The sequence below is a fragment of the Zonotrichia leucophrys genome, chromosome 4 (assembly GCF_028769735.1).
Source record: "Zonotrichia leucophrys gambelii isolate GWCS_2022_RI chromosome 4, RI_Zleu_2.0, whole genome shotgun sequence".
NCBI classification, from domain to species: Eukaryota; Metazoa; Chordata; class Aves; order Passeriformes; family Passerellidae; genus Zonotrichia; species Zonotrichia leucophrys.
This window is the reverse complement of record NC_088173.1, coordinates 13,324,506-13,444,972: the sequence shown is the minus strand read 5'-3', so window position 1 is coordinate 13,444,972 and position 120,467 is coordinate 13,324,506. Positions and strand designations below refer to the sequence as shown.

The 120,467-nt window shown below is 39.4% G+C and overlaps 4 protein-coding genes across 4 annotated transcripts; 2 read left to right on the top strand and 2 right to left on the bottom strand.

Moving 5' to 3' along the window:
* Positions 1 to 3,981: 3,981 nt before the first annotated feature.
* SNX25 (sorting nexin 25) lies at positions 3,982 to 84,868 on the top strand. The gene is made up of 19 exons (XM_064710531.1): positions 3,982 to 4,699; positions 16,110 to 16,194; positions 23,976 to 24,192; positions 36,485 to 36,657; positions 37,504 to 37,690; positions 43,384 to 43,454; positions 53,705 to 53,895; positions 60,924 to 61,055; positions 62,900 to 63,175; positions 67,322 to 67,480; positions 69,354 to 69,485; positions 74,230 to 74,370; positions 74,928 to 75,041; positions 75,578 to 75,742; positions 78,839 to 78,956; positions 80,171 to 80,237; positions 81,391 to 81,572; positions 83,150 to 83,250; positions 84,032 to 84,868. The coding sequence occupies exons 1-19, from the start codon at positions 4,253 to 4,255 to the stop codon at positions 84,104 to 84,106; spliced, it is 3,033 nt and encodes a 1,010-aa protein (XP_064566601.1). The 5' UTR covers positions 3,982 to 4,252; the 3' UTR covers positions 84,107 to 84,868.
* Positions 84,869 to 86,007: 1,139 nt separating this feature from the next.
* On the bottom strand, positions 86,008 to 96,753 carry LRP2BP (LRP2 binding protein). Its single transcript, XM_064710532.1, has 8 exons — positions 96,458 to 96,753; positions 96,048 to 96,163; positions 93,977 to 94,090; positions 92,294 to 92,436; positions 92,111 to 92,216; positions 91,416 to 91,639; positions 87,986 to 88,151; positions 86,008 to 86,238 (listed from the first exon to the last, which is right to left on the bottom strand). Exons 1-8 carry the CDS (start codon positions 96,702 to 96,704, stop codon positions 86,173 to 86,175), a joined length of 1,182 nt encoding a protein of 393 aa, XP_064566602.1. The 5' UTR covers positions 96,705 to 96,753; the 3' UTR covers positions 86,008 to 86,172.
* Positions 96,754 to 99,426: 2,673 nt separating this feature from the next.
* On the top strand, positions 99,427 to 102,052 carry ANKRD37 (ankyrin repeat domain 37). The gene is made up of 5 exons (XM_064710530.1): positions 99,427 to 99,574; positions 99,897 to 100,049; positions 100,743 to 100,834; positions 101,311 to 101,540; positions 101,810 to 102,052. The coding sequence occupies exons 1-5, from the start codon at positions 99,548 to 99,550 to the stop codon at positions 101,821 to 101,823; spliced, it is 516 nt and encodes a 171-aa protein (XP_064566600.1). The 5' UTR covers positions 99,427 to 99,547; the 3' UTR covers positions 101,824 to 102,052.
* UFSP2 (UFM1 specific peptidase 2) lies at positions 101,263 to 117,434 on the bottom strand. Its single transcript, XM_064710529.1, has 12 exons — positions 117,315 to 117,434; positions 115,121 to 115,199; positions 113,164 to 113,344; positions 113,015 to 113,081; positions 112,535 to 112,692; positions 111,541 to 111,733; positions 109,943 to 110,089; positions 109,148 to 109,312; positions 107,482 to 107,606; positions 105,823 to 105,899; positions 104,017 to 104,141; positions 101,263 to 102,662 (listed from the first exon to the last, which is right to left on the bottom strand). Exons 2-12 carry the CDS (start codon positions 115,182 to 115,184, stop codon positions 102,576 to 102,578), a joined length of 1,389 nt encoding a protein of 462 aa, XP_064566599.1. The 5' UTR covers positions 115,185 to 115,199; positions 117,315 to 117,434; the 3' UTR covers positions 101,263 to 102,575.
* Positions 117,435 to 120,467: the final 3,033 nt, after the last annotated feature.

Genomic DNA, 120,467 nt, shown 5'->3' with positions numbered 1-120,467 from the left:
GCAGCACCACAGTAGTTACAAAAAAGCATGTAATTAATTCAAAATTGTAAGTATGCTAAAATATAAACTACATAAGCACTATACAGACCTCTTTTTTTTGCCTATAATGTAACTTTTTTATTTGTTCTAATTGAGAAGTCATAACTTGTTTTAGTCCTTTTATAGCAATGGGAGAGCTAGAAAGGCTGACAAAACAGAAATAAAATGTGAAAAAGCCTACAGGAAAAGTATTCCTTTTAATCTTGCCTAAATGTCTGAAAGTGCAAATTCATTGAGGTTTGCAGTACTGTGAAGGTGGAAGTTGTCACTAAAGGCAGCTGCAAAACTGTTCAAATCAGTGAGGTTTTTTCTAGGGTAAAAAAGATAAATTACAAAGATAAATGATACTTCTAGCTTAAAGGAAAATAGTGAAGATGCTGAATCCTCGCCCAAATCAGACATCATTTGTCTTTTAAAATAAGTAATTGTCTTATCTCTCTAAGAAAGATATTTGCAGTAATGCTTGGATAAGAAGAATTTGAGGAATTCGAATCTCTTTTCTCATAAACTAGTTCTATGACTGAGTAAACAGTTACAGAAGGAGCCTATAGTAATCCCCAGTTCACAAAATTGACCTCATTGAAGTCCTTTTGTACAGAAAAGTAATTTTTAAAGTACAAAAGGGGAAGTTCAAATAACACTGAGGAAAACTTGAAAATTGCTATTAACTTCAGTAGAGCTAGGATATCATCTAAAATATTAGGAATTGTACCTTAGGTTGAAAAGTCATAGAAACTTACTAAGAGCTAAAAGAAAAAGAATCAAATCTTCTTCTAGCTCTATGGATACACACTTGAGTTGATTTAGACATATCTAATTCAGGATATGATGTGTAAATCCTAGCTAAAATAGGTGGGATTACTCATTCAGACAAAAAGTGGCTTTGTGAATAAGCACTGCTGGACTAAATTGTTATTGCAGGTAGGTTTGTTTTTTTAATCTTCCTCTCCACTTCTGAGAATTAATACTGTAAGAAAATACTCTCTGTTTACACAGGACTATCAACACTGCATGCTTTGCTTCAGGTTAATTTAAAAATTCAATTGCCTTAAGTAGCTTTGACAGTGGCCCAGGCAGTTTCCTGAATGCATTTGCAGTAGGTCTCTGTCTGGTTTCTTGTGTGGATCTTTATTAAGATCCCAGAGTAGATCTTGAACTCAGTCCAAAGTCCTGGATATTCTTAAATCTTTGATGAGTAAAGTGTGTGCTTGGAGATGGATATTTGTTTTCTATTTTCCACCTGATGAGAATAAAATAACTTTATAAGAAACCTTCTGGCATGTTGGGCCTTATCCAAAAGCTTTCAGACTCTGCAAAAATCTCTGCTGGTTTTAATGGTCTTATGTATTGAAAAAAACCCTGGTCCCAAAGCCCTTCAGTCCATCATCAGGATGTTTTACCACATAGTAATTCACATGGGAAAGGACTGCCATTGCAATAGCATTTTCACTATTATGATTTGATGATTTTTACCTTTAATCACATGAGACATGTTACTTAAATAATCAATTTTGGATACTCTGTGAATTGTCTGAACTAGCATATAAAAGGATTTTGTGCAATTTAATATCCACTAAATAGAACAAACTGTAATAGAATTTTATATTTTATCTTACTAAGAACTAAGTTACAGTAAGGATTTTGGATCAGATTAAGGATCAGTGTCTCCTCTCTCTCCAACAGGGGCCCTAAAATCACTTCATAACCACTTTTTGTGATTTTGAGAGGAAATACAAATGCAAACCTCTAATATGCAAACCTCTAATACACACAGGCAGGTATATATAGACACCAGCCCATCACACACTGTGAGTTAGGTTAGAAACAGCTTAGAAAATATTGTGATGGAGTAAAACATTTGTTGTAACCCAGAATCCTGACTAGCTCCATGCTGTTCTGTGCCCGTTTCCATCACAGTCCTGCACCATGAGCTGACATGCAATTCCCTATTACAAGTGCTGCTCCAGGGCTATAACAGACTTTCTGACACCTGCACTATTCATGCTTAGAGTCCTGCCTTGCTTAGCATTGCAGAAGCTCAGGGGAGTTTGGTGTCTGGTTTTATCAATGGTGCTTTATTGCACCGTAGAAGTTATAAGGAAATGTAAAAACTCACAAGATCAGAGCATTGATTGGCTAGTAGAGTTCATTTGACAGAAATAACTTTTTTAGAGAGCATCAATAAATAAATCACTACTCCAACCTCTGCAACAATAACTGTGTTTAAAAAATAAAATTCAGGGCTTTGTTTTAGTTTTTACACCTCAACTAACAGATCAGTGGCAATCTTATCAGCTGCTTACCAGTATACTTCTATCTCTAAACACTTCTATAGAGTTTACAGCTATCAGTTCTTAAAATAAAGCCCATTAGCAAATGCTTGTAAATCGACTTTGGTATAATGTGGCTTCTGTAAGGAAAGCATTGCCATTTACTCCTACTCTTGAAAAATGTGGAATATGTAAAAATTCTCTTAAGAAAGGATGCTCTTTTATGTTTGATCTTTGTATACTTTCAAGACTAATCAAGAAGAAGGGAGATTTAATCCTTGAAAGAGATAGCAGCTAAAAAGCAAGCTCTAAGTGATGTCCATGTGTTAGAAAAACAAATTACTTGTTGGTGGAATTGCATTATTAATGTTTAGGGCGTGATATGCTTCAGTGATCTCAGACCTAGCAGGAGGTAAACAAAGCTTGGGGAAAATGATGTACCACTGATAGTGGACACAAAGAATGAAGAATTTATGGGACACATGGACATTTGGCAGAACTCCCAAGGTAAGGAAGAAACCAATAAACCCAACTCAGCAATTGTGCTGAAATCAGTTCCAACTTGATAAAAGGTAATTCCTGCAAAGGGAGATCACAACCACCAATTCAAGGACCACTGACCCAAGAAATCCACCAAACTAAAAGAAGGCTGAGCATACAGACTGATTAGCACGGGAAACGAGAATCATTAGCCAATAGAGGACAAAATACTAATTAATAAGAGAACTATGGAGCTTGTAGACAATGAACACTAATTCCTTTGTTTGCTAAGATATATAAATACTAATAAGTTTTGATATTTGGTGTGCTTGATTTGTTGAATACCACTGAGCACTCAGACTTGCACAACTCTGAAATAAGTAGTCTGTGTCTTTCTTGAGTGTGTAATTATTGGCTTGTTGCACACTGGGTAATGAAGCTGATTTTTGCAGACAACCCTCTGAAGATATCAGGGCCTCCCAATTCAACTGAGCTGACAAATTTGGTGGAGCTGTAGCTGTGTCGCACCTATAGCAACATGAACATGTGTCCCAAGCACAGCTGAAATATGGCAAGCCTTGCACCCTCCCAGGAATTTGTTCTCAGATCTAACACAAACAGATATAAAATATACAACAGAGGGAGGGTACTGACTGGAGGGCTGGCATGCTTCTGTTGGGGTGGTGAGGCTGTGTTTCTTTAGCATCACTGTTCAATCAACTTTTTATTTCTGAAGTCCAGTTATTTGTGACTTCCTTTGGCTGATCAGAGGGGAGCAGGCAGAGGGGTGCATAGTGCACACTCCGGATCTCCGAGATGCCGCTCGCCAAGGCTTTTGTCCCAATTTCTGGTTAGGGCCTCGATGATCCGGTCTGATCACGCCGGGTCCCTCTGGGCCTAGCCCCCGTGGCGGGGAGCCGTTCCGTGGCATTCCGCGCAGCCAAGCACCGCACTGCAGCCCGCGGGGATTGCCCTCGCTTCGTCCCAGCGTACCCGCTTCCTGGCCAGCGCCCGGGGACGCCTCCAGCCCCGCCACGGCGGAGCTCCCTGACTCGCAACACGGTACTAGACGTTCCGGCCGGGCCCCGCCGTGGGGCGGTGCGGCAGGCGCACATGTCCCGGGCCCGCCCGCCCGGCAGGCACCGCCCCCGCCTCCGCCCCCTGCCCGGCCGGACACCGAGCGGCGCGGCGGGGCCTCCCCGGCTGCTGCCACGGCGCTCGGCTCCCGCCGCCCAGCGCGGGGCAGCGCTGCCGCCAGAAAGCGGCCCGGCCGCCGCGCACCCTCCTGCCGCTGGGCATGAGCTCCGGCTCCCCCGGCGGCCGCAGCGGTGCCAGTGGCGGCGGCGGGCGGCGAAGGAGGCGGCGGCGGCGGCGGAGGAGAGGGGGGGCCCCGGGAGCGGCGACCTTCGCAGGGGGCTGCCGCGGCGGGAGATGCGCTTGCTCCCAGCGGCGCCAGGAGCAGCATGTTCCCCGGTGCCGACAGCGCTAGCAGCACGGCCGGGCAGCCCGAGGCGGCGGGGGCCGCCGCCCCCGGCCCGCTGGGCTCGCACGGCCCCGGTGGCGAGGCGCGCCGCCGCAGCGCCCCGGCGGCCGCCGCTGTGGTCGGCGGCGGCGAGGAGGAGGCGGCGGAAGACGAGGAGGACGAGGATCCCGGATCATCCCGCTTCGTGCTGGCGGCGGGACTGGGGCTTCTGGCTGTGTCCGTCGTCCACCTGGGGCAGGAGCGGGCCGAGGCGGGGGGCGGCGGGCCGCCGTGCCTGGCGCTGCTGCTGCTCCGCCTCGCCCTCTACGTGGGCTGCGCCGCCGCTGCCGCCGCGCTGGGCACCCTGATCGTCCTGATGTGCCGCGGCCGCCGCCGCCTGCCGCCGCCGGACTTCGCCGCCGTGGCTCCGGTCCGGCCGGTCGCGGGGGTGAGTAGCGGGAGGGGAGCGGAGCGGGCGGTGGCCGCGGCGCGCCCTCCCTGCCCGGCGGCGGGCGGGGACGGCGCGGCCCTCGCTCCGCCGTGGAACGGCGCGCCACCCGGACCCCGTGTCCTGCTGTCCTACCGCGGCCGCAGGAGCCTGCCCGCGCTCTGCCGCCCGGCGGGGCTTTAAATGACCAAAGTTGTGTTGGACGGTAGCAGGCGCAGCGGAAAAATCAACACTTTGCACCCGAGAGACCTCCGGATTGCGGGAATGCTCGCAGGGTGGTTCGCTGTGTTCGCTCCACAGTGGCCGTTGTCTCAAATCCTTTTCTGCTCCTCCCATTGCAATGTCACTGGTAAAAGAGAGACTTGGTCGAGGAGGCAGCTTAGTGTTCCTTTAATGCGTTCTCTGAAGTCGGACAGCTTCAGATAGTGTTATCATAGTGCTATTTTGTACTCAAGCCGTTGCAGAGCTCTATGCAAAAGGGAAACAATTTCATTTTCTGTACATATTCCAAAATGTACTAGCGCACAAGCTCTTCGTAGCTCACAGCTTAGTATTTTTCGGGTTCTTCTGAATGGGACTGATAGCACGAGGCATTTGGAAACTTTCCTCCCATCCACAGCCCTGTTCCCCATCATCCAGTGCTTGGGAGCTGATCCTAGATGAGCCTGCAAAAATACCGCTGAAAATTTAGAATCTGCCCACAGTCCTGCTTTGCAGTGGGTCACAGGGATGTGCTGTTGAATGTTACAGCTGGCAGCTCCAGCCTGGAGCCCTTGGCCCCTCACGGTGACTTGTAGGTGTGTTAGCACTTGAGCTGCCGCAGCAATAAATAGACTGTACTGCGTAAGTGCTATTTCCCTTCAGTAATGTTGGGATACTTGAGAGCGCTCTGAGAAGGAAAAGGGAGGGAATTCGTGTCGCCCGGGTGTGCAGCCCGGCTGTTCTGGTAACCCAGTTTGTTACATTTGGTACACGCACCCTCCTCGGCAGTAAGTAAGTAGCGCTGTCACGTGTGCCTGGGGCTGCAGCCCATGCCTCTGAGCTTGCCGGCAGGGCAAGAACCCAATACAGATCACTGGCTGAAACTGTCGTCTTTCTGTCTTTTCAAGTTGCTGACAACCTGTAGTAATGGTTTATTCCTTCATTCTTTGACCTAGGGAGAGAAGCAGCCTGTGTTTGGGAGCAATGTGCTTTTCCTGTCTGCATTTAATGGAAGCCGGCAGAGTATTGTTGCCGGTAGGGATCGTTTGGCTGGGCTTTGTTGAATTCAGTGAATAATACAACTTGTGAAGGTGCATTCAGGATATGTGTGTGGCTCTGTCTGATACTCATTTTGTCTTATTGGTAGAATTTTTTAAACATCCTCTTTGCTTTGAACACTCAACATCATACTCAGCTTTCTGAAGGAAGGGAGGAACAAATAATGTGTATGAGCCTTAAGGTGGGAAGTAAGAAGGTGTAACACACAAGTGGTAAGCAAAAGGTGGGTACAGCTAGGGATTGTTCAGCTGGATTTTGTCAGAGGAGTGCTAGGTAACAAATGTGTGTTAGGTGCATAAGCACCTTCTAGTAAAGGACTATGTGCTTTTGTTTTTAGCCCTCTAGCTATGTTACACCAAACAGAAAAAATATGTAAGTGGATCAATTGATTATCAAAACAACAATTCCTGTTGCTTTGAGATTTACAAGAATAGATGTTTCTGTGTCAATGCCATAGCTCCAGTGGCATTTATTTACTTCTGTCCTTATCTGAGCATCAGGTGAGTTAGCTTACTTTTACACAGTACCAAACATATCTGTACATAAACTTAGCAATCAAAATCTCCCTGCTGACGCAATGAGGAGCAACATTCAGGTTTGTGAAACAGCCAATTTAATTGGGGAAGCCAAAATTTGAAGGACAAAAAAAATATATTAATTTCTTTGTCTCCTCCTTTGTGAAAAATGTAAGCCTACTGAAAAACATAAGCCTACAGAACAGCAGTGGAAGTAGAACTGTCCAGAGACAAATAGCCACCTCTGCAACTGTACCATCTGCACTTTCTTTTTGTGATGTGTTACTGTGCATTTCTCTTGAAGATGTTTTGTTCATCTGTTGGATTTGTATGTATTAATGGTGCACACCTGCTGTTGTGTTATCTAATTTATAGCGTTTGCATTTATTGTAGCTCTATGGGATGTGTTTGTTGTTTCAGAGGGGAATTGAAATTTGGTATTTAAAATTCACTGGTAAGGCACCAGTACCTGCTAGAACCCTTTTCCTGGCATTATTTTGTTACCCTCTCCTTGACTCCATTCAATTTTTTTTCCTCCCTCTTTGCACTGTTCCCAAAAGTTTACTTACATGAAGGGGATGTTCAAAAAAGGAGTGAGTCTTTTTACCCTTTCTATTTAGAAGATGTAATGCCAGGCATCTTAATTGGGTTTCTCATACCTTCAATTTATAGTTTTATTGATTTCTTTCTAGTACGAAGTGGCTTCAGGACTGAAAAGCTTCTTGAAGAGTTTTTCTGAACATGATTTTGTATACATGTAGCAGACTTTCTAATTGGAGCTTCAGCAAAATGTAGGTGAAGAAAATAAAATTGTCTAGATAGGCAGCCTATAGAAATGTAGGCCATTCACTAAAACTTCCTAATTTAGTCTTTTAATTTTACATCCTTTTGCATTTACACTGCTTTTTTATTTTTCAGTTGTTGCTCTCATGCTTTTCATAGAGCCTTATGATCCTTTTGTCTTTTCTGGGAGCCAGTAGTACTATGACATAAAGCTATAATTTTTTTCAGCCTTGTTTTTTCTTCTCCTCAAGAATAAGGAAGAACTACCTGTTGGTCTAATAATTGAAAAAATGTAAGGTAAAAACCTTATTATGACTGGCATCTCACTCTTCATGTGTTTTATGTACGAAATTTAGACAATTCACTTTTCAGTCTTTGTGAGATTTTTCACATGGGGTTAACAAATGAGGAAACATTAAGTGTTCAGGAATAAATGTTTACTCTGGTTGTAGTCAGACTCAGCTCTTGGAAAGCTAGTGGGAGTACTCTAGACCAACTTCAAAGGGGAGTTGAATGGAGTCCCTCGTGCTGAGCTGAATAAAGGGAGGTTTTGTACATTCTCAACTCAGCAACCACTGAGCATGTGAGAGTTCAGTGCTGTTGATTTTCATGGTTTGTGCAAGTGAGCAATATGAGCGAGGAAGTACAGTGGTGCAGGTTTGGATTTCAGAAGAACAAGGTACATATATTTTTCTTCCATTTTGCCTGAAGTTCCAACTAGAGAAGCAATCTTCTCGAACATAAAGCTGTGCTTTGTCCATTTTTTGTGTAACTCCTTTGGGACTTGAAAGGTCAAGACTTCCTTCTGAAGTCAGGTATCTCAGAAAGAGCACTTGAAATCTGCTGAGAATTGCAAAGCAAGCTGTGTGATTTATATCCCTATGATAAATTGTGCTTTCAATGTATTTTTTTGTAGCTCTGTTCATAAAAACTATCTGGGCAGTCTCCTGGCTTCCACATAAAAATATCTCTTGTTGGAAGAGAGGTGCACAGGCAACTCATAATAAAGTTTTACTTAATACTTTAAGTACTTGCAGGTACTGATAATACTGGTAAATAGTTTCTATTGATATTGAAATAATAGGAATTGAATGAGTTCCTTGAATTGTACATTATATTATTGTCAGGTATTTTTCAGCACTTTGCAGGAGCTGTTTTAGGACAAGATGATTCATGGTGGTGGAGAACAGCAAAATGCAAGGCTGCAAAAAGGCATGATGGCCCAATTGTACTTTAGTGAGAATGTCTGTTCTGTCTGTTTTAAAATTCACTTCTCAAGTACCTGTGGACTTGTTCATAGCAAAGATAGCCTTGGGTTAGAACATATGTAATCCTTTAAAATTCAAGTTTGCTTCCAAAACTCCTTTTACCTTGTGTGGTTGTAGAGGGAGATGACTTTGACTCATGTGAAGAGCCATGTTAACCAAGGTAGTGGGAAGGGAAAGGAAAACTTTTCCCACGTTCGTGTGAGTTGTTTCTCTGCCAAAAAAACTGGCAGAGATGGGGTTTTCTTTTCAGCATAATGTTTTGACTCTGATTCAAAGCAAAAGCTCCAAGTAACAGAGAGTTGGGTTATCAACTTCTTTTAAATAATGCAAAAAACAATGATTCGTTTATTAGATTTAAGTACTGCATTTTAAATTCAGATTAAGTGAATGATACTCTGTATAGAGAAGGATCTACCTGGTCTTTCTGCAACACTTACAGAAGGATAGTCAATGTGCTTTTTGTCTCCAGTGAAAAGGGTACATGGATTTTAATGTCCTGTCTTTAGTTTCCTACAATTAACAGTTGTCAATTATTTTTAGTATTTCTTTAAAACTCATCTCCTGACATATTTGGTCACTATTGTTTACTACAGTTTAATAGCTCCCAATTATAAGAGAGTAAACTAACACTCTCCCTTTCTGGCCCTAAAGCCAAATCACATTACATGTGATCATGTTTTATGTTCCTAAAGCCTCCTTCCATCCACGAACGTGTATTTTTGTGAATTTGCCATTAGTGCAGGGGGCGTGGGTAAAGCTTTTTTTCATTGGATCAGGTTGTCTTTGAAGTATCTGGATCCTGGAACGTAGTACTGCTTTTTATCCAATCTGTAGGAGGATGTATAGTGAAATGGAAATGGTCCCAATCTTTCAAGTGTGATGGCAGCTTGACTGAGGTTGAGTATTTGTCATAGTAGCCGAGCTGAGTGCTCTGCCCTTTGTGAAGAGCATAAGGGAAGCAGAGAGAAAGAACACAGGGTTTTATTTTCCTTCTCTGTTGGACTTTTGCCATGAGATGAAGCATGTGAAGGTAAGCTTGGAGGAGCCCCAGCAGCTGTGGAAAGGGGAAGGTTTGCCATCTGTGGGCAAAAATTTCAAGTGGGATGCAAAAGAATTCTTGAGGCAATAAGTAGTTTGGAGGAACTGTGAGGGAGAGGAGAAGCTTCCTAACCCCTTCAAATTTTGATCTGTATGCCTTAGTAAGACTTTAAAAGCATTTATGGTTTTTTCTAAATCTAAAGCTAAGCATCTTCTATGATCTGTCTCATTCTCTGACTGCACAGGGGATATTTAGAGCTCTGATATTGCAGGATTTTTTTAAAAACAACAGCAGTCTCTGGTTGTGGCACTTGTATCACACTTTGGACTGTTTTGGGCTTGCAAACAGATATTCTGATCTAGTGCCAGTCTTTTAATTGATGGTTTGTTTCTGGATTGAAAGGAGAAGATATGTTTAGTGTGTTTTTAACAGAACTCAGAGTCTCATGCATTTATTCTTAGTTCTGTCTTATTTATAGGCAGGTCAATAATGAGCCTTTGTTGATATGGTTGAGTTTACTACTAGGAAAGTCATGAAATCAAAATAATAAAAATATATTTTAGCAATTTCTACCAATTCCATGAATATTTTAAAATGTTAAGGGAACGTTGCATGAATTGCAAGTGTTCTGCTATAGTTCAGCAAGGGCCTGTGGTTTGGACATTTCTGGTACAGTTTATTTTTAGGGATCTGTGGAACATCTGTTATAATTTGGGATTTATAAGCCTTTTCAGAATTGGAACTTTGTTAGGACTGCATATGTTGATGACCTGCAGGTGTAACTTTGGAGTGATAACTTTATTACAGGAGTCTGACCTCAGGAAATGAAATGTTTTTCAGACTCTGATACTCACTCCTTTGTCCCATAACTCTTTAGCAGTGAGCAGACTTAGTTTTCCACACATTTTTCTCCATCATGTATGTTTAGAGATTTCTTTTATTCATCATGTATATTTAGAGATTGCTTGTTTTGTCATGCGGTCCTTTCTGATTCCTTTCATTGGATCCTTTTTTGTCAGCTCTGCATTTTATTGTTCTCGACATTTAATTTTCTCAATTTTGTGTTGGATTGACATCTCATATTTTGCTGTGAATGGGCTGTTTTTACCTTTGTAGGGACTGCTTCTCACATGAACAGTGTTCTATGATTCAAAACATAACTAGGGAGCTAGCTCATTTCTCCTGATAACCAAGCTCTGCTGAGTCAATAAGGATGGATGGTGGGCTCCTAGAGATCTTACTGTCCAAGTCTCTTGCAGGGAGATCCTAAGGGTGGCTATAAAACCTCTGTAATAAGGTCAAGAGTGAAGACATCCTGCATTCAAGGTATGCTTTGACATTGAAAATAGTGTAGGCATGTATCAGAAACATTCTGAAAATCACATAAAGTTCTCTTATATTGGCAAGTCTTGGGTTTCTTGCTCTTTGCAAAGCACAGCAGCAGAAGTTACCTAAGGAAAGAGCCAGTTACATAGAACACTGTATCCTCTCCCAAGCTGTTACTTCAAGTGGCTAAAAAGATAAAGAAATCATGTAGTCATGAGGGGAACAGATTTGTGTTGTGTCTATGGGAGGTTTTTGTGACCAGTCATTCTATACCATTTTTCCCCTATTAAATATGCACAGTGAAACAGAACAAGTTAATGGTAATAAAATGAATGATGATGGGTTTTGTGGTGCTCTTGAAAACAGAACACCCTAGAAAATGTGTGTATGGTAAAAAGTCATGTGCAGGGAGGGTATAGCAATAGGCCTCTCAGGAGTTTCTCTCTGGTTGCTAAGCTGAGACTCTGCATCTCAGGCATGATTTTGTGCTGGCTTTTCTGGCGTGCCAGCAATTTAGTTTTCATGCCATATGGCTCTTTTGGCCTTGAAGTATAGACCATAGGTTCTTGTCATCTCTTTTTACAGAGGAGGAGAGTGTGGAAATGTTCAGTAAATTGGGGCTATGCCTGTACCTTGAGAATTCATTTAAGGCTTTATTTTGATGGCAATATTAAAAATTCCAGCCCAGGATAATGCTCCACTTCTTGCTGAGCAGTGATTTGAATGCTAACTTACCAATTATTTCTTAGCTGTACTGATAGAATGAAAGAAGTACCCGAGAAATGTTTCATTTTCATATTCTTATTCTTATCTGTCTGGTATTCTATGAAATCTCAAGTGAAGAAAGTTCTATCCTAATTACAAAGTTTTTACACTGCTGCAGTTTTACCAGTTTTAAACAGCTAAGATTGAAGATCCCCATATGATAAACAGAGTTTACATATTTCAGGAGCTACTACATTAGTAGAAATAATGAGATATCATAAAATAATTACCAAGATAATGATGCTTAAGATAACAGGATTAACATGCTTTAAGTATGTTGACTTTTAAATTGGTAGTTATGGTATCTGTTAATGCTGACTGTGACAGATACATATGTGCCTTGTAATCTTAAATAGACTATAAGTAAAGATTAAAAAATAACTCTTGTGAACATAAATTTGTTTTTGCATCATTAGTTGAAATAATGTTGGGATAATAACATCTCTATGAAGTAATATGTGGATAAGAACACATCTATCCATATCTGTTAAATATGAATTTATGAAGAGCTCAGTGAAGTATTGTTTGAGGCTGTGACTCTTTGTTATCAAGGTCCAGTCTGATATTAATGTATGTTTTTACAAAGATAAGAGGAAAGGTAATACTGCAACAGTGGGAGGAAAAAGTAACTATGAGTAACTGGTTTGTTTGTGTATGCTGAATTAGATGCAGCCTTTCCCTTTTAGATCCGTGATTGAACTGTCTCATCCACAATGCCCATTTATATTGTGGCATCTGTTGTGATCTCTGCTCTAGTTTTGTTGTAATTGAGATAATGTAATAGGAATAATTGTAAATTTTTCTCTGCTTCTGGCCTTAATTCCATGGCAGAGTAAGGCTGCATGTGGTGTGCCTGTAGCAGGTGCCTGGCTTTTTGCTGCTCTGTTTTAAAAATTGCATTTGATACAAAGTGTTGCAAATGAATTTCTTGATAGTGGAAGGTACTCCTGTGTTCTCTGTGCTTTGCCATTTAATAAGTATTGTTGCTGAAATAATTTCTTAATTCTTTTTCATTTAACATTTATTGTTGTCTTCAGAGCTAATTTAAAATTACTTATATAGTTTAAATGAATAAATGACATTTCCTTAAGTTTTGAATCTGTAGGAGACTGAACCTAGGACAGAATTTCAGGTTCAATGTCAGCCTTTTTTTTCCTTGACCAATTCAGACTGTTGTTTTCTTCATCATAAATAGTTTTCAAAAGTTTCAAACAATGAGTGCTGTTCAGAAGTCTACAGGAAATGCACACATCCTTTTTTTTTGGCCTCTAAGCAAAGTCAAAACTGAAGAAAACTTGAAGTGTTCCAGGAAACAGGCCTCCCTGTTTGTTAGCAACCTCATTCTTAGCATGTACATTTAAAATGTTCTCCACCCCTACCCCTTCAAGTCCTTTTGTTAAGTTTTATTTATGTTTCAGTCTGGTTTCTGTCATTACTTACCAATGAAATCCACAGACAGGAACCCAATTGTCTTGACACCAATTAAAAAAAGATAAATTATTGAGGGCTATGATAGTGCAAGTCAGGACTTAGAGGAACATACCAGGTTTTATTCTGCATTAAGGAGTATCTAAACTAGAGCTTTGACTGTGTTAAATCCATTTACAAATGTTTTTGGCGCAGTCAGGGTTATGCCAATTATTTCATGAAGCCTAGCACCATTTTTCTTCAGATGAATGACATGAAGAAAAATGTGAAAACATTCAAATCTAAGCTTTCTAGCTGAAACTGTTTTCTACATATGCCCTCCATCTGACTTGAGTCAGGGGAAGGAAGAAAGTCTTTCAGCTGTTAGAGCTGAGCTTGGACTGTGAATTTTCTGAAATCCTTTTATTATCACAGATGTTGGTTATCAGCATTACCAGGTTGTTAGTGGTGTTTTTAAGGTGTTTACTGCCATATGTCATCTAACTTGGGAGTGCCTGCTTATTTAATTAATTCATCACTTTTATTGTCACAGAAACAGTACTTTTTGAAAGCAAACCTAAACTAATAAGGCTTAAGTCTTGATCCTGCTAAATGCAAGTTCATAAAAGGGGAAGAAAAAAGGAGTTTGATCAGTTGTTTTAGACAAGGCACCTTTAGATCTGGTATATTATGAATAATGAAATTTAATTAACAGCTCTCTGAAGGGTCATCAAAGATCATGAATAGTTCAGGTTGGAAGGAATATCTGGGGGACATCTAGTTCACTCTCTTGCTCAGAGTGAGGAAGATTGAGAGATGGAGACCCCACAGCCTGTCAGCACTCCTATTCTGATACTTGAGCAGCCTCATGATTAAAATAGTTTTGTCTTGTGATGGAAATTTCCTGTGTTGCAATGTTTCCTAATGTCCCGTGCATCTGCAAGAAGAGTCTGGCTCCCTTTTCTTTGTATCCTGTCATTGAGTAGATGGAGACAGCAGTAAGGTCTCCCTGAAGTTTAGTTCTTAAACCTGAAGTAACCCATCCAGAATCGCAAGTTAATAGTGGAACAAGTTACTTCTTGCAACTATAGATCCCCTCTGAAGATTGCTTTCTTTCTTTTTTTTTTTTTTGTTTTTAACTTGTGTTTAAACTAGTTTTGAAAGGAATTATTTGGTGAGCACTGCATTTGAGCACTTACTGATGCTTTAGGCCATAAAAAATGCTTCCTGCAATGTATGTGGTGCAACTGTAGATGCCTAAGTTAGCTTGAGGTCACTGACCTCCATGCAGGTAGGACTCAGTTCAGCAGAAGGATTAGCCTTGTAGGACACCTAAGCTGGCATGAGTGTTAAGGAAGATGGAGTGTGTTGAGCATGGATCTTGAGTCAGGATTGTTGGCTCATGTTTAGGAGTTCTTCACAGAAAGACCTGAGTGAGTTTGTTTAATTGGGTTTACCCTTCCCCTAAGATACTTGGGGTATTTCACGTCTCTGTGAGTCTTCTCTTTTTAATTTTTTAAAAAATGCAGCTTCCTGCTGCAGATAAAGCAGAAAATAATTATGTGACTGGCATTAACACAGCTTTGAACAGTGTTGAGGAAGTGTGATAACATTAGCAGCCAGAGATGATGTGTTGGAGCCTTACAAATAGTGTTAGGTGACCTTACAAAGAGACAAAATACTTTTCCTTACTGTTTAGCTGGGTATGGCTGAAGCTTTTACCAGTGGTCAGATCAAAAAGGGGCTTGGAAATCTATAGTGGTTCACTAAGTACTCTGTTCTCACACCTCATTAACTATAGTCTTAATAGTGAGGGGGGGCTGCAGATGGAGGCAAATGTGCTGAAGTCCTGCTGCTCCTGCCATTGGTGGTGTTGTGGAGGAGGGAAGCAATCAGCTGGAAGACCACAGTCATGGTCTCAGAATAGCGACTGGAAGGACTCCAGGGAGTGCTGCTGCATTCATCCAAAAGGTGGAACAAACCAGCTATGGGCAGGGGGGCACTCAAGACATGGAAAGTACCTTTCCAAGTCACTTTGCTGTGTGATAGGTGTGAGTGAGCCTGAAAAGCTTTATTTTGCTGTTAAAAGTAGTGCATAGACTCCTTTATCTAGGTTCTATTAGATGAACTTTGTTAGACTCCTTATGCACGCATCTGAAGTAGACAAAAAACATTAAACCAAAATACAGATTATTAGGCTGCAAATTGGCTGAAATAACAGTATATTACCTTTAAGAACATTAAACAGTGTTTTTACTTCATGTTTATGCTGCTTTCCTATTCTCTGTGTGGTGAATGTTGGAGGGATGGGGATGTTTCTGCAGTACTTTCCCCTTAGGAAGGAGAGTGAGCTCCAAGCTGATTGACAGTGGGAGCAGTTTCTATTTCTGTTTTGAATTATACTCCTTTCTATATAAATACATCATGAGTCACTGCTCTTTGTCTATACCCTGAAAAATGTTTCTCCATCCGCCCACCTGTTTGGACGCTGTGGGAGTGAATACTCCAATAAAGACAAATATTTGTGTAGAACAGCAGCTGAAAATGCAGAGGGCCAGAAGTATCTTTGAAGAAAGAAGCCCAAAAAATGTGAACCAAAATTACGTAGGAGATCTAAAGGCTTCTCTTTGGTTTTAAAAGTAGTTTACAAGGATAAATGAAATCCATTGTCACAGCAGGCTGTAAAAATGTTTTATTTGCTGTGAAAATACTGAACAAAAGAGTTCCAGTTGTTTTGTTACATGCATGTCCTATCCTCAGTGCACTGTCTTGCAAATGAATACAGCTCCTTTCTACCCAAAAAACTTCAATTAAGATAATTTTGCAAGTTGAACAATGTGTGAGACATAAGTATTAATATGTGCTTAATGAACAATATATAATAACCTCATAGACAATTGACACTCCTCTGTTTTACCATATGAGGTGACAATATTTGCATAAGGACCAAATGATACATTACTATTGCCTTGAATTCCAGTTTTATTCCTTCTGTAACTTTTAGTTTATTTCTTCCTCTTATGGTGTATGTTCTGTTTTAATTTCAGAGTAATTGGTCTGGAAGCTCTCATGATTCAATCCAATCAAGGAGAGTGGTTATTTCTCACAATATGGATAAAGCGCTGAAAGAAGGTGAGTCTTAGGAGCATTAAAGTCTGAGTGTCTCTTGTCCTTTTAGCAAACCATAACTGCACAATGTTCCAAGACTTTAGAATATGACCCTGGTTTCTTCCATGATATAAAATGTAATGGCAAGGTCTTAGTCTTCTCAAGGAATCCACTGTGGTAGGTAATGTGATGTTGGTTTTGCTATTCAGCTGATATCTTGTCATTGTAGTGGCTGGTTTTTACAGAAATAAATTGAAATACAGTCCTTAATACTTATGCACAAAGCAAAGGGGTAACACTTAAAATATTCTTGACTGGGTTTTCCTGAACTGAGAAATCCTGTAGACTCTTGCCTACAGTCTTCCCATTTACTGCAATTCTTGCCATTAAAACTGATTCTAAAATCAACATTTCTATTTCTGACTGATAGAGTATATCAACCTTTTGTAAATATTTTATATAATTTTGAATACCTTTTCCTTTAAGATTTCTTTGCAGCACTTTTTCCTGTATTTTTCATAAATTGAGAGTATCTTTGAAAATTATCATTGCTTCAAATGGGTTGGTTGTCTTGTGACACCTTGTTATGTTTTTAAAGTTATTTTTATGAATAGCTATTAGCAGGGTATGTAGAAAAATTATAAATTTAGAGCACTACCTACCTATGTCATTGAGATGGATGCATGAGGCCATCCCTACTCAGTAAGGCTGAAAGAAAGTTACTAATACTTAAATGATTCATTTTTCAGAGTTAAGTACCTTATGCTGTGACAGCTCATGCCTTTCTGCTATTTTTTTTTCAGAGCAGCTTTTACCCTCCATTCTCACGCTGAATTTTGGACAGCAAACTTGTCAGATTTTGTTTTATTTCTTCCAGGCCTAAGTGATGAAGCCAACTTCTCTGTTTTGCAGTTTGACAAAGATGAGGCTGTACTTTTTGCTCTACCATACAAAGTGTTTTTGGTTTGAAAGGTGACTGACTGAGTCATCTTCGGTTTGAGATACTGAATGCAATCATTTTGAAATACTGAATGCAATCCCAAAAGCAAGAGTTTATTTTTTATTAGCACAAAATGATCAGTCTATATGAAAATAGACAGGACTTCTTGCTTGTGACAATTCTGAAATTTGTAGTTGTCTTGATGTGAATGGTGGTTTTTTTGTTGGGGTTTTCCGCCCCACAAGTTTGTGGATAAATAAAACTTTACAGATGGTATTTTTTATATTACTAGCAATATTTATGTTTCCAATCTTGCATTGATTAGGATTAAAGTATTTATAAATCCCAGGAATTTTGGACAATGTCATCTGATTTCAGAAATGCTGTTGCTGGGTGTGAAGAGACAGCCCTTGGTTAATTCTGATTTCTTCAGCTCTGTTTCATCATTGTGTAATTAAGTTGGCCTGGGGTTTACTGTTAGTTGCTAACTACCTTGCCCTGCTCCAGAACTGCTGTTGTCTGTTGGTCATGCCATGCTTTTGCTGGTGCTATAGCCAGGCTCTGTGGTCTTTTCTCTCTGAGTTAAATGTGGTTCACCTGAGGGTCTGTGCCACTTTCAGCTTGCTTTACTGTGTTTTTCCTGATGTTCCAACCATCATAGTCTGTTCATGTAGTTGGAAAGATCCTTGGTCATATCCTTGGTTTAATTGAAGGAATCATCCATGTTTCTGTTCCAACTATCTTATTTCAATAACTAGTAGATGTTTAGATAGTTTTCCTGTGATAGTCACTGGCTGATAATAGTTGCCTGTGTCTTATACAGCTTTTTGTGTTGCTGTACTAAAATTGTTGGGAATCATCCTTTTACAGTGTGCCTCACACTAAACACCACCAAGAAGCTCTGTATATGTTGGTTCACAGCTCTGCCCTAAATGCCTTTGTTATTTTCCATTAAGAGCAGAGCAGTGTAACAGGTTGGTGCTTTAGAGTGCTGCTTCATTATGAATAATAGGATACTTGCCTTGGCTGTAGATACAAGGTGGGGGAAAGCTGTGAATTAGCCCTGCCACAGTGTGTTGTGGTTTATGAAATCTAAGTGTTCAAAATTAGAACAAGTGCAAGGCTACAAAGATTTTCATTGTTGAGTATGGCAGAAAGAAAAAGTCTTCAGTTGTCAACCCCAAGTCTCCTTTTCAGCTGGTAGCACTTGAGTAACTAACATTGAGATATGTTTTTTTCAGTACTTCTCATGCTTTCTGTTGAGAGATTGATTTGATTTTTCGTTTACCTTACAAAATGAGAAGATAAGCCACTTGTAAAAGTACCCTTCAGTGCTACCTGCTGCTTGTCTGGATTCCATGCACACAGGGGTGTGGTGAGAGGTCTCCTGAGAGAGGATGTGCCCAGTCCCTCTGGTGCTGCTGTGCACACTGTGTACTGCTGGGGCTGAGGCTGCAGCTGCCAGGAGATTGATCTGCTGGGGGGTAGCTGGCCTCCCAGGAGCTGAATTTCATTTTCTGCTGTTATTGCTCCAAGTCCTGCGGTCTTTTTGTTTTTCACAGTCAGTCTTTGTCTCTACAGTTTTAGCAGTGCCAAGAAGAATTGTCTTCATATCACTTAGCTCCCTCACTGGGTCATTTTTGAGTAAGTAGAAAAGTACAGGCCATAGCTCAAATCCTGGCAGAGCTCTACTGGTGAAATTGTTCTGCTGTGAAAATTAACCTGTTTCTTAGCTCTAAAAATATTTCCTGCTGGAGAGCCATCTCTTCTTTTGGAGTGGGTTGTCTTCCTTCAAGCCTGCCTTGAGGTGACCTTTTTGGAAATATTTTGGGTATTTCATTAGATAATTTCTATGGATTAGATCTTGCCTATCTGTGTTGATCCCTTAGGATGTAACTGTGTTGGGGATGTAAGGTTGTACTTCCTTCAGAGAAAGATTGGGAGAAATGATGTCTCATTTCCCAACTTAATATGTGCATATTGATATTTAGAAAAAGAACTCCTGCTGCTCTCTATTTGAAAAGCTAGTAGATTTTAAAAAATTATTTATTTTAATTTTTTAAGTTTTATTTTTTCAAAAAACAGCTTTCAAAACAATTTCTTTTTTGGCCACAATATCAGCAAACCAATTTGAATTTATGTTCTCTGTGCTGTTGGGATTCAAACATTTGAAGCTAAGAACTCTTGGCAAAAGGTGCGTGTGGAAAATTATTTGGACATAAATTTGTCTGTTTTTATTTTACTACATTTCCTACATTTTTTCTCTATTGTTTATATATTTTTATGATTTTTTTTTCTGCATAAAAAACCAGTAAAGACACAAATGCCAGGAAAATTTTAATAAAAATGGACCAAAGACTGGGGAATTGGGATACTGTCAGGGATTCCTTTTGCACAGGACCAATCCATCCATGCACCGAGATAGCATCTAGCCTACAAAACCTGTCAGTTTCATAGAATTTGAACAGAGAAATAAACCAAGAAATGCTAGTGATTTTCAAAACAAAAACTTCAGAAGAGCACTGAAATCTTTAAACCACTATTGCTAGTTCACAGTCACTGCACAGTCACTGAAATGCTGGCATTTAGACATCATTTTGTCAGCCTTTTACACCATGGTCTAAGTAAAGATTTAGTAGCCATGAGAAACTTCAGTAAAGCTAATAAGCATAAAACCTCATCCTCTTGTATAGCTAAAACTTAATGAAATTTAAAATACAATAAGTGAAAAATGTCCTTCATCTCTTTCAATTTAAATCTTAGTGTCTTGGAAATTATAAACCTGAATATTCAGAGTATTTATTAGTAATTTTATTAGTAATTGTAAACCTGACTTTAATGTAGGGGTTTTAAATTTTCTTTCAGGTTTTTGTTGTCATTCTTCCTTGTTTTTGGGTTTTTCTTTTTTGGTCTGAATTGACTTTTGGCAGGGGCAAAAGGTAGTGGCTGTAAGAAGTAAATAAGCATTTAGCATTTACTTCTCTAGAACAGTACTTTGACAGGTACTTGGCCGTGGTATAGTCTGTCATTTTTTTCTATTAGTTTTTTATTGAAAATATTTTTCTAAAAGTATAGCTTATTATAACCCTATCATGCATGTTAGATCTAGTGTTGTAGTAGCACAGAATTCTGGTGATGATTCTTGGCTTTTTGAAGGTGGTTTCTTCCTGCAGGATCCTAACACAATTCACATTACCGTTGTATTTCTCCTTTATGGGTTGTAATGCTTGTTGCTCTAGAATAACTCAAGGCAGTGTTGTAGCTATACCTTTTTTCATTTGTTCATACAGTCACAGGAGAGTTTTGGATTTAACTATAAATTAATGTAGTGGTTGTGGCTTCTCCAGGGTTTTCAGGAAATGACTTTTACTTGTTGAAACTTGGAAGTCTGTCTGCATTTGCATAGAATATTTATGCTCTGTTTTTTAATACTGCTTTGAGAAAAAGAATAGGCATTTAATCCTTGTTATTCAGATTTTTGTTATTTTTAATAAAGTTGTATAATGAATCTTAGCAATATAAAAACTGTCTAGTGTGAAGCTCTGCTAGTTGCAGATTTGAAACCAGTTTGACCTGGTGGTGCCACTGAACCTCTCAATGCGTGAATGTGGAAAAAGGGATAGCAGTTACTGTAGGACATGTGCAGGAATGAGGGAAGGGTCTAGAGGGGTGTCCTCACTGAACCTCCACACAAGCTTCTGGCTCTCTACTCCCAACAGTGTTCTAGTTTACACTGTTTAAAAAGAGTAGTTGAACAGGCTCAGCTTCAATTTCAATAGGAATGGCATTTAATCACATTGTAATAACTTGGAACTTGGATCTTCTGAACTAATTTAGGAAACCCAGTGGAAATTTCTACAGTTTTGCACCAGACTCATTGTGGTCACTGCATTTGATTTGATCAGAAGAAATCTGTTTTATGATTGTAGTGGATGACTTAGTGGTAGCAAGGTTCTGTCCTGAATATGTTCTGCTTCTTTTTTTATTCCTTCCTTGTCTTCTGACTGTTGTTTTCAATGCTTTAGAGAACATGTAGTATAAAAATAATGAGAATAGATGCATGAGCAGATTTCTTCTCTGAAGGGAGCAAGCTGCTCTCCATAAATTTGTTATACTTGTTTTCTGTATTTCCTTAGAGTGCTGAAAAGGCACCAGCTGCATCAATGGGCATGAAATGAAAGCAGCAGCTGCACCCCAAGGCCAGGATGACACAAGGCAGTGTCTTACCCAGGCTTAAACTGGCTGCTGTCAGTGTCTGTGGCTGGTGTCCTGCTAAAATTGTATTTGTTTAAAAGCTGTCTCACTGCTCACTTGGACATACATGCTGGGCTCTAAAGAACCCTGAATTTTATAGAGAGCAGCACTGCTGTGATGCAGGAAGGGTGACAAGGAAACTACAGGAGTCATGTAAAGCCAGAGAGTTGTAAAGCATGGGTGCAGAAAAATAGGGTTTAAAGCAGTGTAATCATTTTAAGGTATTGAAAGTATGTAACTGGCAGAGTTAAACACAAATGAACTATTTCATAATTGCATGGTTGGTTTTTGATGATGATTCATGTTCTTTTGTCTCTAGCTTGATATTGCCAATAGATTTTGTGGCTCTTTTGTATTGAATATGACAGAATTCATGAGTGGCTAAAAGGAACAAAAAGAATGTATTATGTAGTGTGCTGGAAACAGAGCTCATTTTGGAGTGGAGTTGCTTAAAAAGTAATAAATTATTTTATTAATTTTATTGAATTATAATAATAATATAATATAAATTATATTACACAAATTATAAATATAAATTATATGTTATAGCTTATTTAAAAATTAATATATTAATGATCATTAGGAATAGATTTTCTCTGAAAGACAATATGTCTGTAAGGGATCAGGATGCATGTTCTGCTCTTGTGCTCTTGTTTTTTAGAGCTCTCTTGAATAGAATTCTGTTGGAGCCACCACTCCATACCATGACTTGTCCACTTGGGCGAAAGGTGCTGAAGAAAGAGCTGCTTTGCAGCCTTGCAAAGGATAGAGGGGGTGTCTGTGAGAAAATCTGGATAGTCACTACCTGCCAGTGATGCTGATTAAAAAATACCACAGTGCAGTGTGCTGCAAGCACGCTTGAGAAATTATTGGTCTCTTATGGATTAGATGAAAAGGAAGAATCTGTGCTGTGGTCAGCTTTCCACAGTGTTTCAGACCTTGCAACAGAAGAGAGTAAACTAAGCTATAACAAAAAAGATGGCTGCAGAAGGACATGGGGACAGCTGTGGAAAAATAGGTTCTTAAAGTGTATTTTATTGGAAGACTTGAGATAAGTAATAAAACTTCAGATTTCAAAATGCTATTTCCTCTATTCTGTGGTGTCTTAACAGATTATTCCTCTGCTTGCTTATCAGAAGACCACTATTTTATAACTGTTTTTATCACTCTGTAGTATTTGTGGGTATGAGTTTTCAGTGAAATGTTTCATCTATTTTAGAAAGGAATTTTGGAAGTTCCTATCCTGCTATTTCGCTCTGCATACTTTTTTCTCTCCTGGATTAGGAAAAAAAATCATTAAACCTGTTATATATTTGTTTACAGAACTGTGGAATTTTTTCTGAATTATTAATTAAAAAGTCTTGAAATGACTTAGCAAAAGGCTTAATATTTCAGTATACTCATTGAAGTGATTGAGTTTCTTTATAAACTTGAGGAAGCTAGTTTGTGAAGCATTTGACTAGAAACTTTAATCAGTTTTAGCCATTTCTCTGGAAAAGTTTTCATCAAGGTTATATTGGTTGAGGTTTGCTAGTTTTGCCTGAAAAGGCAGGTGAAAATATTTAAGCTGTTGCCTATTAATATGCTATTAGTTCACTGTTTTCAGTTCCAGGGAGATTTTCATAATTTATATAATTTACCAAACAAACAGCTTCTATCAAAGTGGAAGGTAAGCAATTATGGAGTCTTATGATTACTTTGCACTGTGGGCTTACACTGACAGATGAGATGGGCTTTTGATATGGAAGTTTGAATCCAGATTGTTTAGTAAATAAGTTACTCAAATTACCAGGCACATGACTTTATTCCCTCCTTTTTTATTATCTGGTAGATGCAAATTGACTCTTACAACCCCAGCTTTTCCCCCATCTTGTTGCAACTGCTAAATGGTTCTTGTGTTCTCCCTGAACAGCTCCTGCTCTCTTAGACCTCCAGGGACATTTGCTTGAGTGAAACATCAGTAAAACTGGTGACACACAAATGCCAAAAAGCAAAGTCAGAATGGTAGAAGACAGTGTTGCCATGGGATTTGCAGTTACAGTAATGTTGTTATTGCCTGTCAGTATGGTTTGGAATGCTTCGTCATTTTTAAGTTCATGGGGTCTCACTAATCCACTTGTTCTCTCTTAGCTCTTCTGATCCTATAATGTACTTTCTGTGGTGGTGTTCTGTGTTGTATATATCTTTGGAAATCCAAAAATATTGCCATCTTCCCTTTCTAGCCATAACTTTGGAATGGAGACTGTTCAGTTCCTATGTAAAGAAAGCTGGCTTCAGTCTGCAAGATTTAAACACAGCCTAATTTACACGATATTCATATAACCAAAGGCACTGCTGAGAGACAGGTATTAGTCTGAGGTTTGTGTGTAGCTGGTAACCTGATTGTCTCAGCAAATCCACTTTAAGGCTTTGCTTTGCAAAGTGACCTGCAGTAACCTGTTAGGTGCAGATTGCTGTAACCTTGCCAGCCTGACTTCCTTCAGTAAGAAGTGGATGTGAAGCCTGTTACCCATCCAGTGTTTGAGATGGGTCGAGGGTTACATTTTTCCTATCTTGGTGTGCTTTGTCCTTTTGCAGTTTTTGCAATTTATTGTTTTGTTTCTCCTTTCAGTGTTTGACTACAGCTATAGAGATTACATCCTGTCCTGGTATGGGCATCTGAGCAGAGATGAGGGGCAGCTGTACCAGCTGCTCTCTGAAGACTTTTGGGAGATTGCCAAGCAGCTGCGACAGAGGCTGAGTCACATTGATGTAGTTAAAGTTGTCTGCAACGATGTAGTGAAAGCTTTACTCTCACACTTCTGTGACCTTAAAGGAGCCAATGCCAGGTAAAAACAAATTGCAGTTCTTTGGAATTTTCTGCTTCTCTCTTCACTTACAGATGTACTAAATCAAAGTGATGAAGACTGTGTATAAAACTGATAAAATAGTTCAAGCTTATTACCAGTTTTAGAGATCAAGCAGGCTTCAAGATGTCTGTAAGGAAACACTTGGACACCTTTTTCTAAGAGTTTGGATTCACTACTCTTTTCATTTTAATCCATGAATCCTTTGTTCACAGTAGGAGGTGGGCTGTGTGAGCAGTTCCTGCAAAGTGCTGTGAACATGCAATGGGAAGAAGGGCCACTGTTAGTGCAGTCAACAGACAAGAAGATAGTTATTTGCACCTTTCCCAGAATAGCACCAGGAATAATTCCATTCAGTTTTCCATTTTTTCTAGCCCTGGGAGGCAAAGCCTTGTGATTTCTGTAGGTGGCCTGTCCTGCAGGAACAAGATTTTGCTAGTGGAAAAATTGTTGGCTGTATTTTCTTTCTCTGCTTAAGTTATCTTGCTAATTTCATAAATTTCCTCTTTGGCAAGGATCTCTTTGTCCACTTGAAAAAGCCCTGAATACTGGAGTTCCACCCAAATTGTAATTGCAAATAGGAAATTTTAGCCTATGCAGCTCCCACATCTGAATGCACAATTTGTCTAATTGTGCATGGAACCTGGTTTTGTACCTGCACTTACCTGCATTTTGGTTATCCTAACTGGAATATGCTTTGGCCATTCAGATTTAGACTGTACATTTTATTCTGTGAAGCTGTTTTACAGTTAGATCCATGTATTTTTGATACCCCCTCAGACAAAAAGAACAATTGTGTTCTGTCAGTGATCAATCTATTACCACTGGCACTTCTTTCTCTTCTGTATTAGAAGACACAGTTAATGTATTTGTGGTAGATCCTAGCTAGTTTTTATATAAGCTAATGCATAGAAAAAGAAAAGAGACTAAAGGGTGGTTACATTCAAGAAAACAAGAAATTAAGGTGTATGTACTTTGCAGTAGATCTTGCAGTGGGTTCTAGGTACTACTTTCTTTCAGCTCTGCAATGGGGTAGAAATCTCTTAGATAAAACTCCTAAGTGTGCTCCTTGATTTTTAAGTGTCATGCTTGCACTTGTCCTTGATCAGAATAAAGTGCTTGCTTTTGGGAAGAACTTGATTTAAACAGTTAAAGAATGAGGAAGTTGAATTTTTTTGTTGTTTGCTTTTTGCTTTTTTAAAATCTAAATGTTTTTCTATTTGAAGCTGGGGATCTAGGACCTAGAATTGCAGAATTATTAAGTATTATTAATGCTGATTGTTGGTGAGGCTTCTTATCTGCTGAGTGTTATGACCACTTCATCTGGTTTTTGTTGGATTGTTATTTCCACTATGTAGAACTAAAATAAATTCTTTTGGTTATTTTCTGGTTAACTTTTCACTTGGAAGTAGTAAATGCACTTTAACTCTGGAACTCTGGATAAAACTGCATTAGTATGTGAATGAAAAAAAAAGTCCTATCAAGATTTAGTGTAATAGCAGGTTAGAAAAAAGCCAAACAAACCAACCCAACAGCTCTAACTGAACAATTTATAGAGGCTGGAACTGGAATTAGTGACTGTTTTTTGCAGACTGCAAGGCTGTGAATTCACAAGGAGAAAAGGTCTGGTTTTAATGTGCTTGACAGATCAGCAACATGATGCTGCATGATGCAAGTTATAAAGCACTAGAATTTCCTCCTGCTGCTCATCCAAACTTGTTCAGAAAGTCCAAGGAGCTGTATGGATATTGCACAGGGCTCACCATTTCTTAGCAGATGGAGAGACAGCTTAAATGCTATGTACAGGCCAGGTCAGCAGAAAGATGGAATTTGTGCTGCTGAGTGATGTGAGCATGCATATAATAAATCTGAAAGCACAGCAAATATTCAGATAGTGTTTTCTATTTGAGAATTTGTACTTTTAACAGGAATTTGAGTTTTGTACAAATTGCCAACTGCTACAGAGTTTACTGTGCTAGAACCTGCTGACATTTTAAGCTATAGACTGAGAACTAAAAAGTATGCTACTTCAAGCTCGGAAGCCTTTAATTATTTCCTGTATTGTCCTGATTTTCAACTGGGATAGAGTTGATTTTTGTCCTAGTAGCTGATCTGGTGCTGTATTATGGATTTAGGTAGAGAATAATGATGATAACCCTGGTGTTCTAGTTGTTCCTAAGCAGTGTTATGCTATGTCAAGGACTTTAGCTTCTCATACTGCCCTGCCAGTGAGGAAGCTGAGGGGGTGGGCAACACAAGAAGCTGGGCAGTGACATAGCCAGGGGAGCAGAGCCCAGCTGGCCAAAGGGATGGATATTCCGTACCATATAGTGTCATGTTCAGTATGTCAATTAGGTGAAAAGCTGTCTGGGAGATACTGCTTGGGAACTGGCTGGGCATCAGCCAGCAGGTGTTGAGCATTTGCATTGTGCATCACTTGGTTTATATATTCTAATTCTATTATTATTATCATCATCATTATTATTATTAATTTCCCTGCCTTTTCTGTTCTATCAAACTCTCTTTGTCTCAAGTTGTAGAATAGTTTGGATTGGAAGAGACCTTAAAGGTCATGTAGTTCCAAACCCCTGCTGTGGGAAGGGGCACCTTTCATTAGACCAGATTGCTTAATGCCCCATCCAGCCTGGCCTTGAGCAGTTCCAGGGATGGGACATCAATGATTTGTCTGGGAAACCTGTTCCAGTGCCTCACCACCCTCACTGGGAACCATTTCTTCCTAATATCTAATCTAAGCCTCCTCTCAGTTTGGAGCCATTGCTCCTTGTCCTGTCACTACAGGCTCTTGTAAATGGTCTCTCTTCACCTTTCTTTTTGGCTCCCTTCAGGTACCTGAAGGCTGCAATTAGGTCACCCCAAAGTCAGGAATTTTACCTTTTTTTTCCTATTCTCTCCCTCATCTCACTGTGGGAGGGTGAGGGAGTGAGTGAAAATCTGTGTGGTGTTCAACTGTATAATGGGTTGAATCACAGTTGAATTGCCACAGTTCAAACACAAAATTTGTCTTCCTGAGGTAGGGAACGCAGATCTTCTTGATCTGCTTTGCTTTCTGTTAATGTTTTGAAGACAGTAATAAATGTAAATTGACATTCACATTTCCTTCTGTATCTCATAATGAATCCAGTTAGTTTTGGATGATAAATATAGTGGAACAGAGGCTGTAATTAGAGAGAGGTATCTTTCCTGTTGTGATACCTCATGGAGTGCTCTATCATTTCTTGCTACCGAGTTTATACTGCAGCATGATGGCAAAGGGCATTTTGTCCATTGTGTGGCAGCTTATGAAGTTTTAAATACCTCTAATACTGTCTATGGAGGGGGTGCCACCTGAGCCACTTTGTCTTGGTTTTGCTGTATAAGAGATAATCCACTAGCACAGCAGAAAGGAGTCATCCATGCCCAGGAGGACAGATGTCCTGTTTTTTCAGAGTGAAGTTCATGTGTTTTGTGACTAGGTGCACGTTGGACACAAAAATTCTTTACTTTTCTTCTTTCACTGATGAACTTCAATCTGTGATTAACCAGGATGTCTGAGGGGATGAAAATAGGCTGAGGCCCTTCAGAATAAGAAAGGGTGCTACAGTCTTTTTTTTTTTGCTCCTGCTTTTCATCTGGTTTATCTTAACCATCTCAAACGTTCTCTTAGTAATAAACAGCTCAAGGTAAATAGCCAGCAGAGGCCAGAAATGAGGAAAAGTGCTGGCAGACCTTGTCTCCCTTCAAAGCATGGGTCAAGGCCAGGTTGGATGGGACTTTGGAGAAACCTGGTCTAGTGGAAGGTGTCCCTGTCCATGGCATGGGATTGGGACTAGATGATCTTTAAGCTTCTTCCATCCCAAACCATTTTATGACTCTTTGATAAGAGGAGAGGCCGTTTCCATGGTGCCTGGTTGGAGACAGGGCATTGGGAGAAAGGAACCTTGTATTTCCATTTCTTTATTCTATCCCCTGGCTTTCCATAACAGCAGCTGTCTTTCCTGTGTATGCCACACACATCCACGGAGTGAAATAAGGGCAGAGACACTTCTAGCCATGGGCAGAACTGTCTGGAGTGACATGGAGCAATGCAAGCTGTAGGCAAGACAGTTCCCAAATTTTTTTATCCTGTATGTGTCACTGGGGTGTACTTTGAGGTCCAGTTGGGATTTCAAAGGAAACTGTCACTTTTCAGTGAGAAAATTTGTGGCTTTTTGAATAATTTAGCTAGGAAACAATTTAATTTCTAGTATTGGCTTGGTGTATAGAAATGGAATATGATAGTTTCCTGTGTCCAGCATTAGCTAGCTTATGAATTTGAGATACGGAGAAAAAGTCATACCTGGATTTATTTTTAGAAGCCACTGCTCTTTTCCCATATGTGCAGGATCAGGAACACATTTATAACAGGATTAGCCAAGTGCATCCTGCAAGGGTAAAGAGGTTAGTATTCAGCCATTCATGTTTCATAGCACCTTTTATTCCTTCATTCCTTCATATGTTGTTAAGAAGTCTTTGCTTGGTTACTTTAACTAGAATATAAGCAAGCTGAATACTGGCAATACCGTTTTATGCAATCAAGGATGGACTGTGAGCTCAGTAAGGTGGTGTATAATGATGGAAATGGTCATGTTGATATGTGGGTGCAGTGTTGTCTGTGGTGGCAGTGTGCTTTTCGGGGGCTGAAATTATCTGCTCCCAGCAATTTAGTCTCCCTCTGGTAGCATGATATGTTTGTTGAAAGCCAGAAGCAGCTATTCTTCTGGATGAAATGCTCAGTCAGTACCAGAAGGACTTGAGCAAGATGCAGAGAAGTAGTGTCTTTCTGTGAAGCTGTCCACATGAAAGGGAGTTGCCTTGCCCTTTCTTTGGGCTGAGAATACCTGCTCTAAATAGTTACAGAACTATTAACATTTGATAAGTAAACCACTATTTTTCGCTGGGTGCAGCATAGGTAAAATAAGATTTGCCTGCATTATATAAGTAGGTATCATGGTTTAACCTCAGCTTGCAATAGTCCCACACAAACCACTCACTCACTGCCCCACCAGCATGCTCAGATCTGGAAGTGTAAGTGCAGGAACTTGTGGGTTAAAAGTGAGAAAATTTGTGGGTTGAGATAAAGACAGTTTAATGGGTAAGACAAAAGCTGCATACAGAGCAAAACAAGTAATTCATTCACCACTTTCCATGGGCAGGCAGGTGTTCAGCCATCTCCAGGAGAGCGGGGCCCCATCACATGTAACAGTGACTTGGGAAGGCCAACACCATCACTGCAAACATCCCCCCTTCCTCCTTCTTTCCCCAGCTTTACACACTGAGCATAATGGCCTGGAATATCCCTTTGGTCAGCTGGACTCGCCTGAGTCACCTGTCCTGGCTGTCTCTTTCCACCTCCCTGTGCACCCCCAGTAGTGGGGTAATTCAAGAAGCAGAAAAGGGCCTTGATGCTGTCTGAGTGCTGCTCAGCAATAGCAAAGCCATCTTTGTATTATTAACCTATGTTCAGCACCAACCAAAAAATATTTGGTCCAATAGTCCAATACCATCCATTAGGAAGAAAATAATCTAAGAAAAAACAGTAGACTAGGCAAGTGGGATTGGAAGGTAGTTAATCCTTGTGTCTTGAACCCCCTGGCAAGCAGTGATTTTTGAACAAACACCAGCAAGAAGAGGTCAGATGACATTGATTTTATTATTTTTATTATTATTATTATTATTATTTCCTATATCTTTTAGTTTTGAGTGTTCTCTGTCTTTAACCTACAGCAGTGGCACCTTTGACCCCAGAGACAGAGGAAGAATTTGTTTCTGCAAACATGAATATGTGGTATCACAGGCTGCTTCTGACCAGTTGTCTGCTACACAGTATCTGTTGGTATCTGCTCAAGTGTTTTTGTGTTTTTGTGCCCAGACTTGCAGCATAAGTTGACTTAGCAAAATGAATGCTTGGGGTCTGCAGGCTGCTACCAGTGCTGATTCAGAACATATAGTTAAGAGCTCAGTGCTCTTGGAAAGTGTTGTGGGGAAATTGCTGCTTAAGTGATCAGTATGGTAAGCTGTTTGGGGATTAAACTTTTGTATCATGCATGTTTCGATACTATTCCTTTTGTTTTCTGTTATTACAGACAGGGTAAGGGGAGAAAATAACTCATAATTTTCTGTGCCCAGGTGAATACCTTGGCATGTATAGGGTATATAGCTTCAATTTTTTGTGATTGCAATGTGTATTGTGATAAGATAGTGGAAAAAAAAAAAAAAGAGGACAATGTCACCACAAACTGATTAAGAGCAGACTGATACAAAGGAAGTTATAAACACTTGAGATTTAACTTGGTTAATTCTATAGATCCAAGTTATCAGGCAACTAAATACCTCCCACAAGTCTTGTTTTTCTTTTATAATTCCATTTGCCAGGAACCAGAAATGCTAAGAGCTGATTGCCACAGTCAGCCTCTGGAAAGGTGTATCAAGGGGATTAGCATGAAGCTGTAGAGATTTGTTGCAATGGGAACAGCTGTGTGTGAAAGTGCTGAGAGCAAATTAGTCATGAAAAACCAAGGCCTGAGCATGTTATTAAATTCAGCCCATAGCTAAAACCCAAGCTAAAAACCAAGGCCAAGGCATGTTATTAAATTCAGCCCATAGCTAGCACCAGGTCTGAAGCTCACCATTTGTTTTCATGCTTCAGTGTGGGAAGTTAGGTTTCCTGTTAATGCTTGAGTATAACCTTGATACCATAATAAACATGAAGACATCCTAGTGCTGATGTGGTCATACCACAATTTGTGAGCCATTCATAAGTTCTTTGCTTCTGTTACTAATATGGCTTTTTCCTGAAAGAGGTAACTGTGGCATGTATAAATGAGAGGTTTTTTGCACCATAAACATTAGTTGAAATGATTTATAAAATGTGCTGATTTATCTTGATAAAATAGCAGCTGTGGAAATTTTGGGTTTGGCTTTGTCTGCTGTTTCTATTTTTTGTTGGGCTTTCTGAGGTTTATGTGATTTTCTTTTCATTGCCTTTTTTTTTTTTAAGTAGCTACTTTTTTCTAGTATATTTGTTATACTGGCTTGCGAAGGTCTAAATTTTTGTTTCTTTTATGTCTTAGAAAACTTGTATAGATCAAGCAGTTTTTACTTTGCTGTATTGTCAAGAAGCTTACAGCTCTGAGGGTGATACAGGTGAAGAGATGCAGCCTGCTTGCAGCTCTGGTGGTTCTCAGAGTCTGTTTAATGAAAATGCATGGTGAATGTTGAAAATACTGATGACACTTATTTAGAGTTGCACATCCACTTCTGCTCACAATTGTACTGATTGAGACTTAAATAGAGCTCTGCAAGGCTGTCTCTTGAAAGACTAAATAAAGAAATATCAAGGCTGAAGGAAACACTTTGTTAGCCACCTATCCCTTAAGTAATTTCCTGTAGAGGAATTGTTAATTTTTTACATGGTTTTGTTGTTTGAGATTTTTTTTTTGTTTTGTTTTTTGGGTTTTTTTTGTGTTTTTCTTTGGGGTTTTTTGTTTGGTTTTTTTTTTTTTTTGGGTTGTTGGCTGTCTTTTTGGGTGCATGGTTTGTTTTTTTTTAGGGGGGAGGGTATGTGTGTGTGTAAATTTGCTTCCTGCCTTAGTTTCAAAGCAAACTGACTTAGGTTTGTCAAAGATGCTTTGTGTCAGGTTCATGCATCCAACCACAAATACCAGTTTTTAATACTCCTGAGTCAGACGGTTACCAGATGGTCCTTGTCAAAAATATGGATATTTAGAGTAGATTCTTGGGGAAAAAAGATTTCCATGAGGTTGCTGTATTGGGAAACCTGGAGTTCCAGGTGATAGTCTGGTCTTATGAAGTGGCCATAGGTTCCTGAGAAATGAGGTATTGTTGTTAAAAAGGTGTTGATATTGGCTCAGAGTTGCTTACTTATAGTATGGTAAGGAAATTATGATTCTTCTATAAGCCTGGTAATGTTTTAAGTGCTTCTCTTCAGGAATACTGCAGCAAATCTGGTCTTCTGCTTTCCTTTATGAAGTGCTGGATGAACTGTAGGCTCACAGCAGTAAGGGGTCAAGTCTTAGCCCTGCTGACACTCAGTGGGACATGCAGGCAGTAAATGCACAAAGCCACCTCCGAGCAGAGGATGGTTACAGTAGGTGTCACTTTGTTCCCAAAGAAAAGTACAGCTTGGAACAGACCTGGTACAAAGGAACTCACTTGGGCAGGTCCTATCTATTCATCTGTATTTGTACTCTGCTGCTTAATCCTCCAGTGCTTTGAGGTGCAACTGAAGGAAATCCCTTTGCTTTCTGGCACTATATAAAAGTATTGGATAGTGTTGAAAATTCAGGGAAGGCTCTTCATAAAGTTACAGAAAAGGAATTTGGGCAAGGTTAAGGCTGGCTTTGTAGAAGATGGGTGTGATCTGTAAGAATGCTGAATAGAGCATATGTTCTGTCTATTGTTTTAAAAAAGTCACCTGCATCTTGACAGATAGCTATTGTCACTATTGCTTCAGTCTTAATTGTTCCAGAAGACACAAATGAATTAAGTTGCCACTTGCCATTATTCAAATATCGTCTAAAGGAGATTAATGGAGCCTGGTTTACAGAGCTTGTATCATGCCTGTTTTGGAACTATTTTCTAGAATGCCACATTTATATTAGTTCACTGCACACAGTTGTGCTCAGAATTTATGGCTAATTGACTGGGCTTTTAAAGCTCTGTCTAAAAATAGCTGCACACAGTTTTTGTGCAGTTTTCTGTGATTACTAAGGGACTGTTTGTTTGGAAAATCCAACCACACAGTGATAAATAGGAAAAGAAATAATGTCTGTGTTACTATTTGGGTTATTTAATAGTGCTTAATAGCTTTATTGACACTGGAGAGATGTAGCAGCACTCTTTGTGTACATGTATATGGATTGCACTTACATTTCTGCTTTTCCTGTTGATCTCTGCAAAATGAACAGTGCCACATTCTCACAGAATTGAACATCTAGGTTTTATATCAAGCCTTAAGAATATGCTTGATCAGGACACGTTAGCTCTTGCTCCAAGGGAGTAAACAGACCTGGTTTGATGGCTGAGTAGTGGTGTTAATTCTTCTCTGGTTGCTCACTGCTCTCTCTTTAAATGTGTCTCAGTGGAGGGGAAGCCTGGGTTAAAAGGGCAGCTGTTTACTGGCCAGACCTCTAGTTGACACACAGTATTTCCCTGCAAGCTCATCAATGGTAATATTGAGACAAATAGAACTGCAATGCTTCCTGTATACATGCAAAGGAGGATATAAACCAGTATGTTTTGTCTTGTCTGATTTATCATTGTCATAGTGATTTATTCTTTAGCTGTTCAGCTTCCGCCCGAGTTTCTTCTCCTGCTTTCAGTCTTCCTTTTATTTCTCTTGCCCAACAGTGATGAATACTGCAGGATTTGTTGACAGAACTGTTTGGCACTGACAGAGAAGGCTTGTTTAGAGTTGAATTTCCTGAAGACTTTGTTTCTCTATTTTCATAAATATCTTCCCTTTTGCTTTTTAGACCACCTGTAGGTACAGTTTGGCTAGGAAAACCTGTTCTAGAGAATTGTATCTTCTTAGGTAATGGAGACAACTCCAGGAAAAAATGAAGATATTCTTGAGCAGCCTGTAAACTGGAGAGTAGGCAACTCTGCTCCCCCCTTGCATTCCTGTAGGCAGGAACACATTAGACAAATTAGAAGGGTAAGAACCAAATATTTGCCTAAGTGCTTGTTTATTCAGTTCCATTTTCCATTTGTGTTCTCCTGGCTGTGTGGCAGAAAAATCCTGGCATAGGTCCAGCTCAGCAAAGCTGTATGTGTTGGCTTTGACTGGGAATAAATTTTTGCAGTAGGGAGACACTTCTCTTGCATGGGTGATACTATAGGTACAGTTAATGCTCCAGTGTGTTTGCAGTCCTAAACAGACTGGCATTCCTCAGGGGACTTGTAGATAAATATTGAAGACAAAGAAGACTAATCTCAGTTCAGTGAAACTTTCTGTACATTATGGCTCTGTTTTATGCTTTTCATGTGCTATGAAAGTATATCTTGATCTAATCACTATGCAAGATGTCTCAGAAATAAGGTGTCCAAAATAGATGGCGTTTGTTCACAGGCCAAAAAGCAGTCACCATTTGCATTTAGTTCTAACACTGTATTGTGGCTGTTAATGCACAGGAATCATTTCCAGGGATAGTTCTTGTACTTGGTGCTAGTGAGGCTGTATCTTGAATCCTGGGTTTAGTTTTGGGTCCTCCTCTGCAGTGAAGGCATGGAAGTGCTGGAGCATGTCCAGAGGAGGGCAACAAAGCTGGAGAAAGGGTCAAGAGGACCAGCCTTATGAGGAGTGGCCAAGGCAGCTGGGGTGTTTAGTGAGAGTCCTCTGGAGAAGGGGAGGCTCTTACTGCTCTCTACTGAGAGAACTGCCTTAAAGCAGGTTGTAGCCAAGTGGGGGTCTGTGTCCTTTCCCAGGTAACGAGCAACAGGACAAGAGGAAATGGTCTCAAGCTGTGCCAGGGGAAGTTTACATTATTAGGAAAAATTTATTCACTGAAAAGATGGTCAAGCATTGAAATAGGCTGTCCAGGGAAGTGATAAAATTGCTATCCTGGGAAGTGTTAAAAATCCATGTAGATGTGATACGTAAGGACATGGTTTAATGGTGGACTTGATGATCTAGAAGGGCTTTTTTAACCTTAACTATTCTATGTTCCCTGTGAGTCACCTGTTTGCCAGCATTTTGCATATGCTTCTGGCTGTGTTTCTAAGTGGCTGACTTTAGGTGCACCAACCTGTCTGGAAGACTTTACTTCCACAATAAGAGGTGGCTGTAGGTAAATGACCCAGACTTTCTGTCAGTAATCTGCCTGGGACTTGTCTGGGTTTGGATAAATAATGAATGCCTCTAAGGGAGAACATGACAGGGGATGTTTGATGTGGAGTAGAGGAAGCTTCAGGATACGTCTGGAACAGGAAAGAAAAGTAGAAATGCACTGAGGAAAATAGCTATGCATTCAGCTGCCACTGAGAAAAGATCCTACCAGGGCAAGATAAACAGCTTTGAGCTCAGTCAGCTGCACCACCTGGACTGGTTGATAATGGAGATTACACGTCATCTTCATAAACCACCACTCCTCAGAAAAGAGTATTTGTATCCAAGATGTTCCAAGGGACTTGTTTTGAAATTTGTCTTACCTATAACAATTGAAACACCTTTCATGATCCGTGTTTGCAAACAAAGCATTTGATTTGTGATTCAGTTAAAGGCATCAGTCAAATCAAACCCAAATGTCATCTTTACATTTGTTTTTCTGAAAATTAATTGTAAAACTATTTTTAGTCTCCTTAAGACAAATTATTGTATTACTAGAACAAAATCAGAGTCAGTGTTACTATTCCAACATATTTTCATCCTCCTGAACTGACTAGCAAAAATTAGTTATTTTATAATCCTGCCTGTCACTATTGGCCTTATAGTGGTGTCTGACCGAAAACATTCGGTTTGACTGTATGCAGTTCTTGGTCACTTTTTCCACAAACACAGGCAATAGAGCAGCTCTGTGAGTAGCAGTCAGTTGACTAGGACAGCACCCTAACCTAGCCAGGTTGGCAGCCTCCAGCTCTGGGAAGAAAGCAGATGTTATGGAAAATAGGAGCCGGTACTGATATGAGACATGAGAGATACAAGCCTTTGTAGCACCTTAGAGCCTTCTACTGATAACCAGTCTAGGGTGCCTCTGTAAGTTACTGTGGTGCCTCTCCAGTGACACTGTCTGTCTGTCTGGAACCACTGGCTGGGTCACCTTGTTGTTAAAGTGGATTGGAGCACATCAGGCATGTGGCCATAAATGAACTGCTAGGATACCTTGTCTCTGCTTCTGCAGCTGTTTTTGTATAAAGAAAAGGTACAACTGTGACCTGCACTGAGGAGTTCAGTCAAACATGTTCTGAAAAGTCCAGAAAACCTTTGGCACCTGCAAGGAGATAAACTAGATTGTATTGGGCACAGAATCCAGGTGAGGGAGATTTGCTCCCTGTTTCTTTCAGAGCTGTCATCCAAAAACTTGTTTGTGAGGAGTCTGCAAACAACACAGTGTGCATCATGGGCTTACTCACCCAGCAGCATGTTGCTGTGCACGTTCAGCACAGCTCCCACCCAGTGTTCATGCTGCAGCATTTTATCAATTAGCAACTGATGGTCATAGGTGACTTCTGATACGAGTGTATGTAAGTTCTCTAATCTGTATTCTTCTCTCTCTAGGCAGGAAGATCCACCAAGACCTTTTTTGCTGCACTCATGCTTGAGGAGCTCTGATGAAGAAGTAAGATTTCTGCAAAAATGTTCTCAAGTTCTGGTGTATTGTCTCCTACCCTCAAAGGATGTCCAGTCTGTCAGCTTGCGCATAGTCCTTGCAGAAATACTTGCAACAAAAGGTAGATCAAAGATAAGAGATGATTAACCATTTGTACATGTACAATAGTAGCAATTACAAAGTTTATCATGTATAAGTGTTGATGCTCTGCTTTTACATTCTGGAGTTTAATTTCTGTGATAGCCAGTAAGACACTATATTCATGAAATCAAGCATGTACTTACTTAACTCTCATGATCTGATGCCAGACTGTTTATCACATTTCAGGAAGAATCGCAATTTGTCCTTTCTCATTCAGAGTTTTTCATAGAGGAATACTTTTGAAGCTTTCTTTGGCATTATTTATAGGGATTATATGAATATTTCTGACCTTTAATATTTACATTCAAATGAATAAACACATCCTTAAATCTGTGTATCCAATAACTGATTCATTATATTATATTTATATACTTTGATTTATGCAGTGTGGTTTGTTAAATTGAGGGATTTCTACTTTGTTTTTATCAGCTACACTTTATAAATACAGTAAGAATTTTTTATGTCACTGTCAAACTCAGAAATTATGAAGTCCCAAGTATTACATGATTCAGTTTACTTTCATTTATACTGGCTATAATGTCATAGCCTTCAGAACACGCAGCATAATGAATGAAAACACTTGGAATTTTCCAGAAAGAGCTCAGCTTTGTCAATGTACATCAATTTCTCTAATAAAATAACCAGTTTTATCAAGAAAGTATATGCAATCTCAAATGTACTGTGTTGTCCAGAAGACTGGTTTTGGATTTTTTGATGTTTATGAACTTGGATATTTATTTCTGCCTTTTATCTGCAGTTTTCATTTGCAAGACAGCAGTTATTTTTCAGCATAAGGATTTTGTTTTAAAATATTTTTTCTCTCCAGTACTGAAACCAGTGGTGGAACTGCTGAGTGATCCAGATTACATTAACCGGATGCTACTCAGCCAGCTGGAGTACAGAGAACAGATGAATGAGCATCAGAAGAAAGACTACACATATGCTCCTTCTTATGAGGAGTTCATCAAGCTCATTAACAGCAGCTCCGATGTTGAGTTCCTGAAACAACTGAGGTATTTAACATTTCACTGTAGCTCATTCAAAACTAAACATGCTTCTTTTCCAGCCCATTACTAAGATTTGAATGAATTGTGATTTTTCTTTTTAAATTTAATTTTAGATTTCTTTTTGTATGGTGAAGCAGAGATTGTAAGGATGATAAGCTACAACATTTGTTAGATCTCTGATGTAATCAGCATTTTAGCTCAGTGGCAGAAAATGCATAAAAATTCTGCTTAGTAGTATACTGGAGATGATTTTACTGTTGAAAGAGATAAATGCTTGAAATGTATGAAAGGCATACTAAACTCTTCTTTGCAATTTACCTCTGTGGAATTAGATGAAATATGTTGAATTTCCATTAGTGTGGATGGTTTTCTCCTCATTATCTTTATGAATTATGACTGGCCATGGTGGTCTGGTGACTGTGAACTGTAGTATCTTAGGGACACTGAGCATTCAGCTGTGGTGTGGAAAGAAGGAGTTTGAGTTCCAGCACATTATACCACTTGATGAGAGGTTTTCCTGGACTATTGCAGGGAGGTGTTTCCCAATTGCATTCTTCTTAACTGTGTTAATGAACTCTACAGAGCTCATTAAAAACATCACTGAGCTCCTACATATCATGAGTTTGTTTGATGTTTGTTTGCCTGTTTTCTAATGCAAATGGCACCTGCTCACTTTTATACTAATTCCACTCCCTGTCTCATCTTTCTCCTTATATCTCTTAATGTGAGATATTGCCTGCACCTCCAGCCTGCTTGCCCAAGAACTGGTTGTTTATGCTTGTCTTTTCTTTGCAGCTGTTTCTCCTCTGATTTCTGATTTATGTGAAAGGATAAGGAACAGCTGACTGGGAAGTGAGACAGTGAGAAGGTTCTGCTGTTATAGAACCTCCCTAGATGTCCTTGAGTTGGTTTTGTTGAGCAGAGCAAAGCTTTGGAGGACTTCTGAAACCGTGTCTGGAGTGTTTGTCCTAAGCTCTCGCCACCAGCCAGACCTGGCAGGTTTTCCTCTTCCCAACTGCCCCCTGTTGCTGCTGCAGGCCAGCTGTTTCTCTTCTCAAATGGCTGCAGAAACAACTGAAATACAAAACATGCATATTGATTACATTTGGTGCATTCTGTGCCATCTCTTGTGACCCTGAGCTTCTGTTAGGCTTGGCCTGATCAGGCCAAGAGCTGGCTTATTGGGATGGAGTGTATGGGCTGTGCAAATAACGTCATCCTTTCTCTGTTCTTCTCTTTGATTCTGAAACCACTTGCATTTCTGGGATAGGAAAATACATTTAGGTGATGGTGAAATGATTCTGTTGCTTGGCTACTTATTGTTCATCTGCTGTAAAATTTGCTCTTTACTCTAGGACAGCGTGCCTTTCCTGAGAGCAGAAATTAGTCTATATTAGACTCTGCCTAAAACCTAATTGATGTATTTATTAGCATAATCACACTAATGGATCTGTTTGTTTCAAAAGCAGCCCAACTCTTATCTTGTTGTTGTTGTTCAAGCACATTAATGCTCAGTGTGTTCTCTTTTTAGCTGATAGGTCACTTTAAATTGCGTTCTCTAATACCAGAGAGCAGATCTGCTTTATGAAATAATGTGGTTTTGGCTGCTCCTAGGTTTTTCCTTTCTAGTCCATGAATTCCAACTGCCATCATCTTGAAATGTGTTCCTGTACACCCTATGAAATGTTGGTCAGTCTAACCTGATCAGTATTTTAATAGAAAATGTCTGAAAAAATGGATCTTCTTTTCAAAGAGAAATAGTATTTGATTTTGGAGGCAGTGTTCTTCCTTCCTCTGGGATAGTGGTTAAAGAGCATTTCCTATGGGAGGAGGCATTCCCATTCTCTTTGTCCTCCAGCACTTTGGGAGCACCCTGAGAGAGATGGGCCAACCTGCAGTCATCTCAAATTTGTGTAGTCTATTTGGCAAAGCTTTCATGATTAACCAGTGAAAGCTTGCAGATTTGCGTTAACAAACCAAAGAGTGGTCCCTATATGGATTGAAAAACAAACAAAACCAGGTGGTACTTAGCTGTAACTCACAACAGTGAACCACAGGGCAAATCTATAGAGAAGGAGTTAAATGGGAAGAAACAAATAAGCTGTTGTGCACTTATCCCTGAGAAGCACAGTGAGAGTCTGCTGGAGTGATGGGAATGGGGCAAATGCTTCCCATTCTCTTACAACAAATAAATTACTGGCATGTTTTACTTAAACAGAGTTTTCCAGTTAGATGCTGTTCTGGGTAATTATGCTCATCAAGAATTCCTGTTCTTGGTTTTATTTGGAAATAATTTTTCAGTGTCTGTTCTAAGCATGGCATTCATGAACTCTAAGCCCCCTCCTGTTACTTATAATGTTGCCACATAACATATTGGTAAAGAACATGTACAGGCAGTAGCAATTTTCACTGTAGGCTTAGCTTTGAGGGAAATTTATCTTAAGGTACTGCAGTTGCTGGGAGCTCATTATTTTGTATTAAACATTCCTGTCATGCTTATCTTTGCGGATTGATTATTATCTGTTTAATAAAATAAAGATAAAATACCTTGCTAAGTTCAAGAGGCTGTGGCACACAGATAAACATTTCCTCAGACTCCTGCCTGAGCACAGCCAAGCAGGCAGGGGCTCCTGGGTGTATGCACTGACAGCACAGGAGGGAGGGCTGCTGAGGCATCCTTCCAGACTGGTTTCATTTACAGAGTTTTGCTGGGCTGCCTTGTGGGTATAGCCAGGGATTGATGGTGGGGAAGGCAGGGAAAGCCTCTGCCTGCTTCAGTGGAAACCTGTGGGTGAAAGGTGTGTGTTGCTCTCACACAGGAATTCAGAAAAGAGAGAGGGAGGCTATCTGGGTCTCCTGGTAAGCAAGTGTAAAGCTCTCTGCTGTGCAAATAGCTCTCCCTGAAAGGATAACAATGGTGCTAGGATTTTCTAAATCTTGTTTCTCTCCTAGCTTAGAAGCACTACCTTTAGAAGAAATATTGTATTGATTTTCTGCATTGCTTTTATGGATTTTATTTTTGGAATGCCTTTGAATGGTGCAGTAACTACTTAATGGTTATTCTGGAGAACTTTGGGATTCATAGTTTGTTTGTTCTATAGTGAACCTCTAACATTTAGTCACTTAATCTCTTGGAACATAACGATTGTTTTTGTGGAAGTATTCCTTTAATTTTTGTAGGGAAATCAGGGGAGCTGATATTTTCATCAAAAGGAATTTGCTGATTTCTGGGGAGCTATTTTGGGTTTGTTTGTTTTTCTATCATACCTTTACCATGTGAAATGTTGAATTTGCTGAGGGTAATGGGGTGAGAAAAACAAACCAGCAAAGCTTTCACAGAAGGGACAATTGTATGGTTATACACTCATGTCCTTCAAACTCGCTCTTTCTAAAGTTTCATTTCTTTGATGTTTGTCATGAAGGGAGGCAGACTTTTATTACCAAGTTTTCACAGAGTGTTGTCCCTGTCTTTCAAAAAGAAATAGTGAAATTTCACCTTCATTTCCCCTCAGACTGAAGTTAGCATGGATTAATTGGAATTCTGCTACAAATAAGGAAGAAAAGAGGAGTTCTTACTCATCAGATGTGAAACATGTACCTTCTCTATGAGGAGAAGACTAAAGATAAAAGACCTGCTGGGTTAAAAACATAGTTGAGAACAAATAATAAGGAAATAAGCTGATGGATAGGTTTAATTCTGCTCTCAGGTTCAGCATTGTATTTATTCTGGTATTTATCATTACAGCAGCAAAAAGTCACAACACAGCTCACAGTAAGAAAGACCATTACTACTGGCTCTGTATCCTCTTTTACCTAAGAAATGAGAGGAGTGCAGGAATAGAACAGAGAATAGGGAAGAAGGAAGTAATATGGATGTGAAGCCATGAAGGGTCCAGTTTATCAAGCACAGTCACTTCTTCAAAGTTAAATTAATACCTCACATTTAAAATGTCCTTAGATGTTTAATCACCAGCACCACAGAACATCTATCAGCTGGAATATTTGGAACAGAGTTACAGAGAGAAAAGGGCCATGGTCTGGCAGTGCAGCAAGGGGTGTTTCTGGTGCAGGGTTGTACAGCACTCCCACTGAGTAGTTACAGCAAGAGCCCAGTGCTTGGGAGGAACAGACTAAATAGCATCTTTGAGCATGTAACTCCAAGCATCTCCCATATTAAAGTAATACAAAGAACAGGAAAAAAGAGATGCTGTGTTAAGTATTGGCAGTACAAACATGTGAAACTGGCAAAGTGAACAAATGGAAGGGAAAAAATTGCAGGATAAGTGGGAACTACCTTCCATGTGCAGTTGGTTGTCTGTACCTTGTTTGATAAATTCATGATTTCGCAGTTATGAAATCTGTGCAACACCTGAGTAAGGTGAATTAATGTCGTTGCAGTGCATTAACAGATCTCGTAATCAATGCATCAGAAGTCTAATTTAGTTGCCCTGAATAATTTGGGAAGTCTTTGTCTGAGTAGGGAATTAACTGTGGGACTTCCTATGCACCACAGCACCACCCTTACTATGGGACTGTTCTTCCTCTGATGGACTGGGCAAGAATAGCTGGTGGATGGAAACAATCAAAATACAGTAATGGCAGAATGAAGTAGTGTTACAAAAATTACAGGTTTTCAAACAGGTTTTCAGGTTTCAATTTCATAACTGAAGAATCTGCTGCACAAAAAAAAATCTGGAAATGTAGTTGAGTGTATGCTGTGTTATAAAACTGTGTATACAAAAAGCCAGAGACAATCAAAATCCTAGAAGAGTTTCAGGAGGCAAGAGAAATGGGGGGAATTGAGTGATGTTGGTGAAGAAAGTTGACATGAAAGAAGGGAAATATTTTGAGGATCACATGTTCTTTCTTAAATGGAGAATAAGTCATCACAGAAATAGCAGCCTTTCCAGGAGGCTTCAGCTTTCATCTAAGAGTTAACCTGATAGATAGCAAATTCACTGGGATACTTGCTTTCTTACCAATCAATTGCTACCAAAGTAAGTGCATTGAAAGGAATTTGAGTGTTATGACCTGGACTTTGACATTTATGAGACTTAAGTGACAGTCATTTTCTTTGCTGAGTGCATGGTATTTGTTAGTTGCAAAATCAGTTTTACTTAAAATTCAGTTTGCTAGCTGCTTAACTGTCTGCTATTGTTTAGTATAGTTTTAGGTGATAAACATGTTTAATTATTCCTGGAGTGTAATAGTTTGAGGTTTTACATATTTCAGTGTAATTTGTTTCTTCTACAAATTTATATATGCTCGGTTTTGAGTGGATTAGCTGGAAGAATCTTACGGATGGCTCTTTTCTTTTAAACTGAACTACCATCCTGGTTTCCTATGAAAACTTATATTTAATGTTTGGAGTGTGACTTTATACTGTGACTTTATATAGTGTTGTGAATATTACCTGTCTGTGCAATGCCATCAGTTGAGAGAAGAGTGCAGCATTATTGTTAGTTGAATGTCTCATTTTCAAGATAATCTGTTTTCCCTGCTCCATGTACACACTGCTTCTTAGGTTTCAGGTATACTGTGAGATTATTCTGTTTCTATGTGAGGAGGAAGTAGAAGTATTTTGATTTTTATTAATTGTTAAGTGTGCTGTATGAAGAACACATTGTAAAAAATTAATACCGTGTTTTTTTCTTTTCCTCCCTCTCTTCACCCTTACTCCCTACTGTTTTTAAAATTAGGTATCAAATTGTAGTGGAAATAGTTCAGGCAACCACAATCAGCAATATTCCCCAAGTGAAGAGACAGAAAGGTAAGATTCCAACATCTGTTGTTTTCATTTTGAAAAGCTGTTTGAACTCTTGCCATACGTATGCAATCAGTGCGTGTGGGTTTTTTAGACAGATTTTAGGAACGCTATGCCTTTAGTGTTTTGATTCTGTTTCATTTGTCTGAGTCTTCCAGAAGCTCACATGGTATGATTATCCCTCCCATCCTATGTTCATCTAAGCTGATGGATCATGAGAAAGGTCATATCTATGATACATTTATTTTCAGAACTTGCTGCAACTGGGAATTCTGACATTACAAATTCATATGCTGAGAATCATATTTCCACTTTCTTGTTCATACAATCTGTTCCTCAAAATCTCAATCTGTCCTCTTTTCAAAACACAGAAGAAGGAATGATACAGCATAATTTGTCAGTCAGTTATTTTGACTTTTTAATGTATTATGTTTTTGAGTTGCAATAAAGAGTCCTCATCATTGTCTGCAATGATTTGGCAATGGCTGCCTTTTAAAAAGCAGTGCATATTATAGTCATACTTATATTTATTACATATACTACTTTTTATGGCTCTCAAAATATGTGAAAACTGAGGTATATCATCAGGAGATCATCTGAATGGCAAAATTACTAAGTCATTGCTTAGGGACGTATACTTCAGTTGTATCAATGCATAATAAAAAGGCAACAGATAGTAAAATTAATTTCTTTGTAAATAAATACAAAAGATTTTACGTTCTCATGTGATCTGAATCTTTCTCTAGGTTAAAAAAAATCCGTTTCTAGTTCCTTATATCAGAAAGGAAAACTTTAAAAAGTATATTCAAGTGTAGTGAAAAATGCAGAAACAGAAAATGAACATGCTGTGGGGTGGGGAAATTTTTGGCAATCTGAAGAGTTTGAGGTCCATGCTCAAGTTTTAGAAAGTATAAGGTTGTCAATACCAATTATACTTTTTGTTTACTCTCTAAAATAGAGATAAATGTTCATTCCAGTAGGCTATCCTGCTTGTATTAAACCAAGATAACAGGAAAAGTAGACATTGGTTTTTATTCAAGTGTACATTACAGAAATATATATTAATATTTTTCAGATAAAGGATAATTGAATGGAAAGTCTATTTCATAAAGTAATAAAATGAGGATAGGGAATTTAACTCAGAGAGCATTATGAAAAGTCAAATCTTGCTAAGCCTGTATTTCCATTTGTGCTACCATTTGTCTTTTTGAGACAATAATTGATTTGGGGAATATTTTGATACAGTTTATGTTCCTACAATGAATTATTTATTAATTAATTCTCCTCTATCTCCCTTGACTTTATCTGTTTAAATATCTACTGTTCTAAGTCATGAATAGAAGATTTTTTTTTGAAGCTACAGTTGTCTGTTGCTGCAGAACAGATACAAAAATACAGAGTTGGTGGTATGTGGTAAAGTTGATTCTGCATTTTTATGGGCTCTTGATTTCTACCTGTACTAAAAAAAAACCCTAACAAATTTCACTAGGTGGTGCATTGACTTTTTTTATTATGATAGGGACTTTTATTTTTGGTTTATTCCTATGGTAACGTTATCTATAATTTAAGGGTTGATTACCATGCTGGCTCTGTTAGCTATTGGGGCTAACCCTTTTGTTTATTAAATAGCCAGTGGTCATGCACATTGTCTGGAAAAGGTGATTTTCTTGATGCATATGAAACAGTGTGCCCAACAGAGGCATGCCAATACATTTTTTTTATAGTTCACACAAATTTAGGGCAGATTTTTAATTTCAGTTATTCCACTCAGGTTTTCACCTACCAAAATTTTTCAGGCTCTATGTATGCACAATAAATTCTTAAGAGGACTATCAAAATTGTAGAGGGGTAAAATCTAGTTCTGAAGACTGTTTTGTGGCTTATTTTTCCTAAAGGAGGTGGAGGCATTTTACCTAATGTGGTAATTAATATAATGTGTTCCTGAATTTTAAAAACAAAAGGAAAAACTGTGATACCCTTATTAAAACAAATGAAACACAACAAAAAAAACGCAGCACAACTCACTGCTAACATAAAGGTTGTTGAAGTCTTGTAGAACAGACTGCCATGTTACTTAGCATCATGTTTGATGTTTCCTTTTCTGGATGCTACTGCACAATGCTACCCCTGGATTTAATGGTGAATAATTAAATGTAAGCTTTATGCAAAATCAAAGTGTGTCTGCACAGTCTCATTCTGTCTTTCTCTTTTTAACCTTCTCCCCCAGCACGTGGTGCACACCTGCAGTGATGTGTGAGCACGGCAGCTGGATGAATAGGACAGTTCCTCCTTTGCTGCTAAATGTGCTCTTGGCTTTTGTGTCAAGGGCATCTCTTAGCTTTGACCCCAACCTGGCAAGAGAGAGTCTTACTGAGAGCTATTTCCTTTTTCCTGTGGCAAAGTTGGGTCCTGAAAATGTAACTGCTTCTTTAGTGCCTGGCTGTTCAACTAGAGCAGCTGAGCTCTGGCTGGCCAGCATTCTGCTCTCAAGGTGTAAGAGTAGAGCAAGTGTACATAGTACATATGTGGATGTAGAATCATAGAGTGGTTTGGGTTGGAAAGGGCCTTTAAAAATCGTCTACTCCAGCCCCTGTGAAATGAGCAGGTACATCTTCAACTAGACTGCCTGGAGTCTGATCCACCTGACCTTGAATGTTTCCAGGGATGGGACCACCTCTCTGGGCAGCCTGTTCCAGTGTTTTGACATCCTCATTGTAAAAGACACTCCTTTTATATAGTCCAAATTGCCCCACTTTTGGTGTAAAACCATTGCCTCTTTGTCCTGTTGTAACAGGCCCTGCTACAAAGTCTGGCCTCATCTTTCTTACAGGCCTCTTTTAAGTTCTGAGGGGCTGCAGTTGGATGTCCCCAAAGCCTTCTCATCTCTGGGCTGAACAATCCCAGCTCTCTCAACCTTTCTTCTTGGGAGAGGTGTTTCATCCCTCTGATCATCTTCATGGCCCTCCTCTGTCTTCCCTGTGCTGAGGTCCCCAGAACTGGATGCAGTACTCAGCTGGGGTTCCACACAAGAGTGGTCTCAGCCTCCATCATTTGGAAATATGGGAGCTCCCCGAGGCAGTGTTTTCAATGGAAGAAGGTGTAAACAAAAACCTGAGGGGCAGTTAGTGGAGCAGAGTGGCCAAAACTCTGCAGTAGTGAGTGCTTAACCACTATTTATACTTTTAGCAAAAGAAGCATTGTACAACCACATGAACTGCAATCAGTATTCCTGAGCAGGACTGTGGGCTTTTACTATTGGTTAAAGAGACATAATTAAGTCTCTAAAACTGACCAAAAATACCTACTTTTTCTAAAAAGATTAGGTGTCTATTATTAAAGGATGAATAGCCTGAGGACCAGATATCAGACTGATGACTTCTCATTTGGGGCTACAGTTACCTGACCTTTTTACTATTTTATTTGGTGATGCCAAAGTATGCATTTAATGTTGGTGCCCAGTAAGGTGGGAGATGAAGGCTTGTTGCTCAGTAAGGACAGGGTTCTTTACACTTTTTAACTAGTGCTGGTGCCACCTATTGGCAAAATATTTAGCTGTTAGGACACTAATAAAATCAGAGAGTATTTTAAAGTACTTCTACACATGATTTTATTAAACCCTCTATAGTTAAACAATGGCATGTTTTAGGATTTATTACTTTTCAGTTTTCTAGCACTTGAATCTTCTGGTATGTGAGCATAAGAGAGCAAACAAAAATGTACAGAAGCATCTGATTCATGTTAAGCAGTAAGTTTTGCATTTGGCTCCCTGAGAGAGTCAAAGGTCAAAATGTTGGGGCACAAAGTAATGTCAGAGGTTTGCAGTGTGATGCCAGCTGTGGGTGGATGGTGGAATTTCTGTGGCCGGGAGAATTGCTTTTGGCCGTTGCTGAAGTTGAATAAGAAACGTAACACAGCATTATTGTTTCTAGAGGGGTAGATAGTTTATTTTGGAGCAGTGCAGGCCACTGTAAATAGAAGTTGTTTCCTTGCATTCTCACCCTGCACTTCCCTCATTTACACTGGCACAGAAGCACAGAATCTGGTGTGTACATGTTCACTTTTCCAACAGTGTCTTCCTGTGTATCTTCTTCCAAAATGGTCATTATCACTCAAGCAGTGACTGTAGGAGGCAGCTTGGTTTTGGTGGTAGTTTTGTTTTTGTTTTTCTTTGTTTGTTTAATTTGTTTGGTTTTTCTTCCTGTTGGTATTTTCAGATGGTACCCCTCTCTACAGTCACATGTGCTATGGTTAAAAGAGTCACATCCTTCTACACCTTTAACTATAAACAACTCTCCTCATCTTACCCTTTGATACAGATTCATTCTAAGTACAGAACCAAGTAAAATTTAAGCTAAATTTTAACTATTTCAGTTGTTTGTTGGTTTGTTTTTATTTATTTTACAAAATCTATCTTATCTACTGAAGATTTTGAAGGACTCTAAATGCTTATCTGAAAATGTTTACTGCATTTTGATCTATTAAAGCATTTCGTAAGAGGAAAAATACCTGGACTAGGCATTTATAGCATGAATGACAGATGATATGCAAGTTTCTAGAAGCAAGAATCTTAAATATTTGTAAAGAAAAGGTATCGAAAACACCAATGGGGAAATAGCGACAAAAGTAAATTGTTATAAGAACTGGATATTTGCTGTAACATGAATAGGAAGCTGCTTAAATACACTGATTCTAATTTTAACAGACACATTTTTGTTTCTTCTCATACTGATATTGTATTACAGGATCTTACCAGAATTTTAGCAAGGTTCTTTTACTAGCTGCTTTTTAAAACAAACCCCAAAAATGCATGTACCTTGTCTTAGGGCAACACAGAGCAGGTCTCTCAACAGATTTTTTTTTTTTAAGGATTTTTTTGTAAAGGGATTTGTTTGATTTGCCTTTTAATTTTCTATGCCCTCACCTTACACATGACTTTACAGTATGAGTGGAAAACCACCCTTGGATGTGGCTGGATGGGGCTGTTTTTCAGACACTGCAGTGTAATCGACCCCAGGGCATCCCTGTTGAGAAAACTGCTCGTTTTCAGGCAGGGATTGTGAGACAGATCAAATAAGCAGCCATTTCTGTGTGGAGAGATCTGCTGCCTTGCAGCAGAAGAGCTCTCCTGCTGAGCCTTCCCACTGTGTGTCTAGATATTTGCTTTTCTAAGCAGAGCTGACAAGTGGCACAGGAACAGGCCTGGCTGTGGGCAGGCCTCTCAGGTGCTGGGGTTCTCAAAGAGGCTTCAATGTTCAGCTGTGAAAAGGGACTTTAAAAAAACCCTGGGACTGTGGGCTAGCTTAGTTATGTGGGTTGTGATGTGTGGGTTTTGTCAAGATGATAATTTAAAGTGAAGTAAAATGGGTACTGGTTCCAGAAGATTACAGATGCCATGTAACTTAATTATGTCAAAACTCTATTATGATTCCTCCCCCTGACCTGCATCCTCCACACAGGAATAAGCATTCCCACGCAATTATTTTTGCACAGTTTTCTGGCAAGGCCTAAAGAGCTGACATTGTGCCTGCACGTCATGCTCAGGCAGTAAGTGTGCAGGGAATCCATGTGCATGAGGGTAAAGGCTGCAGAGTCTGTGGTACATTTATTTGCTTTTATTTGTGATTTGCAAATCAGCTTTGTAGGGGACGTTTTTCTTTCTGTTCCTGAGATCCTTTGAGTCTGCTGGTGATGGTAATGGAGATGCTGTCCAGTGGAAGAGGGAGGGAAGAGGCTGACTGCTCAGATAGATGTGACCAAAGGGGGTGCAAGGACCTGCAGAGGCTCTCTGTGGTGGATTTTACTTTATTGTATGGCACATACTGACTCCCAGGCTCAGCTTTGCCTTACTGCCACTGGAGTTTTTATTTTTCTCAGCTGTGGCTGTGAGTGGGATGCTGTGTTGTGTGACACACTGCTAATGATCAGAGCCTGACTTGTCCATGGTCTCCCTGCAAGCCCTTTTTCCCAGAGCTGTCTGTGGAAGTGGTTGGGATTTAACACTTCTTTTCCTCAGTCTTTTGTCAGACCAGAGGAGAGCTGCCCAAGGTCCTTTCCTTGGACCTTGGGCACTAGAAGAACAGTGTGTGCTATTCTTAAAGGTCATCCTGCTCTCACAGAATTGAACAAATGCTTTTCCAGGCCTATGTAGGCTTTTAAAACTTGTAATTCAAGGTTTCTAAGATATGAGGAGGTCCATAAAGACTTGTAAGTTATATATACAGTTCCAGTGACTGCTTACACAAAAATATTAAATTGATCTTCACTACTTAAATACTAAGCATGGCATTTAGGAGGCCCTGTATGTGCTTAACCTGGCTCTTGGAAAAAATCTTGCAAAAAAGCATGTGATGGGGAGTATGTGTGTTGCTCCTTCAGTAATGGGTAGGGCTGGTCAGTGCTGTTGCATGTGCTGCCAGGTGTCATGGATCTGTAGTTACCGAAACTATAAAGGAACAAGAATTTGTATTCTCAGTTTTATTCATGCTTTTGCCATATATAACTTTGTAGGTAAAATGAGAAATCTCTGCCTTCTGCTGGTACTACTAAGAGGTCATGCATTTCTAAAATACCATTAAATTTCTGCTTTAAGCAAATTTACATTGCTTTTGTTTATCCTCCAATGTGCTTAAGGATAATAAAGGCTGTGTGACATTTTGTGGCATGACAATCTGGAAGGCCCCATATTCTGACTTAAAAATGGATGATGTGAATATGTACTTCAATTTGATCTATTTAATAGATATAAACTTCCTCAAGTAGCAAAGCCACCATAGGGGAAAAAAAAAGAAGAGGAAAGAAAATTAGGTGTGAGAAATCACTTTTCAGAAATCATTTTGGTGGATTGGCATAATGCTTCTGGGTATATGCTTCTAGCTTAGCTCAAGTCAAGATAGTTAGGAGTGATTTAGAAGACAGTGTGGAAGCTTTGTCAGAAATTACTGCAGATGTGCAAAAATGCATAGAATAAAACAATTTGCACAGGTAGCATAGCTTTGATTGCTTGGTAAGTTTGAGCTCATTTCAACTATTTATATTTTAATGTTGTTTGGTGCAAATTGAGTTATCTACAACTGTGGATTGATAAGCAGAGTTTGAAATTCAGCTTTTGTTACTAATTGCTTTGGGTTGTCTTTGGGAGAGGTGCACAGGACCCTTCTGGGATTTGAAATTCCTCCAAGGCAGTGCATGTCCTGTCAAAATTTCCTCAGATAAGGAGAATTATTTTGGAGGAAGTTAGTAGAAGACACTTTGCTCATTTGAAGATGGAGACTGCTCAGTTGCTGTTGGTGTAGTGTATGCAGCTTGTTGGAAGGAAATCCCAAAGTAGCATCTTTCTTGTCTTGCTGATAAGGAGTGATTTTTGTTTGTTTTTAATAATATTTTTTTAGAGAAATACCCAAAGTGCAAAGTTGTTACTCTTGAAAAAAATATTACTCAAAGGATGCTTTTTTCCTCCTTGCATTGTGGTGAAACAGTCTCTTAGTAGCAGAAATCTACTTCTTTTCTATTTATTGAAGCTTGCTGGAGGGTGTGTGAATACATGCAAGCCTTTCCTTTTGTGCCTTTCTGGTTTTATTTGGTGTATGCAGTGATACCTGAATGTAATGAACATCATCTTTCCTGATGCTCAGAAATGGGGAGAATCACTCTTAATTCTGTCTCAGTATTTTGGTGATTATGGAATCAGACAAGAATGTACTCAAAAGAGAAGTCTTTATAACTTAAAATATTGTTTTGATAGTGCTTAATATGATAAAAGCAGAGCAGTTTAGGTCTGAAAATCTCTAAAATCTCAAAACACATTAAGGTTTGGCTAAAACCGGTGATCCACCTAACCTTTTCCAGTTGAGCTGAAAATGCTTCTCCTGATTTCTGCTAGTTTGTCTTTCCTAATTTGGAAGAGGGAAGTGTTAGTCCCCAGTTCCACGCTGTCTTTCCTGCCCTGTAGCACATCAGCCCCATTGTGTGCTGCTCTGCTTTTCAGCAGCCTCTTGTTTATGTGTGAAGGACGTCACTGGCCCTTTCAGTGCCCAGCCCTGTTTACCCATGGAGCAGAAACAGCCTGGCTGTTCTAGCTTGGGAACTGCCCTGAGAGATGCTTGGCTGGAGTGGCTCCTTTTGGGTATGAAGAGCTGAGGTAAATGCTTTTGAAGGGTCTCTGTTAAGACAGGCAATAATCACTGGAAATGGTGGGCTCATTAATCTCACCTGGGGTCACAGGATGATAAGATTTCAGGTGAAGTAGACATGCATGCTTTGAAAACCCTTCAAGAATGCCTTGTTCCCATCAAGAAGGGTACTTTTGTTTTAAGAAGACTGAATGATCATTGCATTGTACTGTTTGTGGGTGTTCAAGTATGCATTATGAGTCCAAAGCATTTAAACTATTGAAAGAATTGATAACTTGCAAAAAATCATCTTAGAGTCAAGTGCAGCAAGGATAAGGTTGGGGTTTAATCTTAAACTCTAATCTTGAGGTTTAATCTTAAACTTTAATGTTCTGTTCCTGTATTTGTAATAGCTGTAAATGTTTTGATTTGGGGGAGAGCATTGTTCTGTCCTTAAGGTCTTTTCCTTTCCTTTTCTCTCATTAATACTGGTGCTTCTGTCTAGGGAACTGAAACACTAAATTAAATGCTCTGTTGACTTCCCTGCGGAGATAACATGCCAGGAAAACAGATGGCTTTTTTTTTTTTTTTTGGTAATTTTATCATTTGCTTCAGTGTGTATCATCTCTTTAGTTCACTATTATATGGCAGCTCAGATGCAAATGATAGTCATCCATTAAAATACTAATAAAATAAATACTACAAATAAAATTTGTATCAGGAACCATCCATATCAACATAAAAACATAAAGGAAATCAAGTGAGATTAAAGATATGGGTGAAGATAATGGGAGAATATCTGGACTCAGTTATGTGTAGAACTTCAGGGAGCTCCGTGTACCTTGAGTTGTCCTTCAGTATGCAAAAGACAACTTGGAGTTGCATCCAATGCTTACATGTGGCTTTAAGTTGGAAATATAAGGATAAAAACAGTTGTAAAAGGAGAAGTTGCCATAATGTATTGGAAACTTGCTTAAAATAGGGATTTTGAATAATTTCTGAGAGATTTCCTTTTTGCTGTGTTTGCAGTCACAAACCTATGTAATTGTTTCTTAACAGCAACTCTTGTGAAAATCAAATGCTTTTTTTATCTACATGACTTTGCTAGCATTTAATAGTTTGAAAACATAGTAGAATAGATCTTTACTGTTTATCCCTGAGCAGTCGGATAATCCAGAGGCAAGTAAAAGCTAAGTACTTTGCTACTGAGTAATAGCTCCAGCCCAAAAAAGCATGGATGTTATCATTGAGCAAGAGGAAAATAAAACCAGTGTATAAATGTAAATCAGTTGCATCCTGCAGATATTAAACATGATTTCTGCACAATAAGGTTTTATATCTGCTTTATCTGCTGCTCTTTTTTTTTAAAACCCTGGTAATTAGCTGAAGGGGATGGAATGTAGAATGCACAAACATTACACTGGCTATTACAAAGTCTTATTCAGCTGACTGTCATCTTCACATTACTTTCTAACAGTACTGTGCAGTGTTGGCGTGGCATTATAAGATTTTTTTCTTAGTCATCTGACTATTTTGAGTGAACTTTGGTCAGTTGTCTGGAGGGGATATTGTATGATAGGCTGTTCACATCAGGCACAAGAGGTTTGGGTTTGCAAATAAGATGTGTGGGAATGTGTCATGCTGGGCTGAGGGGAAGAGAGCCCAGTCCCTCATGACTCCAGGCAGTCAATGCTGTGTTCAGTGAGGTATATTGGCCATCAGCTCCACGTGTTATCATTTGCCATGGCTGTAGGTAATTTCCTTAATGCCATCTGATAAATGTACATCCTGTATAGAGGTCTTGGGCTGTGTCCTCCAACAAACTATAAAAAGAGCTGGAGGGGTTGGGTTTTGTTATGCATTTGAATAATAATTTTTTTCCTCAACTTTGTTGTGTAAACTCTTGAGTTATCATTGCAGAATGTTTCAAAATCACCATTCTGTTTCAAATGCAAACTTGCCATTATCTGTACTGATGAGCATAGCTGATTCATGGATGACAGATGCTTTGATCAGACAGGTCACAGAAGCAGTGCTACAATATTTTCATGTCGTAAAATACTGCCTCTGATTTGCTTTTCACTGAAGCAATGGTACAAGGATGTTTTCCTGTTGTAAAATACAGTCTCTGATTTGCTTTATTCTTAGATTCAAAAGGAAAAGAAACTGCAGCAATGAAAGCTGACCTCCTAAGGGCTCGCAATGTGAAGAGGTACATTAATCAGCTGACAGTGGCAAAGAAGCAATGTGAGAAGAGAATAAGGCTCCTGGGAGGGCCAGCTTATGATCAGCAGGAAGATGGCATTTCTGATGAAGGTGATGGCCCTCCAAGTCAGAAGGTACAAATGGCATTGTCTGAAGGTCCTCCTAAGTGTGTTACCACTGGATTGTGTTGCCTCACTGTCATTAATCCCTCCCTTCCCGCAGGAGTTCAAGTACAATTTAATTGCTGCTTGGTTTATTTACCTTGGGAAAAGGTTACTGAAGTACCTGAAAAGACACATTAATTGCTCAGCTTGGAATATTGTGCAATTTGAAACTTCACAGAGGGCTGAGTGGCTTGTAAGCACGTGTGATTTTTCAGACATACCACCTGTAGGGAGTTAATAAGGACATGCAGCTTAGCAGCTTTTGTCAAAGTAGCAACTTGCTTTCGAATAAAAGACTGCCAACATATGTGCAATATGTCTTTGGCCCTCGTTATACTTACTTTAGGAAATATGTGTGGGTTTTGAAGATACTGAATTATTCAAAAGTAAACACTTATGGAAGGCAATTGACAAAACTCTGAGCAGTTGTTGCAGAAAGTCTTTGGCAAAGCTGCTGTGACTGAATGCTGGTTTTCAATACCACTGTAGTCTGGAATTAGAAGTAACTATTGTGTTGGCCAGCATCTACAAAAATAAAATAACTACTTAGCCTTGCAAATCTTTAAAAATTTTAGTGACTTCTTTTCTAATCTGCTCTGTTCCCTTTGGGCAAAGCATAGTAGCTGATGTATTCAAATGTGAAAAGATTTTATGTTTTTCATGTAGGTAGGAAATAGCTTATCTTTTCCTGCAGGGATCTTTATTTTCATTATGGCCTTATAGTAATTGTAACTTAGTAGCATATTATAAGAAGTAGAATAATGGAGAAATAGTTCCTACTTTTTGTATTTTGTTTTTTCTTGAGTAAGGTCTGAAACATAATGATTCCTTACTCCCCACTTGTCCTTAAAGCATTATTTCAGATGGTGTGTCATAGATTGTGCCAAGACAGTCCTATTCTCTTTCCTGAAGTTGAATGCAGCAATTGGTGCCAAGAAGAAAAAGAGAGCTGGGAGCATGTGGCAGCACTGCATGAGCCTATGATGCCACTTTTGATGCCTGCTGAGATGTTACCAACTTTTCTGGATAGATACATGGGACATAAGATTGTTCAAGACTGGAGTCCAGCAGTGAAAATGCACTTGATAGGGGCAGGGATTGGTCAGGAATATAATAAAATATAATATTGTAATTAAAATTAAAGGAATTCCTTAAGTTGATATTGCATGTTTCATGAACCAATAGGGTTTTTTAGTGGGAGTTGCTGGCCTGGGGTTATATCCTGCAAATATATCAATGAGCAGCTCAATATTGAGTTAATGGTACTATTAATAGAAATAATGACATCTTGCAGAGGCATTTGTTGTGGTGATGGTGTAAACAGTGGGATCTGAGGCAGTTTTGCTTCTAAGCTTTTGGTGTTTCTGTGATGAAGCCGTAGAACTCCTCTAATGTCATGTCAGTGTAGAAAATAGGAAAACTGCTTCCCCCTTCTCTTGTTCCTGATTCTCCATTGCCAGGAAAGAAGCTGTGGGAGGCAGTTTGAGAGGTGGAGGCCATGCTGCCCCCTTTTGTGCACAAAAAAATGCTTAGCTGAGAAATCAGTCTTTCTTCACTGTTGCTCCTTCTTATCCTCTCCTAGCACTGTGGTAGCTGCAGTCTGGGTACTTATTTCAGGGCAGCTGGTGTTATTTTGGATGTTGGCCCCTCCTATTTGGACAGTATTGACTGAACACTCAGGCTCTTTTCTAAGCAAAAGGGAAAGGCATTGTTTGGGATTTAGTAGGTAAGATACATTAGTAGCTTGCAGCTTGTGGCCCTTAGATATTAGAGTATGGTTGTGTTAACATTTCTGTTAAGGTAGCATCTGAATTGCAGAACTAGCTTTGCAGAAGAAACTGCATGTTTGCCTTCCTTTCTTCAACTTGCATGAAATAGGTCAGAAATGGATATTTAGTGATGGTGTTTTGAATTAATATTTTATATAAGTGTAGTGTAGAATCTTGAATACATTATTAACTGTGGGGAATTTTTGGTGCTAGTTGAACAAAGAGTTGACTAGTAAATTAAACTTGTATTTTAATTTCACTTAGGCATCCTATAGAAAGCTTTTTCTTGACTGCAAGAAAATGTGCAGTAGTAGGGGAGTAATGGCATTGCTGGTAAAAAATCTTTTATGCATGTTCTGATTATGGGCTTATATATGGAGATGGGTTATTTGGAGCTCTCAGTGTTCTGTTTGATTATGTAGTCTTGTGATTTTTATTCATTTGAGTTTGTACATGTTTCACTTATCTAATTTTCCTGAATCCAGGTTCTCTAGGGAAATCCTACATATGTGAATTCTAATCAAATGCTTATAAGCAAACAAACAGACAAATAAACCACAGCTATTCTCTGAATCTGAGTTCTGTCATTACCTCTGATCCTGATTTAAACTCTGCCCACGGTGTTAGATTTGTTTTTGGAGAAAACGCAGTTTGACTAAGTGTAATATATAAAGCATGTCTTTATAGTCAGTGCTGTTTTAGTCCTTTTTCCCAGGAATTATGCCTGCACAGTACTGCAGTAATTAGTTGAATTTTTTGTCTGTGTTTATCCAGTGAATGGGTTTTTTTCCCCTCTGTTGTGCTGAGCATAACAGCCACCCCGCCTCGTCTGTGAGATTTGACATATGGAGTCACAGCATCTTAGTGGAGCAGTTTTGTGGATCATGGGTTCTGGGAGAGGATCTGGGGATCTGACCCTGAACTAGCTGTGAAATAGCAAGGAAACCATCTGAGTGTATTTTGAGGTGGAATGAGCTTGTCTTCATAATCCAGCTGATGAGGACTAAGATGAAACTGCTGCAGAACATCTTCCACTGAATCTGTGGATAGATGTTGATTTAACTGGTGACTTAGCAGATTTTCACAGTGATTTCTGAGCTTCAGATTGTAAGATCATATTATGTCAGGATACATCATGGTACAGAATTTGGGGAATGTTAAGAAACCAAGCCTCAATTGTTGTCACCCGTTTGCCTGGTGATGGGTTTTCTTATGACAGAAGTGTTTATGAACATGTGAGTCTCAAGGCAGGGGCTTTTACATTAGTATATGTGCAGTAAAGTAGTCAGGTACCTTATGTGGTTAGTATATCCTTTCTGATACTTATATAATCATTGCATTTAGTTCACATTGCTGTGACAGAGAGACTTTGATGACTTGCTTCTTTTTAAAGCATAATGAGATAAATATAGGTTTTAATTTTGGTCAGTATGTGGAAAAAACATTAGTTAAGGGGTTTTTAAAATACAGCTTGGAAAAAGATATTTATAGTTTTTGCATTTCACTTATTCCTGGCTTCTACCAATAAAAAAAAGGAAAAAATCCAAAGCGGCAACCAGTTCTGCAGTCTGACTGTATGCAGGTATCCCAGCAGAAAATTTCCTTTAGTGACCCAAATGCTATTCATCCCAACCATCTGCAGTGCTGTTACCAGCTTTATTTGGGCTATTCATTGTAGGTCAATGTGGTTGTGTGAATTCCCAGTGAATGGGAATCTGGTGTGTTGCAAAGAAATACAGTACCATGCATCTAATCTGTGCCTGTGCAGTCCTAAGTTACCTAGTAGTTCTATGTTCCTGTCCAGAGGGAGGTTGTGACTGTCTTTAGGGATTTAACAAGACAAGTCTCTGCTCTGTAGGGCCAGGGACAAGTCTCCTCTGTGGGCACATGCTAGGGATACTGGTTAAAGCATCCCACTTGAGAAAAAAAAAATAGAAAACCAAACCCTTTCCTAGTCTTAGGCAGAGTCTGTGACCAGCTGTGATATATAAGTTACATTCCTGTTGAAGCAGAGAATTGATGAGGCAACACTAAAACTTCTAGTTTTTCCAAACCCAGAAGCTGCTCTTGAGTTAACAGGATTTGAAGGGTTGCTGTGGAGGCTGATAATTCTGAGATTATATCTGCTAACTGGATATTAGATTTGAGTGTGTACAAATGCCCTAATGCCTGCCTATGTGCCAGCACAGCTTGGAGTTTTGTGCTCTAATCCATGGTGATACTGAATCATAAAATGATCTTTTGATGAGGATTACAAATTACTGCAGAACTTCTTTAAATCATGAAAGGAAGTAAGATCCACAGAACAGCTGGGTGCCAAAAAGGACTGTTGTGGTTTCTCCCCCTGGAGCAGCCAAGCCCCATGCAGCCGCTCGCTCACTGCTCCACCAGCAGGATTGGGGAGAGAATCAGAAGGGTAAAACCCAGAAAACTCATGGGCTGAGATAAAGACAGTTTAACAGGGAAAGCAAAAACCACACACACAAACAAAGCCAAACAAGGAATGAATTCACTGCTTCCCCTGGGCAGGCAGGTGTTCAGCCATCCCCAGGAGAGCAGGGCCCCATCACATGTAACAGTGACTCGGAGGACAAAGCCATCACTCCAAACATCCCCCCTGTACATTCTGAGCAATTGGGGTCACCTGTCCTGGCTGTGTCTGCTCCCAGTCCCCCACACAGCCCCAGTCTGCTCTGCAGTGTGGCAGTACCAAAAGCAGAAAAGGCCTTGGCTCCGTGTAAGCTCTGCTTAGCATCAAAAAAGCACCTCTATGTTTTCAGCCTTGTGTTTAGCACAAATCTAAAACATAGCCCATGCCAGTCTCTTAAGAATGTTAACTTTACCCCAGCCAAAACCAGCAGATATGCATTTATGATTTTTCACCTCAAAACTGAAACCCTCTTGTGTCTGCCATTGTTGGTGTTGCTGCTGTAACATAACGCTTTTAGTACAGGACTGGTAATATTTAATGATTCCAGAATACTCCCGACTTAAAGAAAAATCAAGAAGACATTTGAGAGGTCTCATTTCTGCAAGGGAGTAAGCTTTTCTGCCATTAATTTATTTGTTTTAGCTTGCAAGGCTATCTGTTAGGAGATTTGTGTAACCCTGTTGCTAGGCACTGCTGCTTTGGTTACCGTGGGGCACTGGTGCAATGGGTCCTTTGTTAGGTGGGAGAGGTGTTTGCACTTGCCTTGCTCCCTGCAGCAGCACTTAGCCCCAGTTACTTCTGAGGGGGGGTTGTTTGTTTGCTGGTTACCCTCCTTGCTGGCAGCCAGAGTGGCATAGCTTGGGTCATGGAAGCATGGAGACCAGGGTGACCTCTCGCTCAAGAAGTGACAGCACATGCCCCATGTTGTGGTTTATTAACTCTGCTATTCACAGAGCCTGAGATGGGGAAAGCATCTGTTTGAGGGGCTGGAAGACCCTCTTACACTTGTATTTTAAATCATTGTCCCTGGTAGAATGATTGAATAGAAAATATGATGATGCACAGTAATGAGGCTAAATCACAGACTGGCTTTTAAATTGCCATGTCTGTGTTGTTCCGTTTGACAGCCTGATCACCATTTCTGTATTAAGCTGAGCTTGAACAAGGTACTCTCTGCTTTTCAGTGAGGTTTATAGAGTGAGCTTTTAAGGGCAGATATTCATATATCTGAATAGTTTTAAAGCTAAGAATAAAGTCATGTCCAGAAGATATTGGGATGATAAAGAGAAGAATGGCACATGACTTTCACAGGGGAAATTTAAACATGTAAATGAGCATTTCATATGAGACAAATATAATTTGCTTAAACACTGCCCAAAATTTAGGGGAGCTGTTTCAGACAAAACATAGGGGACTGCAGTTGTTAAAGAACCACGTTTAGCTTGGTTTTTAAAGGGATTTTATGCCAATACTTGTGTATGTGGTTTCCTCATGTGTAGCTTGAGACAAGGGAACTGTTTTTCCTACCTATAACTTGGTTGCAGAGTTTCACAGGTGCTAGATTTGGGAAAATGAGCAATCTTCCCAGAGAGGGAGGCATCCTGATGCTGACTAGAATTGTATCATTATTGTTAGGTATAAGAAAACCCATATTAGAGAAATTATTAATGCCTCAATCTCAGAGTTCACATCTTGCTCCATACCAAATAAACTCTGCTATAAAATGCAAAGTCATAGGAAGACTCATTAGTGCCTGAGGACCTTCCTTCTTTTCAAAGGAAAAAATGTGAGTTGGTTGGTGCCTGTGAGAAACAAAGAAATTCAGACTACTCTGGGTAGTGTGTTTGGGTTCCTGGTGATAAAAGAAATGGCACTAAATAAGTGATATGAAAGCTGGTTCAACTGCAATACTGAAGGGTTGGAGAGGAAAGGTTGCTTGGTTTTGATGAGGAAACATCAAAAAATGGTCCTATTTTTGGAAAATAGGAAAAACTTGGTCCTTTTCAGAGAAAGACAAGGTTATTAATTTTGTTCAGTATGGGAAGCTTTGTTCATTTTAGCAGAGAAGCATTTTGTTTTCAGGTGTTTGTCTCAAAGAAAAGGCCTGGATTCACAAAAATAGTAGAGGATAAGGAAGTGATAATGGCTTTTTAATGTAACTTCTCAATGGCTGCAGCATCTGCATGGGTACAGGAAGCCTGTGTTTCATTTCCTTTGCTGCCTGATGCAAACCCTCCTCATTCAGGAAAAGTCCTGAGCACTATATCACAGAACATGCTCGTTCCTGACTGTGTTTCTGATAGATGCTTTTCAATAACAGTGGGAACTGGGCACCAAGTGTCCTGGCAGACAAGGTATTACATCTTTCTCTGTGTCTCTGGGAATAATTGAGATACATCTCAAAGGTCTGTGGGCTGTGGTATGGAAACTGCTGGTGTTTGAAACAAGAACAGATTATTTAGCTTTCAGGCTCCTCTGCTTTGCAGGAACATTGGAAGTTAAATTTTTGACAATAGCATTTCATGAGTGACTTGAAATGCCATCTTAGTCCTTTGAAAAGTCTCCTGATTAGAAAGATGTGGAGGTATTTACTATCTGATAGAAGCAAAGATGAATTTATCTTCCAAGTACTTAAAACTCTCTTTTTTTTAATGAAGCAAAACTATTACCGTAGGAGGTCTGTGTAGTTGAATCTAGGACATGTTTGTGGGATGCATGATGAAAAGATTTTCCCTATAAGGAAAGGAGTTAGAATTAGGCACTTTCCCAGTTTTTATTCTTAGTTTTCCCTTCTTCAGATTCTTCAGTTTGAAGAGATTTTGGCCAACCCTTCATACCGAGAGCACTTCCGGATCTACATGGAGAGGATGGACAAGATGGCTTTGATTGGCTTCTGGGAGTCTGTGGAGAATCTCAAGAGTGCTAACAAGGTGGAAGAAGTTGCAAGCCTATATGGCTTTGTACATTGATGGCACTGTTTGTTGTGGTCTTGATGATAGGAAATGTCTTCATGTTTTTGAAGTATCAATAGCATAGGATGGGTTCTAAGCAATTTGGGGTGTTTTTAGCTGCTTCATGTCAATATTTGAGGTTAATATTGCAATTAAAATTTGTGGGCTGTTGTGATAATTTATTGCTGGTTGGTGTAACAACATCTGTTAAAAGGAATACTTGATATGCAAAAGGAGTAGCCCCCTCCACCAGAGAAAAAACATGCAGTAAAACATGCAGGCTTATTTGTATTAATTCACATGAAATCTAGAAGAACGTTCCACTTGGATACTCTGTACATCAGTGTCTTATCTTGCCAATTACAAACAGCCCTTTCCATCCAAAATAATGAAATCGTGTGTATATACATTCTTAAAATCTCTTTGGAAGAGAAATGCTGCTTTAAAAGATCTCTCCCTAATCTGTAGCAGCTAAATTTCTCCAGGAATGCCACACTGCTGATAGAGAGAAGAAACAATGCTATATCGTAATTTTGGCTAAAATAAAGTAGGAGTTAGAACCCTGAAACAAGGATAGGGAATATCACTTAAAGTTGCAACAAGCAATGGTACAGAGGAAGAATTTGTAGAATACAAATTTGCTGTTTGTCACCAGTGTGGTGGATTTCTGGGGAAGCAATTAAACCTTCAGGATTCACTCTAGCATGAAATACTGATTTGATTATTGATTATTAGTTAACTTTTTGTTCACTGTAATTTTATTGCTCTTACTCCAATCAATTGGAAAGCATAAAGCATCCTGTAAAGAGAGAGATAAATTGTAGAGTATGAGTTGTGAGCTATTAATACAGACTGAAAAAATGACTACCAACCAATTCAAGCTAGACAGTGTTGATAAAAATGGTTTGTCAGAGAGAAGAGAAGAGTTCTGTAAATCAGTGTTGACTTGCAAACTGCTCATGATTGGAAAAGGTACTATAAATCATTTTATTACTGCTCATCAGTTGTGATTTTTTGTCCTCCTGTTCTAAACAATGTGCATGTGCATATGGACGTGGATATATCTGCCACTACAGGGCAGCTTACACAGAGGTAGTGTCCTGCAGCCACGTGGCTGTGGTGTTGTCAGATGAGGCAGGTAAGAACACTGTGCCATTCTGAGGGAGTGGATAAACCCTTTTTAATTCTGTCCAGTTTAGGGAGATGGTAATTTAGGGAGCTGATAATGGGCTCTGCTGCATTACTTTCTCTCTTTCCTGTTCATTAATGCAAAGTTCAATCCTGTGCACTTTACTGTGCTCAGTAAAAATACCCAGCCTCCTGTACTGGTAAATGTCTCTTCAATTGTGCTTTTTTTCCTCTTGCATTTTTTTCCCTTTTCCTCTGCAAATGAATTATAATGATGTGTAAAGTGAATTGATTCTATTCAGCAGAAGACAGGAGAGCTGATCCAGCTGAGCTTTCCCATCTGAATTTAAAATGGTGACCACACTGTTGCTCTAGCACTTTTCTTCCTTTTAATGCCAGCTTTTGGAACATGGATTTAAAAGAGTGGGTGTGGAAGCTCTGGCAATTGTAGGGCACAGCTGTTCCTTCACTTACCAAACATCCATACTTAACTTGTAAAATGGATTGCTCAGCAGAGGTGCACAGGCAGGCAGCATGCTTGGGCTCAGTAAGAGGTTTACAGATGTCTTCTCATACATTTGGATAGGAAATTAGCTTGATTATCCTTCAAATTGTGCACCTGGTTCCTGAGTCATCTTGATATTTTCAGTATCTTTTCATTATTCTTTTCTCCCTCCCTCTCCCTTGCTTCCTAGGCTGAAATACCTCAACTGGTGAGTGAAATTTACCAGAATTTTTTTGTGGAAAGCAGAGAAATACCTGTGGAAAAATCCCTTTATAAGGAAATACAGCAAAGTCTTGTGGGAAATAAAGGCATTGAAGTATTCTACAGAATTCAGGCAGATGTTTATGAGACTCTAAAGGACAGATACTACCCCTCATTCATTGTCAGTGATTTATATGAGAGATCAGTCAAGCAGGAGGAAGAAAGAAGTTCTGCTCAGCTAACTCCTGAGGACAAAGATGAAGTGGTGAGTCACACAGACAATTTCTTTCACTGTTATTTAAAGAGATCTGAGAGACTGTCCTGAGAAAAGAATGTAGTAGCATCTTCTGTCCTTCAGCTTTTGACTACCCTTCTTTATTTTACTCATTTATTTATAAATATCATCACTCTTGTAGTTTCATCTGGTAAAACTTTTTGTTTACATGCTCTTTCAAATAAAATGGTACAAAATGACAGACTACTTAAATTTTAATTTAGTTGGAGTAGATAGTTCAGATTCCTAAGCCTTCTGTATTTCACATCTTTCATTATGCTCCTTAGAAACAGAGAATGCAAAACACACTTTGTATAAGCTCAGCTGCTCTGCTTTTGAGTGAAAAAATTCTCACTGAAACATTAGTAGGTTTCTGCCCAGACACTGTCCCTGTCTTCTATGCATTTCCTAGGTACTAAATAGGTATTAAAATTGCACAAAAGAGAAGAAAAAGTAATGTAAAATATAACCTTAGTGGTTCTCATTGATTAATTGAATAAATTAATAGACCATGTTGGAAGATAAATCTGGGACAAGAACTCTAAGTACTGAAACAGAGCATTCTAAATGCCATAAGCAGTAAGCCAATGGCAACTCTTCTTGGGGCAGGTTTTTTCCTTGGGCTGTCTCAGTCAGTCATGTCAGGGCAGCTTGTGTGTTGTGTTTATCCAAGAACAGTTTGACAAGAGCATGTCTCAGACTATTGAGTGCCTCTTTCAGTCAGGCTGCTGCTTCAGATCAGCATGGGTGTCTTCATTTTACAGTGAACTTGCTCAGAACTCAATGAAATGTAACAGTTTGTCCAAAACCAGGTCTAAATAAATAAGTGCAGAAGTGCTGATCTACATTCTGCTATTTAGAAATAATTTTCCCAGAACCTGAGGCTTTTGTATTTACTCCTTAAAATGACTTTAATTTCTGTAGGTGAGGTATTCTAGTCTTTGTAGTTTGTGTATCAGCAAATCTGCAGAGATGAATAGTTGTAAGTAAATTACTTGCAATATGTGCTTTTAGAGCTTGACGAATCTTTTCAGTGTTTGTTTTCCCCTGTATTCTTTTCCTTGATAAAACATTCAAGATGTGTTTTCTAGTTCTCTCACTGCTAACTCAGCTCTGTGTTGAGAGTGGCAGGTACTTAAAGGCTTTGTGTTCTTGTGCTTGCAGTCACTGAGGCTTTGCACAATGGCTGTGAACAGTTTTGTTCAGAACTTCTTGAAGCATTAAGTGCTGTGCTTTCTAATTTCTTCATATCATTTATTCAAAGTCTAACACAGATAATGATTTCTCTGAGGAAACTGGCACAATACTTTAGGGCTAGCTGTACTGATAACATCTACTTTAGCTGCCAAAAAGTTAGATTTTTGACATCAGTGTCATCTGTCCTTCCTTTGAGTCCTTGGATATGTGTGGACCAGATATGAAGTCTGTGTAAGCTGTGAAGCCTTAAAGACTAATATATTGCCAAGTCTGCTTATAACATTCAAAACAGTTTAAAAAAAATCTAACAACTAATTAAATATGAAGTTGTATATACTACTTGAGTATCTCTTGAATAGAGCAGTTCTTATGGTGCTGTGCCATGCTTCAGGGTTTTTGAGGTGAAAGCAAAATATAAGAGTCTTTCTGAAACTTCCCATGTTCTTTCAAATTTTGGTGAAAATGCAGTACTGGCTAATACGTTTGTGGGCTTTTTCCTCCCCATACAGCAGAAATGACAGCTGAGATATTGGATGTTTCTGAAGGGATACATATTGTTAGAAAGTACAGATTGGTTTTGTTTAGTTTGGGTTTTGGGTCTATGTCCTCACTTCCTGGGGCACTGTGGGCATCACCTGCGTTCATTTTCTATAAATTTCACTGCTGTAGCTGAGTAGATAAAAGCCATCTCATGCACTCAAGGAGATGAGGACAAAAGGGTGAGCCCTGATTAAATGTGAGAACATCAAGTCTCAAGACAGGAGTCTGGGAAGGGCCAGACTGCTGGTTCTGCTGCAGCTGGAACAACTCTTTCTTCTTCCCAGCCTGGCACCACTTTCTGTTTCTGGGACAAACCTCCACAAACCTCCAGGTATTTCTGCTTGGGCAAACGCCACAGGTAGAGATCCTGAAGCAGGCAGTGCTGGCATCCAGGACTTTGAGGAGAGGATCTGGTGATGGCATTGGTACTGCATGTGTCAGATCACTAAAATAAGGCTGACAGCTGTGTTCTACGTCACTCACAGAAATGGAAGCCATTAGCAGCTTACCAATGAGGGGAAGGCAGAGCAATCCATTGTGATCTCAGCTTTGAGTGAACTGGTTGGTTGTTAAATTTGATATTTTGAATACAGGTTATTTGATCTTGTGATTCTGGCTTTTTTTTATGTGATAAACCTACTGATTTAGCAGTGGTTTTTTTGGCTTTAAGTGTCTGAAAAGTTAATGACAGAGAAATCATGTATCCTGCTTCTGGGAGCACAGCCTCACTGATTTGTAATTTAATTTCATTTCTTTGATTGCTAGCATTGAACTTCCTATGAAAAGTCTTCTAATTCTTCTGTGTTGAAAATAGCATTTTTGATTCATTCTTTACGTCTGTGCTTCCCCACAAGTGTAAGGTTTGGGGTTTTTTTTATGGTTCTTTACATTAGCATTTTAAATAGCACCCAATATTGTTAATTATTATTATTTGTGTTATTGTAGCGCCAGAAGACAACATTCTGAGCTGAGGTCTGTGCTCATGCTTGGAGGCAAGTTTCTGACCCTAGGAGTTCATAGTCCATGCAGAATAGAGAGAAGAAAGGACAGGGCATGGAGCTAATGGCTTTTTACTCAGCCACAGAGCAGGCAAATGCAGAGCTAGGAAAGGGCACGGATTTCTCAACCTAGAACTCCTGCATTATGTTCGAGGATGATGCTAAGGAGATTAGTTATTGTTGCTGCTGTTATCTCTTCTCAGATTTTCTTAAATAAGATATAAGATGGAATTTACAACAGGATTGTCTCCTCTAAAACTCACAGAATTTACAAGACAACAAGAGTTCCTTCTGTTAACTTTTTCTTTATGATATAAGGATACAGTTTACTTAATTGGAATATCATTAAATAACATAGAACTCCTCTTCAAGAGAATAGACTCAGCTTCCCACAGATAAATTTAGATATACTCAGTCACAAACAGACCTCAAAGATCTTTGAACATAGCAGCAGTAAAAGCTGAGTGCTGCTTGCTAGATCTCAAGGTCTTCATGTCTATTTGGGGAAGTACAGTAAGAAGGGGGAGGCTGAGCTATATGTCAGAAGCTATTAAGGAAAATGTCACTGAAAGGTGTGAAGTTTTCTATTTTTTTGCAGCCTGTAGTACACAAGATGGAAAAAGTTATTGGTTTGTCTGAATGAATATATGAAAATGATTTATGAATTTAGGGTAAGGCATATGTGCTTTTAACACATTTTTATTAACACTTCTAAAAACAGCAATAAAATCTGTGTAGAAAGCTAAAGGACTTGGTTTAGATTGTTGTGCAGGATGACAAATCTGTTTTGTGAAGGTTTGTGGGAGGCAGGTCTGTTTGTTAGAAATGTGGATTTTTTTTTGGTTTTATTCCCTGCTGCCCCATCCTCATTATCTTTCAGCTCAGTGCTAAGTATTTACTTTTCTATCTGGCTCTGAATATTCATCATGACTACTAAGCTGTTTTTGCTTTTTAAACAAACTTTAACTCTACCTCTCATTAACACTAAAGCCTTAGCTTGAAGGTCATTTTTGCACTGTTGCTGTGAGTTGAAAAGGAACCATTCTAGAAGTGGTAATGACGCTTTGTCTGTTGGGGTTTTTGGTTTTGGTTTGGCTTTTTACAACAGACTGACATTTCATGTTGGATCTGAAGGCTGGAATATCTGTTATTACCTACATTTTCATCTATATCAAGAAGCAAACAATAACTCACCTCCTGCCCCATCCCTGGTGGTGTTCAAGGCCAGGCTGGATGGGCTCTGACCAGTCTGGTCCAGTGGAAAGTGTTTATGCCAATGGCAGTGAGATCAGAACTGTGTGATCTTCAAGGTCCCTTCCAGCTGAAACCATTCTGTCATTCTGTGAATAACTGTCTCTTTTCTCATATTAATGTAGCAATTACCCTCACCCTCTATTCCTAGAGCCAAGGTTGTTGTGAAGAAGCTACTGAAGAATGCAGCACAAGAATTAATGAACAGGCCAGTTATGCTGTAAATAAACTTCGCCAGCTAAATGACAAGCTTGAGTATAAGAAACAGGCTCTAAATTCCATTTGTAATTCACCAAAACCCGACAAAAAGGTACGGAACTTTAGTGTCTTCAGTTCTTTGATTTGATTTATTTTATTTTTGGGTAAGTGTATGTTTGTGTAATATCCAGGTGTCACTTTTTGGATGGGTCAGATGGTTATTTCAGTCAACTTGTAAAACAGAAGGTGAAATCAGAACTTAGTTTTAATTGTTTAGTTACAATGACTTTTATATATGGGGAATAAACTTGTGAATTCAGGAGAAGCAAGGGGCTTGCACATGGCTTGGGCCAACTTACTTGTGTTGATTTTGCAGGCCTGTTGTTCAGGTGCAGTTGGGCCTGTCTTGTCAGCTGTAATGGGATTTGGCTGCAGATGGTAGATGGTGGGTAAGATGAACAAGGAGCCAAGGTGTTTTCCTAAAATCCTGCTGCTAGTGATGACAAAAATGTACCTGGGTATTAGTCATTGCTCAGAACCTGGCTGGCTTCTTCATACATTTTTCCTTCACTCAGGGTGAGTGTGAGATGCTTGTCTGAATAGGAGCTGATGCCCCAGCTCTGGGCATGGCCACCTCCAGGAGAAAGGTGTGGGCACTGGAGTTTGTGCCCCCCTGGCTGGCTTCATTCCCTCTGTCCCTTCCACATCTTCCTTCTGCCAGAGGGTGCTGCAGACAACTGAAAATGCTTGCAGCTGTTCTGGAGTGTCCCCCTTCCAACCCAAGCCCTTCTATGATTCTCTATAACTAAAACTTTATATAATGTTCCATTCACAAGAATATTCTGTGTTCCTTTTGCATTCTTGAAACCATAACAGTTACATTCTTTCTGTACTTAGGCTTTTGGGGAGGCAGGGATTGCACCCCTACTGAAGTTGTGGGTTTTTCCCTGTATGTTTTGTTTCTAAAATGGGCTTGGAAAATAGCTACATCTCTGAAACAGAACAGTAAAATGGATCCAGTATTATTGTAAAGTCTCAGTATTCAGTTTGTAAATGTAACAGCTGTTTACTTATGATAAAATCTTACCAGTTGTTCTGTATTTATTGAATGTTCTGGATGCTGCTGGAGTGAATGTAAGGTGATTGTAGAGAAGCCTCAGCATTGATAGCAAATAAAATATGAAGTTATTCTGAAGGTGAGGTATTTGCTAGAAAATTGTTATATAGCTGTCACATATATGTTTTACATCTGACATGAGACAAAAATTCTGAACAAGACAGAATTCCAGTAGCTCTGTAGAATGCACTACTTGTGATATAAGTGATAGAACTGACAAATTTGGCTAAGTGGTATATCATATTTAAAAATGGAAAAATGTCATTTGTTTTTGCTGTGTTTCTAATGTTACATCTTATGTATATTTCCACCTTCTCTTGTTATACTGTATCCTGGCAGGATGTTTGGCTACTTTTTGCGCTTTCCACAATAACAAATCCTTGCCTTCTCAAAACTAGAATGAAATAAGTGATAACTTTGAGTGATTTCTAACTTAGCTAAATCCCTAGAAAGGAAATCTGTTCCCAGGTTCTTCAGTCACATGATGTGTACCTGAAAATGATGAAGATGTCTTCAGTAAGGTATATTTCATTAATGGCAATTTCAAATTCTTATAAAACATACTGTGTGTAATATATAATCCTATCTCAAGTGTCTTTTATGCCAGTAGTGTGATAGTAGTTGTACTTCTAACTTGTTTTTTTTATTTCATTGTTAGGGTTGACCTTTAAGATTGCTGTGTGCTCTACAAGTTTGAGACATCATCGATTTTCTCACTTGTAATTTATTTTTTTTTAATCCACAGAAATTGTTCTCCCAGTGCTTTTGTACCTTTTCTTCTTTCAGAACAGTGTCTGTAAAGACGTAAATCTTGTGTGCTGCACAAGCTTTTCCCTACCAATTGTAATGAATAAACTTTTCTCTGCAGATTGTTTCTAAGCTGAAGGATGAAATTACTCTGATGGAGAGAGAGCACAGTGACCTTCAGCTGCACATTGCAAGAACAGACTGGTGGTGTGAGAATCTTGGCATGTGGAAAGCCTTCATTGTCTCAGGAGAGGTAGGGCATTTTTTTCTGCCTTTTGACCTGCTGGGTCTATTCAAACTTGAATGAAAAGCAGAAGAAAAATGTGTAGATAATTTCCTTATACCTGTCTATACTTAAAATTTGCTTGTGGGGGAAAGAACCCTAACATCTTCTGAGCTCCTTTTCTGTTTCCCAGTGGCTACTATGATGCATACACAGTTTCTATTCCTCAGACACAGTTGTAATGGAGTTATAAAAATTACCTGCGTGTACATAAACAAGTTTTGGCACTGGGTACAGTAATTTGCTATCTTAGGGGCACTGTTTTTCATAAGAACTGTGTCTTCCTATATTACCATGCTATTGCACTTGGGTGCAGTTGTGTCTCTGCTGTGTCTCAAAGATGCAGTGCTTATACTTTTTGGGTTTTGTATTTAATGGCTGTACAGTTTCAAGGGGCTTGAATGCCTGGAAAGAAAGTGCTTTATATCTGTAAGTTGAAGAAGTTGTTACTCTTTTTTGGTCTTGTTTTGCTGTTCCATTTGGGCATAGGCAGACAATTGTAGAATGCATGCAAAAAAGTGTGATGAAAACAGAGTATTACCACCTTCTGGCTCTCCAGTAACACTTACCATGAAAGGGACTCAGTGAATGCTTGTTATTTAGGAAGTGTAGGCTGACATACATAAGTAATCTTCTTAACAGTATCACTATGAAAATCTAAAGATTAATTTGGTCTCTACTGCCTCGCCTTTCTGTGCCACTAAGAAAATGTTCCTGAAAAGAAAACAAATAGTTTTCTTGAGGTAACTCTTTGTTGGAGCAAAAAATTATGTGCTGTGGAGTTTATTTGGTTGTGTCTTAAGCTCTTGCAAGCCAGTGATACGTCTGTCAACTGTTAAAGTCATTGTGAAAGAAATAAATCCAACAGGTCAAAAAATGTAAGGTGCCAGTTTTAAAACCAAATTCTCCATGTGGAAACATCTGGATTTGTTTTTGTTTTAATGCCGTTTGCAGGTGGCACTTTTGGGAACTGAAAAGTTCTGAAGTTGTCTTCTTAAGAGTTATTTGTAGCTTTTGAAACCTGGTCTTAAACTCTGGTAAACTCTGGGTGCAGAATGGCAGCTTTCTGTGCAAACATACATATTTATATAACATAATATACACATATTTATATATCATATTTATATTTATGTAACCATATACAACTGTCCAGTGCCTCTCTACCAGAGAAGGTGCTATGGCTAAATTAGAGAGAAGTTAGAAAAGGCTTTTAATTGCTTGCTGCCTTAGCTATAACTTATGAGTAGTACTGGATTAGGAAATTAAATATAGGCTTGCATAAATTGTGCTGTTTGCAACTCCATGCTTAATAGGGTAGGCTGGAAAAAACATGGATCAATTGCTTGGGAATATTCTAGCTGCAGTTGATGGTTTCAGGGGGCATGAGTAGATGACATAGTCTTTCTATCTGCAAAATATATTGTTGCCAATCCTAGAATATAGCTCTGTGATTTTAGAGATAGAAAATCTTGGCCCTGTTGTTTAGCAGAAAATTTTAGTAAAAGTAATTTTTGCTATAGATCTTGAGCTGAAAGTGTAATGGCCAGTCATTTAGCTTTTAAACTGATCTACTAAATCAGTTAACAGAGAATGCACAAAAGAAAAAAATTACTTAAGTCTTGGAAAAAACCATGTCCACACTCTTGTTTGTAATCTCTTAGCTTGAATATTTCAGTCTTTGTAGTTTTGAGTAATTGAAATATACTAAGTCTGTGTGTGAACTATATATATATAAATCAGTGTAAATAATATAATCTCTAGGTGTCTTTTGGTAGCTCATAATTTTGAAAGGGACTCAGTGTTGAAAGAGACTCAGTGGCTGACTGATAGAGGTTGAAAAATACAATAGGAAGATGCAGAATGAGGGACCTATGCTAACAACTTGTGTAATTCTGTAATTACATACCTCATTACAGGTATGTAACTTAGAGCTAAATTATCTACCTTGATCTGCTTGCTTTAATTGTTTTGGCCTTGTATCATTTAATGTTTTAACAGACATTCTGTCTTCCTTGTCCAAAGAAAGACTGTTTCAGAGCATAACATCTTTAAAAAAGTCTATTGCTTTCAGAAGGAATTGAGTTTGTAGATCTGAATAAGGTGAACAAATTGCATGTTCCTTGTGGTTACCACACTACACACCTGGACAAGAGGTGGCTGAAAGCTGCTCAGTGGACAGGAACTTGGGGCTGCTGGTTGACAGCTGTCTGAACATGAGCCAGGAGCGTGCCCAGGTGGTCAAGGAGACCAAATGCAGCCTGGCCTGTACCAGAAATAGTGGGGCCAGCAGGAACAGAGAAGTGATTTTCCCCCAGTACTCAGCACTGCACAGACAGCACCTGAAACAGGGTTAGGAAGGCTGGGAAAAAGCCAGATGGTTTTTTGGGCAGGAGCATTAGAAGCTCAGTCTCACAATGTGGCATGCAAGGTTTGTGTTCTGCAGGAGCTCTGGGCTTCAGCTCTGACCCCCTGAGCACCTCTTGGCTGGAAACAGTAGAGATGTGGTGGCTTGGCAGATATGCAGCTCATCTTGGGCAGGCTGCAGGTCTGTCAAGGGTAAATGCAGCCCCTGAACACATCAGGAGGGAGTTTCCACTCAGGATGAGCAAGTGCTACAGTCCATTGCAGGTGCTGGGCCGTGTCCCTTGGGAAGGGGAATTTGAATGAGGAACTTCTCCCATGAGAAGTGGTTCTGAATGCACTTTCAAACTTCATTTGCTTAACTTAGCAAAAGGGAGAATCAGAGGAATATGCTCTATAGTTTGAACTAATGCATGATAGCAATTGTATGAGCTGGTGCCTGCTAACAGCAGAGGACTAGATCTCCTGGTTTAGAAGACCTCCTAACATTCAGTTTTTCTGTTTTCCAGTTTATTCATTAATTTGGAGAAACAAATTCACAAGCACTTAAGTTGATAAAAAAATTTGCATTCCTAAGAAGATCCTGAAAGTTTTCAGTATTTATTTGAGGGTACTTGGAAAAAAAAAGCTGTCATGTGTCTACATCTGGTAATTGGAATTTAGGGGATTCTGCACACAGCTTGAAGCAGGAGTACTAAGTCCTCCCATTTTGAAAATGTGCTTTCAGAGGCTCTGTGCTCTCTCCCAACAATTACAGTTCAGATGACCTTACACATGCAAACCCCTGCCCTGGGAACAAATTTAGCATGGAAAATCATAGGCATGACTCCAATCAGCAATTTCAGCACTCATCTCCCACTGTTGAACAGTGACAGCCAGGAGGGGTTTGTGGGTCACCTGCAAACACAGATCCAGTGTAGCTCAGAGTAGACAGGGCAGGGACTGTCCCAGACAGTCCCAGTTGTTCTGCACCATGTCTCTCTGACCTGCACCTTGGGGGCTGTTCAAGCATCTATTTCTGCAGTAGTCTGGCAGGAGATAGGCACTTCTCCAAATAGCTGCACTGAGAACCTGGCACATTTGCAGGCATTCAGGCTGGTGCTTTGTATTCTGTCTGAGTGCTGCTGCAGCTCTTGGACAGGGATTTGTGAAATCTGGGCCTCAGACTTGGCTTCCCAGTAGTCCTTGTGCAGCTTTATGAGGAATGCATCACAGGGAATATTATCAATGTACAGCTCTCAGTAGCTTAAAAATATGAAGGTACATTTCAGCCACGTGGCTTTTACAAGGGTGATGTAGGTGCTTGTCAATTTGTTCATCCACAGCATTGTGTTGTCTCTACAGGCTTCTCAGAAAAGGTGTCATAATTATATGAATTTTAACATTTATTCTTATTCTAATTAGATTTGTTAAATATTCTTTTTTTTAAAAAAGCTTTAAGGTTATAACTTTGCTCAAAAAGACTGGGAGTGGTATTTTATAATTACCTTATCATTATTTGCATGTATATAAAGACACAAGCATTGTAGAGTGAAATATTTTATGCATTTCTGTTATTTGTTTTTCATAATCAATCTGGGTGTCTCCTCAAAATAAGTAAAAAATTTGCTACCAATAGGACATAAGAATGAAATTCTTATGCCAATTCTTATATCAAATTAAGAAACAGTGTGGTCACACTGCTGCTGTCATCTCAAGAAAAATTGCTTAACTTTGGTGTAGTTTTCCCATTTGCACAATGTGGTTAATTGCTTCTCCTTCTTCTGGCTGAGGATTGTAGTTGGATGTATCAGTATTTTTGTAAAATTGTGAGTGCCTCAGAAATAGTGCATGGATACCACAAACTGTGCAAGGAGAACAGCTCAAGTGAGCAGAGAAATCACTCCGTAAATCACTCCACTGGTGTGTGGGTAAGCCTCAGCAGAAGCACTGGGAAGGGGGGGAAATGAAGGAAGAACACTCAGGTAAATGCAGATAGGAGAGATGGAGCATTGAGCAGCAATCACAAAGCCATGGTAGGTACCTTAAAAACCAAAACAATACACTCAGCTGTTTGAGGAGGACATGTCAGGGAGATGTGGCTGCTGGTGGACAGCATTGCAAACTGTAGGTAAGGTGTAATAGTGGTTAGCTGCAGGGCTGGTTCAGGACTGGTACAGCACTTTGGGTGATGGTTACTTCATTAAGGGAATTGCTCCATATGGAGCCTTCAAATCTTAAGAGAAGTGTGGGACTGATGACTGAGGTTGTAAGTCACCTGTTCACTGTTCAGATGTTCCTGTGTTCACAGTTAAATGTTCCACCATTTACTTTCAACAGATATTACCTTATCTGTTTTTATTTCCCCCACAAGGTTTTAGAAGAGAATGGCGAACAAGTGCCCTGTTACTCTGTCATGGTGAGTTTACAAGAAGTTGGTGGAGCTGAAACTAAGAACTGGACTGTTCCCAGGAAGCTCAATGAGTTTCAGAACCTACACCGCAAACTCAGCGAGGTATGAATCCTGGTTAGGGGAGGGAAAAGATACAAACTGACAAAATTTGTCAGAATGATAACAATTTATGCTTCCAGTTTTAGTGCCAGCCTTTTGGCTTTTAGCACTTTAGAACTAGATTTCTATCTGCATATTTCTGGTCTCTGACAAATGATTATAAAACTTGTTTTTAATTTTTTCCCCTTAATAATGTTTTACTGGACTAATCCCATTTCAAAATGGTATATGCTCTGCACTGTCATACAAGAGCCTGCTATAGGAGTGAGGTTTTATGTCTGGCTTCTGGGGAAGTATTAGAAATGACAGCTTTTGGGGAGAGAGAAGGTTGGGATTTTTTTCACAGTGCTTTAACCTTTCTGTCTGATAAGGAATAGATAATGGTGCTGTAAAGGGGAAGGGTTCAGATGTGTCAGCCCATAGTGGTAAAGGGAAGGTGTTTTCTTGAGAGGGGTGTGGAAGTGAGATGAGAGCAAAAAGGAGTCTCTTCATTTCCATTTGGAACCACCTGTCTTTTTCTCTGCATACATCTTAACTGAGCTCTCCTTTCTCCTACACAGTGTTTTCCATCATTAAAGAAAGTTCAGTTGCCTTCTCTCAGCAAGCTGCCCTTCAAATCCGTAGACCAGAAATTCATGGAGAAATCCAAGAACCAGCTTAATAACTTTCTACAGGTAAGATAATAAGGACAAAACTGACAGATATCTAAACAGGAGAATTGAGAGGCTGCTGCCTCTCTATTGCCTAAAGAAAGAGCCTAGAACAAATAGGTCAAATGTAAAATTTGACACTATAAATGTCAAAGTTGTACAAAATGTCAAAGTTGAGATGAGTTTGACTGATAGTAACCATTCCTCTAGTAGTAAGTTAATTTAAACTTCAATTAATTGAAGAATCATAATGAATCCTTTAATTGCCACTTTCAGCTAAAACTCCTTCATTCACAACATTCACAACAAATTCCTTACATGGGAGAAATTGTTATAAAACAAGAAGGTTGTAAGACTAAAAGCTTTATTCTTACTAGTTCCAGTACTTTAGAAATAGTTTCTTAAAGTATCTTTGTGAGATAGGGATTTTTTTCTCACACTACCTCTGAGCTGCAATTTAATCAGTTTTATTGGATGCCTCAATACATCTTATTCCTTAACAAGAAATATTTAATTGATGTGTTGCTGTGTTGTGATGTGTCACTATTTTTGTTTCATAGAAATTACTCTCTGATGAAAGACTCTGCCAGAGTGAAGCACTTTATGCCTTCCTGAGCCCCTCCCCAGAGCACCTCAAAGTTATTGATGTGCAAGGCAAGAAGTCATCGTTCTCACTCTCCTCATTTCTAGAACGACTTCCTGGTGATTTGTTTTCTCATCAGGAGGTAAGTGGTAGAAAAGCAATCTTCCCAAATTTAATTACTTATCCTAAGTAAGCAGGGAGAGTCATTAGTATTTGAGTGGCAGGCAATATTTCTAAAGGTCATTTGTAATTTACTGTAAGTGAACAAAGAGAAGAAAGAGCCGCCTATGAATTTAAAAGATGTTTATTAATAAAACAGGTTTCCTGCCTTTTGGTACATGCATATAGGCAAATGTGTAAGCTATCACAAATAAACAAATTGCAGTTCATGTGGGATTGTTTATTTTTTTACAGCAGAATTTTCCACTTTTTGAGTTCTGGACATGCGTATTTCAGAGAGGTATTGGCAGGTAAAAATACACTTGGGAATATTCTCTTGGCAAGAAAGAACAGCTGTGTATCCCTAATTTCAGGACAACTTCATAAGCAGAGCTAGTTTTGACAAAAAACTGTTGGCAAATAATACAGGCTTACTGAGGGAATTTGCAAGTGCAGGCAGGAGTCTATGTAGGCAAACCAGATGGAGAATTTGTTATTAAGCCATAAAAACCCATTGTTTATCAAAATGCAATGAATAATAGATTAGTGACCAAAATAGCTCATTGACTAAATTGACCATAATTCCATGGCACTCTGTTCTGTGTTGTTCATGTTCAGATAATGCAACATTCAAGGAGATGTTTATATTCCCCCTTTTAGTTACATGTTATACAAAATTCATTTAAAACAGTTAATTTCTGACATGCTGTAGTTGTCTGGAGTGGATGGGTCTTATGCAGGACAATTTGAGATTGGGGAGCATGTATACTTCTAGGCTTTTATAGGGAGAAAGGTGGTCTTGCATCTCAGAAACAAGAAAATCCTATATATGTACCTTGCAAAAGAGTGCTGTGTTTGCATCTAGATGCTGAATGCATGTGCCTCATTTCAGAGTAATAAATATAAAGGAAGTTTGAGAAACTAGTTTTACTTTGATAGAAGTACTGGAGTTATACAATCCAAAGTGCTTTCACTAAAATGACTAATGATAGGTAGAAGTAGCACAAAAGTATTGAAGTATGAAGCTATTTATATTTTGCTATTTAATTGAAAAACATCCTCAAGACATTGTATTATGGGAGATAGATATTGTATTATGGGAGTGTGTAGGAGGAAAAAGTTGGGAAATACAGGAGAACGAAAAAGAATGTTTAATACCAGTGTGTGAAAGGAGAAGGAACAAATAAACAAAGCAGAAATTATGCAGCTGTTATTGCTTCACATTTCTCTTCTCTCTCTTCTCCCTTCTTTCCTTAAGCTTACACATAACAGAATACAGATGGTGGGAACTCTTAGACCCTATGAATGAGTATGTCAAACAATTGCCCTAAAGTGAAAGTAATAAAAATAAAATGGAGGAAGACAGACTGGGAGGCAGTCTGGGACTAGCTCTGCTGTTTCCTGGACTCCCATGTCTTTCAGAAAGAGCTTTGGATCAGCTCAGTCTTGCCCCACTGATAGCATCTTGGACACTTTCCTAAAGCAGTTAAACTGGGCTTAAATCATTTGGTACAAGGTCATAAATGAAGTTGGTTGTGTTTAAACCACTCGTAAAGCTGGTATAATTGTGTTCTTTTTGTAACTGAGACTTCCTGGTTTAGTTTGTGTTTTGAACTTTGTAGTATAGAATGCTCTCAGATTCAGCTCTCTTTGCCCTTAATCTCATCTCACATTTTTCAAATATATGTCAGAGCAATAATATTACCTCTTGAGTGTTGTGTTCAGGATTAGATACTGCAGCAATTTCTTAATATATATATAACTCCTTGGACAGGGTTAGCTTTAGAATGTATTTTTTAGCTCTCTAGACCAAAACCAAATCAGAGCAAAAATGCAGTTGATATCATCCAGAAAGAAGGGCTTTTAGCTTTATAAATCTACTGGATAGAAAATGCACTGTAGTGTAAGAACTTACAGTTCTTGTTGCATTTTCTAAATGATAGAAGATTCACTGAATAGCAGAAAAATAAGCCAATTATAGATGATTGAATGATGAGGAAGAAAGGAAGAGATGATTGATATCTTTGAAAACCAGGCTGAAGAAGAAAATTTTCACATCATTGTGACCATTTCTGATCCAGAGACTGGGGCATCACACCAGCCTCAGTGGAGGTCAGGTCTGCCTGTCTTTAGCTTTGCTGGAAGCAAAGGCGGGCAGGGCAAGATCCAGGAAAGCAAAGGGATGTGTTGGCTGCCATGAGAAGTGACAGGAGTTGTAGTCCTGATCCTGAAGCAATCTTCATGATAGTGAGAAACAACCTCCTGTGTGCCCTTCACTCTGAAATAGATGGTACTGCCAGAATGGAGGTGGTTCAACCCAGTCATCTTCTGGGAGTCTGTCTGAATAGCTCTTCTCCCTTTGGTGCCCTGAGCTGGGGTATCCTCAGGCTCAGGTCACTATCTATCACAATTTGTGTTTCTGGCTAGTTCCCTTTCCACTGCTGGCTTTGGCTCCCAGCTTACTTCAAGGACAACTGGTTAGGGCCTAATCCCACTGAGGGGCTTCAGCTGTGAAGGCACTGTCTGTTCTCCAGTAGCTGGGGAACCAGCTACTTGCTTTTCCTGGTGCAATAACCAGATTTTCCCCCTTTCTTCCCAGTGTTTGCGTGGCAAAGAGCTCCAGCTGTCTAGCTCCCCACCCTGAATGTTTTTTATGGGTGTTGTGTCAGAGGGAGCTTTGCAATCACAAACACTGCTGAGTGCCATCTCCTGCTTACAGCTGTCACCTGTTTCCCAGCAGTACACGACTCCCACATCAGCTGCTTTCTTGCATCCAGCTGGTGTTGATGGGGCAATAGAGGCAGCATTGAGGTGCCTACTGGGGCACGGCTGCAAGCAGAAGGTACAGCAGTGATGATAATTCCAGCAGTGCAGTGTCCTCATCACTTTAGTCCAATGGGAAGTTTTCAAGATCCCTGGTGAGATTCCTCTTGGCCAGATCCTGCCAGCAGCAGTTTTTGGCTCTGTTTTTTGAGAGGACTGGCTGTGCTCCTTCTGCAGAGCATGGCAGTAACTAAATCCATTCTGGAAGAAGGCTGGGGAACTGCAGCACACACCCATGTTGTCCCTCTCTTCCTAGGAAGAAACAGAAGAGGACAGTGACCTGTCAGACTACGGAGAGGAGGTGGATGGGAAGAAGGACTCTCTTGCTGAGCCGTGTTTCATGCTGATTGGAGAGATTTTTGAACTGCGAGGAAGTAAGATGTAAACCTGCTCAGTTGCTGATGGAATCTCTTGGCTCTTAGGGCACTTCACAATTCAATGTTTTTGCTGTTTCAATAAGTGCAATCTATATTGCACCTAATCTTCATTCTTCAATCTATATGGCCAGTTTGGGACCAAGCTATTCTTCAGTAGTTCATAACCTTGGAGCTTTCATTCAAAAGTGAAATTACAATATAAAATGGCAATAAAAATGTAACTGGTAGGGGAGAGCATTTACACTTAATATTATTAAATTTTTCATGAAAACATTAGAAAAAATGGATAGTAGTATTCTTTTTGTAAATAGGCTGTTCATTAGATTGTGGGAATTCTTGAATAAGGAAAGATGGCTTTACTATAGAACATGTCTCTGACAAAGAAATATAATTTTAATATCAATTTAAAGTAAATTATATGTGCGTTTTAGTTCTAGTTCATTTCATCAACTTCTGTGATGAAAATTATACTAGAATTGTGGTATATTTAAATACTGGATTTTCCCCCCTCTTTATGTAACTGAATGATTATGAAACAGAAACAAAAATAACTTTATTATTGTGCAGCCACACATGATGCTTTATAAAATTATTTACAGGGTAACTATTGCAAAATGTGTCACATTCCAAAAATGGTAGATATATCTCCCAAATATAGACTTTATTGTGATGTTGAACAGTAGGAAAGGAAGGTTTGCCAGTAATTACTAGGAAGCACTCACTTTTGTTTCATTTATTTGTAATGGAAAACTGACTGCTTGGTTTGAGTGAAAACGTTTTCAGAATTTTAATAGTGCTGCTGTGTGTACTTTATACTAATAGTTATGAAAAAGGTGGGAAGTTTGAAAGTATTTGGTTTTTTTTGTAGTAGAAAAAGGGTTTTGAGTAGTTGTATTGCTCAATAAACTTGAAATATTCTTATATATAAAAATTTACGGTATAACCTAGAATGCATTTTATAGGCATGGTTATATAATCTGCAGGACCTAGAAACCATACAGCAAACAGTACAAGGAATGTGATCAAGAAAGATGAAACCACTGTACAATTAATGGAATCTTAGGAAGGGTTATAACAATGTGTTTACTGTAGGGGTGGATTGTTTGGGTTTGGTTTGGTGGGAGGTAGGGGGAAATTTTTGTACATGGTCACGGGTTCTGTAATGTTATTAACTTCTTGGTCATTATTTTTATCATTTTTTGTTGTTCTAGTGTTCAAGTGGGTCAGAAAAACATTAATTGCACTAGTACAAGTCACTTTTGGAAGAACCATCAACAAGTAAGTAGCTGTTGCTTTAACTGAACTTTCATCATCATTCTGTTAAAAAAAGGCTGACAGAAGAACTGTTAAAAATAATCTGAACATCCTGTTGGATATGGTAATCTGCATTTGTTTTCCATAGCTCAATTTACAGCTATGTTATATTTATTAGAGAAAACACAGATATGTGAATTATCTTTATGCTTCCAGGTGAGGCCTGCCTGAGGCTATGAGCACACCTGTCTGTAAACACCTTCATATGGAAAGCTGTATCTCTGGTCAGAAACAAATTTTAGAAGTATTCTATCAGCATAGCAGGCTGTTCTTTGTCCAATCAGTGACTAAATTTGCACTTGCCAGCATGGCTTTTAAAGCCTCTGATGTGTATTACGTAGCAGTAAATCGGACTGGTCTCAGACAGTATCCACTCACTGAGTTTTAAATTGATTGGTTCATTTGTTCATACCCTGCTGATAACTGGAAAATGCCTGAAGGAGGACAGAGAGGCAGAGAATTTCTGAGCATAGCTTGCATGCAAAGTTCCTGTGTAGCTTTTACATGTAGGTTGACTTTATTGATTTTAAGGAATTTGGCTGTATGGCAACAGCACTGACTGGAGCCTGCTCTGCCTTAGACTCCTGGTGCTGAAGGCTTCACTGAGTGGTGCAGCCACAGGAAGAGGCTGCTATCTCTGTCTGTAATCCCTTCAGTAATGTGCTTTGCTATCTGTGAAGGAACTTACTGTGCTTCTATCAAAACTGTCTGTTTTTATCCTAGCAGGCACATCTCCACAGGCAACTAGTTTGGAATTTGCTACTATTAGTGACCTGATTTTCCTGACTTTTACTGGTGGAGCATTTGCAGTGCCTGTCCTTGAAATGTAGTTTTGATGTACATTTCAATGTAGTACTTGTAATTTGAAATGGATGTTTGGGGATTACCTTGAAAAGCAGCCTTCTCCAGATCTAAGTGATGTATCAGGAGTGATCTAGATCCTAGAGCACCCAGACTTGAATATGACCTGCTGTTATGCCAATGAAATCAACTCAGGCATACTGGCAAAATTATGTGAAAAAGAACATTTCTTCCACTCCTTTGAGGAGGAAAAAGAATAAATATGGATAAAACATGAGACTAACTCTGATGGGCTCCCTTCTCCACTTCTTTACAGGCAGATCCGTGACACTGTACACTGGATGTTCAGTGAGCCAATGCTTGTTTACTACATTGGGGTGTTTCGAGATGCTTTCTGGCCAAATGGAAAGTTAGCTCCAGCACCGAGAGCCAAGAGCGATGAACAAAAGCAGGAGACAAAACAGAGAGCACAGCAAAAACTACTTGAAAACATTCCAGGTGAGTTCACTTTGATTCTGCTTAATCACAGATCTAATAACTAATAAGGAAACTGGTTAATCAAATTATTTTCATGTAGACTTTTAAGTTATGATTATTTGTATAAACAAGGATTATTTTGGTCTTAGTCTTTGCCTCTCCTGCCTGTCTGGTAAAAGGCTTGGATTCAGATATTACTGGTGGATGCAAAATCAGAATTGCTGTATTTTTGTGCATAATGCTTATCAAGGAATCTCAGTCGATTCTCTCTCTGCTGGTTCTCTGTAAGCAAATATGGGGCTCTGCTACTTGGAATTACTTGCCAAATAGGGACAGTGGCACCACCCCAATTCCTCCTATATTTTGAAGTTGGAGAGTGAGGGATCTACGCATGCCATCAGTGTTGTGTGTTGTCTCTTTCTGATAAGAGGTCTCAGGGCTCTGAACATTAGAGTGACCTGCAGCCCGGGCAGAAGACGCTCCTAGATGGAGTGGTTTTATCAGTACTTTCCTTCACCTGCCCTTATCTCCCAAGCCTGGGCAGCTGCTTTTTCAGCCAGAATGCTTTTGGGGCACTATTCTGAGATGTTCCATGCTGTCCCACTCACAGGACAGGAAATGCAGTTACAAATTTCTGACTTCAGAGATCATGTAAACCCAAAGGCACCTAACTGAAAAGCATCAAAATCATTACTGTTAGCACTTGGAAATGCACTTCAGCATAGCTTGAATGCATTTTCTCTGCTCTGTGTGAAGAGAATGAGCTATTTTATGGCTTCACTTAGATATCTCATATGCCCCCATGCATTAGACAGTTTAATCAACTTTTGCAGCACAAAAGGAGTAGGTATGCATGGAAAATATTTGTCTTTTGATGTGTAAACAACCCTTAAGTTTACCGCCTGTGTTATATACTCATCTACTTACTTAAATAGCCTTCCATAGCTGGTTTGTGGTATTGTTTGATTTCCTGTTTGTTTCTGAGCTTGGAGCCATATGTCAAGACATAGCTGAATGCACCTTAGATTAATGAGGGAACATTGAATTACTATTTATTCTCTAATTTAATCCAAAGTGTAAATAATTGACTTAGACTCTCTTAACTGCCTTCTTGTGGGAAGTATTCTGTGACAATTGAGTGGCAATTAAAGTGCTAAATTTATTTTAAATGCTGTAGAAGTTGTGTCTTTGGCTTAAGGTGTATTTAAGTGAGAGGTTTAATGATGTGTGAGATGAGACTTGACTCAGTGAGGTGAACTACTGAAAAGGCATTTGATGCATCATGTTAGAACACTTAAAATGTTCTGAGATGCACACACTATTATCAGGTGGGTAACTGGAGAATAAGGGTATCTTTTCAAGCTGTGTTTTTAAAAGGTTGTTTAGTAGGGGACTCTGTGTATCTTGTAGTCAAGGGCCAATGAAGTGCAGTGGCTTTTTTCCCCCTCCTTTTTGGGTCTTTATGGTTGAACTAGATGATCTTGAAGGTCTCTTCCAACCTTTATGATTGTGATTATGGGTAGTAAATTGATGATTCTGGCTGGAGGTTTTGCCTAGCATGAGTGAAACAACATAAACTGAAGTAATGTTTGTTGCAGATACTCTGCAGAATCTCGTTGGACAACAAAATGCCCGTCATGGTGTAGTGAAAGTGTTCAATGCATTGCAAGAGAGAAAGGCTAATAAGCATCTACTTTATGTGAGTAACCAGAAAAGTACCTTTTTAACTTCATAATCCTGTAAGTTACTGAGCTCCACTCACTCCTTATTGAAGCCTAGGGGATGTGGTTTTGCAGAGATTTATTTATTATTAAAATAAGTCAGTTGCTCTATGTTTGATCACTTGACTAAGTTTAAATAACAAAAGACTGTTTAACAGCAGCGTTGTTTTTGTCTAAAAGAGATCTTCTACCACATACAATGTGCCTGACTTCCTAAGGTACAAACTAATTTCTTCATACAGCTTAGAAAAACAAACATACCTTGGAGAATCCTAGAGAAGAACTCCAGAACTGGTTCATAGTTAGGACATGACAGCCTTCCAGAAGTTCCACTCCTCAGCTGTTGGGAATAGTTGGACCATGCAGCTGGATCTAAGTATGACACCTTCACAGTCAGTCAGTCTCTTCTGGCACATTCCAGACAGCAGCCTGTCACACAATGCTGCCCCAGCACCAGAGAGAAAAGGTGCATGCCCTGCTGCTTGCTTAGGATGCTGTGGAGTCTTTGACACAACAGCACCAGTTTATACTGGGTGGGAAATCCCCATCTGAATGGAGCTGCCCTCAACACTTGCCTCCCTTCAGCCTTAAGACATTTCCTATGTTATCTGTGGGGCATGTGCTAAATTCTGGATGAAAGAAAAGTATGAATGTAATCAAACCTATGTGCTTCTGTTATTTATGGTTATCTAAAAATGACAGAAAGGAAGAGAAATTTGGTTGGCACCTGCATAATTTTAACTCTTTTCTGTTTTTCAGGTTTTGCTGGAACTGCTGCTAACTGAACTGTGTCCTGAGCTGAGAGCTCATTTAGAGCAGCTTAATGCCACTTAGGTTTGAATCTGCACAATTGGACCACTAGAGAAATGTCTATGTTCAAGAATAGACATGAAACTTATTTTCCTCTTTTCCATAGAGGGCTGAGGACTATGATTATTTTTAGCATTTTTCTTTCCTCTTGAGTTTTTTGTGAAGTACAGACTTGAAAAGATCTGATGCTGATGTAGGGTAGACAAAAAAATGCTGTATAGCTGCCAATTTTTATTTAAATTGTTCTATTTGACTACTCCTCTGTTTCAAATATAGATTAAAAAATAAATGTTCATATATGCTGAAAGAAACCAGAAGATATTTTAAACATTTATGGAAAGAAATTTTGCTTATAGTGGTAAACTAATGAATGTTGTACAGTTCTAATCTCCTCACTGAGGATCTGAGCATTCCTTTTTTTTTCTTGTGTATTGAAAAAGCCTTGTTGTGCAATATTACATGTAAAGCTATTGTGAAAATTTTATCAATTTTGGTTTTACCAAAGATTTCCTGTGGTTTGGAGCATTTGTAAGCAATAAATATCACAACTGGATTGCAGCACTTGATATGAGGCTGTACTGACAACGGATCAATGGGTTTGACAGCACTAGTTTCATAAGAAGTATCTACATTGCTTTGAAGTTTGTGTCAAAATTATGTATTGTAAACTGGTATGTCCTAACAGAATGCCTGTGTTCAATGTTAGTTCAAAGATTAGTGCTTATGAATTGCTTCTATGAATGATCAAGTAGACATTTAATTAAACCATTCTGATAACTTCCCTGATATTACTCAGGGCTGTTTTATTCAAATGCCCCAATTTCAAATAACCTTCAAATCTTTCTCTTATTTTATACAAGGAAAGAAAACTGTCTTCAGTGTTTTTTTTTTTTTAATTTATGTAAAAACATGTAAATATGATGTTAATGCACATCTAAATAATTAAACATCATCAAAAATCCCTAGCTGACACTCATTACTGTCTTCTCAATTCAGTACAGTTGTGCTCTTAGAAAAACTACTTGCAGTTATGACTGGCTGTATTGTAAGGTACATACAATCTGCATAAACTATATAAATCAACATTTTTAGTAACATCTAACCTTCTGTTCTAACAGTTTCAGAAGAGTTTGCAAGTTGTGGCACAGTACTAAGAAGCAAGGCAAATTCTACACTTACAAAGCTTCATAAGTAAACAGGCATTTAGAAATGTGCAAGCTGACCACAGCAATCAGTAAGTTTTCCTAGTGGTTAATCAGTGTCTTTTCATAAAAGATCCAGCTTGACATTGCTCAGACATAAATACTCCTAGCCAAGAGATTTCCAACTATTTCTAATACAGAGGCAGTGTGAATGCAATATGGAGAATTGAGAAAAACAGGCCTTGTCTTGGGGATGTATATTCAATATTTCCATACTAATGTTTGGGGCTTTTTTCCCACAGTTCTGTAAGTAGTGTTTATTAGTTTTAGAAGCTGGTATGGTTTGAATTGTAAAGCTTAGGGTTCTGCTGGACAGTTTGCAACTTTGAGTCTCTGCAATCCAAAAGAAATATGTATAAAGACTTTTAAGTAAATCTAGATGCTTTAGAAAGTATGTGGAAGAAAATATAAGCACCACTACATTAAAAGCATAAGTGTAAGCACCAATAACATTAAAAATGGCCATGGCCTGTAAGTGGCCTGTGTGTGAAACTGAGACAAGTTTGGGTTGAAGCTTTTCAGAATACTAAAATATAAATACTATATACTCAGAGAGGAAACAAGCATCTTTCTTTTGCTTTGTTTTGATTCATGTGCTCTGTAGCAATATGACATGAAGAAAATACATCTGTCCTGTGAAACGTCCTTAATAAACCTTTAAGTCTTCAATATTATTTTTTAAAAATCTGTCTCGGCTTATCTGAGTTAGAGAGCATGAGCTTTTTACTTTCTCTTCTAGATAAAATGAATCAGTGAATTGCTTTAAATAATAATTTATAGAAAGTTGAAAAGCAAGCAGTAAGTGATGAACAGTCTATAATTGCTGGAGATTAATGATGGTTTATTGTAGGAAATGTATTTATATACCAGTCACAGTTAAAAGAAACACTAAATTCTCCCAAGATTAGCTGCCAATTCAAGGTGAGAAGCAACAACAGGATCCAGATGGCATGCCTTTAAAAACAAAGAATATCAGAGTTCTAGTTTATAGCTACAATAAAACTGTATGTTATCAATATGACAAAATGTTTAGGTGCCAAAAAAATGGAGAGAATCAACTTATTTGGATTTGAATACTTTTTCTGATGCCACATTAAAAAAAAATAGATTAAAAATTAGCATACTGGACTATAGTGTTAGTCTTGGCTTTATTTTTTAAAAATTCAGTATGTTGGCATGGCAGATGCAGCTCAGAGTCAGAAAAATAAGTCTGCTTACAGACTGGATGAGTTTCACTCACATCCATCATCTACTGCAGGACCCTTAGGGATGCCCATGTTCTCTTTCTCATATCTTAAAAAACTGACTCGGTCTAAGAATGGTAGGCCAAAACTAGAGCTGAGCAGTCAATTAAAACAAATATGATTTCAGGTAAGTATAATTGTACAGTTAACATGAGAATTTTGCAGGTACAAAAAAACTGGATACCCCCACAACTCTTTTGAAGTTACTGTTTCAGGGAGTTTTCTTGTTTATTTTATGTTGCTTCTCTTCTGCTATTGATTTAGAGACACATGACACCAGTCATAGGAACCACCTCTTTATACTGAGACATCAGTGACATTCCTAGACCAGTTTCAGGTGTAGAGCAGGTGAATAATGAGTGAAAGCTGTGGTCTCCTTTCAGCTGTGGCAGTTTTACTACACTTCAGAAGACAGCGGGAAGAGCTACACTCCGGCAATGCCATGCAGCAATTTAATCCTGATGGACCTCTTCAATGCCTTAACTAGGAATGGTCATAGTACCTCAGCTTCTGTTCCTTTCCTGATTGCCTGCTCATCCTATCCTCTATTGCATTTTTACAGTGAGAGAACAAAACATTCAGTGTCTGTATTCAGATCACCTGCTCTGCTAAGCCTTCTCTATCAGTGACTTCCCTGAGTAAAGAGCTACAAAATTTGCTTGCTGATTTATCATTTCCATAACTCTCCATTCATTTAGATTGCACCAAGATGGACACCACAGTTATTCTACCTGCAGAAACAAATGGCCACTACATGCACAGAAACCACAGAGTCTCTAAAGCACAGATGCCAACTTGCTACATTCTGTTCAGCTGGTAAAGCTACCTTGCCTTGATGCCTTTAGGCATCACTGATATTACTCAACAGATTAATCTTCCAGAGGCCATTATTATTTTTCCTCAAGCTTATTTTCCATCAGTCTTACTCCAAATTTAGAACTTTGGAAAAAATTTAACTTTTTTTTTCCCCTGTATATATTGAACAGATAAAGCAGTAGATCCTCAGCTATCATGGAAAATGTAAATATAAAAATAAGCATGAGAACCAGTTATGGCCAATTTAATAAAGGTTGTAATTGTTACAGGCTGTAAAGTATAAGGAGTAGTTACAATTTTTCAGTTGTGCGACAATGACAGAAAGCAAATTATTTTGGGGTAAAATTATTCAAATTGTTTAGCTAATTTATCTTGCAACTTACCAAGCTCTTTGCTGCATAGATTTGTTGTTGTTGGTGGTGGTTATATTGCTTGCTTAAGCAAGTGGGCAGATAGCATCCTTTTAAGGCTATTTTTAGTAGTTTTCAGTACATTTCTATCAGTCTACATGTTCTTGCAAATATTTTTTTAACACAGTGTTGGAGTCCTTAATGAAATAACAAGTTTAGACTAGACTCAGATCCAAGGTATCTCTCCATTTCACAAGATAAAAACCAGTCTGTAAGACTTTCTCAACTTACTTTAGAATAGTACTTCTCAGCATCCTGCTTGTTTTTCTCAGTGCCTCTGCCTAGCTGGAGGCATCTAGCCAAGTAGAAAGCAGCCATAGCAGCCCCCTTGGCTAAATAGGTTGGATGGCAATCATTTAGCTTGGCTAGCATGTTGATGTCATCATCTGCTGTAGCCCTGTTGTGGAATTTAGAGCAATATGTTAGATAATGATAGTTCAAGCAATAATTAAAGTTGCCAAATATGACTTTGACAATGCTTCCTTTCTGTTTACATTATTATCCAAAATAAGCTGAAATTTACATGTATTTGGCATCTTATGAGGATTCTTCTATTTTATATTCGATTTTAAGTTAGTCTTATTTGAACATTGTGGTATTGAACAGCAAACAAGTGTACAACTTTTGAAGTCACTTTCACTATAGTTATATTAGTTATAAAAGGCAACATATTTTATGCTAATTGTTCCCTTTAAATTATTTCATGGAAATTGTATGTGGAGGAAAGGCAAAGCTCTTACTTCCTCTTATTTCACTACATGAGCAACCTCATGTACTGGAAAATGTCCCTGCCCACAGCACAGGGGCTGGAACTAGAAGATCTTTCAAGAGCCAACCCAAACCATTCAGTGATTCTAGAATTCTAAAATTTCCAGTTCTTACAAGGATATTGGTAAACCATAGTATTCTGAAAATCTTGGACATATTGGGAGCCTCTGGTTATAAAACTGTTAGGAAAAAACCACTTATCACTATCTCGGCTCAATGATTTCCTTTCTTCTGCATGCTTGCTGCCATCTTAGTTTCAGCATGTTTTTACTAAAAACCATTTTAAGAATCAGAGGGACAAAGTGAATGCTGTTTTAACTATCAAGCTATAATTATGTAGTATAATCACTGTAATATTAGAAAATGCTATACCTAAGTGGTATTTTTTTTTCTGTTGTCTTAAAACAGATACCCCCAAGCCCTATACCCCTTCCAGGTACCAAACAGTAATAATGTGCTTCTTTACACATCATTTTACTGATGTCAAAGTCACAGACTTAACAGAAGAAGGAAAAGTGCAAGTAATTTCAGTTTATAGGTACTTCCTATAAATCAGTGTTTATGAAAGATTGTTCTCAAATAATCCTCTGCATGTCAGTGCCTGCTAGATCACCTGGAAGTGTTGGGAATGATGTTCTTCCACCTAATTTGGTCCCATTAACAAATACAGTAACACAGCTGTTGTTATTTAGCAAGAACATTGAAATAAAACAACAGTAACATATTACCTCTAGTTATTTCTGATACATAACCTTTTTCCCTTCCTTTCTGGAAGATAATCTATAGAATGCTGATGCAAATAATGAAAGCCAGTCAAGTCAGGCAAAAATTCTATTTCAGCACAGCTGACTTCAAGAACATACCACAGCAATTGCTAAGTACAACTGTGTGGGATAACTGAATTTGAAGTGAAGTATCAGTAGGTAACGTAGACTCCAAGTATTAAGCAAGGTTATACCGCACATGGTCACATAATGTTTTATGCTTGTATCTAATGTAACAAATGTAGTTACTATGAACACAGATGGACAAATTTTAGCAGAAAAGGTATCAGTGCTTGATATTACTGGCTGAACTGCTAAGATTTTTGCCTCAAGGATATCTTCAATTCTAATTACGTGTAACTGTTTCAAGCATAGTTTCAGTGTTTTATTTCAGAAATGGTCACCTCTGACAGTACTGTGGGATTTCATTGCTATTTTCTGAAGTTGCAATTGCAGCTGATGAGGTGCACTCTACTTGTCTGGATAATCTACCATGCAGCATTGACTGGAGGGGACTCATTCCCAGTGAGACAGGCTAGACCAGACTGAACAGTCATCACTCCAGTTTGACAGTGCAAGAGAAAGAAAAGCAGCAGTTCAGAGAGAAACAGTCCTTCTCAGCATGGAGTAGAGCAAACAGCATCCATAGCCTACTGGGGAATAAGCCAGGCCAACCAGAGCAGCAACAAATGTTCCTTAGCTGCTTCCCAGGTGAGGAGCAGAAAACATCCACCCCAAGTGTTGGTGTACAGTGCACACAGCCTGGGGACCAAACAGGAGGAACTGGAGCTCTGCAGCCACTCAAAGTCACACAACCACAGGAATAACTGAAGCAAGGTGGAACAACTCACATGACAGGAGGATCGTGAGGGATGGCCATAGGCTGTTTTGTAAAGACAGAAAAAGGAGGAGTCATGCACTGAATTAAGGAGAACCTTGAATGTGGAGAAACAAACTATGGCAGCCTTATTGAATGCCTCTAGGTCAGGAACAGAGGGACCATCTCAAGAGGGACCTTACACTAAGCATCTGTTGTTGACCTCTGAATCAAGACAGTAAGACCAATGAGATAATACTTGGGTCACTTAAGTAAGCTTTGGGTAACAAAATCTGGATCTTATGGGTGACTAGAACTACCCAGGCATTAGATGCAATAAGAATACAGCAACTCCCAGGACATTCATGAAGTTCCTGGAATGGAGCAGTGGAGTGCTGCTGCCTCAACCAAATGTCAGATGTGCCAGGAATGAGGCACTGCTTGACTTGCTACTCCCAAATCAAGAAAATCTACTTTGTAGGACCTCAGTGATAGCCTTGGGTGCAGTGATCACAATATTGAGGATCTGGGATCCCATTGAGCACTCTTGACAGCTGGCACTAACACAAAGGTTTCAGATTTCAGAATAGTAAACTTCAGGTCACAGCACAGTTGGGAGGGTCTCCATAAGGAAGCTTCCATGGAGAATAAAGGAGCTAGTAAGGAGCTGGGAATTTTTCAAGAATGCTCTTCTGGAAGCACAATGAACTGTTTGTTCATTCCCTTCAAAGGTAAGGAAAGTAGGTAGCAAGAGACCTGCTTGACTTAATTCCAAGTTTCTGAGCCTGCTCAAAACCAAAGGAGATGCACACCAAAGATGGAAAAGCAGTAAAAGGAAGTGGTGGATTCACTGACCTTGTACACTTTTAAGATTCAGTGGGACAGGGTGCTGGGCCATTGTGTCTAGACTGTGCTTTTGCCAAGAAAGGTTGGACCAGATGATTCAACCTTCCAACCTCGGGGGTCTTTGGCACTATGACTGTAGGGGTTAAAGGGAATGGTGAAGGCAGGAACCTAGAGGACATAGTGCACAAGGAAGGCAGGATTGCATCCAGGCATCTGCTTTGGTTTCTAGTTCAAGGCTGTTTTGCTTCATTGGATCACAAGGAAAAGTTCAATCATACTGAGGAATTGAGAACCTTATAGTATTAATTTTGTCATTGGCTATTTTGTTGTTAAAGATGTTTTGCAATTCATTATCTCTTACATTTCTTGAGTTTGAAAGACACAGGACCATAATCTAATAATAATTTAAATCTGTTTTATGTGGTCTTGCATGAAGAACCTTAATGAAGCATAGAACAAAAATTACCTTTTGGCTAGTTCAGCAGCTTTTGAGTAAAATTTTCCAGTGTAGTAATATTCCACAAGATGGCCTTGAGCATAGAGATTTCCAAGTTCCGTAGCTTTTCTCAAGCACTCCAAAGCAGCTTGGCTGTTTCGACGTGTACCTTGTCCGTAGAGATACATAATGCCAAGTGCTGCCTTTGATTCCAGATTTCCATTTTGACATGCTTTTGAATGCCAGAAAAAGGCCTGAACAAGAGGCACAATGTCAGGGTATGTATTTACTTAGCTGATTTTCTTGTATACTGTTTCCAGAAAAGTTTTAACACCAAGCATCCTGTAAGAAGTGCTTATACATAAAAGAAAGAAGAATTCTTGTAAGGCTTTTAAACCTGCTTCATTTACAGTCAGAGCTGTCAATCAGTGTTACCTGCTTGAATTATGAAGGTTACCAAAGCTGGCACAACTTTAATCCATTCTATCATTCTTTCTGATACTCTCACAAAAAAAAAAAAAACAAAACAAACCAAAAAACCTTAGCTAGCAGTGTCAAGTGAGTCAAAATGAGGAATTCTGACTATCTGTTTACATTGGCTTAAATGGATGATAATGTCTAACTACTCAAAATACAATGTTCAGAGTCAAATATACCACTGTATTATTTCTCTGAAATTAAAAATTAGTCATGACTACTTTTTATTTCAAAAGGTAGGGCTTTACCTTCTTCATATCTTTTAGAATTGGCATAGAATAAAGCATCCCTAAAGTACTCTGGGCCTTTACACTTGCTTTTGGATTTCCATTGTCTGCAGCAGTAAGCCACAACCTAAGAAAATGGGGACAACAAAGTTTAAGAAACACACAGTCTTATAATTTTTCAGGAAAATGACAGACTGCCCTTACCTTTCAGCCTCTTCAACTGAATGTCTAACACCACATCCTTCATAATATGCCCTGCCAAGATTGTATGCAGCTGCAAACTTCAAGTAACTTGCTTCTGGGGAATCAGAGTTGAGTATTTTATTCATGTATTCCACTCCCTTCTCCTAAAATTGTAGGAAATATAAGTTATGTAAGTTCTATATAAGTTATTATGTTCAGACTGTGAAGAGGATGACATATATAACCTGAGAATGCATTAACTTCTGCCAGACAGGTAATTTTTTCCCCTTTGAAGAAAAGCTGAGGCATACTGGCAGGACAGCTTGGAGAACAGTGTCATACCAAAGGAGAACTGACCTTTGGTTACTAGACAGCCCCTAAATTTTTGACCCCAGCACATTTTTAGTGTGAGACATTTCCTCATAAATGTTCATTTGATAATATATTACTCTTCTTCCCTGACAATTTTTTTCTGAAAAATATTATTGTGTTTATGTAAATGAATGTCACATCCTAGACTTGTAACATTTTCAATTTCAGAATTCTGAGAACTTTTTAATATTTCATATTGTATTTGAAATCATAAAACAATCTTAACAAGAAGGCAAAGTGATACATAGTACAATTTGAAGTCTCTGCAATTAAAACACCTTAGACTTATAAAGGACAAAATCTGATCATGTTAAATAAGCAGATGGATAACATTGCATATGAGCAACTGGGCCTGAGAATTACTTTAGAAATAAGATTGACACTGTTAGGATTTAGCATGGACACCCTGTATAAATACACTAGAAGCAGTCCTTTATAAAAGGTTTTGCTTTTATCTAGCTTTCATATTGTAATACACAAGAAAGAAAGTAACTTTGTTAAAATGTTTATTTGCAAGTAAACAAATGTGGTAATTATGCAGACATACAGAAAAAATAAACCACCTCCAAACCCCAATCAGAATGTTTTCAGTTCTGCTGACAATGCTGTAAGCACCAGACAGGAGGAGTCCCAATTGTTAATACACTCATCGGTTCATTTTTTTTGGCCTTCTGTCTTATAATCGACCCTTTTATTCCTAATGCTTGTGTTCTTTCCTTATGCCACTCTTTAAGATCATCTTCACCAACAAATTAACTCTCCTTATTGTAGAAAGCATTCCTTTGTCTTCTTTTTTTGCAATAGAATTCTTCAGTCTGAATTCTTCAAATGCTTGCAAATGTAATTTTTCATGTGTCTAACTTAAGAATAATACTGTCAACCATTGGTGGAAGCACAACCAATGTGCTAAAAGAATAAAAAGTACCTTAAAAAAATCTTTGTACCAGAGATCTTATACTTTGAAATATAATTGTTTGATTTCCACTTTTACTCACTTTATTTTCATCTATATAGTATGCTTATTAAAAAGTAAAAAAATTAAAGCAATTTAAAACGTAGCTTCCACATGAAGTTCAACCAAGCCCTTGAAAGTTAATTTTAAAATAGAAATGACTGTATTCTTTTATTCCTATTTTATTATAACCATTTTTGAGAACCTCCTCAACCCAGAGCCTTCATTCTTTAATGATGCTCTGTAAACATCTGCACTTTATGAAACTAAATGAACAGGCTGTTAATTTTAAACTAAATAATCATGCTTACAAAGAAGCTCCTAGTAATTATCAGCTGATATTAGAAGAAAAATAAAAAGTGTGCAGCTAAATAACTCACAGGGTCTTTTGTAGTGCCAAGTCCATCATAATACATTACACCAAGCTGATACATTGCTTGAAAATCTGTATCCTTGACTTTTTCAAATCGCTTTAATGCTTGTTTGTACAACCCCTGAGAAAGAGAAAACAAACAATAACTCTCTGATATATGCACCCTTACTATTTTTCAATCTGGTCTATTTCTCTCATGAATGAAGAACAAGAAATTGCAACCACAGAACTGTCAGAAAACAGAGTAAATAAAGAACCAAGAAAGTTGGGTAACCAAATGCCATTCTGACAAACTTTCTCCCCTCCCACAAACTGCCACAAATCTTTTCAATTTGAGCAGATAAAGTCCAGTTCAGAGTCCCTGCCCCCTCGATCTGACATCCTTTAACTTAGGTCAGCTGTTCTTACACCTCGACTGTAAGAACACCTTCTTACACCTCTAACAGTCTGCTTTTACATCTCTGCTAAGGGCTGGTTTCACAAAGACTAGTCAACCAGATGTCTGAAGACTTTCATGGACCAGACGTCTGCCACACATACCTTATGGAGGTATCACCTGCAACAACAGAGGTACTTTTATTCCTAAGAATGAATCTCTGAGAGTATTTGCTTCTGCATTAAGTCTGAGAAGAAACCACACTTACAAATACAGTCAAACAACTGTAATACAACAGTTAACTGAGCCTGGTGTCCTCAGTTAACTGAAATACTTTTACACATGAACACTAAGTAAAAACAATAGAGAAATTAAAATATTCTTATCTATATTTTTACTTCAAAATTTCTGTGTGTTTTGATAAAAAAAAGAAGACTGCAAAAGCTTAGAACTGAGCAACAGTTCAACACTCAGTCAAATGTCCTCACAATGACCAATCAACCCCTATTAATACTGACCAAGCTATTATCTTAATTGTCTTGGGAACTTATCCATTTTGATTGTGGGGCTTTGTATTTTTAAAGAACTCTGGAAAAAAAAAGAAAACAGTTTCTTTTTGCAACTAGCTGTCATGAATATCAGAAAAAGAAGTACAGGAGGCACATTTAATCTCACCTTTCCTGAGAATTTTGTGCTATGTGAAGGAGACAAAGGGTTGTGATTAGGAAGTGGTTTTTTTTCCCCAGTATCTAAAAGTACAGTGCTGGGAGCATGTGCATTTTTAGGCATTACAGACATACATTAAAAAATCTGAAAATTAAAACCTGCTCAAAGAATAAATTTAGGGATGTACAGCAATATCTATCATGGACATCCAAGCCAGCTTGTCAAGAAACAGAGGAGTCTGTTCATTCAGCTGCATGGAATTGTCTCATGGAATTGTTAATGAATTCGTAATTCATTAACAAAAACATTAATTCATTAACGAAATCATTAAGGACAGGGCCCAGAATGCAGGAAGCCTGAGTGAGTTGATTCTGTTCCTGCTGCAAGCCGTGAGACTGATTTACACTGTGCTACTGCTGCACTGTAAAGAGTACTGCATCTGTGCATGGCAGATCAGAAAGTATCTGACTCATTGTTTGTACTACATTCTTTTCTATCTTCTTGAACTAAGTTCTAATTGTCACAGGAAGCTGAGGTTTACATTCACTTGCCAGCCAGTCTTACCCTGTTCCCAGAGGATTTACTTTCCAAGACTTGGATGACCAATTTTAGACAAACTGGGCAGGGACAGAGATCTTGAAGATTATACATTTCAACAAGTTCTAGTTCCCAGGTGGGGAACAAAGACGGAAAACTGTGTCTTGGTCAGGGCTCACTCTCACTGTAACTGAAATCAAAGTGTGTTGTATTTGGGCAGTCAGCTGCCCAAAAACCCAACCTGGCTTGGAAGTTAGCTGTAAAGATAGGCTGCTACTTACTTATCTGCTCCTTAGGAGACCTCTGAGGGAACTGGAAGACCTCACTAGATGTCTGGGCAAAGTGCAGCTTATTTAGGGGGAACACCAGGCGATTTTAATAGGAAGAAAACAGGCATAGGGAACTTCCCTCTTTTAGGTTTTTAAGGTGTCTCTTTTTTCACGGAAAAGGTGTTGAAAGCTGTCTGCTTTATAGTATTTACTTAAAAGAGGGAAAGCACCTGTTCATAGTATCGTTGTCCCCTCTGAAAAAGTGATGGAGGATCTCCACGTGCCTCACTCCTCCCTGGCGACTCCTCCGATTTTGCCAAGAGCGCATCCCGGCAGCGGTCCTCTGCTTAAAAACAGACACACGTTTGGGTTTGTCCCCTAAGAGGTGAAACCTGCCTTAATACAGTAGACGTCTGAAGTTGGCCGGGTCCCCTTTCTAATACGGTCTTCAGAGACTAAGATGAAAGAGAAGGCTCTGTTATAGAACCGGAAAGCTGAGCGAAGGCAGCCCGAAGGAAACGTTCAGTGAATGCAGCCTGACCGCCGTGTGCGTGAAGCCCGCCGTGAAGAGCTCAAACCCGCGCCTGTCCCAGCCACCGGCCGGGCCGGGCCGGGCGGAACCTGGCGGCTCGGGCGGTACCTGGAGGGACAGTCCGGGCAGTACTTGGCGGGCGGGGCTCCTGCGGCAGCCGCTCGCAGCGCAGCGCCAGCCAGCACCGCCGGCCCAGCTCCCCCGGCAGCCCCGCGCCCGACGGCGGCTCGAGCGGGGCCTGGGGCGATGGGCAGTCCCGGGACCTGGAGCTGCCGGCCGTGGATCGGCCCTTGGTGCTGTGGCGGGACCTGCCGCCGCCCTGCCCGGCCCGTGCCGGCTCCCGGCGCCGCTCCATAGCCGGGCGTGGGGCGGCACGACCTCCGGCAGGGCAGGAGAGGGACGGATGGGTGGATGGGGACGGAACGACGGCTTTGCCGTTCGGGCTCGGCCCCGCCTCCGGCCGTTGTCCGGAACGAGCTGACAACAAGCGGCAGGACGGGATGCGGATCTTCCCTGCTGCCGCCCGTGCTGTCGGAAATTAAAAGCAGAAGCCCAAAATGCTCTGCAGAACACTAAAGGCAAAAGGAGCAGAAACTCTGGATGCAATTCAGAGAAAAAGGCACCAGGCCGTGACACTTCGGTCCAGCAGGCGGGACTTCACGCCGCTTCCAGTGATCAGAAACTGTTTGTTGTAATGTAGTTTGTTTTGCCCATAGAGATATTAAAAAACTTTAAAAGGATAATTGAGGGAAGATGCTGTTCGAGGTTTCTCCTGAAATGTAAAGCATTGTTTCCACTTCTGTTGATTGCTTCTGGCTGTCTCCCTTACAAAAAGGAACTAATGTCAAAATGCACGAGAGTGCTTTCAAAATAATCTTTAGCTGTGCTCCCAGCTTTTTCTTTTTTTTCCAGATGATTATCATCCTTCCATTTTTGGCAGTGCGATCTGTTTCTATAGCGACAGGGACAGAGGCAACAATCAAAACGGGAGAGTGATGCCTGCAGATTTGTGTGGTTAAAACCATGGGCTCAATGTAATGTTTCCCAGCAGTCCCAAGTGACTTAAAGTACCAAAAAACTGCTAAAATTAATCCTGGTTCATTTCTGTAGAGGATATAACCAAAGAAATCTACAGGAAAGGAAACTTTTTTTTTAAAGCATCAATTAATTACTTGATTGAACAGGCAGAGTGAAGAACAGTCTGTGAAAGCAGCAGTACCCTTCAGCAAAGACAAGTGACAATGGGTTGCACGGCTGCTTTTGATGCAGAAGGGTGTGAGATTCACCAGCACACCTTGGTTTATCTGACTGCTTACACATTCATTAGAACCATTTTTCCAATTTAATTTTGTTGATACATAAGCAAGATGTGTGATCTGAGATACAAAGCACAGAATTTTTGCTAAGTTATTTTCCAGAACAGCTGTAGCCAGGAAGCCTTGTCCTTACCTGGCACTTGGGGCTGCCCCATACATAAAATATGACAATTGTTGCTCCTGTGTTTATACAAGTACAAATGCCAGTTATTCAAAAGCAGAAGAGTTTTGCAGGCACTAATGAGGTGTGCAAAATGTGACCTGAAGCTCAAGAACTAATTAATAGCAGGAATTTGAAGAGTTTTGGCTGGCCGGATGCATGTGTGTGTAGGTGGCTAGGCTGGAAAGATGAGATTCCTCAGGTTCAGCTTGAAACCTCTGAATTGCTGAGGTAATGTGGGGAGGAAAGATCTTTAAAAGAAAAATAAAACCAAAAGCACCAAAACACAACCTCTTGGGCAATGTAAAACTATTTAGCTTTAGCTAATTCTGGATATGTGTGTTTTCAAAAGAATCTTTAAAATTGCACAAAGGTATTTCATCCCCAACAAAGCATAGGTGGAAGTGTAGGAATTTTGTTTGTTAACTAATTAGCTTGGCTAGCTGTTCAGGGACAAACCCAATACAACATTTTGTAATTACACAAGTGTACTTCTTTCCATGTAAAAGAGAAATGAAAACTGTCACTTACTGAAACAATTCTGCTGAATTGATCACAGCCTATCTACCGGGATTTCTGCACCTTTAAAAATTGAACTGCATATGCTCATATTATACTAAAATAATTTATATTAGCTTTCCCAAAGGAGAAGCAGAAGGTAATTTCATCATGTTTGTGAATTAATTTCAGAACTATGTATGCCCTAAAGGAATACTGTTAGGCTTCTTTTCCCCATCTCTGTTTATTAAAACCGTGCCATTATTATTTGTTTTTTAAATATGTGACTTTCAATTATTTTTTTAAATTATGGTAGTGATTATGAGGAACTTCCATAACAAACGTGTAGGTATTTGAGACAGAAGGAAATACCATAATGCTAAGGGAACAGAGTTGTGCACTTTGCACACTCACCCTCTCTAGAATGCTTCAAGCTCATGTGACAATCAAGGTTCTGTTTTGGCAAATGTGTTTTGAGCAGAGATGTAGCAGGTGGCTGTGCCCAGACCCAGCATTGCCGATTCTAGTCCCGCTCACACTGGTGGCGATGAGCTTGCTGCAATGTCTGTGCTGAAGGGCAGAGCTGGGTCTCACAGCGCAACACGTCTGCCCAGTCTCCCTGGCCTAGTGGCAGAGCTTGGGCAGGACGATTGTACGGATTTCTTTGCACTGACTTAAGCTTTGTTTTTTTGGTAAAAAAATCTAAATTATTTCTCTATTGTTTTCTTTCGTAGATGCAAGTCTGCCTTGGTCTAGCCTTCCCAAACCAGCGTTAAGGTCGGCTGGCAGAAGCGTTGTGGCGGCTCCGTCTGGCAGCAGCGCAGCCCAGCGCACACCAGGCCGCGCTCAGGGCTCCCGGGGCAGCGGCGCTTCCAGCGGGCCCGCTCCCGGCCGGTGCAGCAGCGGGTGCCGGGCTGCCCGGGGCTCCGGAGGGCGCTGCCGCGGCTGGCGAGTGTGTGCGGGACGTGCCGGCCGGCCCCGCGCCACATGGCCGCCCCCGCCGCCAGCCCCGGCCCGGCCGCGGCCCCGCGGAGCCTCGCGGCGGCCATTGGGCGGCGGCTGCCGCTGCCTACGTGCGGCCGGCGGGGCGGGCGGGGCCGCGGGCCCGGCGCTCGCAGCCCGCCGGGGAGGCGGGCACGGACGGACCCGCGCCGCGCTGCCCGGCCCCGACAACCCGAGCCCCGACAGCCCGACAGAGAGCCCCGCGCCCAGCAAGGGGAAGCGATGCTGATGCTGGACTGCAGCTCCGAGGTGAGGCTTGGGACGCTCTGGCTGTGGTTCTGTCTTGCCGGGAGCCCGGCTGCGGAAGTGAATGAGGGGTTGGTTTGCCTGGAGCTGCTGCTGTTAATGCTGGGGCACTAACCCTGTCGATCGGTATTTCTGGTTAAGAGATTAAACGCCAACAAACTCTTTCTTGCACTGCTCTTTAAAAAAGAAAATATTTAGAAGGCAGTTGCAAGGAGCATGAAGGTCCAATGATTTGCATGGGGAATGTTTTTTGCTGTGATGCAGTATTCTGAGACTTGCCGTGGCTTACACTGGCAGTAACATTTCTTTTGCTATCCTGTTTCAGTCTGGTAGTTTCAGCAACCTATTTGAGACGGGAACCGCTGTGAATGCACCTGCAGATGCCTCTGGTCAGTCTCCAGCTCACTTGGCTGCTTGTGGTGGTGAAGCTTTTTTCCTACTTTGGCAACTGCAGACAGGAGCAAATTTGAACCAACAGGTAAAAAACACTATGTTTTATTCCTTCCACTTCTAATCTGGCATGTCAGTAAATTCACTTAATATTATTGACACACTTTTTATCTAAGAGAGGGTTTTTTTAAACTCAGTTGTATTGCGTGAGATATCTAGGGTGGCTTATTCTAGAGTAACTTCTAGCATGAACCAGAAATCCTGTCTATATTGCATTAGCAACTTCACTTGCAATGTATAATTTAATTTTCACACTTAAGAGTGCTGCATGCAGACGTCCAAACAACTTAATTCTTTTACGCAACTTGAGTATTTATTTTTCCTCCAAAAGTTTGTCCCTACTTCGAGTAAATGAAAGGATTCTTACTCGAGTTGCTGAGTTGAATCTCTTATACCTCTGAGCTGGTAGCAAGCTGTTGGTCACAGCAATCCCTGAATGGTGCCAAGAGATGCCGTTAATCTTGTAGAGAGTATTCTGTGTAAGTTATCTTTTAGAAGGCAAAGGTTAAACAATGAATACTGCAGGAGACAGCACTTCTGCTTTGTGATGACGAATACATTAGACATTTAATGGTAGTTACCATTACTATCCTAGCTATATTCCTTTAATCTCCCAGCTCACAACAGACTGGTGTACATAAAGAGTCATTTGTGAGAACAAGACAGCTTTATCCTACTCCTCTTCTTGCAAATGACTGTTATATATAAATTGTGTTTTTAGGATTGCCTTGGAGAAGCCCCGATACATAAAGCAGCAAAAGCTGGGAGTTTGGAATGTCTTGCTCTCCTTGTTGCTGGTGATGCTAAAATTGAGTAAGTTGAATGACATTTACTAACTTCAGTAAGAGCATTAAAGGATGTGCATTTTACAGAGTACCTTTAACTTGCTCAGAACACACATGCTGAGGCTGCAAATATAGCATGGCTATAGCCACAGGAGTATGAAAAACTGACATAAACACCAAAGGAGCACTGACCACATGCTCACATGCTGTTGTTTAGCTATATGCCTCTGTGATAACTGAGGAGAGTAAATCCTGATCATAATCTCACCCTCTCCTTGCCTTTCTGATAGGCTAAAGCCAGTAATAGTCTGATGAAAAATTTATTTCAAAATAATTATTCCTTTTTGTATTTAATACCAACCCCCTGTATGAACTGTATGCTATCCTTGACAAACGTTCTCGCTATTCTCAGTACTTATTTTTATACACCTGCGTAAATCAACACTTCATCAGCACTTGCTCATTATTCCAGTTTAATTGGTTATTGTTAATTCTGGATTTCAGCTTGTGCAACAACAGTGGACAGACAGCAGCAGACCTTGCACTGGATTATGGCTTTCTGGAATGTGCCAAGTTCCTCAGGACAATTCAGCACACTCAGACAATGAAACTGAGAGGACAGTCTGGATACTCGCTAAGTGACAGACATGGCTTGCAGAGAGAGGATCCAACTGCACAGAAACAAGAAAGTGAAACCAGCAGATCCATAAACAGGAAGAGGAGAAGATCAGATGGTGTGTAACAATGTTGGTTTAATACAAATCTGAATATTTTAAAATGTTTTTAGCATCTAAGTAAAACAAACGTGTTAGAGCAGTTAGATTTAGGAGCCTCCTAGTAAGGATGAACTTGCATAGGTACTTAGGGTATTCTTGGAAATGGACAGTATATGTGGAATGCCACTTAAGAGGCTACTTCAACACAGAAAAAAAAAAAAAAATCATTGGTACTCTTACTGATGTACTGATGAAGTAGCTACAGACTTATTTTATCCCTATGACAGATCTTGTCTCCTAGCTGCCAGAAGAAACAGCTTGTAATTCCAACATGAAATAAGGGGAATATGAAGAACCGTGACTGGATGATACACCGAGCAGTGAGATGTGTGTGCTGGGACATTGTCTCCTTCTGAGAAGGAGGAAAGCTTGTTTATTGTTACTTCTTACAGAAGCATTTTTGAGTTTTTTTTTTTTCCTGGAATACTTGTATTCATTCAGTCATAAATAAATGAGCATAGAAAAATTAATTCTCTTTCTGTGTAAATATGACAGAAAAATTAATAAAATTCAGTAAATTTGGCCATTCTTTTCCCACTCCTAAAATGCCTCATCAAGAATCCCAACAACAAACAAAGCCTTTGAACAGATTCATAATGGACAAGACAGCTGGCTAAGTGGAACTTGAAAGGCAGAGGACACTTTATCTTTTTGTCATGAAACAATTCCCTAAAACAAGTGGATTTGGCATTTAATCTACAAAGATTCTAGCAGAAGAGGAAATACTATATAAACCTGAAGTTGTGCTATGGAAAAGTACAGAGTATTTGTTGCCTAATAGATGCATTTATAAGGAATACAGTTCAAAGCAGGTAACTCTTATTTCTAGAGGTTTCATTTTAAAAAAATAGTTTCTTAATTTAAGTCATTCAACCAACATTTCTATTTCAAATGGGTTTTGATTGACTTAAAGCATTATTTTGATAAATAACAGGAGAGTTTTATCTAGTTTAGCTACTGTTCTGTCTCAGCATATTCAGCATGAGAGTGAATTTAAATAGCCTTGGGTCGTTGAGGTAGGCACAGGTTATAATAGGCGTCCTTGTTCCAAAACTCCGGGCCCTTCCAGCCACACCAGCCCTGTCCAAGGAAAAGCAAGAGAGCTTTTAAATCTACTTCAAAATCTGGGTTTCCTGACAGAAATTCCAATTCTGTTTTTCATGCTTTTTACTATTGAGTCAATTCCTATTTTACTAATTATACTAATCTGAGCTGTATGAATTATTTTCAAGTGTCTGTAGAATGCAATGACAATTTTCAGAAAGTTCTCTACATGCCTGGAAACACATTAATGGAAAACACATTACAGAAAGACTCCCTCCCCAGCTTAATTCTTGGAAAGTATCATGTCCTCCCCATCCCCACCTCCTCACTACCTTCTGCTGCTCCTGAGAGGCAAATGTTATTCTGAAGCACCATCATTCTCACAGTTTCCCTTAGTTCCTCCCTAGGCACTTTTGATGAGGAAAGTGGGTTCTGCATTTATTTTATCCTCCTGGACCACTGAAACCATTCTAACAGCTAGTAGCTCTAACAGCCCTTGGTCCTACACATCCTTTGGAAATTGTTTCTTCCTGTGTTCATTTCAAGCTTTGATCATTATAGGCCAGTAAAATGTTTCTTAAAGAGCTCCTTTGTTTTGTTTGTTGGGTTTTTTTGTGGGATTTTGTTTGTTTGGCTTTATTTGTTAGTTTTTTGTTTGTTTGGTTTTTTTTTTTTTTTTTTGGGCCTACACAAGGGTATCAATTAGAAATAAAAGTTACTATTACCAACTAAACATGAAAAACAGAAAAGACATTGACTACCTAGCACTTACAGGATGATTCAGCTGCTTTAAGAGTTTACATTTCTGACACTATATTTACTGGTTTGTAACATGCTGTGTCGTCCCTTTTAGTGGCTTTAAATGTGGAAATGACATTACATGCCCCTGAGCACTCTGTAGTTTTTCCACATTTTCAAAACAATTCAGTACCTACCCTCTGATCATTGTTAAAGGCCTAATCTGAGAATGGTTATTGCTGGATTTTTAAAATAACTTTTAATATTTAAAATAAATTATCTTCTCTTTCATTTAGAGCATCTTACAGCCTGAACAGAATTTTCTGTTTTATTCAAAATATAAAACACATTTATGGTATATACTCCTGGGTAAAAGGGAAGATGGGTGAATTCATATAAAATAAAGAACATTTCTTTATAGTATGACTTGCTGTAGTTTCTGATCTGATCCATCTCCAAAGACACTAAGTTTCAGAAATTGCCAATACTTAGCATACTGTAGTATGCAGGTTAAGTGGGGTCAGTGCTTCTTCCATAGGGAATGGAGAAGCCATAGAATGGCCACGTTGTATTTGTCTGGACATTATATGTTTAATGCCAAAATACATGTATATACATAAATGTGTGAGTGTGTATGTGCATTAAGCCTCACCTTTTCCAATATAACATGCAGATCTTCTCCTCCGGTATAATGTGGGTCTAGAATCAAGTATTTAATGTGCCCTGTAGTCTCATTCCAAGCCACTCCTAATATCGTGTGAGCCAAAACACCTCCACCTAAAACAGGAGAAACAGAGATTGCTAATTTTTTTTTCATTGGGATTGATTTAACGTGCAAGGTCTAAATAAAAGTACATCAACACCTTCTATTAACAGATTAGCTTGTATCAAGATGATTCTGAAAGTGTTTCTTTCATAAGATTCTTGACATTATTAAACAATGTACCTTTACTACATCTAAGAAAGGTTAGTTGTAGTAACTAAAATAAGTAGAGAATGTATTTTCCAAATTTCTTCCAAGTCAGCAAGGCAGGTTAAATCCTCAGCACTTCCACCAGATGAAGTCAAGAATATTACAAACGTCTCTTTTGAACTTTTTTTAAAGAAACCTAACTGTAGGAAAGAAATCTGCAAAATTTCATGGTTGTAAAAGGACTAAAATTAGAAGAGAAATCAGAATTCCTGGATGAAGTTTATCTGTTGTTTTCTACTGTATTACATCAATGAATATTAGGGGCAGAATAGTAAATTCTGATTTCCCTTTCCTCAGCCTGCAAACAGGAAAAGGGGATATTTTGATGAGATGGGCACAGGTCAACTCTTGCATGTTTCTTTCAGAGAACATGCAATATTTTACTTCCCCACAATATTGTACTAATAACTCCAACACGGCACATAGCGATTGCAAAATCCCTGGAAGAATACAAGCAAAACCAATCTCCTACCCTCAAAAAGCCCAACTCCAGCCCTCCAATGACAACAAAAATTAAACCAACCTACAAGAGCGCAGTACAAAGGGTACTAAAAGATTTTTCAATACAGGATTCTACATTCTTGAAATTCAGACAAAAAGGCTGCTGAAAGGCCAAGAATATTTAATAGAATCATAGCATGGTTTGGGTTGTAAAGGACTTTAAGTATCCCCTAGTTCCAACCCCCCTGCCATGGGGAGGTCACCTCCCACTAGAGCAGGTGCTTAAAGCGCCATTGATCCTGGCCTTGAGCCCTGGGCCATGCCCCTGGTCTTGGGGCATCCACAAAGCACTCTGGGCAGCTGTTCTGGTGTCCAACAGGGAAACATTTCTTCCTAATCTCTAATCTAAACCACCACCATACCAAAGTCTGGACTTCTGGCACCTCTGTTTTGAGAAAGTTACAATGTATTATGGAATGACAAATACAGATTGAAAAATTGCTTTAATTAATGTTATTAAAGTTGAAAATAATAACATCAATATTGCCAATTTCCTAAAACACAACATGGAAAAAACAGTTCAATTAATGCTGCAGTATTTTTACAAATGGCAGTTATCATACCAATACTTCACATTATTAAAACTGGTCTTAAAACAAATTTGGATAATGCCCTTCTCTTCCAAGCCAGAAAAACAGTACTCCTCTCTGAGGGAAAGTTTTGGGGAACTTTATGAACTTCTGCTCCTGTAGAGAATGGAAGTCAGCTCAAGTTCTGACTTAACAGAAATTTATAAAAACACCATTTAGACTGACTTTTTTTCCATGTTTAAAACTGAGCTTGAAGGAAATACCAAATAAAAATATACCAGCCAGACTAAACTCTATAATTTTTGAGGCTACCTTGGGAAAACTGTAATTTTTAATCCATCTACAGTTTTGATTAACTTTTGTACAGTAAATTAAATGGGTTCTAATTGAAATGAAATTCAGCACAGGGAGGCCATGCACTTTCATTAGTATTCTTCAACACTCAAGTACTTACCAATCATAATTGGAGTTCCCTCAGTCTTGAAATGATTAGCAAGCTCTCTTCCCTGCAATGCTAGTTCAGAACCCTGGCTAGGTAAGAAAAACAAGAAGAGACTTGTCATTCTCACTAGACTTACTTCACGATTGTCCATTATACTTGTTCTGCATGGATAACTGATTAGGAAGTCACTTGGATTATTCCTTTCTAAACTTCCTGAGAAAATCTGAAAAATATTTTCTATCACAAGGTCTAGTTGCTAGGCATGGATATTAATACAGACATTTTTGATATCTTGTCTTTTTATTTCTTCATATAGTGGCTAATCTTTTTAAAACCCAGTGAAAGTCTGTGTGCCTACTCCCCAAGTAGGAATGGATTACACGCAGACAGAATACAAAACTGGGAAATGATGCATTTATTATAATACTGCAGTATTATAATATAATTTATTATAATACTGCAGTAGCAGTGTTGCTGGTGCAGCTGTGAAGTCTTATTTCCATAAAGAATTAAAGATGCTTGCTGGAAATAAGCCCAAGACAAAAATGCTATCCCCTGCCAGTGACCAACTGAAAAAGCTGCATGATTGTTTCTTTTTCCCAGCATGGTATTGATGTTGGTTTTTTGTAACCCTGAGAAAAACTGGTGCTCCCTTGTAGCAGCACTATGAGCAATTCTACCCAGTTCAGAAAGGAGTGTATTCTATATTCTCATATGCAGGAATAAAAATCTTCACAGCTTCTATAAATAATAGGTGAATCCTCTGCAAGTACAAGCTCTGGAACAAAAAAAAGATTAAAATATTGAAGACCTGAAATATTTTCCTACCATTAAGCATCCCCATCACTATGCTCTTTTAGAGTACCTACAATGTGCGTTTACTCTAAATAAACACAACATATGAAAAGCATTTTGGTTTGTATTTTCACACATACAGTTAGTGTATGTTCTTAATTTCATGACGGTATTTATGAAATGTTCAGGGTTTTATTAGTCAGCTTAGTGCTTCCTAAATTATAAAAAGTATGACAGTTTTTCTTCTGATAAATGCTAAAGACTATTCTTTTTGTTCCAAATATCTTCGTAGGGTCCTTCACTGTGTATGAGAGCATCAGATTGTCAGAATGGAAACAAATTCCTTGCTTTATTTGTCACACAAATTCATAAAGGAGAACATTATTTTCCAGACTTCTCAACAATTTGCCTCAATCCTAAACTCACAAGTTAGGTCTGTGGCTGCAGTAATAATCTATTTGTTAGTGTACATTCAGTTCTCTCTGGACATCAGACTGTGTGCCTGCATCAAAAATTGTGGTGCAAAGGCTGAATTCCATATCAGTTTGCATATCATGAAGCAATTTATAGATTAAGCAAACCCAATGGGAGCCACATTTCTTGTGGAAGCATTTGACCATAGCTTTATAAAACCGGGCAATTTGCATATTATTAAGCAATTTATAGAAAATGGAAAGTGCAACTGAAAGCTCCCAAGAAATTTTACTCTACCTTCATCTATGAGCACTTAGTACAACTAAAGGTAGGAATGGAGGGTTAATTATACCTCTTCTTTAATTATACCTCTTCTCCCATGTACTGTCATCGTGATTTGCATTTTAAGGCATTCAGTCTTTCTAGCAATTACCAAGCTACTAAACAGGCAGTGATTCTTACCTGACAAACAATATTTTGGATGTTATTCCAAAAAGCTGATTCAAAACAAGCTGCACCTCAATCGAACCAATCCATTGCCGTGAGCCAACAAACGCTGCAGGCTTGTCTCCAGCATCAACCAGTGCCTTTGCAACATCACAATGAGGAAGAAACCCAAATGTCAACAACATATAGTAGGGAATTCCACCACTTTGTGTGAACAAAGTTGCTTTATATATATGGACATGTGTTTTGAACCTAGCTGTTGAAAAGCAGACCAGTGGATGTTGAAATCATTCACTGTGGTTCTGTTTTGGAAATGTCCCTTTGAGCAGTAATGCAGAACTGTGTCCATGAGCAGAGACTACAATCCCAGGTCCACAGGCAGACTTCAGGCTGGGAGGGGGGCCTCTGAGCTCTTTAATAATGGAGTGCATTATTTGTACACTGCAGAAGCCACTTCACAGACTGAAAGGCTTGGATTTCTATTCAAAGCACTCAGGAAAGCATCCATAAAATAGTGCTCTGAGGAAGAGGCTACTGATCCATGTCACAGGTTATGGTTTATTTTAACCTCTTCTTCATTCTGAGCCTTTTATGTTACATTCAGCACTTGAGAGGGACCTTTTCTGCTCAGGACACAAAGCCCAAAGGTCTTCTGAGGGCTACTGCCCTCTTTTAGATGCCTAAATATGCTACAGGCATGCACAGATTTCAATAGCATTCAGGTGTGGATTGAGAAATGTTCAGGAAATGTGGTTTTACCTTTAGTGTTCACATCCCTGCTACACATAATGAATGTACTTTCATGGAATGAATTAAACTTTACTAAAAATGTTCAGTAAATAACTGTAACATGAAGAATTATATTTAGAAGACAGAAGGTAATTGCAGTATTCCTTGACAGGCATACCCAAGTATGGGTATTAGCTACAAGCCTACAGTTTTAATTCAGTGCTGTTAACAAAAACGAACAATTCAGGTATGCATTTAAATTCAAAACAGCAAAAGAAGTGAAGGAGAGTTCAAAAATCAGGAAAAGTGCACTACTGTCAGAGGCAAAGCTGCAAAAATTGTCAGTAAATTCCTGTGTAGCATCTGGGAACTAATCCAGCTGTCACTGAATATGACAGCCAGTTTTAAAACTGATTTTAGCATGACACATTGGGTTCTTTGTTCTTTTCATTTGACAAAAACACTGAAAATGTCATATCACAACTTCTAATATAACATTATTCCAAGGAAACATTTCATTAATGTATCTTATTCTACAGATAGTGTCACCCAAAACAAACAATTCCGAACCACCAGTCCAATTTAAGGGACAAAAAATATCTTCTAAAATGTACGAATTTGATATTTAAAACATAATCTACACAAACCTTTACAGACAATAAGCATAAAATAATCTCCTTAAGTGTTCTGTACCTGCTGAATTTCCTTGTGTGTTAAAAACACTGAAAATGTCATATCACAACTTCTAATATAACATTATTCCAAGGAAACATTTCATTAATGTATCTTATTCTACAGATAGTGTCACCCAAAACAAACAATTCCGAACCACCAGTCCAATTTAAGGGACAAAAAATATCTTCTAAAATGTACGAATTTGATATTTAAAACATAATCTACACAAACCTTTACAGACAATAAGCATAAAATAATCTCCTTAAGTGTTCTGTACCTGCTGAATTTCCTTGTGTGTTGGTATAGGTCTGTCCATGTAGCCTTGGTGCTTGAACCAAGAGCAGATTGTCTGCAGAGAGCGATAGGCACAGCCCCAGCCACTGTCATCGATGCGGTCCTGCATGTAGTGGTGGTAACTGTACACACCTTGCACTAAACACACCTGCACAGAGGGGAGAACACACAGGTAACTGTACACACCTTGCACTAAACACACCTGCACAGAGGGGAGAACACACAGGTAACTGTACACACCTTGCACTAAACACACCTGCACAGAGGGGAGAACACACAGGTAACTGTACACACCTTGCACTAAACACACCTGCACAGAGGGGAGAACATACAAGCTTCTCATCACACTTGCACCAGTTTGCAGAGAAGTCATATCACCTGGCACTTGCCCCGTAAAGATTGCAGTTGGGGACTGCAATTCTTTGGAAGATTCAAAGGGTCACTATTCACTCATGATTACTCCACCTGGTTTTGTCTCCTAAACTTCTTTGTTCCTAGTTTTAGTTTCTTGTCCTGGTTCTGATAAAATTTTTAGAATACATGCTAAAATCATGGACATTATTTTCCCTGGAAAATCCAATTTATTATTATTTCTTAGGAAAATCCAAATTAAAGCAATGCCATTTTGTGCAGAGAAGCCCTTTTGCTTAAAAGGTCAAGCCAATTATTTCACTTTCTTATCTACACATCATTTACTATCTAAATTACTTCTTTCAATAAAAAAATCTCAATTAAAATAAAAAGGTACTTTCTGCAAAACGTTTCAATTTAAACTTACCATACCAGACTCCATGCCAGGTGAACTAAGATGTAAATGTGGATTTCTGAGATATCCATCTTTATATGGTTCATCTGGAAAATGATAAGCATTTGCTCTCTTGAAATATGGTCTGTCACAAGGCAGATTGTATAACCCATGCAATTCCTACATGCAAATTCAAATAAAAATAAGAAACACAATTCATGTTTTGGATTAAAAGAAAGACCACATTGTAAGCAGCAATAAAGACATACTTTTAATAGCAAATTACTAAAATAGGCTTAATTAAACACTCAGCAGGTATGTTTACTACTAGACCTCTCCTCTGCAGGGAAGCTCATGCAGGCTTACCTCCCTTCTAAAGGACCCACTACTTTCTGCAGTCCTGTTACATAACACCTGCTGCTGGGGCCCCACTGGAAATACCATGAGTAACAGATTTGTTATGAAAGCCTGATAAAATACACCATCATAGAAAAGGATTACAGTTTTATCTAGGCAGTAATGTAGATACACACACCCAATTATAATCTTAACTGATATTGGAGCACACAAATAACATGTACTGACACAAAGTAAAGATATTGGGCTTATGGTTCAAGCAGATTCAGTCTATTTTAAAATCTCTTAAGCTCTGTTTGCCACACAGCAGCCACATTTAAAGAGATATATTGTCTTATTTCACAGAGCTTAAGAGTGAAAGGTGTGATGAGATCATCTAGGATAATGTGTGTAACACAGGTAATGCATTTTAGGCAGATGACCCAGCACTGAACCCAGCTAGAGGAGCTAGAGTAACACTTCCCAGCAGTGGGTTAGAGCCAACTGCAGAGAGAGAGCAGGAAACACAGGCAGTGCCACCAGTGCCTGAGGCCTCTGCAAACACAAGGCTAGATTGGGTTTTATATACCCAGTAATGCTTCACACAGAAAAAGTCCCCAGTTTCTACACCTCTAAGCTGCACAATATTCTTTCCCTGCTCTCAGTACATGCAATTGTGTGACCTAGACTGGTATCAGTCTCAATCTGAAAGGACTGGAACATCTCAACATTCTTCCACCTCATCCATATTCTTTTTTATAGGTGCCAACCCAAAGGCAAAAACCAGCCAAAAACTAGCTAAGTCTGGTCAACTGCAAGCTACAAAAAGCAGCCCCTCCAAACAGACAAACACCCCACAACACCACAAAACCCCAAGAAAGAAACCAAAACAAACAAAACCCCCAATAAGCCTTTCAGGACATATGTAAAAAGCTGAATGTAGTAACACACCCAAAGTAAAATAATGTTTTACCATAGGAGAACAAAAAAAGGGAGAAATTCAAATAATACTTTACTGGAAGTATAATTTAGAGAAAATATTTATCAACCAAATTTTATGTACTTTTAAAGTTTCTGTTGTTCCCTCACAAAAATGAGATCTGGCACGTTCTGTAAAATAACTTCTAATGAATCAAGTGTCCATTCAGTATACTGCTTTGGTTATAATAAAAATGAATCTAAAATACAGCAGTATCTGCTAGCATTTGTTCTATATTGACTAAATGGAAAGCCCTACCACTGCTTCAATTACAGTAATTAAAAGATCCACTTCTTTTACTATTTTTTGGCTTTACCTTTCTGTAACTTTCCAGCTGATCATCTGAAATACCCGTAGGATATGAGACTGTCACGAGGTGATTTTTTCCTGGTAACATGAAATGAAATTGTTCTGGTACCACAATTGATGTTCCTTTCACATATTTCATGATACATCTTTCCATGTCAGTTAATTGCCCATGAATTGCTTTCACTAGGAGATTCTGTACCCTGCAAAGTACAATATTTCAGAAGTAGAGCAGTGATTGTGAATGATTTTTTCTCACAGCTGTGAGTTATGCAATACCTAAATACACATCTGACCTGGTCAGATGACTGCACTACTTCAGTGCTTCTGCTCCCACAGGAAAAGGCAGAGCCCAGCTGTGCCTTACTCAAAGCTTGTCTGCACACAGAAATGAGTCCCTAGTGATTCAGTCCTCCCAAATGTGGCTACCCTGCTCTCATATCAGAAACACAATCAGTATGAGCATTTGTCAAAATAAAAATTAAACATATGACTAATTGTGTGGGTTTTTTTTTTTTTTTTTTTTGCAAATCCACACCATTTAGTGTCATTTAGAGTCAAATCCTGTGGAAAAAATTCAAGGAAAAAATACATAGGCAGACTCAAATGTTTTCCATCTGTACCTACCCACCTGCACCCCCAAATGTAGGGCTAAGATTACAAATCAAATACACCCCAACTCTCACTTTTATACACCTCACAGACAAAAATTTCTAGAACATTTTCCTGACTTTCTCAATTCTTTGCTAAGCAATGGTTATGAGTTATCAAATCTGTCAGACATTGATAAACTGAATTTCTTATAGACTGCAAAAGGATCATGTCTCAAGATTATTGAAGTTAACAGCTGTCTATATGAGCTTTTATTATTTATACAGGTAAAATTACATCACAAAAATACTATGTACTTTTCATTAAACTGATGAATAATATAGTTTTACTTTATTATTTCAAGAAAAAGCAGAAATGAGGCTGAAAAATTGCAAGCTCAGGATAACACTTACTTTCCCCATGGCTCTTCTGGAGAAACAGATACAACAACATCAACTGGTAATGTCATGTTTATGTAGTGGTGCTCCTTCTTTTCCCTTTCAATGACTGGAGCCAGAGCAGCTAATGAAGATGTCATTTCCAACATGAGGTCTACATTGATTATCTGCTGCTGCAGAGAATAAAGACACCAATATTACATCTCCAGCTACAAGAAGACAAAAGTAAGAACCAAGAAGGCAAAAGTAAGATTGCAGGTATTTGGTATCAAACTCATTAATTAAATACTTGGGTTAGAAAAAAGCTGGTAAGGTTGAAGACAAACTTCCATGTGCTAACCTGCCATAGGTGGATTTCTGCATTCATGTTGAGTCTCAATGCTTTTACAAGCACTCTTTAAAGTCATGTCAATGCTAATTTGTGTACAGAAAAGCCTAGGGAGGGCAAGTCTAAAAATGTTTAAATGATATTTTTCTTATATATTAGAAACATACCGTATCCTGTAACTTTTTATCCTTTTTTTTGCCAAGCTTTCGTTTGGTCTCATCATCTTGATCAAATCTGAATTATCAACAGAAAGAGAAATTTCTATAAGATGAAATTAATCTGTTAACCATCCCCCCCAGTTTTTAAACATACTTACTGTATAAATTTTTTTATCTCCTTACATGCAGACTCGTCAGTCAGCTCTGGAACTGTGCTCATACCATTGTTAGGCCACACATAGACTGAACTGTGGCAAATTCTGAATACAAGAACCTCGGAGGACAGCTTGTTTTCAAGATCACTGAAAACATATCCTAATGCCTTTTTTGTTGATGCCTCTGAAACACAGTAAGGATATAATTAGCCTGGAAAATTCTCTCACCATTTTGTTGTAGCTGCTGGGCACACATTTAAGAATTTTTTATGACTTGAAATAAAAATGCAAGTGCTGTTGTGGTCAGAAAAATGACTGGGTAAACAAAACTGAGGTAAGATTTCACTTAGCAGGTCTGTCTCAAACATTCACACACCTCCCTGAACAAAAGTGTACTGTTTCTCTCAGATACTGTCAAACTTACAGAAGAATATTCTACTCTGCTGTCACCACATCTAATAAGTCTTAACCAAGCCTATGGCTGCAAACAAACTTCCATGTACAAATTTCTAGGTATATTTAGAGTTTAGAAAAAAATCCTGAAAATATTCAATTTGAGTCACTCATGTGTTTCTGACCTCATATCATTGTTCAGAAATACTATCCAAACCTAGACTAATCTTTGGAAAAGCAGGGCCTACATTCCAGCTGAGGACCAAATTTCAGCCAACATAAAGCTGTACACCACAGTCTGGTTTGCCTGAAACTTTATTACTGGTATGTACAGTTGTCTTTCAGAACTTGTAGGGTGTTTTACCCACACCTTACAGCCTGAACCTGTAATGGATATGACACAGTTGGATATGATAAAGTAACTTTGGCACATTAGCCACATTTTTTTCCTTACTGTGAGGGTTACAAAACATTACTTTGAATACAGTACTAACAAGTTATCAAAGACTATGCTGTATCTCTCTGATGCATTAACTTAAATTTAGTCACAATTATATAACTTTTGCACTAGAAATCTGTAAAAACTACATTATTAGAAAAGTCAAAGAAAAATTGCTCCAAAAGGAAAAGCTCAGTGCCCTTCAAAGGGAACAAGGTACCATATTTACCCATCAATAGGTGTGAATACCATGCACTTGGACAATTCAACCACCACTCTGCTTCACTGTGGTTACAATTCACTACACCAGAGACAAAGCCAAATAAATAACCCTTCTCTGAGGATGCAACTCACAAAATGCTGTTTTGGATTAGGTCAATCTATTCAACATTTCTGCTCCACATCACGAACTCAAATAAGCCCAAGTTCCTTATCAAGGTTCACTAGATGGAATTCAGTGTTTCTGCTGGAGACACATCCTTTTAAAATGCAGAATGACTGACAGCTGAGCTAAAAACAGCCTCCTTCCCCATCCTGCCCTGTGACACCTCAATGGCCCCTGAGAGCCCTGAGCAGGCCTCCTGAGCAGAATGGGGCTTTGTCACACTTTACTGTGACAATGGGGCACTACAAGAGCCCCTTCATGCTTTATGGACCAGTCCCTTGCTATCACATGAACTGCAGTAGCCAATCCTGCCTAAATTCACTAGAGTGACTTGTTAACTCGTTCCCCTTCTCTATTTCTCTGGAAAGATTAGACCACAGTCTCAAAACTGTATTACTAATACAGTCCAATTATAACAAAATTCATTGTCTTAAAGTTATTCTCTTTGCTTAGAATTTCAGAGTCAACTTCAGCTTCAAGCTGAAAAGTGATCCCAATTACATATCCACAATTAAATGTATATGCAAATGAAATTACGAAAAATGTCAATGTAAAATTTATTTCAAATTAAAACAAAAAACACAGGTTGGAAAAAGAGTGTCAGAAAATTTATAGAGATAAAGAGTAATCTTTACAGGTTTGTGAAGAACATTTAAGATCTGGTAAAATGCCAAGAAAATAAATATAATAGTTTCTTAATAAAAGTTAATGTAAGTATTAAGAAATCAGTCTTATAGACACACCGTCAGTCGTTGCAAGCTGAAATGCAAGATCCAAGCCTCCTCTGATCCTGAAGAGTATATCCATAGCTTCTAGAATTACCTAAGGAGAAAAAAGAAGCAATGAAAATGAACAGCCATTCCAACATGCCTTCTCTCAAGCCACAACTGACTGCTGTTATACCAGAGTGTGCAAGCACAGCAGCAATTACTGCAGCTGCTCAGGTTACACAAGGCCAGTGAATAAACAGAGAAGTGAGTGGTGCAGCAGCGCACAGTTGCTGCAACCAGCACCTCAACTGCACCTTGGAACGCATTTCCTACCTCTATAAAAAAAGCCATAATCTACACTTCTATCACATAGAAATACTTTAGATAAAATGTCATTGTGTCTCATTGTTTCAATCCAAATGTCATGTTTCCCATAATATACATTCACATATATATATGTATATATATATATATATATATATTCTTCCAGCTCAAGTAAAGCAAGGACAAAATTGAGCAGAAAGGTAATTAGCCACATCTGCAAGTATGCATTCCTTAGTTAGGAAATCAGTTTCAGGGAAATGAGAAAAAAACAAAGAGGGGGGGAGTATGTGTGTGTCACACACAACCTCTAGAACTGAGTTTCACATTTGACAGGAGAGCAGCTTATGATACCACAGAAACCAACCAGCTGCTTCTTCCCCCTTCCCAAGCCCCTGCTCTGTGTCCTCCTAACTGCTCACTGCAGATATTTTAACATGAACTTCACCACACAGCTTAAGCAGATGGAAAGACACCCTTCTATTTAGAGAGGACTTTTTCAGATAGATCAATCCCCAATCAAGTTCAATGTACCAGACAAAAACAGCTGTGGCAGTACAGAGAGGAACAAAAGGTGACAGATGAGTGTGGGCACTGCTCACTGTAAAAGTCCACAGAAAGAGTGCTTAAACTGCTCAGAAAAACCCTACCAAGCACCTGTAAAAATAACTATACTAGGACCCTCTGGAAGGACTTACTGCACAACTGTTTGCTTACAAGGTATGAGACACTTCCATGTGCAATGCCATTCCTACTCATGAAACATAAAAACCACAACATAGGACTAATTTTCTTTCCATTAAAAACATTCTAAAGAGAAATATGCAAGATATGCATGACTGTTAAAATATAATAATCTACTACAGTTTATCTGCTGGTGAAGGATTTTCACGTTTCAGTGATTCTGGAGTGCCAGAAACAGTTTGGCTCCTGAAGCATAATCCTGAATTATTTTAGACAACACAGTTATCTGCATTAACAGGGTCTTGGAGTGTGGGACTCACAAAAGTCCCAGCCAGAACATGAAAAAAATGTTTGTCTGGGTTGTTGCAAATGTTTTTATTTGAATTATTGCTATGCAAGAATAATATTCATGAATAAAAAGAAAAGCTCTGCAAAAGCAGCTACTTTTGATAGTGGCTCATCATGGACATCACAGAATCACAGCATGGGTGAAATCGGAAAGAACCACAGTGCGGCACAGAATCACAGAACCTTCTGCGTTGGAAGGGAACCACAAGGACAATGAGCGCAACACTGAATGGCCCATAATGGGCATCAAACCACAACCTTATTGTTAGGGTGATGTGTTCCAATGTCCTTGCTCAAGCAGGGTCATCCTAGAGCACACTGCACAGGATCGTGTCCAGACAGTTGCTGAGTCTCTGCACTGAGGGAGACTCCACACTGTCTCTGGACAATCTGTTCCAGGGCCGTCACTGCACAGTAAAGAAGCGCTTTCTCTGTTCAGGTGAAACTTCCTGGGCATCATGTTCTGATGTTCTGCCCGAGGCCTCTTGTGCTATTGCTTGGCACAACCGAGAAGAGCCTCGCATCATTCTGATGACCTCTTCCAAAAAATCCGCGCCTAAAGCCAGGCAAGCCGAGTCCCCCAAGGGCTATGGGAATGGCAGGGGCTATAGCAAGGCGTCAGTGCGGGAGGCGCCCCTGCCCCCCGTGTGACACAGCCTGGGCACTGAAGAAAGGGGATCGGGGGGGCTCCGCACCTCCCCCCGAGGTACCCCTGGGGCTGGAGGCCCAAACGCGACGGCCGAGCCCCCAGCGGGGTGCCCGCAGCGGGGACACCAGCCCGCCCCGCCCGGCTCAGCCCGGCCCCGCCGCCAGCTCGGCCCGGGCGGGGGCGCTCCCCTCCGCGCTGAGGACGGACACCCACCGACCCACCTACCTAGTCTCGCACCCATCCGTCCATTCCCCGGGGATGGCGGGAGGGGGCCGGGCCGGGGCGGGGCGGGCTCACCTCGTCCGTCAGCGCCGCCGCGGGCCCGGCCCGCCCGCAGTCTGCCGGCGCACGCGCGCTGCCGCCGCCCGGCCCGCGGTACCGGCGGGGCCTGCCTGCCCCGGGCCCGAGCGCTCCCCGTTCGGCCGGGCTGGAGGGGCCGCGCTGCCGCGGGGTTTTCCCCGAATGACCCGCCTTCCCTTCCCTGCGGTGCTGCGGGGAGTGCGTGGGGCTGAGCGTTCTCTCCTTGGGCAGCCGTGGCTGCGTTCAGCGCCAGCGTGTCTGGGATGAGCGGCCTGCTGCCCAGCGGTGCTGTTATTTCCTCGTCATTTCATAAATCCATTGGGAGACGCTGCGCAATCCCGCTGGCCCGGCTGCTGCCTCGCGTTACTGCTCCCTCCAGGCCAGGCTTCCACATCCGCCATCGCACTTCTCAGGCACATCGGCATGCTGAGGTCCAAAAGTCGTCCCCATGAATCCCTTGATAAATGCTCTGTGCCGTGAGAATTTAATTCCAGGTTTTTTTAATTTATGATAAATTATTTCTGTCCTCCTCGCAAATAATGCTAACTGGCTTCCAACAGTGAACCCTTAAACCGGTTTCCAAGGGTCAGCTTTTGGTCATCTCAGGTCGTTTTCTTCTTGTCACCTGCCCTTTGGTTCCTTACCCGATGTCAGGATCTCCCAGCAGTCGAAGAACAGCACTGAGGTTGCCTGAAGAAGTGATGATGTGTTTTACACAATGTGAACCAAAGCGTGTTGCAAAAGCCCTCCCCCAAAATAACTAAAAAATTGTGAGCTTTTTAAAACTTAGTCATGCTGTCTGTTCCACAGGCTAAGCACAAGTAAAATATGGCTCACCCTTCCATTGCACACAGTGTTCCAGCATGTTGCTTTTCATAATAAAATGTATAAAATCTATTTAATCGGTGCTATGCTGCTGCAGTGCTGTGCTGCCACAGCTTTTCTATTCTGCATCCACATGCCAGACAAGTCTAATGTGTGATATCTATCTCTTAGAGCTTTCTGTTGGAAATTGTGATGGCTTCACCCCAGGAAGCAGCCAAGCCCCATCCAGCCACTCGCTCAGTCCTCCACCAGCAGGACTGGGGAGAGAATTTGTCTATATACAGATATACAGGGGGTAAAAACCAGAAAACTCATGGGGTTGAGATAATGACAGTTTAACAGGGAAAGCAAAAGCCACACACACAAACAAAGCCAAACAAGGAATGAATTCACTGCTTCCCATGGGCAGGCAGGTGTTCAGCCATCCCCAGGAGAGCAGGGCCCCATCACATGTAACAGTGACTCGGGAGGACAAAGCCATCACTCCAGACATCCCCCCTGTACATACTGAGCAATTGGGGTCACCTGTCCTGGCTGTGTCTGCTCCCAGTCCCCCACACAGCCCCAGTCTGCTCTGCAGTGTGGCAGTACCAAAAGCAGAAAAGACCTTGGCTCTGTACATATTGTTAATCTATTAGTTTTGGATAGTTTTTTTGAGACATCTGGCAGTATCCCACACAAGCTCTAACACTCAGAATTTGACCTTCATTTTTTATTTGGAGCTCTTAAGCAAGAACACAATCGTGACCAAACAGTTCCAGCTGAAACCACAGTAATACTTTTAAGTTGTCAGAAGAATGGGACCACATTATCTTAGGTGCTATATAAAATCCCCATTGTCCCTTTTCTTGTGTAAGTTCATAAATCTAAGAAAACTTGCAAATTTGCTTACACTGGTTTTATTTATCCTGTATATTTTCACCATATGTAGTGAAAAACGGCAGCCAAGGACATTTTTGGTCTAGGGAGAGAAAAAGATTTGAAGAAATAATTAAGCTGCCTGCAGCTGAGACAAATTCAGAGTCAAAGCTAAGCATTCAGGGCAGAAAATAAAAGCAGAGAAAAGGTGGTATAATTTCCACTGAGAATTAAAAATTGGGGCAAAAAAAGAGGAAAAGGATGAAACAGATGGGAATAAATATCTGTGAAAGTGTAAGAAATAAAGCCTGGATCTTGTATAAGGAATATATAAGACTTCATTAGTTGATTAGTGTCCTTTTTCTTAAAATCTAAATGGATAATATTCCATTCCACAGAGCATTTCATCTTGATACAGTTTTTTTTTAAGATGCTAAATTTACACCATTCCCTTTAGACTAAACTTTAATTTCACTTTCAAATGGGTTTATGATGCATAAATGTCTATTCAGTGACTCCAGATAACTAATACAGTAACACCCCTTAATCTGTCACTTTCCAGCTCTTCAGTTTGGAGCTCTGTCATCAGTCATTTACACTGTGCTCTGCTAACCACTGTTTTCCTTTTGTTGTGTTCTTTACTCTTGACTTACTTGACTGACATTGATTCATCTGAGGAAGATGATGAGAGCAAGGAAAATGTAACTATTTCAAAAAATGCTTACACACTTTTTACTGTGCTGGGTGGTTGGCCTCAAAGATGAAGCACCTGAGATCTCTCAAAAGAAAAATCTATTCAGAAAAGTTAGCTTCTAGAAGCTCAGGCTTGTTAGGCTGACAGTACTGGTGATCCCATGGCTCCCATGGGAAGCTCCAGGCTCCCTATCCTTCCACTATGAATGCTTTTCCTTTTTGTAACATACAGGTTACATGTACTTCCTAAGCTACTGCACATTTTCCTTCTCTGCTATATAAATTATTACAGGGAAAATTGCTTTATTTTTGATTAAACTGCTTACAGCTGCACCTCTTAGGAATGTAGCCTTAGCAGACTGGGGTTTAGCTGTACTTGGAGATTACAGAACTAATCAGATCCCTTAATGTGTTTTAACTAAAATTTGCCAGTCTTGCAGTAGTGGTGGATATAATGTTTGAGGAAAAGTCAATGCTGTATTCAGTCCTATATGTTAGAAAGCTTATTGGCAATAATGCCCAAGCTCTGCTGTCTGTAACAATCCCTACACCACTGGATGTGGAGTTTACCACTGTAAACTGCAAGTGACATAGGAATTTCCTTATTTTTTGCCACAATGCAGCTCATTTTAGTGTTATGCTTTTACTTTTTCTTCCATATTTTTAAGATCTTTTCCTCAAAATCCAGACTAATAAAAGAAC

Bases quoted from the DNA above. Each gene is read 5' to 3' on its own strand.
- SNX25 (XM_064710531.1), top strand. From the start codon at position 4,253: ATGTTCCCCGGTGCCGACAGCGCTAGCAGCACGGCCGGGCAGCCCGAG. The intron at 37,691-43,383 runs GTATTTAACATT...TTTTAAAATTAG, and splicing joins GAGTTCCTGAAACAACTGAG to GTATCAAATTGTAGTGGAAA. The intron at 61,056-62,899 runs GTGGAAGAAGTT...CTTGCTTCCTAG, and splicing joins ATCTCAAGAGTGCTAACAAG to GCTGAAATACCTCAACTGGT.
- LRP2BP (XM_064710532.1), bottom strand. From the start codon at position 96,704: ATGGAGCGGCGCCGGGAGCCGGCACGGGCCGGGCAGGGCGGCGGCAGG. The intron at 92,217-92,293 runs GTAAGGGCAGTC...CCATTTTCTTAG, and splicing joins TCAGTTGAAGAGGCTGAAAG to GTTGTGGCTTACTGCTGCAG. The intron at 91,640-92,110 runs GTAAAGCCCTAC...CCTCTTGTTCAG, and splicing joins TTCTAAAAGATATGAAGAAG to GCCTTTTTCTGGCATTCAAA.
- ANKRD37 (XM_064710530.1), top strand. From the start codon at position 99,548: ATGCTGATGCTGGACTGCAGCTCCGAG. The intron at 99,575-99,896 runs GTGAGGCTTGGG...ATCCTGTTTCAG, and splicing joins TGCTGGACTGCAGCTCCGAG to TCTGGTAGTTTCAGCAACCT. The intron at 100,050-100,742 runs GTAAAAAACACT...TTGTGTTTTTAG, and splicing joins GAGCAAATTTGAACCAACAG to GATTGCCTTGGAGAAGCCCC.
- UFSP2 (XM_064710529.1), bottom strand. From the start codon at position 115,184: ATGGATATACTCTTCAGGATCAGAGGAGGCTTGGATCTTGCATTTCAG. The intron at 111,734-112,534 runs GTAAGTGTTATC...TGTACTTTGCAG, and splicing joins CCAGAAGAGCCATGGGGAAA to GGTACAGAATCTCCTAGTGA. The intron at 107,607-109,147 runs GTACAGAACACT...GATGTTGCAAAG, and splicing joins CACACAAGGAAATTCAGCAG to GCACTGGTTGATGCTGGAGA.